Here is a 144,179-nt window from a genome sequence, read left to right as displayed (position 1 = left end):
ACAAATTCGTAAAAGAAATTTTGAAACTGCTTTTTCGGTAATTATTTCAATCAAAATATAAAACAAAAGTCGTTTCTAGAAACAATCGCATATTTTATTGACGAAACGTAATTTTTCTCAATAAATAACGTTAAATAATTACTTCTAATAGCATTTTATTTATCTTTTGGCTGAATTTCGTTTCATGTATTTCGTGTATGGCATTCGAATGGAAGTTTATATGTCCTTATGAAATATGCCTATCTATAAACAAGAAATTGAGTTTTTATTTTTAATCAGTGTGAATGGATTTGCTCAAATCCAAATCCATAAATTTATTTAAATTTGTTTCTTAATGCAATGTTTCTATATATATATATATATATATATATTATATATATAATAAAATCACGATATATATGATTTATTATATATATATATATATAATAAAATCATATATTATAATATATATATATAATATATATATATAAAATCACGAAAATGTGTCATAAATACAAACTTATTTATAAAATAAAACAAAACCGAAACCCTATTTAAATGTATTAGAAATATTTATCAGCTCGATGATAAATATTTATAATAAATTTAATAAATGACTGATTTAATAAAAAATAAATTAAATTAAAAATAATAATAAATAATATTAATAAATTACTGTTGCTCCAGCATGAGGAACTAAAACAGTCATTATCCAATAATAAATCCGCCATCATGATTAAAGAATTATATCCTTCGACTGTTTACGAAAAAATAATAAAATTTATTATAAACGGAAACAAAACTTCATTGAATATATACATTATAATTATAAAACCTCGAACTTTTAATTTGTTCTAATCATTCCAAATCACTATTCACATTTGAAGATTCAATTAGTACAAAATTAAAAGTTTCAAAGAGGAAAAATTTCAAATTATATTTCTAAATAAATTTATATTACATTCATCTTAATCGAGAAAAATTACATTAAGAATCTTGATAATGAGTTTTATCATTATCAATATTCTTATACAACTATTTTTTTTAAGTAACTGAAATAACACAAATGATTAAATACATTTCACCATTATTTTTAAAGATTGATATATGTAAGATTACATTAAGATTTATAAATTTCTAGATTTGTGTAAAAGATTTTTTATAATTTTCGATAATAATTAGCCTAAACAAGTAAATATTTTTGCAACAGTTGTTTTAATTTTCTTTTATACAATGGTTTTTAATAAATAAAATATTGTTCAGAAAAATCCATGAATAATAATAATGAAAAAGATTTCAAAATTTTTCATGTAATTATTACTTATTTACTTTTTCTAAACAATCAACTTATTTGGTTATTAACTTTTACTGAGTTGATGTTAACTGTACAGAAAAATATAATAATGTTATGTAACAATAAAATCTAATTTTGTATATAAAAGTAATTGCGTTTTATATAATGTTAATTAATTGTAAATGTTTGAGCTAAAACTCAAGACAATATATTTATTTTACACTTTTATAATAATTCTTGATAGATTATAGAAATATTTGATAAAGTAATTTATATTATCAAATTGATTATTAACGATAAGTCATGACTTAAGTAAAATATTGGAGACGACTGGTTTAGTATATAAATAAATTAATTGAAATATTTCTTAATCTGAATTGAAGTAGTAATATGAGTAAAAATAGAGGAAAATATTTCCTTTTCCTGAATTTTTTCAAGATTTTTAGGGAAAATATTTAACAGAAACAGAACTTGATAACAAATAGATAAACAATGAAAAAGAACTCAAGGAAAATGAAAAAAATCCGAAAATAAGTTTTAAAAAATGAATTATTTTACAAATCTAAGTGTTTACAAATCTTTTATAAAAAGAAATTAATATAGAGTACGAAAAATAATATAGAAAAGAATATAGAGACGGGGCGTTATAGTTATTTGAGAAAATACAAATACAGGATAATAATAAAGGAAATGTTAAATATAGCTATAAAAATAAAATGATATTAAATGAAAAAGGATAAAGAAATACAGTAATTGTAAATAATGTTCCTTATTATCTTTTGCTATTAAACATTAAAAAGTGCTGCAGAAACGAAAGAATATTTAAAAAAATAAATGGTAATAGGGAATATTAATAGCAGAATAATCAAATCAAGATTAGGAAAAAAAATTAATTTAATTTAAAAAACTTAAAATTCTTATTAATTTTTGTGAAATTAATTCAAAATATTTTAAATAAGCGAGAATAAAACTTATTTAGATTAATTATCAATCGAAATAATGTTGGATGTCTCGTTTGATTTAATATTTGTAATAAAATTAAATGCAAAAAAATATTTCTAAATTCTTAAAAAGTGCTTCATAATTTTTTTTATAATTAATTTTAAACCTCTTAAAACTAGTTATCGATTTTAATAGATTATTGCTTTAAACAAGTTTTCTATCATCATATTTCGTTGTAAAATAGTTACATTTTTGGACACAGAAGCTATAAAAAGTTTGGCATATCACTTAGTAAGGCTATTCTAGCATCGTTCGGAATTAAGAATAACCGAAGGGGGAAAAAAATGCAATTTTGGAACGAAGACTTGTAAGAATAATTTTGATAAACCTGTTCTTAGAATAATACAGGTAATAATCCTGAAAACATAGCAAATATACATACCGGGTCAAAAAAACTGGCTCCTAAATTCAAAAAATATTTCGGACGAAAAAAAGTCAGCGCAGATGTTGCTATAGTGGCATTATATCAGCAATTATAACGCTATTTAGATCTCGTTAAATTGCCAGATATTCATCTGATTTTTAGACTGATCATGCGCAATGATGGACTATATGTGACGTCACAAACTGAGTAATAGTCGAACGGAACTTGCGCAGACAACACGCGAAAAGATGGAAGCCGAAGCAGAAATCAGAGGCAAAATAAGTCAATTGGATTTTGTGAAACAGAAATACTTCAGTTTCAGGTAACTTTTTAAATATTTTTAATAAAAATACAAAAATAAATTTTTCAAAATTTTTTTTATTTATTTATTTTATATTAATTGTATGATTATTTTTATTAACGTCATAAAGTTATACAGTATTTTCATTACATATAAGAAGAATAATCCAAAACAACTTATCTGCACTTTTATCATACATTACAAAAATATTCATGCTTTTAATTCCAAATTTATTATAAATTAATCCTTCACTTAAAATGATATTATCAATTATTTATTATTATAAAAAATTAAAAACTCAATAGGTTTTAATGGTAGCTTTAACCTTTAACCAAGAGAAAAAATTTATCCAAAGTTGAATGACCTTTGACCGTATGAAAATCGACTCACAGACATCATTATATGTATATGTATATATATATATGCTATATATTTATATACATATATCAGATAGGGAAAAAAGTAAAGCGGACACACCTTGGCCAAATAGGTGCTGGTCAGTCAAGTTGTACGCATCGTGCACCCTCTTTGATTAACAATCTTGCAGACATCTGAATATAATTTGTACATGATAACCGTAAACTGGCTGTTGTAACAAAATACACGTGGATAAACTTAAGGATTAGCTATCGCTTCCTTCGCGTCGTCGCGTCGCATCGCATCGCGTCGCGTCGTATACCGCGATTCTATTCCATACGTTCTGGTTTCATAATCTACAATATAATAAATATGATTATTTAATCTGATTAACGTGTATAAATTAATATACAACTTTTTAAATATTACGTAAAAAAATGATAATTATAAATCAAAATGTGCGCCATTTTCGCGTTGTATTCGGGCGCTAGTGGTGATTTAAAGATTTTTTTTAATGAAAACGTATTTAAGAATATAATATTCTATTTTTTTTAAAAAATAAAGTATTTCGCTAATTTCTTATCAATTAATCGATTTTACGGGTGTAAGAAATATATATTAATCGAAAACGCGTCATATTGCGTCATCGTTGCAACAGACTTACAGAAATATGAAATAATAACAAGGTCATACGTATCATAAATAGGTTATAATGTTTACGAGTGCCGTTTTGTATAAATTATGAATTTATCTTCTCCGAACGGTGGCATTTAATATAGTCTTTGGTGAGGCGCATTATTAATAGAGGTAATATGAGATGAGTATCGTGAAAAACTGGTCTACTATAAATGTTAAACATGAATATCATAAATATGTGTTTCGGAATGATCCTTACCTGCTCAGTAACTACTGTTGTTTTAATAATAGCCAAATTTAAATCAAGAAAAAAGAAATAAAGAAAAGATGATTAATGAATTTATTAAGAGTGATGCAACCATGAAGTAAAAACCAATTAAAATATAATAGTTATGAAGGAACCTGTTGCCACCTATATTACGAAGTGAACTTTTTTCCATACTAATTAGAAATAGCTGTGTTGTTGAAGCATGTTTAGAAAGTTATTAAAATTTGTCATTTTTTTCTTTGTTTTAAAATTGCAAAACTTTTTTCTATATAAAGTTTCGTAACCTACCCTATAATATGCTTAGTTTCTATATTATCGTAAGCTTTAAACATGATTTTTCAATACAAAATATTAGTAAATAATATACTGATAAGCTTTATCGCGAGTTTTCAATGTATAAAGCGATAGTAAATAACACAAAATTTATATTTTATTTCAATAGTAATATAGGCCTATTAATATTAAAATTTATACATTAAAATCTGAGATATGTTTGGAATGATAATATACAGTTTCCAGTTTACAAATCTTTCAAAAATAATTTTCAAGTTGTCGCTCCTAGCTATGTCTTGTTTTTACGTAATAATATATTTTAAACATCGCTCAAGGTAAAATGACAATAGATCCAAATTGCAAGATCCGTGATGTTCATTTAATATAGTAAATTACGATGATGTTTTATTTATTTAGAAGATTTAAGTATTGTTATATTGTTTCTAAAGCAAATATTTATTCGTGAGAAGGGATCTTATGCTGAATGAATTTCAAATTTATATACATAGGTAAAAACTGTATTTCCTTTTATCAAGGAAAATCGTTCAGGGAAATTTCTGAGACGTTTTAACTTTCTTATAAAATTCAAGAGAAAGTTTTTTATTTTTATAAAATTATATAAAATCATTCAAATATCTTTGGTCACCCCCTTTTATTGCGATTCGTGTTAATTTAATCCATCAGTTATGAATAAAAATAAAATTTTATGCTTTATAATAATTTTTACAAGTTTATATTGTTTATGAGAGACAATTATATTCAATATTCACTTGAAATGTCTTGTAATCGGAGTGAAGTTAAAACTTTGCAGTGTATAATATATTATACATTGCAAAGTTTACAGTGTATAATATATTTATTATATGCACACTTGTGACAACTTAATCTACTTCTGTTAACGTAAGAAATAATTTAATAATGAAAAAAATAGTATATAATTACAGGTTACTACGTATTTATTAGGAATGTCGACTTTAATTATAACTTATTCGTAGAATAAGTTATAATTATTTTAATAAAAGTTTAAATAAAAACTCTGAATAGTTTAAGTTCGATAAATATTTTATACTTATAACTTAATTTATAACGTTTATTGATAATGTCATGCACAGAATGTATTATTTATTAATTGGTTAGACATGATGAATCTAAATGTTTATTACGAAGATATAGACTAAATTAGAATATATTCAATATCTACAGTTAATATGAGAAGTTCTATCGTGAGACTCAGTTAATCACTTCTTTATACATGAAAATAAATTTAAAAAACTGAATTTTGTTTCTGAAAATACAGTGAAATTCTTCTAAAACATACGTAACAATCCCTTATGAAGCCATTATTGCCCGAAACCATTGGTGATCACAGAGTAGAGGTTTTATTGTTATATTTTAACAATTTGCTTAGCTTAAAAACAATACGAAGTATATCAAAATTCTACTAAATGAAGCTATTGTCGAGATAATGCTTAAAGGATTCATATTCAATCATTTGAAAAAATAATTAACAATTAATAAAAAGTTAATATACAGCACATAAATAATAATATTATGATAAACAATACTTATTATCATGTATTTTCGGTTTTAAAAAATATACTGAATAGATCGATTGAGTAAAAAATCTTTTAAAATAAATATTTAGAATACACTATTACTAAAGAGTACAGTTTACATTTGAGCAAATCGATAATAAATTACACATGTAATTTTGTTAAGTTGAAACGAGATCAAATCATTTCATCTACATAAATACAAATAGAAATAACCCTAAAGAGCCTCAGAAACTACAATTATAAACCCACAAGGGCCTCCTTACAAGTAACTTTTAGGTCTTCTTTATGCAGTTCTATAAAATTAATAGAAGAGCCACTTGATACCTTTTTCAGAGATGAACCATTTACTTGTCTACGAAAGAAAAGACGTTATTGTGTCTGAGCTATTGTGTAGTGATCTCATTATTAAAAGAATATAAAACAATGTTAACATGGTTAATGTAAATAATTATTTTGTTTAAATGTTCAACTCTTAAGTAGTCATTGTTCGAAGGAAATAATACAAAGATGTCGATTGTCGACTGTTCATGACCTAATTTGCTAAACAGAAACGTAACACTACAACTAGATCGAAATTAAGGATAAAACTGATTAAATATTGACTTTCAGACTTCTTTAAAAAAGTAATAAATATTTTTTTTTATTAATTAAAATTTTTAATAAAGGAAATTTAATCAATATATCAGGCTGAGAGTTCATTTTATTTAAGCGAATCTTACTTATATCAGTCTATCTCATCACGCATCTCTATAAATTTATTTTATATTCTCATAAAGCTCTTGAATTTTAAAGCCCGAATTATTTATTTAAACAAGGTCTGAACTCATTCTTCACTTCTCTTATACATGTTTATCCTTAAAGAGGCCCATTAGGTATTCCAGAACTGGGTGCGCCTCTACGTAAGGTTGAACGCGGTTTAAGTTAATTATAACAAAGACAAAAAAAAAAGGAAAGAAATAGTGATGTCGTTGACTGGTAAGGCTGTTGTGAAAAACACGTTGACAAAGGCCAAGTCGAACCAGTTGTTGCGGCACTGACCTCTAACCCGGTGCGCTATACTAATGTAAATATATTCGTGTCTCTAGGTGAGATGGTATATCACCTTTTCTTCCTTTTTTTTCTTCCCTGTAATTATATCTTCATCCGTAGGCGACCCGGACCTGATACTTCGTTTTCAATTTAATTGGCTTCTGCTAGCGTTTTAGTGCCAAGTAACCATCTTAATTGAATGCCTTCTTTGGTATAATCATTGGTTAAGCTCATTTAAAGAAGAACGTGATAAAAATGTCACGCAAATCGTGACGCCTAGTAACGTTAATTACGGATGGTTTATATTTCAGGTTCTTTGTTCTGAACGTCTAATAGAATCAAACCTGAGGTGTATAACGTTAAATGTTTTGTTAGTAAAATATTTAGTGAGCTCTAAATTTTTTTTTCTATATTCAGAATTGGCATTTTTTTAAATAAAATAAGTTTCCTATCTTTTAAGAAAAAATTCTGGACAATTTTTATTAATATTCTAAAATTATTAAACTTTCTGATAAGTATTGATTAATCTCTCTATTCTCTCATTTAAATATATATTTGTTAATAAACTTTTTACGTTTTGAATTTCTTCATCTTGCCTATTTACAAAGTATTTGACAATTTAAAATTTTATTTTATATTACGTCAAACTATAAATCTACGTTGTAAAATTATATTGTATTTGCCATAGTTTGTCATAATAAAAAGGCACTTACTAAGTAAGATTTAAAGCATTTGGGTTGGATTGGATTGATGGGATAAAGAAGTATTTTCAACCCTTTTCTCATAGTGGCATCTTGGTAATTTTTTTTACGGCACTCCTTCTTCTTTATATGTGTATAGTTATTGGCTTTTCGTACTTTTAGTAATACACGTGAGAAGTGTTATGGCATTGCTCTGCTACTATATTTCTCGACATCCGGATCTAGAAGTGGCTGAGTAAATAAAACCACTAAATACTGGTAATTGATCGTGGATTTGCATCTCACTAACGGGCTGCCCACGTATTTTCCGGGTTTTCTTCATCTAACACTTAAATGGGGCCAGTTTTCCATAGAAAGTCCTCTGAGGTGGCACTCCTTGGCAGATTGCCGAAGTATTTGGTTGCCTTCTTCCACCAATCCATCTCGCCACACCCTAGTGTGTCGCGGAACCTGGTTGAAAACCTCTGGGTAAAGGTCTGATCCCTTAGACGATTAATTTTTATATATAATTTTAATTTTTATTATTTTCATACCCAATAAAATAAATTTACATTTTTGTATAATCAATGCCGTCGAGAAGGGGAAGTTGAGGACTTCCCTGGGCTCGGAGAAAACTTAGTGGTTCCTACCCTATAAATTAAATTATTTTTACTAACAAAAAATGAAACCCTTGACAGTGTTTTTTACTAATAAAGAAACGTTCTAGGAATTTTATTTATTTAAAAAACTTAGCGAAGGTTCTACTTTATCTCCGCTCTCAATGGTCATGTTGATAATTAATATTTTTCGTTTTTTTCTTGGAAATCTTTAGATATATCTCTATAAAATTAAATAAATAGAATAAAATACACGTCAAGAACTATAAATAAAGTTTCGATCTATTATAACTTTGTATTAATCTATGCAGTTTATTAAACAGTAATGAAAATTTTAATATATTAAACTTTTTAGTCGTATGTATTATTTAAAATTTTTAATATTATATAATATATATTCTTTTAAAAAATTGTTTAAAGGTACTGTATATATATATAAACTTAATTATTCTAAGAATATCTAGCTTAAAATGATGTAGACGATTAATTATTTTAAATTGCAAAACTATTGCGAAACGTTTGTTTACAATTTTAAAGTATTTTTAAGAGAATCTCTTTATACTTGTAATAAACGTAAAATTTTATTTAATATTAATAATTGGAAAGATTGAAATATAAATTTCTAATGAATTATATTTCATGAAAAATGTTTATTTTTGTTTCACATAAACTTGTTTATAATTTATTTAACATTTGCATTTTGATTACAATTCAAATTGTTTACACACAAATATAAATTGTAGTATTTTTACTGTATATCTTATGTAAGCTTACATATAAGTGCATTATATTGTTTATAACTATTAATAAGTGAAATTATATAATTAACAAAAATCTATAGAACAATATGCCTAGATAATTTCGATAATTTGTTATTTAAACATTAAATTTATATACAATCAAAACAATCATTAGAATAGTTCAAATCTTAAAAGCGCATCTCTTCTGTCATATTAACATTATGATATGACGGAAGAAAAATATTTGTTAGAATATAAGTCTATTTGATTTTATTTTGCTTATCCGAGAGGGATAAATTTGACTGTCAGATGTTGTTATTCCTGTCAAATCAGCTTATGTAAAGTTAAATGCTTAAAGGATTTTAGTTTGGGTGTCTTATCTACTGGCGATTGTTTGGAGAATATATGAAAATGGCTGTTATTTTGTAAATTTACTTATTTATTTTTTCCATTATATTTGTAAAATTATTCCAAGCCTTGTTTCTTAAATGTTTTATTTAACAACTTTTAATCATTTTAAACTATTGGACTTTTCCAAACATTTATCATAATTGGTGTTTTATGTAAATTTGCGTTTTGTTTCTTTGTTCTTCTGACGCCAGAAAAATGCTATACTATGGAGTCTTGGCATGTAGTTTTTTTTGCGCAAATAATAAGAAAAATAAATAAATTATAATTGTTTTTTTTATAATATGAAACGTTATTGTATTTGTTTTTGATTTATAATGGAGACGTTATGTTTTATTGTATTTATCAATATAATTGTACAGTACGTATAACAATGGAATTGTAAAGTTTTAGTAGCAGACACAAGAACGAAGACGGTTAGAATACGTTTTATAATATAAATAAGGAAGTCTGCAATTACTGTCTAAGCGTTGTGACAAATAGTCTTATTTATTCAATCTGTCTAATTTTTATATCTTATTTCTGCAGTTAATAGTTTGGTCTGGTTCAAAATAATTTTCAAGCTTATTCAAGAATCACTATGTGCAAGAATGTTTATATTCTATGACAGCATTTCAGTCGAAAAAAGTTTGCTTCCTTGAAACCTCCTGTTTTCAAGGAAGCAAACTTTTTTCGATCAAGTCAAATTTTCAATTCTCGAGGAGGTTGATTTCTTGTCTTCGTAATCATTTATTCTAGATGTGAGTGAGTGACGTATCCTTCCTGCCTTAACTGAATGCATTAATAAAACATTTTAATACAATATAAAGTGACGATTATGAAACCTAAAGAGCTGTAGATTTTTAATCTTTATGATATCTCCATTCACATTTTATTTGGCATTTTTTCATAATTGTTATATTTTTTGAAAATAATTATTATAAAGAAAAAATAAGACTTCGTCTAATTAATAAAAAGTTTCGTCTAATTATTATTATTGCTGCATCAGCTCCGGGAATATACTGTACTTACAGTTCCAGAATTTTTTCGATATTTTATTTAATTTATTTATAATAAATTCCCTGTTTTAACTAATTATCTTATACTAAATCTTACATAATTTATTTCTGTTTTTGTATTTCAAAACGTACATAAGTCAACATATATTTAAATTGAAGTGTCTCTTTTAATTGTTTGTCGTTCAAACAAATTTATTGAATATATAATTAAAAATATTCGTTAAAATCGTCTCATCACTTGCTTCAAAAATATAAAGTTTTCTAATTCAACCTGTAAAAAAAATTAATGCTTTTTCTAAAGTTTTTAATTTATTTTGTTACTGTAATATAATGTAATGTTGAAATATATTTTTATAGTCAATAATAAAGTAAAAATGTTATTACAGTATATTGAATCTATTTGATTAGAGGGAAACCTCGTCTCCTTCGAGAATGCATTTTCGAAGGCAATAACATCGACAAGACAGGAAGAAGAATAGTAGAATTACGCACCTATAATTCTAACATAAAATAATACAAAAAAAAAAAAAAAAGCAAATGAATGATGTAGCAGTGCAATACGTATAACTTAATGAGGTACTATGTTTTGTGGGTTATTGGATTTACTAGCAAAACATTGATTTGTTATTTATTTATTTATTCAGATGTTCTTTCTAATATACTAATAAAATTCCAACAAAAAGATAAGACAAAGGAAATAATTTTTAAACCTTCTTTTTAAATAAAAACAAGAAAAGAAAAGAAAAACAAAGCATGAAAAATCATAATTACGACCAAACAATCGTCACAATTAAACTTAATATTAATTAAAAATAAACAAGCGACAAATTTTCTATTTCTTCCTTCTCTACCTTTTCTTTTCAAATATCATTCACATTTATATTTATAATTTTTATCGCTCTGTTAACAAATTTATATAATAAATTTCTCTATTTCTTTTAAATTCTACCATATTTTTTATTTATTATATTCTTTATATAAACTATTCCAAATTTTAATCTCTCTAATGCATTTTGTCCTGTGCTAAAATTAAAAACTTAGGTATTACAAATTGTTGATATTTTCTATAGATATAAGCTTTCTTATAATAATATTATGATAACATTCGAAAGCCGATTGCGTATTTACTAAACAAAGAGTATATATAATTTATAAAATATATATACTATATTAACAATGATTTAACGTACAATACCGAGTTCATCTTTAGAGACATATAGTAATGAAAAACATTATCATTATACTTTAAATTTAAAGACATTGGAACAATTGTAATTTTTCAAAAGTTTTAGGGATGTTAGGCTTTTAAATTAAAATCTACTAGCAGATGTCGCATGGCATTCAGGAACCATACTTTAGCATGTTCAGGAGATGGTAATGTCCCCTTTAACATAAATACATAAAGAAAATTTGCAATAGATGCTTAATAATTGTTTATTTATGTCATTTTCTAACGTTAAATACAGGTAAAAACCCATTCTTTAGCCTATATGTTCATGTTTTATTAAATTTATCTACGAAACTATTCTCGATGTTCTATTATGATGATACATAATCATCTACTTACTTATTGCAAAAACAATAAATCTGTTGAATCAGAATTTACATTTTCAAAAAGATTTAGATCTATTTATTAATCTTGCTTGATAGTTATCATACAGATCATTTACTATTCTGTATCTACATAGAAAAGGTCTCACAGGCTTTTTCCCCTGCTAATTACAATATACTCGGATCGGTAATAATATGCTATTATACACACTGCATTAGCATTACCTGACTCGCTTCGTTTGGTAATAACTGTGATCGGTTTATTGGGAATGCAGCAGAAACTAACAGTTAGTAATTGAAAAATGAAAGTGCTTATTAACTAGTGAAACAACTTTCTGTTTGATATTTATTATACAAGTCATTTTGTATCTATTTAGATAAGCGGATACAAAATGATCTGTGTAATTAGCATTAAACAGAAATAAATTATTAAAATATCATGTAAAAATTCTTAAAATTATATTTCTTTTAAATGAAAAATGAATTAGGAATAAACTATTATTTAAAAGGACTTACCAGACCACAGTTTTTACTTTCCCGGCTGTTACATGCAACAGAGGTATGACGATCGGTCAAAAAAGACTCCTTTAAGATTTTTACATTTTTGGACTCAAGAGACACCTTGAAACGTCGGAAAATGCAAAACATTCGGTTTTTCCCCCCCCTGTATGTATGGATGTCGGTGTGTATTGGGGGACACGATTTTGTTCACTTTCTTTGAAGCTTAATGCTTTTTGTTGAAAATTTCTGAAATTTGCCAAGGAGGTTTGTTTATTAGGGGGATTGATGCTGTTAAATTTTGGTGATTAAAGGTCTAGGGGAGAAGAGAAAGAGGATCATATGTATCCCCAGTAGGGTCAGTCTTAATGACAATTTTACTTGTTATTAGCATTTACAATTATTATTATTATTTTTTTTTTAAACCCATCCTTTCCCTGAAAATTAAGCTTTTTGCCATTTTATAATAATCAAAAAAATAAAAAGTTTTCAATGAAATATGATAACAGATTAAACTGTGGAAGAAGAAGAAGAAGAAGAAGAATGATAACAGATGGCGCCATCAAATGTTGCTGGGGAAAGTTAAGTAACTCGTCGCTGGATTTTATAATTGAAAAGTTCACTGAGGGAATTTTTATTAAACAAATATGTACAGTACATTTCGGGTCTATTACTACTGTGAGAAATCTGGTAATTTAGGTAATTAAACTACCTTTCACTTATCGTAAAAGGTCGGAGAGGTCAGAAATGACACAAGTCTCTTTCGATGACTACATCAATGAGTCAATTGAAGTGCGGATTAGCTATAAACAATTGTTACCCAAGTTGTAAGACAAAACTTAAAACTTCCGACCCCTCGATCGGTGGTTATGAGTAATAACCCTCCTAACAGTCCTAAAAAAGGTAATAAAACATTTGACTAAACGTTCGATTTTTGATTAACAATCATTAGTCACGAATCAAACTTATAACCCCTTTCATCACCTGATATGTGAGTCAGCTTCCGTTAAATCGGATATAAAAAGGGGCTGAATGCGGACCTCGGGGCGGACATGGACAGAAGACACAGGACCCATCCCGCCATATTCCTCAACGATCACCTCCGGCTCGACTCCGCCGTACCCTTCGACAGCCCACCACCGACTCGACTCGATCAGCCGGTGTCTACCGATTCACCGCATAATCTAGGAGCTATGAATGTCAGGAGGTATTCATTTAGAATGAAACGATTATTATAAACTCTCTCTCTCTCTCTCTGCCGAATAGTTTATAAGTTAGACTAGTAGTTTTGACACAATAGACGAGGTGCATAGTTTAGAATTGTACAGTATTAATTTTATTTGTTTATTAAATGTTGTTGTGATAGGCCTGCCTCCTTTGACTACCTTGCCAACTTGTCGCGGCCTCCCCACTCAACAATTTGCTCTCCTACAGCCATTCTCTGACAAGAGCCACCGATAAATGAGGTCTAGCCCAAAGCTAATCCCCCCGGTTCTCACACTACCATTCATCGGTAGGCCGGATGGCCGAGCGGTCAAGGTGGCAGTCGGATACGTCGGCCCCCTCGTCACTCACACCCGGCCACCCCATTGTAGGCCTGGCCGAGCCCATAATGGGCTGTTAAAAGAAACCCTCTTAGTGCCCACAGGGCGGAAAGAGTTAAAAAATAATAATAAAACTACCCTTTATCAGTTGATTTTTTCTTGCGTATTCTTGTCTTTTTCAAATTTTATTTGAGTTTCAATTTTAATTCTCCGTCGGTATCATCGGATGATCCATATAAATTAGGGTAAAAATAATTTCATCTTGTAATAAAAACAAGCAAAAAAGTTATTACATATCTATAACATTACAAAATTCCAAACAGATTTTTTTTTTATATGTTAAATATAACATTTTAAAAATTGACAATATTTTCAATTTATAGAATAAGTAAAAATTTTTAAATTATGTTTTCAGATAAAAAAAAATAAATGATGATCTGTTGTGAATATGTAGGTTTCAAATGTACAGTACTTTTCTATATTTTACTACAAGCAAGAATTGAGGTTTCATTATCCTATTCTTCCTTCATTACGTATTTGATATTTCAATTCCATTTTATTATCTATTTTGGTTATAAATACAAATCTTGAAAACGCTTTCAGTCAGTTCTAATTATACAAGTACAAATAAATCTTTTCCTATTATTTCTAATAAAAAAAGTATCGGTGTTATTTCTCAAATGAATGGAGTTCTGAATGTCCTCTATGACACATATTGAATTGACGTTAATCACACTTTTATTACAGTATATTATGACATCAGTATAATACACTACTTTTTCTTCCTATTTTTTTAGTTGTATTATAGTACATTGAATCGTAACATAATCAAAGTTCGCATAAATAAGAGGAACTAATGCAGTATTATAAAGTCATTATACTATAGAGGAAGAAGGAAAAAACATCTAGTATAGATTTAATCGCTAAATAGCATTACTCTAATAAGTCTGATTTATGAATTCGATTCAACAACGAATATTAATTTAATACAGTATTTTTAATTCTTCGTCCCAGATTGGATCCTTTTAAAAATTACTTTATGATTAAATTCTATGCAAATTATAATTCTAGCTACTACTATCAAAGCGAAAATCTTGCAAACTTCGTAAGAAATAGTTGACATTTTTAGAAATTTTGAAAAACATTTCTTAAATAGCACGCAAATTTTAAAATTATTGAATAGATTTCAAAAAAATTTTGAAACGGTTGCACTATTATCGGAAGCATAGCAAGAACGTAATCCATTATTCATACATTGCAAGCATTATGAAAACTTTGGTTAATTAGCGGAAACATTTCAGCTAATAAGTTATGCTGTTTGTTACGATTTAACTTAATGGAGTGTTTGCAAACAAGTGGAAGATTAGAGGATATTAAAATTGTGAACGAAAATTGTTTTGCACTTTAAAGTTGTTTTTGAAATAAATTACAATTTTTCGTTGCACTTAAATATGCTCTGTTGATAACCAGTCTTAAAATTCGTATCTATATAACAGATTTTAGTTATTTTACTTACTTGTTAGATTGAGTCCAATATGAGGTTAATCAAATTATTTAATTATTCGTTTTTTTGGTTAGCTTAAACGTATTTTAGATAATATCCTATGGTATTATAACAGAATATTAAAAGATAAAGTATGCGAACGTTACATAATTTTATTAAATAACATAGATTTTCTATACGGGCGGTCCTATACTTTTGGATATTCATCGGTGCTATTTCTTACATGACAATTTAATACTTTTAGTCGGTTTTACACCAAATTAGCACTTTTGTACATTTTTCAACCGACAGGTTATCGCGCGGTGGCGCTTTCAGCCAGTTGTGGTTTTGAGAAAATAATAATAATTTGTTTATAATTAATTCTAACATTGTTATTCTAGCTTCTTGTTTCCTTTTAATTTCAGTTTCAAAATTCAAAACTCAGAGTATCGCTTTTTACGGACTTACCATACAAGAAACGTTAGAGACTATAGGACTTTATTGATATTAGTTATCAATAAAGTCAATTTCGTTTGGCGTCAAGATTAAGAATCAAAATTTGGCATGGTAACTTGTGTATAAAAGAATTGATGCTATTATAGTTCGCAGTACGAAACTCGAGGGAGTGAGAGATAGAGGGGTTCATACGTCATATCTCGAATGAGATAGAACTTAATGAAAACTTTACTCCTTTTTGTCATTTACAATATTTTTAAAAGCTCATCTCTGTCCTCAAAATTAAGTCCTTTTTGCCTTTTTTATAGTTATTAATAATATAAAAGTATTTTTAAATAGCATATTATTACAGATGGCGTCACAAACAATTTTGACTTTGAGCTATTTCATAGTGTTATATGTTTTTAAATTTATATTTTTATCACAATTCAACAGAATTACTCCTTTTCGGACTTAAATTTTGAATCTTAGTATAATTAAAAATTATTGGACCTCCTAATTGTTCCCTAACCTCCTGTTCGAGAGCCAGAAAAGTCGAGCAAGAGCCTTTCCCAGCTTTTTCTTCTAATAATTTCTTTAAAAAAACACTAATTATATCATTCGTTAGTTAATTATTTATGTATGTTTGCATCTTCTGACGATTTTTACATCGGATAAGGCTATAAGCTTCCAAAATTCCAGATTTTTTTTCGTAAATTTATATTCGATCTATGTTCAAGTGCAGTCTAGAATTTTCTTTTCTTGTGGATCTTACATTAATCTTAAGTAGAAGTAAGCAGAAGTAAGAGAGTAATTAGATTGTAAGTAGAAAAATATAGCTAAATGATGAAAGGAATTAAATTCTAATATTTATAACAATAGTGACCAAAGTGCAACTTACGAACCATTTGAGGCTCTCGAATGTCAACTCCTATGAAACCATATAAGACTTGTAGGAAAAGAGCATAAATAAAATCACTAAACAATGCGGAAAATATTTTAAAATATTATGCTAAAACGGTTATACTACCCTAAAAAATTCATTCACTACCGTACTGTACTTCAGAAGAATGTTATAAAGAAATGATTAAAAGAATGTAATGAAAGAATGTCCTTAGTAAATATAAAATACTTCATATTTTTATTAACTCGAGTAAAAGCTTCATCTTTTCGTACAGAAAAAAAATAAAATTGGAATGGGACGTTTGACATTTCGAAATTTATATTTATTTAAGACCCGTATTTAAGAATCGTACATCAGATTATAAATATAAATAATAAAAGTAACTACTTTTTAAGAAGTGAATTCTAAATAGGATACAAATCACGGTTCATAAGAATAAAGAAAATGCAATGTTCTTCAGAAGATGAAACAGTATCGATGGCTCACTCTGCATTTTGAAGATGTTTTCTAACTTACAAACTGAAACCGTTATTGGTGCTCTTTAACTCATTTAAATACTTTATGTTTTGAGCGAAAAGACGAATGAAATTATGAAATGGCAACGTTTAATATAAAACAAATTAATCGTTTTACACTCATTTTCGCTAAAATTTTCGGGATTATCCATTGCAACTAGATTCAAGAAGTTTATTGAGAAATGAAAAATAGAATTTTACATGTACAAAAAAGCTTTACTTTATCTGATTTTAAGTGCTATATTTAAATAATACTCTAAAATTTCATAATCTTATGTTTAAATCTAAAATTTATTCTATCCGTAACAACATGTTATTGTTTTTATATATCACAACTTCTCTATTGAGCAGTATATTTGTTTGTATTTTTCGTACAAATCCATTTCTAATATTCGGTAATTTTTTTATTATTATTTTTAAAATCAAGTTTAATTCTATATAATTTGATTTTGTTTACTAAATGCCAAAATATTTTATTTTACAAAAATAATCAGGTTATGAGACTGACATGGAAACTAAATATCGTATCTCTTTTATATTACTATTAATCTTGAATTATTCTAAATAACTTTTATAGAATATTATCCATTATATTATTTATCGTAATATAATAATGGTAAATATTTGATGAAAATTTTCAATTTACATTACATAAAAATTCATCTATTTGACACCAGATGGCAGCACTAAGCAAGCGAAAAACTTTGGAAATTTAAAATTTTGACAAAAATTTTGAAATAATTATAAAAATACTTAAATACTAATTAAGTATTATTTAATTTTAATTAAAATAATTAATATTTTATTATTAATTTCATACTTCCATTCATTCCAGAAAAAAAAGATAATTAAATCTATTACTTACTGTTAGAAAACTGAAGAAAATATTGATGAACATAATGCGAAAATGTAACACCTTTAGTGAAAGAAAGAGAATTTATAATAATTCAATTCAAATTTAAATGCTTTCTGGTTTCTTATAGAACGGGAGTACAATACACAATAAATCAAAGTTAATTTAACTAGAACATACAATTCTTGTTAACCTTTATAAATCGACAGGTTGACCATTCAAACTATACACTAGTGCAATCTCAGTCTCCTCCATTTACTAAATTAACAATTGATTTACAATCCATGAAATATATTTCTGCAAGACACGAGTACTATTACTTGACATACATTTTATACAATCAAAACAATCCTATATCATTTAACAATATCACCCACAACTAGCCTATATAATTATTAAACAAATGCAATTTCAATGGTTTAATATTTTTATTGTATTTAAAGCAATAGCTCAACAAATTAGTGAATAGTTATCAGTCAGCTTCTTTTGAATTAACAGTACATCATTCAATAACAGTTAACAATAATGATAATAATAATAATAGCTAACTGTTTAATAAGTTTATATAATTTGTATTTAAAACAGAAGGAAAATATAGCGATCGGTCAACAAATGATACCAAAAATTTTTACATTTTTGGACTCGGGACCATGAAACGCCGAGAAATGCAAAATATTGGGGAGTGTTCTGTATGTACGAATGTTAGTGTGTATGTGTGGGGGCACAATTTTGTTCGCTCTCTTTGAAATTTAATAACTCCTGTGCTTTTTCTCAGAAAATTTTGAAATTTTGCAGGGAGGTTTGCGTATTAAGATGATTGATGCTATGGTTAAACGTCAAGGGGAAGCGGAGATAAAGGGGGTCATGTGTTGTATCTCGAGTAGGATCGGATTTAAATGAAAATTTTACTCGTTATTAGCATTTACAAGTTTTTTTTCGGCATTTGCTATTTTATAATAATTAATAATATTAAAAAATCAATTAAAATAAAAGATGGCGCCACAAGCAATTTAAAACGTTTTTCCGGGAAAGTTATGTAACTTGTTGCTGGATGTTTTTCATAGATTTCTGCAGCATCTGATGAGTTTGTAATTTCATAAAATTTTCATATTGGATTTTTCTGTATTTGAAAATGGACATTAATGAATAATAATAATAATAATAATAATAATAATAATAATAATAATAATAATAACTCTCCCGTGGTCACCACCTGGTCGTGGTGGGAGAGCCCAGTAATTTTACTGATCCATAGGGCAATGCAGGCTGGAGCATAAGCTCCTGGTAGGGACACCCATGCCAGTAAGGTCTATGGGGAGAAATGAAGCTAAGAGTGACCACACCCACATTCTGTGGAGATATTCATCATGGTAATAACTAGATCAAAGTGTGATACCGGCTCGGACGTCGCCCGGGTTAACAAGGTCCGCGTTCGTGGGTTAGGCAGAGGCTCACGTTCGAAAAATAGGCCACAGTCTCCCTTGGTTACCGGTGGCGAAAGCAGCACCGGCCCAAGCATGGCTACTGCAATGCCCTCAACAGATGTGAGGAACCAACCCAGCCTTGGTGTTTCTGTGGCAATGCATCCACAGACCACAAAGGCTGGAAAACCACGCCAACGGATGAAATGGACAGTAGAAATGAACGAGTTTATCATCCGTACTTATTACACCATCACAAAACTCGAAACAAACATGACAGCATACAGACAACAACTACACCATAGATTCACACAACAGTATCCTCATCTCACTGTCACCGAACAAAGGGTTGTTGATCAAAAAAGAACAATTATACACAACAACCTTATTCCACAAACAACACTTGAACTTATCAAACAACAGGTTGCTGATCAAATACATCAACAGACAGAAACATCTAACATTAATGAAGATCATGTAACCTGTCAGGATAATCCAGCAACAAGCATTGATAATAACACACATACAACAATTACCACTAATGATACTACAGACACTTCCTCATCCATCACTGATAACATAGACATGGATTTAGTTAATACGCTCTCACTTATATTTCAGGAAACACTCACTAAATATACAGGCACAGATCCCACACAAAGACCACGAATACCAAAAATCAACACGTCGAAGGAAGTAGGAAAAACACTAAATTATGTAAACACTCACTTACTACCACACTACATTCATTCAATTTCTACACTCGCAGACATTCATACATTAGTTTATGCTGGGGCAGTCACAGTAGTGACACACCATGGACTGAAAGTACAATCACAGACAAATACACAGAAAACACAATTCTATCACAAGCCTGCCTGGCAGAGAAGAATAGAAACACAAATAAATGACATTAGACAGCAATTAGGCAGGCTGACACAATACACTAAAAACAACATAACACCCAAATTAAGGAAACAGCTCAAAAACATTTTCAAGAAAATAAAAACACACACAAAACATGAACATCACAACACACACATTACAGAATACATTGATACACTAAAACAAAAACTTGCTGCCAAAGCACGTAGACTCAAACGATACAAAACATGTACACTACGAAAACAACAAAATAAATTATTTACAAACAATGAAAAACTCTTTTACAGACAAATTAATAACAAAGCAAACACTGATACACAGCACAGTGGCACACCAACAGAAGAAGAACTCACAACATATTGGTCTTCTCTTTGGTCCAGTGCTGTCACGCACAATGCTGAAGCAGGCTGGATTGAGGAGGAGAACAAAAACTTACACAACATACCAACTATGCCCTGTGTTGAAATAAGCATACATGATTTCCAATACACTGTTAACAGAACACACAACTGGAAGACACCTGGTGTAGACAACATTCACAATTTCTGGTACAAAAAGTTTACATCACTGCACCAGGAGCTAGCTAAACACCTAACACACATCATCATCAATCCACAAGACATGCCAAATTTTCTTACTCAGGGCATCACCTACATGAAACCTAAAAACAACAATACCACAGACCCCACACAATACAGACCAATTACATGTCTCCCAACACTCTACAAATTATTGACATCCTGTATGCAAACAAAATATACAAACATGTTGAAGAACACGACATTCTAACAGAACAACAAAAAGGTTGCCGTAGAAATCACAAGGGATGCAAAGAACAGTTACTCATAGATTCAGTCATTCTACGGCAAGCACACAAACAACACAGAAACATACACATGGCATATATAGACTACAGAAAAGCATTCGACAGTGTTCCACACAGTTGGCTGCTACATATTCTACACATGTACAAAATACATCCATCACTCATTACATTCTTCCAAAACACTATGCAGCACTGGAGAACAACACTACATCTCAGGGTTCATAACACTTCCATACAAACAAACCAAATCTTTATTAGGCGAGGAATTTTTCAAGGAGATTCCTTGAGTCCTCTCTGGTTCTGCCTAGCCTTGAATCCATTATCCAACATGTTAAACAACACACAATATGGCTACAATATCAGGCATGAAAAAACAACACAGTATACACTGTCACATCTCATGTACATGGATGACATAAAACTTTATGCATCCACACAAAAACAACTTCATCAACTCCTACAAATCACACATTCATACACCAAGGACATACAAATGGAATTTGGCCTAGATAAATGCAAAACAGTTCACATAGAAAAAGGAATCCTGAAGAAAGAAGATTTTGCGCTTGGAAATGGAGACATAATTGAATCCATGGAAGAGGGCGAGTTCTACAAGTATTTAGGATTCCAACAGGCCAAACTAACAGAACATACACAAATAAAGCAAAGATTAATTAAAGAATACCAAAGTAGGTTAAATGCTATTCTCAGAACACAATTAAATGCAAAACACACAGTTAAAGCAATAAACACATATGTCATCCCAGTACTCACATATTCTTTTGGAGTTATACATTGGACTCACACTGATCTTGAGCAACTCCAAAGGAAAACAAGAACAACACTTACTAAGCATAAACAACATCATCCTAAATCCGCCACAGAAAGATTAACCCTTCCACGTAAAGATGGCGGACGTGGCCTGATTGACATAGTTAACCTTCACTACAAACAAATACAGTCACTGCGAGAGTTTTTCTACAAAAAACAAGAAACATCACAATTACATAAAGCAGTAACTCTAGCAGACTCGAATAACACACCATTAAACTTACACTCTCATAATATGGACACAACACAACATATAAAAAGCATAGACACCATTAAGCAATCGTGGGCTCGAAAGGCACTCCATGGCAGGCATCCTTACGATCTGGCCCAGGATTTTGTTGACAAAACTGCGTCAAACAGCTGGTTAGCTCGGGGATGCCTCTTTGGGGAGACGGAAGGATTCATGATTGCCATACAGGATCAGGTCATAAATACTAAAAACTACAGAAAACACATACTCAAAGATGCAACACTCACAAATGACACATGCAGAAAATGTCACATCATGCCAGAAACTATACAACACATCACCTCTGGTTGCAAGCTCTTGGCACAGACAGATTATTTACACAGACATAATCAAGTAGCAAATATAATACACCAAGAGCTTGCAAAGAAACACAAATTAGTAGACATCCACGAACCATACTACAAATACATTCCACAGACAGTATTGGAAAACAACACGCACAAAATGTACTACGACAGAGCCATAATCACAGATAAAACAATTTACCACAACAGACCAGACATCACACTCATTGACAAACACAATAAAATCACATACATTATAGACATATCCATTCCAAACACTCACAATATACAAAACGCATGCACTGAAAAAATTAGCAAGTACACAGAACTCGCCCAGGAAATAAGGCATCTGTGGAGGATGGATAGGGTGCTTATTGTACCTGTTGTTCTCTCCTCTACAGGTGTCATACCACACACACTACACAAAAGCCTGGGCACATTAGAATTGAATAGAAACACATACATCACTCTACAGAAGGCCACTATATTGAATACATGTCATATTGTGAGAAAATTCCTGAATACAGACACACACACTGATACACTTCTTTAATTTCTGTTTTGGTTACTATGCCTTGACTTTGGTCCGGCATAGTACACAGCCACCGGTGTTAACCGAGTATATCTCACTTAACCCAACATAATAATAATAATAAATATTTTTAAAATTAAATTATTCAATTTTGCCATAGAAGTTTATTAATAAATTTTTTCCTCTTAAATGCATTAATGATTTAAAATACATTGCTGTAATAGAGAAGATATTTAACAATTTACTCTATAATATTAACATAAATGTTAATTATGAAATGTTATATTAAATAATTTATATTAAAAAGTAAATTACTTTTAATTAAATATTTATCATAAAAATGAAATTTCTCTTAACATTTTAAAGTACGGGAATTCAACAGAATAGAAAATTATTAAAATTAATACAAGAAACTTTAAATATATTTACTACGTATTCCGCATTCGAAATATATAAAATATATATTCTTTATACAAAATAATTTTCTAGATCTGTTCTTTTTTCATTACCATCGCGAAAAACAGCTGAGTTCACAGCACCGGTTAGTAGAGCTGTCCTTTTAAACGAGTGCCATACTATGGTATTTTTAGGGCAGCAGTCCTCATAAGGGAGCACTATTCTAAAGGAGATTTTTATAAAAGTGCAAGTTTTTACGAGTAATCTTACAATACCTTTCTTCCCGAGGTACGTGGCGTCATGGCTCTCTACACTACAGCAGCGGTGCCCAAATTACGACCCCAGGGGTCAAACCCAGCACACAAACATCACTTATAGAAATAGACAATAGATATACTTTTAATATATATTGAATATAAAAACTATTTTAATAAGTTATATATAAGTTACTTATGCGCAATTTGCCCCAACAGCCAAATCGAAAAGTTTGGGCACCACTGCACTGTAGTATTTGAGATTTGGCGAAATTTTCCATTAGTTTTCTAATAAATGGACATTCAAAAGATTTTTGCAGAATCATAATTAATTAACAGGTTTTATTGGATACACACAGGAGATGTATTTACATATTAAAAAGGTACCATAAAATATGTATAAACAAATAGCGAAGATAACATATACGTCCTCAACTGGGGGGAACAAGGCAAGAAGTGATTAGAGACCAGATTTTGGAGGTCTCCTTACCTTACTTCAAGGCAGTACTACTATATGCCTACTTATTTTTTTTATACTGTACGTTCCACTAGAAAGCATTCAGAAATTCTGGAGCAATGATGTTCACATCTTTTAGCTAGACTTGCAATATGACTGGTAAATTTACTGTAATCTGTATTTACTGATTATTCTAGAGAACAATGAAATTGATGATATACTATAAGAATGAAAACCAATACAGTAAAATTATGCAATAATGAATTTGAACGTTTCCAATTGTGTTATAAGACACGAAAAAGTGGAGAGAATCGAATTACATTAACAGCTCTGGGTGATCTTATTACTTCGGATAAGAGAGCAGCCCAAATAATCAGTTCCGAAGGTACGCTCTTAAGCTTACTCGACTCTATGTTTTCATCAACCCTTCATATAAATTTAAGATTAATATGTGAAATATATGAAAACACGATACTAAGCATGTAAAGAAATAAGCTAAATATATCTGTCCTAATTCTAAATTCTCTCATAAATAATAAAAAGACCTATATACCTAATCTAAACTAAAATCTCGATATGAATAATAGTTAAAACGTGTGTCAAGTCGTGTCAAGTACATTCAGACCCCGATTTGCTTGGGGTGACGTTCTTCATATAGCTTGACATAAACTGAAACGACGCGAAACAAAATGTAATTTTCTAAAATAAGCCATTAAAATATCGAAAAGAGATTCCGAAATAAATTTTCAATATACCGTATAATAATAGGTCCTATAAGAAACTGTAAATTGATTTATACTTTTCCACCTTTTATTTAACGGAGGGAAAGTATGGCGATCGGTGAAAACATTACCCCCAAGATCTCAAAACATCGATGAATGTAAAAAAGTTGGTGGTTATATATGAATAGGTGGGTGGGTGACATGATTTTTTCATTTAAATTTTTTTTATTACCTATAGTGATTTCAGAGTTAGTATAGTTTGGCATAGCTTTTACATTATTAGATTTACATTTCTAGAAGGATTCGATATGCTTTGAAACGTTGATATCTGTATACATTGTCAGTTTATAATTCATATCTGTAAATAAGAATTAAAGTGACACTCGTAGATTTTGAAATATATATATATATATAAAATCTTTCCAATAATGTCGAATTCTTTAATTTTGTCAATTTTGTTACTTACTGTAAAATAAAGTTTATTCATTTTTTAAACATAACTTAAATTTCAGAATCAAAATATAAAACGTTTGTGAAGGCCACTTTAATTATAAATTTTATTGCTACTAATTATTGTGTCTAACATTTTACAATATTTCCTAGAATTTATTCATCATTTTTGGAAGTGTGTGGTAATATGTACTTAGTTTATCAATAAAAAAATTCATTCCGGTTTGAAATAATTTTTTTTTTTTTTTTTTTTTTTTTTTTTTTTTGCTATTCACTTCGATCCAGGTCAAGCAGATATTCAAAATACGAAATAATATATCCGGTCCTTATCCATCAGAAGTATACCACTTGAAATTCTGTTGTCATTGTCATTATGAAAAGTTGGTCATTGTCAGTAACAACATGGATTCGACCAGAGCTTCTAGAGAAGTAAGACACATCGAGTCACAACGTTCATCTGGTTCAATATAAATAAATAATTTTTATCGATGAGGATCCAATAGCTTTATTTATTTTAATTGCTATTGATAAATATTAAAATATTTTACATAAAACGGTTTAGTACAGTATAAATTTTATTAAACTACTGATGTTACGAAGCCAGTTTTCCATAAAAAGTCCTCTCGGGAGGCACTCCCCCTTGTAAATCGTCCATGTATTTCGTTGCTTTATCCTATCAATTCAACGATCCTACGAGAATTAGATTAATGAATATTAGATTTTAAACTCTTAAATATTCAATAAGTCATTTTCATTTTAATATTTTCAATAAAAATTTTGCATAAGGGATCTTTAACTTAATCTTTGTATATATTCTTTTCAGATATATTCTGCATAGAAAATATTTATTTCAATGCTATAGTTTCAGGTTCCAACTCTGTTTGATGTTATTAAAAACAACTGTAGAACACGAAAATAACAAAAATGCAGTAACCTATTAAAATAGTTCATCACTTTCTGTTTGTCTTACTGCTTGTTAATATTTTATAAAATTAATTACGATGACTGAACTTTATGTAAATAAATTATTACTAAATATATAAGGTAATTAATTTTGATTACAATAAATTACATACGGTTGGGCTGCAATTTGAAAAAAATTGTAAACCTAAAAATTCCAGTCAGTCTGTTGGTCTGTCTTTCCTTAATCTCGAGAACAAAGTTAGATAAAAGATGAGACCAGATATGAAAACCTTAATGGCAGGAGGCCCAAATTATTTCAATTCAAAAATTTTTCCCATAAAGGTGTTGGATAGATGAACGGCACAACTCTATTGTTACAGAAATGTATGATGTACAGGAGCAAGCCACTATTACTTTGAGGTGGAGAACATATATTTTAAATTAAATAAATTAAAAATATGATTAAAAATTGCAGCCCGGCATTGTGACGATGTCACAATAAATAATTGCTCGTTATATATAGCCTACAATATATTAAATTTATTAAATTATTTAAGCTCGTTTCGAAAAGATTTTCACATTATCGTAAAAGTAATCGTTTTGAAAGTAAGATTACGAAGTCAAGTGTAAGACATTCCAAACAATTAGCCTATTATTTGAGAATATTTTAGTATGAGAGATAAATTAACAATAGATATCACCGTATTAGTATTTGAAGGCATTGACCCGTTTCTTGTTATTGAGTGAAAATATTTTTGAAACAAACATTACATAATGAGTATAGACATATATTTTTTAAATATTTGTTTTCGTTAAGTATTCAATAAAATTTGTTTTTAAATGGGTTATAACAGATAAAATTTTATTGGCCGTAAAATTATAACTAATTATAAATATAATGTAAGGTAAGGTAGGACAGAATCAGACAAAAATTTCTTTTTCACTTTGTTCGTTTATTTATTATCAAAACCGCAGAAAAAGTAGTTCATATTAAAAAGCATTTTTTTAGGCTCCACATTTAAGTACAAACATTTTCTTTGACTAGTATGTAACCAACAAAAAACATTTTGTAAATACCGTCCATTGTCTGATAGCACTCCAGGGCTGAGACATCGCCTGGGGCACAACGAAACATCTTTCTAACAAGGATCAAAAAATTCAAAAGTATATAACTAGGAATTGAACTTATGCCGACTGTCCTCTCTTTCTTTAGTTATAATTGGAGCTGGAACATCATTTTGATTTGATTGGCTCTGAAGAAATGATATCTGAAACCGATGGTTAAAAAACAAAAAAAAAAAAGAAAAAAAAAACGTACTGGCTGCTTTTGAGTGTTTTCTGAAAAACGTAACTTCAGTCTCATTTATCATTCATTGACTTGTGACTTTCCCTGTGTATAACTTCTTGTCTAAATATTCCAATAATCAACATCACGTTGTTCGCAGCTCAGTAGCTAAGAAACATGGCCATGCCACCGTATGGTATATAAAAATATTACAACGATTACTTGTTTAAAGAGACGTAATAAAAGTAATTGAGCTAGAAATGCTAAAAACAGTCAAATTGTCTATTTCATATTGTCTATTTCAAATTGTCTATTTTAGTCATAATAGATTCTGACAAATATGTTCCTGCTTTTGCAAGACATCAACATAAGGTATTTCAGAAACTTTAACTTTCTAGATAGACAATGATTTATAAATGGAAGACCGAAATGCTAATTTAGATAACCTCGGAAGTTGGTGGAGAAAAACGGAAAGCTGTGCTTTGAACGATAATTATGCCTTTTGATCAGTTTAATGTAATAAATATCAATGTGTCTGGAACACATTACTTGTTAGGAAGTATCATCCCAACAGTTATCTGAGAGCACAAATGAAAGTTATGACTAAAATATACTTACCATGTCATTAAGATTTGATTTAATTTAACGAAAAGTATCTCTGTGTACTATTTTAATTTTGTTTTATTTGAAACATACTTGTGTACAGTCAAAAAACTGTAAGAAAATTTTAGGTTGTACAGTATTTTATTCTAATAAAACTAAGTTGTCGGGCAATGAGCTTTGACAAAAATGTGGAGAACGATAGAATTTTTCACAAGAAAACAGGACATCTCTAAAAATTTTGAGAAGTACTGGCATAATATATACTTAAGATTCTCTTATGATGAAAAATATGTCGTTTAGCACAATACCTAAAGTTCTGACATGTTTCAGTGGATCTCTTTTTCCACTTTCTTGCATATTTTAATTAATTCGTCAATGTTTCCTCAAGTAACTATATTTAAACATTTTAATAAATTTATTCTAATACTCTTAAGATTGTCTCGCATCAACTTCACGAATCATTAGGGCTACTCAGAAGGTAACAAAGGCCTGAAGCAAAATACGTATTGTGACCTTATAGAAAATTAAATTATTATATTACATTACCAGAAATAAACGAAAAAAACATTACTATAGGGGCTCTACTTCCCTGGGGCCCAGGAAAATTTGTTCTTTTTGCCCTCGAATTACAAGCGATTGAAATTTTTCTGTTCTTACAATTCAAAAATTGTTACAAATATTTTAAACTATTGATATTTTCGAGAGAAAACAATCCTTTTTATTTTGGTCACACTTCTGTCTAATTTGCAGAAGTTTTCTTTCAATGATTTAAAGATTATTACACTCTTCAGTTCAGTCGATTATCTATTATCGTTTGACAGATGTCATTTGCTGTTTTCTGATTATATCCAATCAATAGGACATGTCTACGTGATGATGAATTCTGTTGAAAAAACAGAGCTGGAGTAATCATCGATTCGGTCAATACCTCATAACTGTACGTTTTATTCACTTATTTCCATATTGTTCGTACTCATGTAGCCTAATTGAGTTAGAACATTGTTCATCCATCCTAATATAGAAAATAATTTTCTGAATTTTTGTCAATATAAGAAAATGTTTCTTATTTTGTCAGCATCAGTGTGAATCCGCAAACACTGTGTATTGAGTGAAACCGTAGCCTAAATATTAGGATTTTTCCAAAACCAACACGCAGAAATTTCGTCTTTCGGAAGCGGAAAGACGAAATTAAATATGTATGATTTGTATTTGATAATGTAGAAAATGTACAATTTTGTTGGAAAACATTATATATACATTATCAAACACTCCAAGTCAAACTCACTTACAATAAGTTCGTCAATATTTTAAGAATATAAGCTTAATAAATTATTTTCGGAAGAATACAACAGAAAAATTTCGTGTTACTTATGTAAATTTGTGTTACTTCTCAACGATTTATAATCACATATGTTCGTGAGCACCATAGATAGAACCTAATCGATAGACTTGACAGCGACGAGTATCGAGTGAAGTCTACTGATCAGCATTCTACAGTATATTTAATGAATTTGAAATGACTGATGGCACCGGAAGTAATTAAAAAACGACTGAACTTTCGATGACTAAAGTACAATCAAATCGACTAACCAGATGACATTTTCTAAGCTTTGAAATGTTATTAAAATTATATATGCTGATTATATACACATGTTATTATACACATGTGATTATATACACATGTTAATAATATGCTGTTGTATGTTAGTATTGTAGGTAGAAACATCTTTAATAAGTTATAAAAGGGACAGCGATTTAGACTGCTATTAAGTCTATAGTACAAATTTCAGAAGCATTTAATATTTTGCATAATAGTAAATCGATTGTGATTAAGAGTAGCCTATATGTCGCCTATTCTTTGTCTGTTTTGAGTGAGTTTGAGTAAGATTTAAAATTTATAAACTTGTTTACTTTTTATTTTTCTAAACAATGATTTTATATTCTGCGCTATGTGTATTAAACTGTATTTGTAAACAACATACCTTTAAATACTTTAAAATTAGTAAACTTCAGTTAGAAGTCATAAAAATTTAACCATATGTGGACTGTTTAAATCGTCGGCTTTCAATTTATTACAGTGTTAATACTGTAAGGCAAAAATGCTTTCAGATTGTAAATAGTTAAAGTATTGGGAAGACGTTGCTATTGTGTGTCTTCTGGCATCAAATTACGAGTTAGAATTACTGTATTTAATTGAATAATGTTTCAACGTACAGTGTACATAAACTTATAAATTGATTTTTATCAGTAAAATTATTAAGCGTTTAGATATAAAGCGATTAAATTTTATAGTAATTGGTTTAATGCTGCAATTAATATTATATTAAATAATTAGTTTAATAATAATAAATTTTATTATTTTCTGATTGTAATAATATAAAAGTTTTATGTTATTTATGCCGTTAATGAAAGATTTAAAGAAATGTGCATATTTTAATGCAAATATCAATTCAAATTACTGCAGTGTATTATATATAAAATTTTGTTTTACAAATTAATTTATATATTTGTCACTAGATGGCATGTATGAAAATTACAATCAAATATTATTATTATTATTATTTATTAATTAATTAAAATAATAACGAGTAATTTTAATACCATATTAATTTATTATATATATATTCTTAAGTCTTGCTCTATATAATATATGCCCACGAGAGACTAATCGATTTATCTGGGGGGAGGGTCGATACATTTCTAGAGATCGTTTGGAGATCAGTAGACAAATTTATAAATAATTGATATTTTAAAAAAATTTAATAAAATAACACACAATTTTGAATTTTAACTTTAATAAAATGATTATAATTAATTATTTCATCTCATGTGTATTTTATTTTCATTTTATATCATCAGAGAATGGGTTCGGCGAATTAAATCTAATTTTTAAAGAGAATCGATAAAAAATCTCGAGAATCCCTGATACAGATCTATAAAAATTTCAACATTATATACACTAATTGAATCTGTATCGTTTGATCTACTACAGTGGGACGATATCATAATTAATGAGACGTTACTTCTCCACTATGCAAGATATAATTTCTTCTACTTGTATAAGTAGTGGCGCGTTATAGCTTCGGAGGATCCAGACGAATTTGAATTAGGGAGCTCCTTGTACAGTGATGACTTCCGACATTTTTCTTTGGGGAATTTTTTTGGAAATATTTTCTTACAAAAGATTGGTTTGGGGGTCTCAAGGCAATTGCCCGAGACCCTCTTTGTGGGTCTCGGGCAATTGCCTTTTTTGTCCATAGGACAATGCGTATAAGACATTTTTCATTAAATATTATTAATTAATAACGATTTTAAAAAAAATGCATCGACTGTATTTATCTTGATTTCCAATCTTATTCCTAACTCTTAATACGTAACGACTAATTTTCGTATTCAATCTTTGCTTACTACGTTAAGTACTTTTTATGAGTTATTTGTAACTTTAAAGTATGATTATTTTACTTAATATCATAAGATATAGATCCCATTATTTATTATATTTATTCTTTTCGCTTTCACATATTTATTATAAGACATATTTATTCTTTTCGCTTTCATATATTTATTATAAGACGCGTTGCTGTGGCTCAAAATGTATCTATTATAAATGTATAACACTTCCCCCGCGGGGGAGTAATTTCGAAAAATCCCATCTTTGTGTACATTCTCTTGACGTATCCTATTAAAACGTAATCAAAACGCAAAAAACCGCATCTAAAATAGTATAATAGAAGCCGAGTTCGTCACGGTAAGCCTTAATCCTGTCCCTCTCCCCCGCGAAGGGGGGGAATTTCGGCATTTATATTATATAAAAACACGCGCGTATTCGAATGCAACGTTGTGTCAAAATTTTGAAAACAATCGGTGAAGAATTTTCGGAGATTAGCTGTTAGGAACAAACGAACATGTACATTTTTATTTATATAGATTATTATATGTTATTTACACTGCAAATGTGAAATGTTTTAGCTTCCTTTATTTTATTTTTAATTTAACTGAAATAAAAGATTTAAACGATTTATATCAACTAGTTTACTATTTACCTGATAATAACACTGATTGATTTTTGTACAAGAAAATCCAGCAATGAGTTGCGTAACTTTCCCAGCAAAACATCTAAACATTGTGGTGGCGCCATCCGTTATGATATTTTATTTAAAATAATTTTTATATATTTAATTATAATAAAATGACTTAATTTTGTGGGTAATTTCATGATAAATTGTAAATGCTAATAACAAGTAAAATCTTCATTAAGTCCGACCCCATTCGAGAAATGATACGTGACCCCTGTACCTACCCACTCCCTCGACCTTTAACCACTAAAATTTAATATTATCAATTCCCCTAATACACAAATGTCCCTGCAAAATTTCAGAAAATTGCAACAAAAGACAGGAAGTGAGTGAACAAAACCATGCTCCCTACACCTACACATAAACAGGGAAAAAAATCCCCAAATTATTTTCTATTTTTCGATCTTTCGAGGTTTTCTGAGTACAGAAATTGTAAAAATCTTGGTTATTTTTTGATCGATTGCCACACTCTCCCTCTGTTTTATATAACAGCTGGAAAAGTAAAAATGGAACATACAACTTCAAATACGACTTCTAAACCTTCTGGAAGAAGGTTTGGAAGTCGTATTTGACGAATAGTTTAGTAAATATCCATAATCAGTTGCGATGCTTTTAAAAAAAATCCAGCGAAAAACTTTTTATATTTTTAATTATTATAAAATGGCAAAAAAGCTTAATTTTAATGGGCGGGGTGAGTTTTATAAAAAATTTTAAATGCTAATAACAAGTAAAATCGTCATTTAGTCCGACCCTACTGACGACCCATTTATCTTCCCTTTAATCACCAAAATTTAATAGCAATAATCTCCCTAGTACACAAACTTCCTTGCAAAATTTCAGAAATTTTTGACAAAAGGCACAGGAGTTATTCAGCCTGAAAGAGGATGAGCAAAATCGTACCCCCTTACACACTAACATTCATATATACAGTAAAAACCCGGACTTTTTTTTTTTTTTTTTTTTTTTTTGCATTTCTCGACGTTTCGAGGTCCTCCTGAGTCAAAAAATGTAAAATATGTGGGACATATATATTACATTAATTTATTTAATATGGGGGACATTTTTGACCGATTGCCATACCATCCTTCGGTTATAGGCTATATAACAGCGGGGGAAAGTAATAGTGAACATTTATTTAATATTGTTTTTATTATTGCTAAAAAAGTTAATTTTTGGATAATCTATTGTTGTTTTTTATTGTTAAAATTTACAAAAGTTTCAGATTTAGTATTTTTTCTAATTATATCGAAATAAAATGCGTATCAATGAACAAGAAACATCGATCAAATCGTGTAATACTTTCGAGTATCAGATTAATACACTACACAGAAATCTGTCAGAATTCGATAAATAACTGAGTAAATTCAAAAAGGAACATTAAATATAATTTGATCTTTATTCTAAATAAATTATATTTTTATTTAAAGAAAGAAAGAAGAGAGCAAATACTAAATAAATTTGAAAATGTATTTAAAGTTTGAAATTTTCACAAATTTATTTTTCATATAATAATATTTTGTCCATGGATATATAAATATTGAATAGCAATTTTTTACGTTTATATATGTGTTGAAAGTTGACATTTAGTCTCATTCAGGCATTCAAATTTCATTAGTAATGAAACTCCATCTTTCTCTTGTTCGCAAATACTAATTTTTATTACAGATTTGAATTATTTTCCAAATAAAGAACGTAAGTTTATGTCGGGAAGTACTTAAAACTCAATAACAACGAAATACTACCCCTTAAAAATAAGCCACAAAAATAACTCTCAAGCAAAAAAATTTCCCATAACACTAACTTTTTGTCGCATTATCAATGAAAGACGCAATGACCTGTCGAGCGCAACAACCCTTTAAAGAAATTTCACTCGCGCAATTACAGCGATTAACAATCCGTATAATATTCTACGTAAAAAAAAACCAAGCCTCATCTCTGATATATAGAAGGAATTAAAATTGTTAAAAGTTCTTTGTTTGCAAAACGGCAATTTTTATTCCCATGATAGTTTCGCATCCTTTATTTTCTCTAAATATCCAATGCGTAAAAGTTAACAATGACCTAAATAATGCGAGGTCAGGACCTTGTCCTCTTCTTTCATTCAGTCTCGATCAAGAGAAGAGGTGAGTCGTGAAAGTTTTCCGTGTGAAAAAGTCATTCCACTAAGGATTGTATCGTTCATAAAAAAAAACTTGACTTTACCTGAGAATTTTCTTTTCTGAATTTATGCTCCAACAGATTTTGGTTTGACGAATTAATCTGCAATGGGGCCCATCTTAAAAAAAAAAAACAAAAACAAAAAATAAATTTGTCGGATCTGTGCCACAGTATGACGTAACAAAACTACCTTAAGGGTAATGGACTAGAGATGGAAATCGAGATTCTGCTCAAATAATTAAAAAACTAAAATGTCTGACCCGATTTTGGTCATAAATCATAAAACACCCTACAGTTACTTTCTAAGAGGGGGGTGGAAAACTTGATAAAAAGTAATGTCACCTTGAAAAAAGTGTCATTTGAGACAAGACTTCTATCATTATCTGTAAATTCCTAGTTAAAAAGCGTAAGTGTGGCGCAAAATCTCGGTTATATACGAGTATAAACAAGAATAGAAACCCCGTCAAAGAATTTCCACCAATGATTATCGAAAACCTCCAAAGGGTCGTCCCGCCCCGTCATGTGTCCTATATATTGCAAGGTGCGCAACATCAGATCAATAAAGTATACAAAAGTAAGCGAGTGTAACCCAATTCTGCGACTGTGTGACCTATATGTCCCAAGTGTCTACTTTCTCTTCGGTGCGTCACAAGTTACGTAGCTATGCCTTCAGCTTCACATCCCGAATCTTCGCCATCCGCCATGTTATTACAAGCTTTAGCTGAAATGGCCCTCAATGGATTCTGGTAAGTAAAACGCCATCTAACGGGCTTTGTGATGTCACCGCTCCTTTTCAATTGGTTGCAATCGCGTTTGCTGTAGCGTCATGGGTGTCAGTTATAGTGTTAATCTTCAACTCCATCTTAATATTGCCATTTAAAGTGCTGGTAAGTTTGTAAACAAATTTTTGCTGTATTTTTAAACGAAAATGAAACGGAAAAATTTTCTAGGAGTTAATGTAAACGGTTTTGAACCGCACCATAAAATCGAATGTTTTTACGGTTTATCAAACTGCTAGGAATTCATCAAAAAAAAAAATTATATTTTTTTGTTACTTCATAACTTGTGTCGACATTCAAACTAATTACCCGTTGTCGAATGTCACAATTACAGAGAGTGACGTAATTGTTTGTATCATCTATGTGAAATAATGTTTTACCGCTTTTTTAACATCAAACTAGGTGACACTGTTATAAAATTGCATAAAAATTCATAAATTTGGATATTATTTTTATAATAAGAGCTGAAAAAGCTACATCAATGTTTTCAGCTACGAAGTTTCGCAAGTTTTAAGGGGAAAAAATGCGAAAAATTCGAGTTTCCTTCGACTTTTTATAGTTTCCTACTTGCTTAAAAAACCTCAATTTTTTTCTACTAAAGAAACGTAACTTTTCAAACCCGAGTAATTAGCAAGATAAAAATGACAATTTTGATATGTTTAAAGCCTTTAACATCAGATAAAATCGCGTTCACAGTAGCAACCAGTTGAACACGTGACTGTAACCTCATCGAATCGATGTACCACTCATATTCAACCAATCAAGATTAAGTTGATATGACGTCAAAGTCTTACCTATTGGAAGTACTATTGGAAGAATGTAACAACAATCATCTTAAAGGACCATGTGTACAGAACGTAGTGCCTGTTGGAGGTATCAAAGCATACTCGGGATAAAATGTTATTCAGTACAGCAAGAAAATGAAATCGAGTAAGTACCCAAATCTCCATATGTTTACCGAATTGGGTGTGGTGCTTTAACAATCATTAAGGCACGACAAGGTGGGGCACTAAGTAGACAAAATATTGATGTTGCACCCATGAGGTCATTAACCTCTTCGAGATATGATGAATTCCCACAGAACAGGACTGTATTGCAGTGAAGATGTGTATGTAGTTACTTTGTAAACATGACTATACTTTAAAGTTATGGAAAAATTGTTTTTTTTTTTTTATTAGATAGCCTCATTTACGAATGAGTCATTAGTCGATTGTTGCTTGGATGCACTTGACAGGTGATCGATACTTATGAGAGACAGAGAGAGAATTTTAACGAAAGATATCTTAACGATGGACGAAGTAGACGCATTTTTCTCTCCCCTTCCAAAGAATGTTGTCCTCAACTGGTTATATAACGTATAATAATAGATCTAGCTGGAGGGGCTTGAAATTAGTGTGTTAGCTTGTGCTTTACTAGCTTTAGTTACTTTAGAAATAACTGAAACCTGTCATGCAACATTAAACAATAAGCTGCGAGCGCCCATGTTTTAATAACATTACGAAAACCTTCGGATATACTCGTAATTAAAAAACGAATCTCATCTAACCAACCAATGTACGGTTTTCTATCAAGTGATTTCGCTTAATTTTCGGAATATTTTCAGTTTAATGAAGAATAAGAACGAATAAATTTTCAAAAATAGCATGACAAATTGTCATAATATATTTTTGTCAACGATGTTTTGAAATAAAACGAGAACGCAAGTAATTTTTTCGGCTACAAATAAAATTATAGGTTATTATGCAAGGATCAATTAGTAATTTTCTTATGTTTATATACATCTAAACTACTGTATAATATGTAAAAATTTGTATAACCTTCATCTTTTAATTAATATTTATAGCGTTGCTAAATACAGTGTTTATGCAACGCATGTTCAATCATTAACCTTTGATAGGTATAAATAAATTAAATTCCAAGATAATAATAATGATATCAGTATTCACAGCTCATAATTAATATAGAAAATAGTTAGAAATTGAACTTTAGTTACTCATGAATACTCGAAGCCTGCAATGAATAGGACAATTGTGAGCCTCATAGATTTACCGGTCACAGAGTTTACGATTGGTAAACTCGTGACTAGTTCAATGTAGTTCACTTTTTCATAGTTTATTATAAATGGGAAAAGCAAAATAAAAACATAAAAAAAAACTTAAACTAACATTCTAATAATTGGCAACAATTCAAAATCATGAAGGAAATTCGCCATTTTGTCCAAGGTCAAACTTTTATAATTTGACTTTCCTACAAATATTTTATGCAATTGAATATTCCAAAACTAGTTTTGTGATAGTACACTTTCATAATTATCTATTTTTTTTCTTCCAATGTATTATAAAAAAAATCTAAAGCAGAGTTTTTGAAAGATAAATTGAAGCGTTATTACCTTAAATTGAAACTCAGTTCTCTATTCAAGCGAATATTTCAGAAAGAATTAGCAATTATAATTCAATTTTAAATTGAAAACATATTAAATGATATTATTTTTGAAATATCTTAATACAAAACATGCCATATTTTACACATTGTTTACTGGGCTTCTTAAGAAGGATGCTCATAATTAACAAGTAAAACTATTTTATGAATTAGATGATTTCATCGATATATTTCCTCTTTCGTTTTTAGTTATTTCTCAATTATGATGATTAAAAATGGTAGTATTTTCAATTTTTTTTTAAATTAAAAATTCGATTGAATGACGTAAATCCCCAAATAAACTTCCAGCTTCTAATTAGAAATATATACGCCGATATAAATTAATAAAACGGAATAAATCTAATTAATTTTAAAGTAATCGATACCATTCATTAGTTTAAATAACTCGCGAATTCGTGCCTAATCAGCATTAAAGAATACGTTTTCCATAATAATGTTTAAAACATTAAAAAAAGGTTACGTAAATAAATTAACGAAGCAGAAACAGTTATCGTAATTATTATTTAATATTTCATTCACAAGTTTTTAAATTAATCAAGATTAAATTGTATTCATTTATAATTATTTAAGTTATAAAGAAAGTATTTTAAATTTTATTAATGTCTCCCCATAAATAGTATAGAAGTGAACGAAGCAGCATGCACTAAATCGTATACACGTGTTAGTTATGGCAAACGATTTCGAAACTAAATTTACAGCGACCTCATTTTTGACAAGAAAAATTAAGAACATATATTTTAACATCTATAAGTGCTTATTTATGTATTTAAAAACTTTATTTTACAACTAACGAGGTTAATTTCTAACCAATTTTCATTTATTTCAAAAATCTGTTTTCCTTCTCACAGGATTTTTTTTATTTTTTGTTACTTAACTGTTCTGTTTAAAAGTAACATCAATTTTTAAAATTAATTTTCATAGAAATTATTCCATTTTACCGGATTTTTTTCCTTATTTATTTATTTAAACAGCTGTAATCAGAAATAAATAAATCGTTTTCGTCATTCGCATACCGAAATTTATTACATTACGCGTGTATTTCGCGATTTTTCTATAAAAAATAATAACATTTGTAATAATTTATTATTTAATAATACATTTTATGAGTTAAGAGAGTCAGTTTATTTCCGAAAACGTGTACAAAACTATATCATTATACGTTTCGAACTCGTTTATCGTCGAGAAATAGGGAAAATTCATTTATTATTCGAATTATATTGTATAGAATTTCACATTTAATATAAATTATGCTTGAAATTTAGATAATTTTGTACTTTTTGGAAGGGAAATGTGTATAAATCTCATATAGTTTTAAACAATTTCCTGTTTTCAAGCTTAATTTAGTAAACTTAATGTCAATTATCATGATTTCCAGATAATGTATTTAAAATTGATTGAATGATTTCTATTATTAATACAGTAAAACCTATCTAAACATAACCTGAATAAAACGGAAACATATGGAAAAAATTTTCGGTATCGTGAGATTCTGTCTTATACAAGTTTTTCTGTACAAAACTGCTAATAAATAGTAATTTTGCACAGAAAGACCTGTGCAAGACGGCATTTCACGGTATTCAAAAACAGCAATATAAATTCCTGTTTACTTTTTAAAACATTGTTTTCCTTCCTCTTAGGATGTGATCAGAGTAAACAAAAAATATTGCAGCTATAACAGAAATAACACATTTCCTCCCCCCTATTTATTTAAAAATAAATAAATAAATAAAAATTACTTTTTTCTATAATTTTCAGAAGCACTTAATGACGACATTTGATGATTTTGAAGGTCAAAAATTTTTACTTATTTTTCCTAGTAAAACTGAAAGTAAAGGGGATTGTCCTCATTAAATCGGTGTCAAGTTATTTTTTTTTTTTTCTAATTTTGTTTATATGAATAAATTAGTAGAGAAAAATTCACTTCGTGAGAACAAAACATCCATTTTACGAATCGTGACCTTGCCTTTAGTAATGTAATTTAATGTACTCGAGAACTTAAGATTTATATACTGTATCTCACTTGATCATTATCATTATCATTGCCCTTATGAGAAATGGTAAGGAACGTGTCCTATATACCCTGAACTTAGACACTTAAAATCTAAGTATTTTCCACCAAAATCTGCGCTATTCTCTATAATTTTCAAAATAACAAAAAATGCGTATTTTCTGTTACAAAAATACATGTATATAGATGAGAAAAAAAACCATTTTAAAAAGATATTTTTGACTTTGATACAAGCGCGTGTTTCGTTTTATTTTTAAATTATGCTAATATATTCTCTCATGAGATAGTTTCTGAGAAAAGGGAAATTGTTTTTGATCACGTGATAACGAGTCAAACCAAATCGTTACCGTTTCCTGCATTCACAATGAGATTTAAGGCTGAAAAGAAACGTCCGACGTGAAGAATCTTCACAGATTTTTTAAAAATCAAGTATATTTTTAATGGTAAAGGTTAGATTTATATTTAATATTCATTTTTAGCATTTTTCCTCTACGTTTTTCCTTATATAAAATTATTATTATTATTATTTAAATTTTTAAGCTTTATATTCTTAAAATAAATTTTTAATTATATTTATATACGGGCTAAAGTAACAAAATGTATTATTGTAGTGTATACAATAGTGTACACTATAGATTAAAATTAATTACGTAAAATATTGTTCGTGAATTTATTTTCATTTTATATCGTTAGATGGTGCTGTTATAGTTTAAATGTTTTTTTGAAAAATTAATAATGTTATAATGGATTTTTTTAATTGTAATTTTACAAAGTTATGTACATAATTGCATTTATAAATTTACATTCCGTTCGTTATCAATTTTTTATGAAATATTAACCATAATTTTATCGGTGCAGTATTTTTATTCAAATTATAGTATTATTTAAAGTATTAAATTAGTGTATACACACTAATAGTATTAAACTATATAGTATAAATTAGTATTAGTGTTAATTAGTAAATAAAATATAGTACTAAAGTAGTGTATACCCACTAATTTAGACTACAAAGTTATAGATTATTGTACAATTATACATATTATGAATACATTTTTTTTACAATTATAAACACTATAGATTTTTTAACGTGCGTTTTTCATTAAGAACAATTTTAATGACAAAAACTTAAATTTAGAATTATTTAACTGAAAACATTATTAAAATGAAAAGAATGAGATTTCCCGTCTAATGTATAATCTTGGATTTGTTTATGAGGAAAGAGATATGATGTTATCCTGATTTTCCCCATGTAGATTATACACATTCATGTTTATGAGGTATTCATATGCAAGACTCATTCATTCGTTTCAAGGATACTTTATTCTGAAAATTGAAAAGTCACATTGAATTAAGGAAGAAATGTATTTGTTACGTATGATTTAATGCGCGTAATAAATTATTAATAATTATTTTACTATCACAAAACATGGCAGCTAAATGTTTCATCTAAAAGTTGTCAACCAAACTTTTTTTTATTTATAAATTAATGATACTCATATGTATACATGTTCCTACTATAGATAATGATCAGTTTACTATCGATTCACATTCAGGAATAGAAAACAGGTTATTTGTAAGTTCTCGTTTACTTCATATATAGGATTAAGATAACAACTTATTCATGTGGCCGAATAGATCTGTATTCAGGAGTTATATTCAGCAAGAGATTTATATTTAGGATCAACTGGTCTGAAAATATATATATAGGCTTATACTGTATATAGTTCATTCCATAACATTTATTAGTTTAGTGATTAGGCTTTATTTTAAAACATGAATAGATCCATTCTTCAGTTTAAGATATCATTTTCGTAGACTAATATATGCTATGAAACAAGTTCGTGAACAAAGGATTTTGGGAGTTTAACCTCTTTCATTTGTCAATTCAAACAGAAAAATGTTACTATGTTAATAAAACAGTGCATTGTGTTTATTTTGGAGCCGTTCAATCAGTGACGCATTATCTTTTGGGCAAAAAATGCAATTGCTCTAAGCCCCACCAATCTTCTATACTGTAGTAAGAATATCAAAATTTAAATTTTGGCCATATCTAAACCCTATATTGTCAGTGTGGCGCATACGCAGGGTGCACTGACGCAATGCAAAACTTACCTGCCATGAAATCGCGTTAAAACGCGAATGAGGAACCCGCGGATTCTCCCAAAAATTCTTTGAATAAAAATATTTGAAGTCAACACTGTACGTGGGGCCCCTTAATTCAAATTTTCCTGAGCCCTCATAAAGCCAGTGGGGGCCCAGCGTTAGCGCGAATGCGTTCAGTTTTTTAGTCTACTATATTCTGTTTCTATTTACCTAAATTGTAAAAACTAATAAATTATTGTTTGAAAAATAACGTGTTTCTTAAAATTCAACCCGTTTAAAAATCCTTTGCACGGGATGCAATGTAAATATTCACTTTCACCGTGAGCAAGGCCATATTAAAGTGTGTTGTAAAAAGTTTACACATGCTAGCTTAAAAGCTCGGTTTTAAATAATATTATTGTTTATTAATATTTTAATTAACATTGAAAATATTAATACCGTGAATTGACCAGATTTCATTATTTACAATGTCTGAATTATCAATAGATAAGTGAAGATCACTAACTATGTAAACACAATAAGTCACGCTGTATTAGAACCTTCACAGTAAACGCATGATTGCGCTGAGAGTCGAATATTTAATTATAAAAACTTTAAGATTTTACGTTTCATATTTAACTACCAAAGAAAAATAATCCTTGCAACACAGATACTGTGAAATATATAATGAAAATTTATACTATATATTAATGATAAGTTATATAAATAATGACCTGTATAAAGACCTCTTTATGAAAATAACTACATCAAATGAATACAATTACCAGTTATTCTGCCTTTACTGCATTTTAATTTAACATCAAAGACTAAAAAATCTTGCAAATAATTTTGTAAGTTTTTACTTCATTAAGTATCAAGAATTTGCTTATAATATCAAAAATGCAAAGTTAAATACAAATATTTATAAATACAAAATATTATTTTTATTAAAAACTTACTTGTTAGAAGTATTATTGATAAGTGGAATTTATTTATTTCGTGTAAAAATTTAAATGATTTCTTTCAAACAGAACAAATATCGAATTAAATTTTGATTATTATATGCCAAATTTATAGTTTAAAAGGTAAGAATTAGAATTCAGTTTATTCACATCGAAGGCTATTGATTTCAAAAATTTATGTAGGTCACTTATAGATTATATTTCTTTATTTCGTTTTCAATGGTTTATTTAATTAATATATATATTTCATATAATTCATATTAAGAATATTTTTGCTTTTTCAAAGTAAAATCTTTTTAGAACCCATTAAATTAAAGTAAATCTAATTCTGTTTGTAAAAAACAGAATTAGATTTACTTACTTTAATTTTATCTTCTTCACTCTTTAAATTTATATTTGTGGATTTTGTGACAAATAGCAATAAAGAAATTCATAAAAGAATTAAATATTACGACAATATTTTAATAGTTTGCGACTAATAACATTTTGATTATTGTTTTAAATTTGTTTTGGATTAATTTGACATTTAATTTGTTTTGCATTGCTTAAGAAAATTAACAGTTGCGGCAATTTAACTTAATTTTCTTAAATTATACAACTTATTTTTTCCACTAACGAAATGCATGATGTTCGTATTATAAGACCTGTTGTATTTTTTAAAAGTCTCACTACAAATTAGTGACAGCTCCTAATTCTTATTAAGTATTTTATAATTTTATAAATTATCATTTCATTGTATTCAAAAGTCCATTCAAAGTTTAGTTTCATTACAATATTCATTCTATCAACAGTTTTATTGGCAATTTCCAGACTACAAATGCTGTTTAATTGCTGATTTCCGATCTTTGAGAGATGTAAAACATTTTTGGAACATGTATAGACTGGTAAATATGATTTCATAGAACTGGGTACACAAAAGGAATTTTTAAAAATAGAATATAAACTCTGAAAAGTGGGATTCAATAGATAGGCCTAATTATTAATAAATATAAATACGGCATGCTAATTTTAATGAGCCTATTATGTAGACCAACTTATGGATCACAAAATCTTGCACGAGAAATGAGACATACCGGAAATGAATGAGTGACAAGAGGAGACAGTTCATAGAACGAAAATGTGTCAAACGAATTTTTAAAAGAGAATGATTGAATGTTTGAGCCCAAGTTTCCCAAATTTCAGGTCGGTTCAAACGTATAAATAAAATAGGAACTTTGTTAGAAATATATGAGATCAATCTCATTTTCTGTTTAATGATAGGTTTATGTAAACTAGGTTTTTGTGCTAATTCCAAATATGTAAATTTAGTACGACTCCTTCCATCATACTCAAAAACTTATAGACCCATATTCAATCATGTCTAATTAACTGTCATTTCATTTACTTGAGAAGACGGTTCTCTCTCCTCTTTGAATCATTTTTAATTTTTACATCAGCACATCTTTATCTACCAATTTACATAAAAACTTATCAGTTAAGCAGTTATCAGGATTACAGTTTATCTTAAAGTATATACAAAAAATAAATTAAGTTTTCTGAGATGTCACAATGAATATTTGTATCTAGAAATTAGTTTAATAATAATAATAAATTTGAAGCCATAATTGTAATAATATAGGCCTACTGCATATTTTCAATTTTATCATTATCAATCGATTTTAAGACGTTCTAAAGTAAAATAAATGAATTCTTCCCTAACTTTAAGCGATTTTTAATGTATAAAAAAATAACTAAAAACATGAAATGGCATCGGTTCTTATCATTATAACTTATTATAAAAAATAAACTCGATAATCCGTAACAAAAGAAGCAATTATTATTACAGTAATTAATTCTCTTAAGTGAACTTCGATTCGTTATAGAAACAGTTAAAGGAAACGTTCACGTGCATACATTAAAATAATCAAATGATCTTATCTAGAAAAGGTTCAGTTAAAGTTTCAAATATCTTCATTCACATTATCATTCACGTGTAAACATCCCTAAAGTGGCCCGCGAGTCACGTGCTCTAGTGAGATAATCAGATCAGTCACTGCTGGAACTTCCCTGGAAGTGTTCTAACATCCTCTATACTTTCATACCCAAATTATTAATTCGACTAATTCTTAAATAGTTATAAGGATATTTTACTTTAAATTTAATATTTTACATTATGAAATTTCGCTATAGAATTCCGTTCTAAGAATTTTTTACTGTTTCTTATTTCCCTATTGGATTTTCCTGTTAGATAGCAGAAACTGTCCACGCCGTGACGTCACTGATATGTTAAGTTTGAATGTTCTGGATTACCCAGTGTTCATTCGTAGTATTGGTAGATATGAATTGTTATTAGATTCAGCCCTGGGTGATTTTTGCTTATATCATGGACGGTCAAGATCTGCCTGATATCTTGGAAGCTTTATTATTTACAGATGAAACAGAAGAAACCGAATTGAAATCAATGTCACTTATCAATCGCAGAAAACTCCTAAGGTTAGTGTTGATTGAATTGAAGAATATTTTAACAGTTTCAAACGTGTTTAGTGAAATTTGGACCGCGCTGCTAGTCTCAGGATGTCGGAAGTTTTGGATAGATTATTTTAGGATTTTTAATAAATTCGTGCTGTTTTTTAAGATTAAAATTAGTAGTACTCACGAACACTTCTATAAATTGTTTTAAGGAAAATTTTGCATTTAAAAAAACGAAATTTTTTTTTATTTTTATGTTTATATTACATAGTCAGTTTACCTGTTTTATATAACAGACTATATTTAATTTTAAGGTCATGTTTTAAAGAGGCGTAACTTGTTAATTTCTAACTTGTTTTCGATTCAGCATTTTTTTAGATAAAATTTTCCTGTATGTTGTAATACTTTCTCATTCTTTTTTTTTCAATGCATCTCAACTTATTATTCGAAAAACTATTACGTACGAAGTTTATCATCATTAAAAGATCAATTTATATTGTGTAAAACCTATCCCTGTGTAGAAAAACGATCATTCGATCATTTTAATGATACGTTATCTAGAATTTTTCATTAATTTTATATCCTCCTTCAGTTACTACCTTCGCCCTTATCATATTTTCATTTTATTATAGCAGAATGTTTGCGTTAATAATTAAAAGATACAACGCAGATAAGATGCATTCTAAATTATCATTTAAGTAAGTTCTTGGATACAATAATCATTAGTGAATAGGATTAAAAATCCGATATTGTAGCAAACTCGCGCCTAAAAATAGCTTATATTTGATAGTATAAATGAAAGAAATTTTGCAACTAGGCCTACTTAAAAACGAAATTGTTAACAGCAGTTAAAAAATAAAAAAATAAAATAAATGCAATTAAAAAAGACTTTTAACGTTGTTATTTATATTGTGGAAAAAACATTAATTACGATAATAAACAACTTACTGTTACTTGTTTTACCTCTTTTGGGTTCTGCTTGAGAGTTGTTGACATCATCTAGCGAAAATAATTAATAATTATTAGCATAATTACACGAATTAAAATCATTTGAAATGTTTAAACACTTCGCAATCGCTTTTATTACCTTTTAAAATATTACCTTCCATCAATTCTCTTGTCACTTTAAGTTACTTTCCAAATGGTAAGTACTGCTCTAGCTAATTAATCTATTGATATACCTAATTATAATTTTATACAACTAACAGAAAAATATTATTATATAGATATTAAGATTAAATAATTTAATGATTATTTATCAAATTTTCTTAATTATTTATTTTTTCAAATAAATTTTTATCTTGCATTATTATTATTTTACGGTAAATAATATATATATATTAAATTTACTTTTAAAGTAAATAGAAGCTATTTTCACGAGGAAAATCTTGTATTTGTACAGTCATTAAATTTAAATATATATAGGCCTAATAATCTTTTCAAAAATAAATGAGTATTTTAAATGAATTTTTCAAAACAAAAAAATTCACTTAAAAAGCTGATTTCTAAAATTGCAAAAATGCTATGTCCTAATACATAAAAAGACAAATTTTAATATACATATAATTATAAATATTAATAAATAATTTGTTTGCGATATAGTTCAAGAAAAAAAAATCATAATTTAAAAATAATAAACAGAATAAAATCAGTAGTCAAAATAACATGCTCTGTGTTTAACAATAGGCTGGAAATTTTGTAAGCAATGAAATTTTAAGCATTTATAGTAACATTAACATAGATATATTTTATTATTGTTTAACATTATTTCAATATATTTCTGTTCTAAATTTTCTATGTTAATAAATTTCTTCTATCTTTTTTAATTACAATTTTTATGATAAAAGTTTATTTTCAATACAAATATTTTTAAAAAATAGAAAATTCATTCAATATTTTATCACATTTCTGAATTGCTCAGAACTTTAATAAATTCATAAAAATTCTTTATTTATATAAAAAAATATCAAAGAATATTAACTTTAAAGATCTATTTTATTTTTTTTTTACTATTTAATGATCAATTTTAAAATATTTATTTGTTTTTTATTTTTAAATTCATTAAAGTGAGGAAATAAAAATGAAGAAATCTTCCGAAACGTGTTATTAGCAATACTTTGTTTTCCTTTTCTATAAAATTTTATCGTGTTTTTAGATGTATTTAACGCAGAAAATTACTTTTAAAGTTAAAGTTCTGGCCAAGGAATTAATTTATTCAATTTATTTAGTTAGCAGCGCTCAATAATCGACAAGCGTTCGTTTAGCGAAAACAAAACACAGCTTCTACTTCGATATTATTTATTATATTTATTATATTATCACGGCATATATCAACGTATAAATTTATATAAAGCGAGAAGGAAGCGGAAAAAAATCCATTTTATGTATGGAGTAAAGGCGTGGATGGATGAATAACCGAGTGACGTCAGACAAAAGAATTTTTAAAAAATTTATAAAATTTTTAATATATTATTTATCTAATTAATAAGTAAGTTAAAAATATAATAAAACTATTAACGAAAGTTACAAAAAAATTATATTTTGTTGGCAAAAATTTTCTGTTACGAGAAGCAATATGGCGACCGATATTGATTGGTCGGGGACGAGTTTTTATTGAATCGATTACGTCACGCCGTGAATAGCCGAAAATTGAAAGTATTTGCGACATTAAATGTGTAAGTGGTGCATTCAGCTTGAGATGAATGTTGGTCGATGAGTATTGATGCTAGGATGTGTTCCAATCTGTTCGATTCGACCGATTCCGTTTTTTGTAAGAACTCTCAAAGTATACAATTGAACGAAAGCAATTTGACTCAAGAACAGAAAGTTCACAGTCGTTTCGAGAAAATGTGAGTAAATTCACACTCACATTATATCTCGACAGTAAGATAATTCAAAAACCATATTTCTTATATAATTATCCTTATATTATTATCAATTATACATCTGATTTGGTTTAATTTATGTCCTGTTATCGTTTTTCTAACCAGGCGAACGAGATCTCTTGAATGCTCCTAGCCCTATCTATCACTTCGGACCATGTGGCCGTATTATGAAAAACTCAGCCATGGTGATGTAAGTATGACCTTTTAACTCTATGTTTAATAATTTGAATGTACGGTAAACCCCTACAATATGGGGTTTACACCGTACGTTTGTATCGTCTCGCGGTTTGTACCTAGGGTGCAGTTTGTGTGACGTGGAATGTATCTCCGCATCATGTAAATTTTAATGTTTTCGTAACCCCTTCTGGGCTCTTCTTTTTAATTCAAAACTTTTGAATTAAAAAGAAGTCCGAAAGGGGTTATGGAAATGTTTGTCATTCAAATGTTAATCGTTTTCACACCGGTTAATTGGTTGTCGTGAGTCACACTTTTTATATTCGTCCCAGTGTGTTGTGAAGTTAAGAATGTATCTCCCGTGTTGTGTGGGATTTGCTATACTATGAGTGCATTGGCATTCATTTAATGATTAAAACGTCCTTCGTATTGAAAGATGTGTTAATGTTACCGAATGTTGTACGATTATTATTTTTGAATTGAATGTTTTGTGTGATACGTGAAATGTATGAAGATTATCTATAAATCTTTATTAAGTAACTATCGGTTTGGAATGTATTTTATCGGGTGATAAGCATTCCTACCTAATTAATCACCATCAAAGTATATTATCATATATCAAAAAGTAAAGGGAAATATATATTTGTTCAAAAATAATATATATTATCTTATTTTTAATGAAATGAGTTTATCATTTATCTGTTCAAAGTATCCAAGATTTTGCATATTTTTCCCAATATGGACAGTATTTACATTATATAAAATATGTCTTATCATCTGCCTGATGCCATTATAGGTCATTTGTGTTTATGAGGGCCAGAAAATTGTTTTGCTTCTAGTAAGATGTAGGGTAGATGTACCAGTTTTGGCCAGTGTACCAGTTCTGGCCAGAAAACTAATTTAACTTAAAAATATTATCACCACATATTCAAATCTGTTCAATGAAACAAACTTTTATTGTTAACTGTTCACACAGTTAACGATAAAAGTTTGTTTTATTTGTGATTATATTTTTAAGTTAAATTTGTTTTCTGGCCAGAACTGGTACTACACTGGCCAAAACTGGTACATCTACCCTAAATGATACAGATTTCTAGTAAAATAATTAAAAATAAATTAAAATATACCCAAAAGCAAATGAAAATAAGTTTTTTGGTACTTGTTTTTTATGACAGTGGATTATGTAATAAAGTCTATTATATAAATTATTCAGGACATAATATAACAAATTGTTAGCATTGCAGATTCATGGATTCTGAAAGAAAGAAAAGTGTACAAATATGCCATAAAATTAAAAATCTGTTTTATATCTTTATTTTTATACCAGTTATATTCAGGGTATTGATTATATAGTTAAGAGATCATAATTATGATCTCTTGTAACTTTTGCAACAATTGAAGTAGTTTGTGTTTCAAAAGCACTAAAAGCAGATTTGAATCCAATTGTAATAGTTGATAAAGTTACAATATAGACCACAGACTGTATAATTTAAATCATATCAAAAACTGCAAAGGGATTTAAATCTTTAATTATCCAAATTAATTCATTTCTGTGCAAATTAGGTCAAGGAAATTTAACAACAAAATTTTAAATTGGCTTTAATCAAATTTTCAATCTTTTGATGAACTTGTTAAAAGGTAACTATTATAATGAAATAATAAAATATTATTTCATTATAGATGTTCAAGATAAATTTTTTGTTAGAAAATGAATTTAGAGAATTTTATATTTGTTGTTTAAAAATAAAAGAACTATAAAAACAAAAATTGTTTATCTTAATTTAATCCTAAATTATTCAAAATAATGCAATGTAAGTACACAAAAGCATAAACAAAACTCTTAATTCATGTTTTCAAGAAATAATTTTCAAATTACTAATTCAAATATTAATTTATAAATATAGATAAATATAGAAAAATATGAGATTCATTACTTAGAATTTTTTCATCTATTTTATTTTTTCTATAATAGTATATTTTTCTTATTGGCTTAAAGTATGTCAGTGGCCATTACTTTCTGGTTTAATAAGGTTAAAGACATTGCATTTTTAAACTGCATTTTCTCAATAGTTCATGTTAAGAGGTTAAAGACGATCATTCTTTAATTTTAAGGCCTTTGTTTTTATTTAATCTTGACCTAAAATTATATAGGGATTTAGTTAAGTAAAACTAAGTATAGAGCAAATAAAGAATATGTAAATATATGTATGTTTATTTATTTATATAAATTTTAAAGGCTTTTTTATTATTATTAAATTTGTATGAAATTAGAAGTTAAAATTTTATTTATATATAATGTATCCCTTAATATTTGCTTTAAAGTTGTATTTTTATCTTATTGAAAGTATAAGTTTATATTTAAATGTTTAAAATTCCATATTATGCATTATACATATATTAAATTTAGATGTAATATTTTAAACAGGACCATTCAAGATCCTGCCAGTCAACGACTGACGTGGAACAAACCACCTCTTACTGTTTTAGTGATTAAGAAAGTCCATGACACATCAGTTATTCAACCATTTATTGATTTAGTAAAATGGCTTTTATATGTGAGTAATGTTTAGTAAATATTCTCATTGAAACTATATTGAAATATGTAACATTTTCAATACATATTAGATTTTCAATATTTCATTAAAATATAAAAATGTATTAATAATTATTTTTATTACAGGAAAAACATATGGTTGTATTTGTTGAAGCTTCTGTTCTTGAAGATGTTCATCTTCTTAGTAACCAAATGTTCATCCCTATTAAGGATAAATTATCAACTTTCAAAGAAGGTTGATAATAGTTTTATCATTATTATTACAGTAGAGCGTCGTTTATTCGAAAGCCGATCATCCGAAACGTCGGTTAACTGAAAACTTTCCAGTCAGACTGTGTCGTGCTGAATAGAACGTTTTTGATACTAGATTAACTTCTAAAGTGTATATATATATATATATATATATTTTTATATATATTAAGAAATAATTTTTAACAATACAATAGCCACGATTATTATTATAAAAATTTTCGTTAGGCTTAAAATCAATGAAATTTCAACACAAAGCGACACGCAACGGAGAAAAATTGCAACAAGGGATAGGTTAATATATTTTTTTGTATATAATCAGTTATCCGAAAAATAAGTTACCTGAACAACCCAGTCCCCAATTGATTCGGATAAACGACGCTCTACTGTATTTACTACTAATACACATAAAAGATAAGTTATTCTAATATTAATTCTTTTACATTTTAATATTATATTTGTTAAAAGGTACTGATGATCTCACAGACAAAATTGATTTCATTATATGTCTTGGAGGAGATGGAACACTTTTATATGCTTCTTCTTTATTTCAGGTACATTATAATTCTTCTTCTGTTATTATTAAATTAGGATTATCAAATATAATTATAATTTTTTTTTTTTTTTTTAATCTAAAAACATGTGTAATATAAACAAGTAAGTGGCAAATATTCTAGAAAGACTGATTTATTATTGTTAATTATGCATTTCAGTGCCAAGTAATAAAGTGCATTTAGAAACATTTGTATTTATTTATAATTTTATTCAGTAAAATTAATAAAATAATTTTTATAATAAACAGTATGTCTGAAAAGTTCACAGATAAAAATTTTTTAAAAAATCAATGAATTCAGATGTCAGCTTCTATTCACATCAGGCTTCTATATAATCTTCTCTCTCCTTGATACACACATTAGATTGGCAGTACATTGATTGGGAGATATAATACTCCTCTTCCAGAATTGACTTTAGCTGACACATTCATTATATTCTCTTGAATCACAAGTACATTGTCAAAAAATTCTCCTGTTATGTGTAATGTCTGCTAGAACCAGATCAGATGAATACAGAGAGTGGTGGATTACCATGACCTGTTATTTGCCAAAAACTTCAAGACAGTTGTGGTATATTTGCCAGGTGCATTGTTGTGTAAGAGACACTAATTTTCAGAAATGCACAAATCATGCATGATGCATCCCAATTATTTCAGACTCATTTTGAAACCTCTAAATAAATTGAGGAATTTGCAGTTTGACCAGGAGGCACAAAATCATGGTGAATCAAGTCCAAGAATCAATTAACCTTGATTTTTGTTGCCACACTTTCAGTGGTTTTTGTTTACCTGAGCTCACCCATGCAGATCACTGTTTTTGTTTGTGGATCATACATGAAACACCATGTTTCATCACCATATGCAGTCATTTAAAAAAATTCTTGATCTCTGTGGTTTCAACAAAATCATGGCAATAGTTAGATGTTTTTTCTTCTGTTCAAAGAAGGCATAAATCTTTTTGCACTTCAAATCTTTGTTAATAATGGTAGAATGATGTCTTTATTGATATTTGAATGTTTATCTATTGCACAAAGGATCAGTTGCAGATCCTCAGCATGAAGTGCATAGCTTGTGCTTTTCTATTCATTTGAATCATTTAAATACAATCATTTCTCTTGTCTTGTAAAAAACTGCCAGCCATCCTTGAATCAGATGTTACTGCACATGATTCATTCTCCTGTATGCCACTTTCATCATTTTGTAGTTAGTTTAACTCTATAATCCTTTATGTCAGGTATAGTATTTCCTACAGCAAACAAATATCCAACAGTTTAACCACACACAACTTACTCTTCAATTTTCTCTTATATTGTAGAAGAGAATACAGCTACCCTATTTAAGAATCAGATCATTTTGTAGGTTTCCATTACACTTTTGTCAAGCATGACACAAAGTTTGATACCTGCTTGATGTTACAATGAAAACTGGAACCATATACAGAAACATACAAAACAAATTACATTCTTACTCATCTGGTACTGACAAAACTTGCACATATTTGCAAGTTTTGTTAGTATTTGACAATGCAAGGCTTCATAGAAGCTACCTTGGCCATTGGCCAATGACCAGTAAATGGCACAACTTGTCTTTCCAATAAAAAAATTGTGCATGCCCTATTATCAGACCTGCAATTAAACAACAATTTCTATTTGAAATAGATCTAATATTAAAAGAATTATGCATTTTTATCATGCTTTTTTTCCCTTAAATCAAACAGTATGAGATTGGTACAGATAAGCAGATCAGATTTTGTGACTTTTATGTATTTGAAAAAATAGGATTATCAGTTTTAAATTGTGATTTAATATTTCTTTAATGGTTAGGATATTTTAAAAACTTTTTAAAAACTTAAACAATTTTTCTTAATATAAATATAAGTTATTTAAACCTAAAATTTAATATAAAGTAATTAAACTATTTATTTTATTTCAGCAAAGTGTTCCTCCTGTCATGGCTTTCCATTTGGGTTCTTTAGGTTTCTTAACTCCTTTTGAATTTGATAATTTTCAAGAGCAAGTCACTAATGTGTTAGAAGGTATTAATTAGAAGATAGATCTATTTTCTGATTTTATATGAAAATAATTACATCAAAAATTATAAATTTTAATTTTTGTGTAAATTATGAAATAATTATTTAGGACATGCTGCCTTAACATTAAGGAGTCGACTTAGATGCATCATTGTTCGTAAATCTGATGGCAGTGAAAAAAGTAATAAGCCATTAACAAATTTTTTGGTAAGTTTTGCAAACTTAATTACATCTAATTAAAATACATTTTATACTTACATGTTTAAAAGCTTTTTAGTCAACCCAATTGTTTTCAAGATATAGGAAAGTAGTAGTATTATTCAAAGATTCATAATAATAATATAGGCAAACTTCAGGTTATGTATGTAATGCATTCCATAAAATATTAGTTGTATTGTGAATTGTCATTTTCCATATAATTTTTTTTTATTTAAAGAAAGTTTCACCTCATGGAAAGTTTTTGAGCATTGACAAATATGGTTTCATGTTTCAGCATTGTGCAGAGGATGCCTTTGTTAAATTGTTTGATACTCTACACCAAAGAGAGATGTCTCTATTAATATTTCTAGATATCAAAAGCAACTCGACAATGTATGGTGGTCCTCAATTTTAAAACTTATCGGAGATACCAAAGTATCACATATTATTTTCTATTTGCTCAAGGATTTCTTAAAAGACAGAAAAGCTGAGCTTAAATTGGGCTTTGTTAAAAAAAAAAAACCTGCTCCCTTAAATAAAGGGTATCTTCAAGGCTCATTTTCTGGATCCATACCCTAAAATGTTGTTATAAATAACTTGCTAATTAAATTATCAGACTGTTTCTGAACACACAATGCAAAACTGGATAGGTGGCAACACTTGGAATGGCTGAAGCATTGTATCAGGGATAGCTTAATTGGATCATGGTAGAAGTATAAATATATGATGATCATATCAGTGGTTTATTTTATTGCGAGATGGTTGTAACCTGGGCTAATCCTGTAATTTTAAAATTATTTTTTAGTAGGAATCAGTATAGAAATAAAATATTGTCAATTGTTGTAACAAAAAGTAAGAAAAAATATCAAATAAAAAGCATCATTTTTTATTTTCAGTAATATGCAAAATTTGATGTACTGTATTGTGGATAATACAGAATGTCTATAATTAAAGTGTACTACTTTATGTCACTCTGGAGACAAAGCTATTAAAGAGAGATTGATAAAATTATGTAGGTGCATTTTTATTGACATGAGAAAATTATGGACAGTATTTCAAATATAGTTATAATTTTCACCACTAGTGATTTATAATGATGCCACTGTTACAGCAACATCAGAGAAACTGTTCAACATGCTTTCTGTCACTCAGTCACGTATTGCAATTGAGTTATCAAATTAGAAACAGCCAAGTGCAATATGTCAGGAATAACAAAACTCATTTCTCTTTCAATTTACTTTTTTAGTTCTGATAAATCTATAAATCCACCTGTACAAACCCACTTTTCAAATAGTCCTATAACCAGAAGTTACAAGGTAGAAGATCGGGTGAATAAGCAGGCAAAGTGCATTGGAAATGTGTTCAATGCCAATAAGGCAAATTAGCAGGTGCAAATATGCACAAGCTCAGGGCTTAGGACAAAGGGGAGCCTGAAATGGGGTGTAAGAATGATTAGTATTATATTTTTATTTTCAAATTTAAATTTTGCTGCCATGAAAGTTGATTCTGTAATATTTTTGGTTAAAGTTAAAAAATAACTGACCATTTCCATTGCATTTGTTTTTTTATAATTCTTCCAAAAATAAAGGAGGAGCCAAATATAAAAACTTGTACAGGGCACATGAAAAGCTAGTTACAGCACTGAATTTGTTAGACCATCTCTCATAATGATTATAAAGTGGATATGATGTTACTGAAACATTCTCTTTATTGTAGTTTAGGGATGACAAAAGTTTGCAGCATGTCTTTACAATGCTGTTGTTCTATGATGCTGCTGCAATACTGACTGTTATAAACCTTATAGTGGCAAAAATTGTAACTATTTTTGAAACTGTCCAAAGTTTTCCCATATCGAGATAAAAGTGCCTACAAAATTTCATCAATTTCTAACAATTTTGTCTCCAGAGTGGTCTAAAGTGGTTTAATTATAGACACCCCGTAAAACAAATCTTATTTTACAAACAGTTTTCAAAAGCAAATGTTTTTAATCTAAAATTTAAAATTTTAGAACTATGTTTAATGTTTTTTATGTGATTTTTAATTTCTTTAAAATAAATATCTATTTATTAAAAAAAGTTGCATAATAGCGGGAAAAATTCTTTCAATCAGGATTAAAAACATATATTTAGTATGACAGTGAAATTTCAATCTGGTATCTGGTATGCCAGCAAACCCTATAAGCCAGCATGTCAAGCTCATCATTGGGAGTTGGTTAACAATGCATTGGGTATGTTTGGAGTTAAGGTTTTTGTGTAAAAGTGCTCAAAACGTACAGTTCTTGGAAAGAGGCATGGGTTCTCCTTTTAGAGATAAAAATGCCAAGATTGCATGATTTTGTGCCAGGTAAAACTAGTTTAGCTCATACATGATTTTTGTAAAGATTTTTCCAAAGACATTAGTGCATGAGTTTGATATGAGAAGCAGAAATATTTAGCATATTTGGAATAAATGGAATTATTACAGAAAAAGCTACAGTATATTACTGTTCATGTATTTTGATTATTAGAGTTTGACTGTATTTATATACAATAAAAGTATACAAAGCATAAAGTAAGAATAGTGTGTTCTTGTTTCATGCCAACCAAGGGTAGGAATAACCTGAAAACTGTAAAACTGTACAAATCCTTTTTTTTATGATTGTTTAGCACTCCATTTTAGATTTGTACAGTTTTACACAAAGTTATGTAAAATTGTGTTCAGGGGATCAAAAAACTTCCACTGTCCAATAAAGTGGCATATTTGATAACCCCGTACCACGTTTGTTCCCGACGATGCTGGGTTGAAGGATGCCATTGTATAAAATAATATGCATTATATACTATTGAATATTTTAAAATTTTTGAATTTGTGCTAATAGTAAAAATATCTTGACATTTAAAATCCTTTGTATTAACTTTCAATAAGAAAATACCTTAAATATTCAAAAAGTAATTCCTCCATATTTATATACAAGGTCAGTGTAAGATATCAAACTTCAACCAAAACAAGAACAAAATTTATTTCTAATTTAATATACTTCATTCTTTACATAATCTCTTTCATATTTCATGTAGATTAACCAATATTTAAGCAAAGTTGTTCAGATTGTTTTTGGAACTTGAAATATTTATATTTTTATACTTAAAAAATAATGATACTCTTTCATAAAACATATTCCAAAATTAAAAAATTAAAGTTATGATTTTCTCTCAACTGACATCTGTGTTATTTCATAAAGAAATCAATTATTTAATGATTTTATATTTATCCTTGCTTATAAATTTTGTATGGTTGAATTTTATAAAAATAAGTTAAAACTGTAATGTTATTAATATTTTCCAATTTACTGAAAGTTAAAATTTTATTAGTAGATGAAATTACAGTAAGGCATCTGAAAATAAGCATTTTAAGTTATTGAGAAGGTTGTTTCTCATATGACAGATTAAAATTTAATATTTCAGTAAGGAATTAAATTTATATGCAAACATTCCAAGGCTAATAAACATTCAGTCAGCAGAAATATTACAAATTTGTATTAAATATTCTTGTACTTTAATATTCCTAATGTTCAAATAATTTTTGAAAATATGGAAATCATATAACAAACGAATGCATTTTCAAAATCTTCAAAATGGTAGTCTCTAAAATGAATGAATAATTCTTAGGCTAAACAAGATAATAAATGATAATCAGGTATTACCTGAAAGCAGCCAAATAAAAAAAGTATTTCTGATATACAGTATATAAAAACATTTCACAAATTTAAGGTACAATAAAAATATTTGTTTTAATGGACTATAAACTTAAATCTATTTATTTCTGTTTTTTAAAGTACTTTTGGACTTTGGTCCATCTATTATTATTAATTATTATTTTAAAGATCATATTAAAATATAAAAATAAATGTAAATTTAATTAATTATAAAAGTAAAAATTACATAAAATTAGTAAGAAAAATAATTTGCTTTACCTTTTAATTATATTGTGTAATTTAAAAAAAAATAAATTTAAATATTCATTTTTTGCAATATTTTAAACATTTTTTTAAAATATGATTTAATTTTGATTGATTTAAAATGATTTAATTGATTTATCAATGAATAACAATTTTAACTTTATATTTCTGTAGGTGTTAAATGAAGTAGTAGTTGATAGAGGACCATCACCTTACTTATCCAATATTGATCTCTATTTAGATGGAAAACATATCACAACAGTACAAGGTGATGGTAAGTATTATTAAATAAATTTCTATGGTAATATTTTATAATAAAATTTTATATGTAGCAAAGAATAATAGTAAATATATAAATTTATTTAATTGATATACTGGTAAAGAATCAGTTGTAATAATTATTTTTTATACTCCTATAATAAATGTATTATAGTTGGATCTCTGTAAAATTAAAGTTTCTGTTATAAGTTGTAATAGTGGGATCATTCTGTCAGACAAATCATTTTTGACAATGAAATATTAGTTTAAAAAAATGTAAAGTACTTTAAAATCATAACTTTATATATTTTATTAACTATCAGTTTTGATAATAATTATAATTGAGATAAACAAAAATCTTCATATTGTTTTTATTTGCAAAATGATTAATTTTTGCTATCTGTTGTTTATGTAGTAAAATTTCTAATGGATTTTCTAATAGTTTTAATGTAGTTTGGTTGTTTAAACGTTAAAAATGTGAATTATTTTATTACAATTTTATATACTTCAGTTATCTAACTTTCAACATTATTATAAAAAGACACCTGTACACACATTGTTAGCAAATATTAGCAAACAGGATATGAACAGATAAGAATGTACTAGTTAATCAAGATCATCTCGTTCTCATCTCATATCATTTGTTTTCTTTTCGCTTATCTTGGATAAGATACATAAAAATTTTACTTAAGCTATAATTCAATTTATTTATTTCATCTGTTTCTTGTCAAGGCTGTGTGAGATTTATATTTCTGCTCATAAGAGACACAGACATTTGAAAGATGTCTGTGTCTGGGTATGTTGATAAATGAAAATAGCATGAAAAATGCAGTTTTGCATGCTATTTTGATAATTTAATCTTTGAACTTTAAATATCAAATTAAATTATTGTAATCTTAAGATTTTAAATGAGAAATCATATCTTCCAGAATGTGGTTTTAAAGGGATTTTAGTATTGAATCCAGTGGTATAATCAGATTTGGAATCAAACAAAGAATCTATAAAATCTTAACTACTAGCTCTGTGAAAATGTAAATAATGTTTGACAATGATTTATATTCAAAAACAGCAAGGTACTGAATTAAGAAAACCTCTGACAGTGTTTAGATTAAATTGTATGTAAAAAATTTTAACACAATACACCTTGGTTGTTTTGTTTCCTAATTTCATAGAAAATGAAACTTTTATACAGTGTGATTCAGAACTCATGGGACAAACTTTAAGGGGTAATAGAACACATGACAAAAAACTTTTTTTGTATATGAAAGTATGGGCACAAGTGATGTATTGAGGCCAAGCATGTATTACTGTTGGTGGATGCAATTTTGAGCAATTATTGTAAACATCGCTGTAAAGATGCACTTGTCAACAATGCTGTAAGTAAACAATTTATGTTTCTTTCAAATGTTCTTTCTTGTGTTTGTGCCGCAACTCATCACTTGTGCCCATACTTTCCTATACAAAAAATGTTTTTTGTCATGTGCTCTACCACTCCTTAAAGTTTGTCTGAGTTCTGAATCACCCTGTATAATATGAAAATGAAATTAGAGACAGAAGAAAATAAACAAGGTCTAATATAATAAAATGGTTTATGTAGGATTAAATCTAAACACTGTTTCAAGATTATTTTTAACTTAGTATGTGACTGTTTTTAATGTGAAACATTGTCGAACAAAATGAATTCCATTAGAAAAACTCATGGTAAACATGATTTTTAATGTTTCTCAGTAGTATCTTATTATTTTAAGAGAACTTTTCAGTGAAAACATTTTATTTGCATTTTTAATAATAAACTAGTAGTTAAGGTTCTACAGGTACTTTGATTTCAAATCTGATTACATCATTGGATTCAGCATTAAAAACCTTTTAAAACCTTGTTCCACAAGATATGTTCAAAATAAAGTTCAAAAGCTAAATTATGAAAATAACATGCAAAAATGCAGTTTTTAGATCTATTAATATACCCAGAGTTTCTAATTTCTGTATCTATTAGGATCAAAGATAAAACCTGGCAGTCCTTTCTGAGATATACTGCATATAGAAAACACTTTTCAAACTTATATAAAGATATATATTTTTTGCATGAAACATTACACAAAATTTTTTTTATTTGTATTAATGTTTTGTGCAAAATATTGTTACAATACATTTACAAAAAAATATATTTTTTGAGACTATACATACAGGATGAGTCAATTGCATTGTATGGTGGACGAGTAGCCTACAATAAAAGGTCAACTCTGTCGTGGAATTATTACTACCTCAACAGCGTGTGAAGGGACCGAATGAAATTGACTATCCTGTATATATAGTCTCAAGAAATATATTTTTTTGTAAAAGTAAATTCGTACTGGCAATTTTTTAAAATTGTTACGATACGATTTTGTATATTGAAACAAAAAAATTGTTTATAAGAGAAAATATTATAGAGAATAATTTTATTGAAAGAAAATTTAATTACTTGAATTATTGCAAATATTTAAATGAACCAAATGGAATATTTGTCAGAAAATATATAACAATCATAACAATGAAAATCTTTTATTAAGTCATATGATGTGTATATATGTGTGTGTATACAGTAAGTACTCTACTTATGAACTTAATCCGTTTGTAGCAGTCATTCGCAAGTCGAAGAGTTTGTAACTTGAAAAGACAATGTTTGGCGCAAAAACTCAAATACAACGTTGTTTTTACAATTATGTAATGTTTAGGCTACTTGAATAATGTTGAATTAAGATTGTTAAAGGGAAGTGTAAATTCAAATCAATCACGTGTACAGTACATTATTTATTAAAATTACTCATTTAAAACAACTACAAATGTACATATGTATGTACTGTAAATGTTTTAACGTAAAACTTCAAAAATAAACTTGACTATACATAAAAACTAACCAACTGCACTTTAACCTGCCATCTGTCGGCTTTGTTCATAACTTCGAAAGTTCGTAAGTCGAATGTTTGTAAGTAGAGGACTGCCTGTATATATATATATAAAATGTAATCATTTATACTAATTAAAGTATAATTATGAAATACTACAAATATTATTTTAGTACTAGAATATTAAATTGATAGTATGCTAATTTGTAGAATTTGAAAGTTTAAAGTTTTTAAGCAATAGGTATCATAAATTTTGAACAATTTTTTTTTTTTTTTTTTTTGTAACTCTTTCCGCCCAGTGGGCACTAAGAGGGCCTCTAATAGCAAGCCCATTATGGGTTTGGCCAGGCCCACAATGGGGCGGCCGGGTGGTGAGGGACGGGGACCGACATATCCAGACGGACCACCCCCGAAAAATTCCTGGGGATTTTTCGACCCGTCCGGATTCGATCCTGGGTCCCCAGGGCGGCAGGCTGCTAACCTTGACCGCTCGGCCATCCGGCCGCTGAATTTTGAACAATTATTCTTCAATTACTTTTTTATGTTTAAATAAAATGGTGTATTTATTGATTTGTAAATCTGTTTTATAAATATGACTCTTAAGTGCTTTTAGCTGTTACCAACCAGTTAATAGACATTTTCACTTTACAGTTTTTAATGTAGGCTACCAAGAATCTTCCAAAAACTTTCAGTTCAGGAAGAAATACATAAATATATATAAATTTCTTTTTGAAATGAAAGTTTTTTTAGATATATGTATCGTATATAAAAAATTTTTTAAAAATAATGAAATATGCTTTAACATCTTTGACAGAGCGAATGTGTGTTAAAATTTTCATGACAGAGATTAGATTTTATTGTTGTTACATCAAAAAAATTAAAAATACATAAATATTTTAGTATTTCTATATAACAATATTTAAAACTGTCTTTTGCTTAACTTAATAAAATGTACTTTTTAACAGGATTAATAGTTTCCACACCAACTGGCAGCACAGCTTATGCAGTTGCAGCTGGTGCATCCATGATCCACCCAAGTGTACCTGCTATCATGGTTACTCCCATTTGTCCTCATTCATTATCATTTAGGCCTATTGTTGTTCCAGCAGGAGTAGAATTGAAGGTATAAATACTTATTAATTAACATTCTGTAGTTTATAAAGCATTAATGTATGTTGTCCGAATTACTTATCCGTATTCTTTGAATCATATATAAAATAATTGATTTCAATGTGAAAGCAGTGAATTTTTTATAAATGATTATATATGTAGAAATTCTGCATGTACTTTCTCACAAATTGATATTCAAAAAATTTGAACTTCAAGGAATTTAAAGAATATTATTTAATACTTTAATAAGATAATTATATTAACAAGCATGTCAATTAAAATTATTAATTCAGTTTTGTAATGAATTTTGTTATGGATTTGAAAATGTTACAGATCTAGAAATATGACTTCAAGAGCTTTATTCATGACCAAGGATCAAGTGTTATAAGTTAACCATTTACTTTACTTTTATTATGTGAATGTTAATTGGTTGACTGCAAAACCGATATGTGGACGGGGAAGTGCCCCGTAGCATGCTCGGCAACACTAATAATGTTCTCATTTGTTTCGTGGGGGGCTCCGGTAGTTTCTTTTCACACTTTTCTATCTCCCTGTGTTTCCTCTTCTACCTAACTTCTTACTTTCCTAATTTCTTCTTTCCGTTTCCTACAGGGTTAAGTCTGCGTTATAACGGATAGCCCTTCTTATCTTTAACATCAAATCAAATGTTAATTGGTTAACTCTAACTTTTGATCCTTGGTTGTGAATACAGACATAAGAGAAACAGATAAGTTAGTCGGATGCAATTTAACTCTTACGTTAAATAATTTTTAAAATAATATTTGGTATTAAATAAAATATTTTCAGATAAAATTAATTCCATTCAAGCAAGATTATATAAACATTGCACACAGATCCAGTTATTTCACATGTATTGTAGATATTTGGATCAGTTTTCTAATAATCATTAATTTTTCCCATTATAAGAATAAATATATTGTTTTTTACATCCCTAGTATACATAATTCAATATAAATAAAATCGCTATAATATATTCAAATAGAATTATTCTTTCCCAATTAGCTTTGGACTTTGAGAAATGTTGAAAAATTCAGTAATAAATGATTTAAAATGATCACAATTTGGCAAAAATCCTGGGATTTCAAGATTCTAAATGTATCTATATAGCCTGTATGTATCAGTCATTAAATTCAGGCTTATAAAAACAAACATCTGAATTATAAAGCCAAAAGTGGAAAGTGAAAGTAATGCAAAATTTTTAAACGGTCAAAGATGAACGGAATTTAATTTTTTACTATAGATCTCGGTTCCCCCAAAGTCAAATAATGTGGCATGGGTATCGTTTGATGGTCGTAAACGACAAGCACTCCATCACGGTGATAGGTACGTCTGTAGCACATTCACCTGTGCTACTTGTGTCTGCATGTCTTTATGCATGTTAATTTGTCGTTGTCTCTTTCTGTTAAATTTCACAGATTATGGTTTCGCCTGATGCTAGAAACACTGCATGGGTCTCTTTTGATGGCCGTCATCAGCAAGAGTTGAAGATGGGCGATAGGTTTGTGCTTTGTTCTTGTGTTATTTTGACGTTTATATTTAAGTTGCAACTATTACTTTCACTGAACCTTATTTTAATTATTTTACTTAATTATAAAGCTGCATGTTGTTTGTTTGTGTTGTCTTTGTCTGCTCTTCTAAACTTTGCTTATGTGATGGTTTTTGTATATTTTTGTTTAATAATTTATTATTGTATTTAATGTTTAATAAAATAATTTTATAAATATACTGATTAAAATTAAAAGTTAAAATAACAAATACATTTAATATATCAAAGCAAACTTTTTCGTTGAGCCATAATATTTACTTTTTGTATTTCAAAATGTAGTTTAAGAGTGACCACTTCTATATATCCTGTTCCTTCCATATGTGCTCAGGATCAGATCAGCGATTGGTTTGACAGCTTAGCTGAATGTCTACACTGGAACGTTCGCAAAAAACAAAGACAATTTGACGAGTATTCCGATCTAGTTCACAGCTCTAGTAATGACACTATTGATTCCCTTGACAGACATGGTCAGATAGATAGCTAGGTATGTTTAAATGTTTCTAGTTGCACATCTGATGTTGGTACATGTGTTCTTAATTGCTTTTTCTTTTTAATATTTAGAAAATTATATAAAAAGCAATTTTAAGGACTTAAAGTGCCTTTGAAGCTTAATATCCAAGTGGAAATAAAATCTTTAATACTCTTTGTAAGGAAAATTCAAAATGTCGGGTCCATTCTAGAAATCTCTGCCAAACTACAACACAGATGATGGAACTCGAGCAGACCGAATTATCATTGCTAGTGGCAATGGGCAGAATCTTTTGATATCGTATATATTCTTGTGAAAATAACAAGAACTACTTGCCACAGCATGAAAATATTGATTGCTACAGCTGATGTGAGGTTACTTAATATATATTATATTATGTATAGATATATACATACAATATATATATGTGTGTATATGGATTTATCAATCCTTAACAAACTCATATGAAATGTAATATAGTGATAAATTATTTATTGTTCTATTTAAGAACATATAATAAAATGTTCTGTTTTATTTTGTTAAGAAAAAGTTATTGCAGAAAGTATACTTAATATAAATTTAAAAATCAAAAGAAGAAAAAAAAAAGAAAAATTTCACCATATTACATATTTTTAATTATAAAATGGACTGTCAGAGCAAAAATACAGGGCTGAAGATTACTGTGATTTGTTGAAACAATTAAGAAGCTTGTTGATGTTGTTAATTTACTATGTATATCTGAACAAATAATTCCAATGTAATCATTTTATATGTTGTTGTTGTATGTGGATGATAATCATTTAAAGTCTAAATCAGTGAATTAAACATTATTTACAAGTATACATTCCTGGCTTAGAAACAGTTTCCTATTTTGTATATAGATTTTCTTGCAAATGTTTGGATAGAAATAAATATATTGTTTATATAAGTTTTTGTTTCATAAAATTATTGAATCACTGTTAAGTAACACAAGTCATCTCTGAAAAGTTTCATTTTAAATTTCTTCATGTTGAAACAAATTATTGCATTACATAGTCATTATTAATTTTATTTAACAAAATCATCAAATAACGAAATTTAAGTGAATTCATGCTGAAAAATTTTGATGTTTGTTTGAAATAATGACAATTTATAAATACAGTCAGATCTCAGAACATCAGCCACTGACAAATATAAAAAATATGCATTTTTTGGAGGTTATTCTGTACTCATTTCTCTCCAAAAACAAAAATTCTGATAAAATGGCTGACAGGTGGCCATTGTTGGAAGTTCAATTAATTCACAGTAAATATGACAACATATCACCCAAAGAGAATCTTAATAACAATATTTCAGTTTTTGTGGTTGTATCTTTCCTTAATTATAATCTTAAATATTCATTAATTTTCTGGATATATCAATAAAATGTTCTTTAAATACTGTAAATTAATCATACATTTTCTGTCAAAACAAACAAATGGAGAAGGGTAAAAAACATTAAAAAGCATTTTACTCAATCTCAATATAAAATAATATTCACATGATTGTTAAACAAATTTAAAATTAAAATTTAATACAATTTTAATCATGTATATCAAAGCTGAATCAAAGTAACACGTATTAAGCAAACAGAATATGGCGACGTATACAGAACGCTGTTTTCGTTAATTAATATTTAATAATATAAATAAACTGCGAGTAAACAGCACGTTTTAAGTGAGAACCTCACAAGTTTCCAGGTAGTTTTACAAGAAGTTACGTAAAATTCCTCAAAACGTGACTCGAATTATTTTTAAAGTGGCCCAAAATGTAGTAGCTTAGAGCCTTACAGGCACAATTCTAGATGTTTATGAGGGGGTCGGGACCTTGACAGGGCGTTAGAGCATATTAATAGGAACAAAAAAAGTCTAATAAACCATGGGTGTACGGGCGACCCTTCGCGAGATATAGGTCCCCCAAAATGACTATCGACGTCGGAACTGACGCCGCTTTCTCCGCTAAGCCTATCGCGCGTTTAACAGGCAGTAAGCCCTATTGGGTGTACTATAGATTACTCCCTATGGAATTTCAGGACTTTGATTATATATTTGAACTCAGGGGACCGAGACGAGTTCAACGGTACCCTATTTTTGGACCGGAGACGAAAAATAAATGTTACTTATGGCAGCGAACATGGCGGCCCGACTGACCTCTCGTACGGGCGCCACCACACGCCGCCATGTGCTAAACTAGTGATCGATTCACGGTAGTTCTTGAAAGTAGTAAAAAAAGGGGGAAAACGTCTTCTAAAGGCAATTTTAACGGCAAGCGACGCGACTCCCGATCGCGATAGCGAGGCCGGAACTGACGTAGGCGCATCTTTCGAGGGCTATATCTCGCGAAGGGTCGCCCGTACACCCATAGTTTATTAGACTTCTTTTGTTCCTATTAATATGCTCTAACGCCCTGTCAAGGTCCCGACCCCCTCATAAACATCTAGAATCTTGCCGAAAAGTATACTCCACGAATAAGGTGACACCCGAAAATGCGTAAAAGCAAAGCCATTTTGAACAGATTAGAGTTCTTCGTCTATTGTTCTCTTACAACATAGAGGCACTTCATCAAAACGAACCAGTTAAAATACGCATATCAGACTTCAGACAGAAATTTCACCTCGAATCGAGTAGTAGTCTTATTTCGAACTTACCGAATTCGTTAACATATAAATCTCTATATCCCGGACTGGAACAAAAGTACAATTACAAATTAAGAGGAGTTCGAATTAACTAGGATTTCCTGTATTATGATTAATAATATGAGAGATTTTATTTTAAAAGAGAACTTTTAACAGCCGGAAAAGTTACGCAATTCGTTGCTGGATTTTTTAAAATTATCTCATTGGATTGTTTGTCTAGCTGTACTAAGGTCGCTTCAGTAGTCAATTCCCCATAATGTGCAAAATGGCACGCCAGATAGACGACGCCCTGACATCTATAAAAATGAATGGAAAGAACACTGGCCAGCAAACTGCTTTCTCTTTTACTCTATTAATTGTGCCCGGAAGATCAGCATATCTGTAGTAGTTCAGCCAAAGTAAACATTTGATAACTGTTTATTAAATTTTTAAAAAAATCTAGGGCAGTGTTTCCCAATATTTTTGGCTTAGCGTACACTTTGAATTTAATCAGATTCCTGCGACACACCTGAGATAGTATCACGAGATAGAAGTGTCTTTCAGCATGCATGTTGTTGGGAACCACTGATCTAGAGAATATCCACACAATATTTGTAAATTTTGACCCTCACCTCCGTCCTAGCGACTCTTTCTGGACACACGTGTGACCTTAAAACCTAATACCGCGTAGTCTAAGGAAACCGGAATCCAAATACTTTTATCTATTGTATTTTTAAATTTAAACACGACAGTAAATGGTTGGAGAATGATAAAAACTGTTCTGTAATACCATAAGAACACACATGTAAACACACAGTAAAAACAGATCAATCTTAAATAATATTTGTAGAATTGTGGTGGAATAATACAATATACTCAATTTACAGAATTTTGGAACTATTCTCACGTTAGGCGCAGCGCCGTAACTAGCCTTTTATGCGCCCGGTGCGAGCTTCTGTAACTATGCCCAAAAACTTGGTTCAGGTCATTTCTATGCCTCCCAGGTCTGCGCCGTGCCTGGGCACCGCCTTAGTTACGGCACTGGTTAGGCGTAGTAATAGGTGGTCTCTCACTAACGTTTCCCTATAATTTTTCTTTCTACTTCACTGTGTATTTGTTGTGTTTATTAATGAATCCGAATATTGTTTCTTTTCTATTTGCTAAATTCCGAGCACGCGCCGCTAGTATTTAATAACGATGTCTACATACTTAAATTTAGGGATTTTAAAGTCACTAGATTTGATAATAAGAGTATCATTCGTAACGGAAACTCGTACCTCTACGAATACACAGATACTGAAAAGTTTGATTTCATAGATTACTTATAATGGGAAAGATTCGCTGACAGTATTCATTGGTGCTTCAGGAGGACAGCACCGTATAGATGGCGACTATATCCAGGATCAATTGTATCCTTGTCGTACAAATATATTAAATGTCGATATTCATAGAAATGTGAAAGTACATTCTGTAATACGCTTCTTACCTAGTCTTGTATTCAATTTATGAGCTGTGACGGCTTTTCTTTTCCGCTTGACTTATTTCACCATCATTCAATAATAAGTCTAGCGAAAAGAAAAGCCGTCATAGAGCTCATAAGTTGAAAGTACATAATAAATTTGTTTTCGTTTCTGATTATTTCTTTCGAAATATTGTTTTGTTTTTGAAATTATTGGAGAAAATTTGACGAGTTGTGAGTGTTAAGATATTTTAAATCACTCGTTTAAGTCCTTATGAGGGGGTAGAAAACGGAATTTCTAAAATTAATTAATTTCTGCGGACAACAGATATTTTAATTGTTGACGCGCGCCAACAATATCTTTGTTTTCGATTGTTATTTCGAAGCGCTTTCGTTTTGTTGGAGAGTTTTCCTGCGATTTTTGAGAATGAGTAAAAAGAAGTTTTTGGAGGTGGAATGGAAGGATTTTCGGACGAAAATCTCCAAGTGAAGAAAAGGTTGAGAAGAGAGAGGAAGAGGCTAATGATCCTCTTCCGGACGCAAAAGTCAGTGGGCTTCCGTCAGAATCTTCGGAAAATCCGAAGGTTCCAGAAGATGGAAGACGTTCGTCAGAGTTCTCGGAGTTTCAGACGGATCCAGGCGTCAGTGGGCCTTCTTCAGAGTCTTGGGAGTCTTTCGAACCTACAGAGCGGGAGAATCCCCAGATTTATTGGGACAAAGCCAAGCTAGCAAGACTCAGGCAGGCTTTTGTGGAGTACGAAAAACAGCTGGGAATCAAAGCCAATTTCCAGCGCGCAGTGTCCAGCGGTCCGCCTGAAAGTATAGAGAAGTCCAAGATAGGCTGGAACTTCTCATTCTGTTGTTTCGGCAGAGGCGAGAAATCCAATGCTGACGTTTATCCAAACGACTTTCAGCAATATTGCAATCAGGGATACGATAGCCAATATCTGGGTAAGTGCACATTTTGGCAGATTGTGCGCTCTCTTCATTCGATTCTTCCTTTGACGAAGTATTTAATATTAGATTTCATTTTTCTGACATTGCAGAGTAATTCGAGAAGAAAGTTGGTGTACATTTTAAGAGCTCCTCCGACGCAGTACCTTCTTAAAGCAAGTGGAAAGAATTGAATCGATTTGTGACAGACTCCCGGATTGGACATTTTAACCCGGACTTGACAAATAACCCGAATGTGACAGGATGATGATACATAAATGAATATTCAAATATAATCCAGCAATCACTTCCGATGTTTGTTGTTTAAAGACAAATGATGGATGGTTCTGTCTCGTTTTACATCAGCCAATGAACTGATTTTAATAACACTTAAAATAGATTGTAAAATCAAACTTTGACCCTCTTATATAAGTGTATTTATAAATGAATATACTGTATAATAATAAAGAAATTCTGTATTTCTACATGTGTAATTTTCTGTGTAATTTTTAATCCAAATTTAAAGTATCCAGAAGGAAATTTCCTTCTGGATACTTTAAATGGATTAATCATTGTGGAGTATGCAATTTTGAATAATTTTCTTTACTATTTTTCATATTCCCACATAAAAATTTCATTTAATAGCAATCAAATGAATAGATAAATCCAATTCGCGTTAATTTGTTGTGATTTTATTAAGTGGTTATTTGGTAATGTAAGACTTTGTATATACAGTAGACCCCCCTATAACATGGGTTCATACAACACGGGAAAAAAATTGTGATCGTGTTCGTATAACACGCTAAAAGAGACTCACATAACACGGTAAAATGTCACCGTGTCCACTATTGGTCGAATCTGGACCAATAGTGGAGAAGCAGCCGAACTACTTACCGCCGTCCAGCACCACGTGTATATACGGAGTTTAGGCAGAAAAGTATTGATAAATTTTTATAGAGTTCTTGTGATAAAAACATTTACAGTATTATTCAATAGCCATAAAAATTATATTTCTATTAATGATGTCTCCAATGTTCAGCGAATTCTTTGCAGAAAGAATAACTTATCAGAAAATGCGTCCGCTGTTTCATGAGTTGCTCTGCGACGAAAACAAGTTTAGGCAATGACGTCTTCGAACAGTGCACACTGAGTAAATAATCCTACAATTTTTTGTTTATAGCATAGTTTATATGGATTATTCCCAAAAAATTATACGTGTTTTGAAAATGTTCAAGTCAAATTAGTCTAGAATCGATTAATTTTATGGAAGAAAACCTTTCAAGCAGCCATAGCCCCTAAACTGCACACGTGCCTGGCTGTGATTAGTTCATGTATTTAGGTGACTCGTACAACACAGATTCATATAACACGGAACGTATCTACTGTGTCATAGGGGGGTCTACTGTAATTTTATTCCTGAATTACTTATAAATAAAACATTTATAACTATGAAAAAAATTTCAGCCTATGAATTTCGTATCAATTGATTTATTTGTATACGGCAACGTGATGTGGGCAATCTGCCAAAAAGGGATGTTTTCCAGGCGGACTCTGTAAAGGAGACTAGCCTCTACTTAAGGCAATGACACAAGTTTTACAAATGTGAAGAAAATTCAGAAAATTCACGTGACCAGCCAGTTGGCGAGTCACGTACCCACGACCAGTATTCAGTGGTTTTATGTAGTCAGGAACTGATGGGCAATAATGTTAAATTCATTTTTTTTTCTGTCAAGTAAAATTTTTTAATATTCTAGTACTATATGCACCTGTGTTCTATCATTTATCGTGATTTAGTCGAAATCACTCTCACAGTATTATGGAAAATCTTTTGATATGATGTCCTTTTCGCTGGCATAATTAACAGTGGGTTGAGTTGAAATGAACAAAATTTTGATACATTGACTCAATGTAATTCCACAATAAAACTGTTGGCCAATCTCCTAAAATTTAATAATAGTGTGCTACAGGTCTTTGCTTGTTCATCAAAGGCACCACGAATCCATAACGATCGGGTCTCAGGCAACATTGACACAAGAATCCATTCATTATTAAATGCTTAGAACTAGTCTAATAATGAAATTTCTATCAGATTTATAGTACACCTATACCTAATGAATGCTTTGAATAAAACATTCAAAACTATGCAAAATGTTTGTATAGCTTGTTTCTTACTTTATAAATATATGTAATTATGTAATTTTTGGAGTATTGTAGAACTTTTTAAAATGTGCGGCCTAATCTTTTTGATCTGTTTCTATTATATCCATTACACACTAACATGCGATTGGATCAGCTAACATGAATGGAAGACTGTACTAATAACCCAATTATGTGGTCTAATTCCAACCGAGACCAGCAATATTGATAAGCAGGTACCTATTATACAGCATGTAACTGACATTAGGGTGCAACTATGCAGACGTGAATTTAGAGCAAGCGAGAGGTTGTGAGCGGTATAGTTCTAGCAAAGGAAAACCACACACACAAGAGAGAAGCGAGAAATATCACTGGTGAGAGTGAATTTCTGGTTCTCGCACATATCTGACAGGGTTTGATATTAATCGCATCTTGCCTCTTCTCGCCACATATTCTCTTTTGCTCGGAAAATTCGCTCGCTCGTGTCTGCATAGTCGCACTCTTATGTTACATATCACATCGCTAACTTCTTAGTTTTCTGTAAATGCATATTTTAATGAAATTTTAACACTTCTTAAATCATAAAACTCATTCAACAAACCTCAATTCAAAAACAAAACTTCAATAATTGTTACTCTTGTCTTCAAACCGTAGAGTATGAAATTCGACATCATTCCTATCGAGTTTTGAAGAAAGACTTATCGTCCGTGATTCTTAAGATGATAGTTCAGAGCCCGCTTTCGACTGAATTTGGCACCACATACATCACATTGGTGAGACTTTTCACCCGTGTGAAACTTGATATGTTTGTTTAAAGCAGATTTGTCATAAAATGTTCGAGAACAGAGTTTACATTCAAAAGGTCTTTCTCCGGTGTGAGTCCGAAGATGTATTATTAAACACTCTTTTCTTCTAAAACTGCGATTACAATTTTCACAGACGTAAGGAGTTTCTCCTGAATGAATCCTGGAATGTCTCTGTAAATCTGACATACGAGTGAAAGTTTGACGACAGACGAAGCAGACAAATGGCTTTTCCTCCGAATGAGTCATTTTATGTACATTTAAATAGTGTCTGGAAGAAAATTCTTCTTCATAGCTTTCATATTCATATTTATTCATTATTGAGTAATTGGATTCAACTAAATTTCAACGAAAATAAATATTACAAATATTAATAAATATACCTATAAATCAGCATTAAATGTAATAAAAAAATTAATAATTTATATTCTAAAATTAATTTAAATTTCCTAGATATTTCACCCAGAACTTAACTGGATATTTTATCCATCTTTATAAAAAATACTTTCATTCTATAAACAATTTACTTGCTATTATAACTTAATTCTAAAATTATTAATATTCCTCAATTCGCGATTATAGATGTCTTCCTGGTTGGCGGCTGCAGTTTCTTTCTAAATTCTAAGTTTCATTTTCTCTACTTAGAATTGCGGCATTATTTACTTTATTCTGGCTACATTTTCTTCATTCTTGTTTAATCACCTTTTCATGGAAACAATAGAATCTACTATGTAATTTTACAATATCTTGAAACATTAAATCCTACATGATGATTTTACATTCAAAATACAAGAAATCTGCAAAGATAAAATATATAGGATATACATTTTATATTGATAACTGAAAATTATTTCTTATATTATTAGCAGAAAAAACAATAAACACATTGAAATGTTATAAAAAAAAGTAAAAATAGCAATTATAAACACACAACTTCAATACACAAGATAAATTGTATTTGATGATGATAGAAAAACAAAGATATTTTTTCAGTTTTATTCTGAATATTCTAAGCTATTTAAAAGTTAATTTTTTTGTAATAGCCATAATTAATATGTTTTTTAACGTCTTTTTTTTATCAACTCGTGTAAGAAAAGCATCTTTTCTTTAGAAGTCTAAAAGTAACTTGTAAATCTTGCATGATTTCTTAAATCTAATATTTTATAATTTCCATTTTACAAGAATACACTTAGTACTTGCTGGCATTGTGCTAATTAGTTCCAAAGATTTCTTTGAAGTTCTAATTATTTATTCAATTTATGGTGAAAAACATGGCCTCAAATCTAAGTCATGTATTTGAGAAATTTTTTTGATGGTCTGGTTCAGATGTGTTGGGCCTCAATCTCTCATCAGATGTCTATCTTATTATGAATTCATGATGGAATGTTAGCAAATTCTATTATTATTATTTACCAAATAAAAACCTTTATAAAGAAATTATGAATGTTTCCACTTAATCTACATTTAAAAATTAAGACGTTGCCTTAATTATAAACTTAAATATGCATGAATTTTCGGGATATATCAATAAAATATTCTATACATACTGTGCATTAATCATACATTTTGTATCAAAACAATCAAATAAAGGAGGAAAAATATTAAAAGCATTAAACTCAGTCTCAATACAAAATAATATTCACATGATTATTAAACAAATTTAAAATTTAATGTAATCTTAATCATGTATTTCTTAAGATGCTAGTTTTAGGAAATGATAAGAATAAATTAAATTTTAGACTACATAAATTCAAAAATACTTTTATCTTAACAAATTAATTAAATCATATCTATATTGCAACATTGAAATCAAATCTACGTTAAAGAAATCAGATATGTATATATCCTAACAATCAATAAAAATATTTTTTAAACAGAAAATTGGCATCCACATAAAAATACAATTAAGTTCAGGATTAAGAGAATAACAATTAATTATAAAAACAATCTTATATAAAGCTGTGCCTAAAAATTAATCTTACCAATAATATATAAGTAAATTTTTATTTTTAATAGTTTGAAATCTGAATTGTATTTTTACTTTTCTTTTAATTACTATACAGTAATTAGTTTTAAACTCCCAAAACACCCATGTGCATGATCTTGGTCTTAGATATCTTAGTTTCTAACACTAAATAAGAACTACACCTTCTAATTTTGGCATATGATCTCTAAACTCACCAGAATAAAAATATACATTACACATTATTACGTAAAGTAAAAATGAAAATATTTAAATTATATTATACCAAATCTGGAAATATTCGTACCAAATTCATGAAATCAGCAAACATGTCAAGTGATGTTAGCACAGCATTGAGGTAAATTTATGAGCTTATGTATTTTAAAGAGCTTTAATTTTGTTTCAAATTACATTTCATTTTGTATACCATTGTGTTTTGGAGTTTCTAATGTGTTTTGAAGTGTTTGTTGTGAGTATTTAATTTATTATTATACATGCTTAAGCCCTACTCTAGCATTTAATGTAATATGAAAGTAACTCATAAGATAATTGGAAATGTAAAATATTTTCCTATTCTATGTGAGTGAAATTCGATGAGTGAAACAAAAATTAATATTGCAAGATATAAAATGGCAATTTCACAAAATAGGTTAACTTTGGATTGTTTATTTTGTGAAATAGGTAGAAAATGTTCCCAATTCATGAAATCACGGCTGATTTGCTAATTTCATGCATTACACAAATTTTTGACTATTTCTGGAAATGAACAACATTCCTGAATCCTATATAATACAAGCTAATATCTATGATGTGAAGTAAACCATTTGATATATTATTCATCTTATTTCTCAGTATTGAAAATTGTAAGTTATATCATTTGTTTCTTTAAGCTATTAGTTACTATAAGCAAACATTCAATTAAAAACCAAACTAAAAAGATACATGTTATAAACTGCTTTACTGTAGCATCTCATTTCCTTAAAAATGTTATTTTTTTCTGAACATAATCCTTTTTTCTAAATTATGAGTAAATTTTATATAGATGGAAACAGAACATAATTTGGTACAGGTAGTCAAGTTTGTGTTTAAAAAAATATTTAATTTATTTATTTAAACAATATCCTAAAATGCGTATCTAATAATTTAATTTTGTAATGAATACTTTGCTATAAGTTTCATTACAAAATTAATTATTATAAAGCAATAATATAAGCTAACTCAAAGTGTATTCAAAAGTGAAATGAAATTAATAGGAAATTTATTTCACTGTCGATAAGAAAACATTATTTGATTTCATTTGATATCTGCAACAGTTAAAAATAATTCAATTTTTTTGCTTTTGTTTTTCTACAATGCATAGAATTTATGAGATAATCAAAAATTATAATCTCCTATCTTCCGTATTGAATCAATTCAGGATCTAGAATAATAGATAAGTAATTCTTTTATTTATTATCCTAAATATAAAAAGAATATTTAAAATTAAAAAACAATTTATATTATTATTTTAAATTATGGATAATTATTAATTGATGATTGAATTTTTCAGAGAGTATTATTATTATAACAGATCACAATAGTTCAACTACTCTGTTGCAAAATAAAGATTTTTGATCTTGTTCCAAGAATGTAGTTCTTGTAAAATTGGCTTTGATTCCAGTCAAATCACCTATCAAAATGATAAAAATACACAAATGTAATAGTTACTCAACAAAAGCATACCTAATTAGAACAAAAAGTATTAATTATTAACAGAATAATTAATATAAAATATGCTTCAAATCATTTTACTGAATGGAAATTTTTCATTTATTATTCAGAAAACTTTTATATGTAAATATTCATTTAACAATAAATTATAACCACTTGCTATACTATATTTTCTGTTTCAAAAAGAAGAGTTATTTTTATTTAATTTCTTCAGCTTATTAAAAATTTATATAATGCATCAAACTTTTATATAACTTCAATAATTATCAAAATGAATCTAAAATCAGAATCTACCTTTCTAATAATCAGTTAACAAAATTTTATAAGAAACTTTTAATCAAGTAAACAAAAGTATATTTTCTTTACATAAAAAGTTAGGATCTTACCATTAAAATGTAATATACATTCTTGAAAAATTTTTCTTCTTTGTGTTAAATATACAAAAAAGTAAGATGTTTATTCTAGAATTTAAAATTAAATAATCAGTTAGTTTTATTTACGTATACCAATAAATGTATAAGTCATTATTTTCCTGAAAATAATACACTGTATAATCCACTTATTGTAATCATGATTATTGTTTTCAGTTCTCTTATATTATCAGAGAATTGCATTTATCCAAAAACATGTAAGTTAAAAATTTATCATTATCATAAGATTCATTATCATCATCATCAATAGTTATCATTATCTTCAGTAAATAGGAATTTTTAAGATAATATTTTTGCATATCAGCCTCAAAATATGATTGATGATATGTAATTGCTTTCAGATTTAACCAGTACTTTAATTAAATGTTAATTGTTATTTGCTGACAATATAGTAATTTAAATTGCTAGCATTTCTTATTTTAATTATATGCCAGTTGTTGTTTAAAGATGGCAAGTTACTGCAAAAACAGTAAGCAAATAACACTAGATGAATTACTAGTAATTATTAATACTGGTAACAATAAATTATAACTAATAAATCTTCAAATTATATATATTTTTAATTGTTTTAATATGCCCTTTTAATGTCAAAGTCAATAAAACCAGATTTTCCTCTAACTGTAGTATTATTTATTTGTCCCACTTAATTTTACCAGTTGTTTATAATCATCAAATGTAGAAAGTCTCCCAAAGTGATTACAATAAGCAGATTCTATTGTATATTTACATACTCAATTTTAAATTATATACAGTAAACTCCCGATTATCCGTGTGTGGATTATCCGGTTTGCAGATTATTCGTGCATGAATTTAATTTTTAAAAAATGTAATGAAGGTAATAATTTGATTAAATTTTGGAAAAAAATGACAATACTGGATGTGATACATGGTGTAACTCAATCTTGGAACAAAATAAAGCCAATAACACTCGTTCGATCGTGGAGGAAAATTCTACCGAATGTAGAAGGTGATTTTTTAAATTCTATTAAGCCCGAGACAAGTGAAACAGAATCTGAAATAAGTGAGCTACGTGCAAATTTACATGGCTTTTGAAAATGTTGATAGAGAAAATATTGAGGAGTGATTAGAACATGATTCATATGATGGATGTTTTCAAACAATGAGTGATGCAGATATTTCCAATCTCATTCAACCAGAAGAGCAAGAGAATGAAGCTGAAAGTAGAGAAGAAATTATCAATTGCATTAGTCACAACACAGCCCTGAATTCTGTTGACACTTTGTTGGAATACATCGACCAATGGGAATTCGAGTATAATGACATAATAGCTCTTAGAAAAATTCAAACTGATATTAAAAAATCATTAAAAGATTCCTGCAAACAAATCAAAATTACAGATTTTCTTAATAATGAGCATTAAACATGTTAAAATAATTGTCTGCCTTAGAAATGTATAATATGTTGTATTTTAGAAATAAATAATTATAGTTCGGATTATCCATGCCACCTCTCCCCACCATTAGCCCAGATAATCTGGAGTTTACTGTATTATGAATAAAAACAAATATATTATTATTTCATGTATGCAGGGTTACACAAAAGTCACCATACATATGTTCTATTTTATTAGAAAAAATGCCATTGAAGTTGACTATGGAGAACTGTATTGAAACTGTGCTGTTTGTTGGAACCAGGAGCTTGAGGTCACTGAAGAATTTAACAGGCATCATCCTGAACAATATGGAATAGTACACAGTAACAAAGTTGACTGATTTCATAGGTCTGGCATCATCATAGATCTCCCCAGGAATAGTTGCCCACAATCAGTCACTAATGAGGCCATATCAATAGTTGTACTTGCATTGTTTGCTGAAAGCCCTCAAAGGGCTGAAAGCTCTTTGAGGGCTTAAAGAAAGGCCTCACAGAAAGGGCTCAAAGGGCTGAAAGTCCTTTTGAGCAATATATATCATATGGATTGTACAAAACATATACAAAAAACATTAACTGCACAGAGAGCAGAAACAGACTATAAAATCATTTTAAAAATAGCACTAGCAACAATACAAACAAGGTATAAACTTTATAAGCAATTATTTAGTCCTGAAAATGGTCAAATCTGCATAATATAAAAATGAAAATTTTGTTTTCAAAAATGCATATATCGTTGGTGCACAATAGTGACACAACTCAAAATTTCCAATTTTGAGTTTATTGTAGAAATGTATAGAAAACTCCCCACATTTTTATGTGGAAGAACGAACACTAATATTTATTTCCAAAAAAAATTGGAAAATTTTAAAAATCCAAGATCATGACAAAGCCTTGCAGGAAACAAGAAACTTTTAAATAGCTGTTCTGGAAGAACTATTTTTTTGAGTTGTGTCACTATTCTTGTGCACCAAGTGTATGTATAATCAGACAACCTTACTTTGATCTACTTAGACCCATATTGTGTTTATATTGATGTTTAAACATCATATCATTTAAAAACATGCACATGCATACAAACACACATGTAAAACAAGCACATGCATATGCTTAGTTTTACATGTCTAAAATGCTTAAACATGCAATGGATAATTTATCTACTAAAACTAGAAATATAGAAATCCTAAGAGTAAATAATAAATTTATTCTTAAATTGCAAAAATAATGATAAATTTAGTAATACTAAAAAAACCTGGGTAATGCTTTATTTTTCTTTGCACAGACAGGTTAAATGTATTATATTTAAATAATTTAAAAATGAATACCATAAATGTATATTTTATAGCTAAAACCCATGAATGAAATAGAGTTTGGATTAATGTAATTACAGTTTCACTTTTCGGAGTTGCTAATGAAATTACTGAAAAGACCGATTAGAATACGAAAAATCCGCCTATAAATAACCACGTGACACAATGGTGCCATATTAACTACTAATCGCTGTTGCCAAATTTTTAAATGTTAAATTCTTATTAGCGAATAAATAATACTTCTGATTTTAATTTAAGAATAGGAAAATAACTTATTTTAATGCCTTACAGAAATAAATAAAATTATTTTAAACAAATAAGGAATTTATTTGCTGCATATATATTTATGATATAAAAAAATAAAAAACAGCTGAATAATGTAATGGTTTGTACTAATTAAATCTAATCTAGTATCGCTATAATCTATTGTGTTTATTAAATCAATACACCAAATTTTGCATTTTCAATGCAAATAAAAACAGAAATATTAGAATTTATATTGTGTAGTGTTTATAGACCTCCGGTCATTCATCGATATAATCAAAGATAAAAAATTTTCTTGGCACTTATACTCTTCACTGTGGTCTCCATCAGTGGCGTAGCGTGGGTGTCAGCCGCCCGGGGCGGAAGAAAATTTCGCCGCCCCCCTTATTTAGGTATTTTTACAAGATATTATTATTTATTGTGAAATTTTGCCGCCCCCTATAAGTGCCGCCCCTGCCGCCCCCACTACGCTACGCCACTGGTCTCCATATCCAGCTCATTTTATGTTATTTTTGCACGTGAACTCAATAAATGATAGTGCAAAGGCATATCTATACTGCCTCCACTTCCTGAAATAATTTGCATTTTATAAACAAACTACTCAATATTAAATTTTATTTATTTTTTTCAAAGCAACATAAAGTCCAACATTTAATAATTCTTCATATTTATAGCTAAAAATATATAAATTCTTCAATTTTTCTTCAAATTACTTTTTGTGACTAATTACTTCGTTTTGAAAATAATTCTTCAAATCCGGTAATGTTCCGAAATCATTAAAAATTGCTAAACTTTTCCGGCTACATTTGGTGGCGCCATCTATTGTAACATTTTATTTTAAAATCTTGATATATTTAACTATAATGGAATGACATGAAACTTGATATTTAGCGTAGGGAAAAATTTTATAAGAATTGAAAAAGCTAATAAGTAAAATCGTCATTAATTGCATTATTTGCACATTACAAAAAACATTTTGTACACTTAACACTTAAATAGGGGCAGTTTCGCAAACAAAGTCCTTCCGGGAGGCATCCCCCTCGGCAGATCGCCCACGTTTGGAGTTGCCGTATACAAACAAGCTAAACCAATCGATATGTAACACCAGCATAATACGCTGAAATATTTTTATAGATATAAAAGTCGTATTTACAAGTAGTTCAGGAATCAAATTAGGGTGTAGTATAGATTGCACCCTACGGAATTTCGGGACTTTGAGTATAAATTTGAACTCAGGGGACCGAGACGAGTTCAATGATACTCTACTTTTGGACTGGAGACGAAAAATAAGAAAGTTATCATAATTTTTTCGGCGATCGCGCGATGTTCGGGAGTCGCGTCGCTCTCTCCGCTAAGCTTATCGCGTTTTAACAGGCAGTCCGGCAAGTCGGCCATATATACGTTCAACAGAGGCATATGTTGAACCATGAGCACACAGATCGTCTGCAGTTCGATTTAAATCTTTTTCGCACACCCTCGCGCTCCTCGACCTCGGGGGCTACGGCCCCTCAGCCTCGCTATCGCTCGCGGTCTGGAGTCACGATGCTTAAACAAAAGAAAAAAAAGGAAGTGGCGTTCGACTGTTCGTGCTCCCGACGGACTCCCCCGGGAGGGGAGCCGCCGGCAGGTCGCCAATTGTTTAACGTCACTAGTTATTGATTCACGGTAATTGATTCATTGTTCTTGAACAAAAGAAAAAAAAAGGAAGTGGCGTTCGACTGTTCGTGCAATTTCTTGCCTTTCAGAGTGCTTTTTTAAATTTGTTTGCAGACTTTACCGCGAGCTGACAGCACTAGCAACTACGGTGCCGTCAGTATGAAAGCATTAAAAAAGTATGATAAGTTAAAACTGAATCACAAAATTGAAAAGACAAAAAATATGATAACTTTCATATTTTTTGTCTCCGGTCCAAAAGTAGGGTATCGTTGAACTCGTCTCGGTCTCCTCAGTTCAGATATATACTCAAAGTCCCGAAATTCTATAGGTGGTAATCTATAGTATCCCCAAACAGGCTTATTACACACCCAACTTATTTAATTAACTTAACCAAAATGCTTTTCGGCCTTACTGGCCCGTATCAATTGGAAGACGTACACAAAACAGAATATATGGTGACAATTGCTAAATATTGCTATTACAAATACGTTAATAGTACAGTTATTACAAATTATTACATACATCTTAATAGGATTCTAACTTATCACTAGGACAGTAACACAACAATACTAAACAAGTTCAGTAAAAACCTTGTGAATAGTCCTTCTGGTTGTGGTAACTAATCACATTTGGGTATGTTGGCTCAATTTCCACTCTTTTATAAACTCATTACCGCAATAAAAATGTCAAAATTTAGTTTCGTGTATATATCGGGAAGATCTTAGATTAGCTCAGACGAAGAACAGAACGTTCGGGCGCGTCCACACATTCGGTATTCGGCTGATGCCAAAGATTAGCCTTTGCCAAACTACTTGCCGAAGTGTTTCTTACTGCGAGCACATCCATACGCTATATACACGATTATTTGCCGAGTATCCGTTCGTTGTAGAAACGACGAATGTTCGCCCGAGATCTAGAAATGGACAATTTTCAAACAATTTTACTCGCTGTTTTTATAGTTATGAGTAGTTCATTTCTGTTAATGAAGAAAGAAGCATAAAAGAAGAAAATGGTGAAATAATATCACCAAAGAAGAAAAGTGTAAACCTGAAAAAGAAAGGAATTATAAAAAAAGTATAAAATAAAACTGTGTTGCAAGAAAGACCAGAAAAATTATAGTTTACTTAGGGAGAAAATGAATATTTAAACTAAATTCAAAGATAATATGCTAGATCTAATTTTAAAAAGACAAACAGCAATACCGATGATTAAAAGCAAGAAAATACACGAATGTACAGAGGCAAATATTTGTATCTGTACATTCGTGTATGGAATTTGAATAACTACATTCAAATTCCATTATTAAAACTATCGCATAAATATTTACATGTAGAAATATAGGATTTCAAAAAATTAAAATTATTGATAAGAATACTATATTTTATAATAATATAAATATATATACTCTTTCATATTTTGAAAACCTGTATTTATTCATAGTTCCATATCCTATTTATTGTTGTTATTATTATTATTATTATTATTATTATTATATTACAAGGAGAAGTTTGTTGATGACTACCTGATATTTTATAGAAAAATTTATACTTTATATTAAAATACAGTGGTTTGATACGAAGTTTTAAAAAGTATTTGAAACGTGTACAATGAATAATAAGAGTGCATTCGTTACTATTTACCAATATGATAATTTTGTGTAAGCTATTATTACATTCGATCATTTTATTAAATTTTGCATAATATAAAAAAGGAAAATAAACAAATTCTAAGCATAACTATGAAAAATAAAGAAGTGTTATTGAGAGAAGTTTTTAAAATACTATAGAGGTAATTTTTTTACTCTTTCTGTGCTATGGGAATTAAGAAGACCATTTCTTATACTCGGCCAGGCCAAAATAGAGAGGGTTGGGTGGTGAGGACGGGATCTTAAATATCCAGGACAAATCTCCATAAAAAATTCCTGGGGTTGATCAGCCAGATAGGATTCCAGGTTCCCCAGACTGGCTGGTTGGCGCCTTAATTAACTACCTCACTCGTCAATATAGAAGTACAGTACAGTAAAATAGGAAAATAGGACAGATTGTTAGTCATTGTTACGGGATATGAAAAAACAAAATAAAAAAATAACAATTACCTGATGGATTAAACTATAATAATGTTTTGTAGAATAGCAAAAAATAAAAATATATCAATGTTGTTGATGTTTTCAAGTTGGGTAATAATATTAAACTGATATTACGTAATTATCTACTATAAAACCAATCATTTCCACTGTATAAAAATTATTTTCTTCAAATTTTGTTTAATAATACAGATAAAACCCTGCGAAAATAAGTAAATACTGTATATATGATATGATAAAATTCTTTTTATACTTTGAAATAACTAACTTTTAACTTTTAAAACTAGGAATTAAGGATGAAATTACTGTGTTTAATTTTTTTGATATGCCTAACTGGTAAGTAATTGCCAAATAATTTTGTGTATAACTTTAAAAATAAACTAAAAATTGTTGCAGGTGATGTGATGTGTGATCCAGTGCGTGGTCCAGAGAAATGCACCAAGAGAGACATGCTAACTTGCGAAAATTTTTGTAAAGTGGCGCCTAAAAATGCTTTATGTAAATTGGTTACTGTTCCTTGTATATGTCCATAACACAAAGTATCGACATACTGTATTATTTTTCAAGGATGTACTGTACATTTAATGTTAAGCGATGTTGTATATTAAATTTAATTTTGAAAATATTCGATATTTTTAAATTTAAACAAGTCACCGTTGAATTTCAATTTACAATATTTTAAATAATAAATTATAATTCAACGGTCACTTGTTTTAAATTAATAAATTTCATTTATTGTATGAATTGATATTAAAGTTTTATAAAATTGCAAAATCGTTTTCTGGATTATTCTCCTAAATTAGTTGTTTACTGTTACTGTTTTTTTGTTTACCATTGTTTTTCGCTTTCCAATATGAGGGCCTACTGATGATTTTTCAACATTTTGTTATAAAAATTCCTTTCACGGTTAAGCGGGTTCTGTGCAGTAAATACCAGGGGCTGTATTCTGGTCACTGTCTCTGGTCTTTCGTCTCTCAAAAGCCGGTCGCTGATTGGCTAATCACTTGGATTAGCCAATCAGCTTGTGAGAGACGAGAGACCAGAGACGGTGACCAGAATACGGCCCCAGATCGTGTATACACGGGTATTTATCCATCAATCCGGAAGGTTGTATTGAGGTTGTTCGGTTATATCCTTCTCGTACAAAGATATTGAAATAAACCTTTATACAGGTATACCTCGGGTTACGTCGTTTCGAGTTAAGTCATTCTCGCCTATACGTCGTTTGTCAAAAAAAACGAAAAAAAAAACTTGGTTTTTATTTTTCCATGTAAGTCATTTTATTCGACTTTACCTCTGTCCGTCATAAATATTGAAGTCGTAATATCACTAGAAAAGCGTTAAAAGCATATAAAATCATGTTAATGTACAATAAATGAGACTAAAAGTATATAGAATCATATTAAAAATACTCAGAATCAGAATCGAAATATCAAAATCAGCTGTTGATGCTGACGATCCACAGCCATCTACGTCCGCGATTTAAATAAACAAATTGAATGTAAATATTGGTAAATTTAACATACATTAGTTTATATTCTACTATCGCAAATAGTTTTTAAAACTATTTGTTGTTTAACCTTACAAAATCATTTTATTTTATAATGTCTTAGAGCAAACCACATTCACAAATAGAGTCCGCGATATACAGTACCGTAAACATCGCCAAATTGTAAACATTACTGTACATGTATTCGTAAATTTAGATTGTTTTTAATACAGTACAGAAAAAAAGTAAATTTATTTGTTTGTAAGCTTAAAATTGATTCTTATTAACCATATATTATTCAAAATGCATTTATAAATAAAATACAGAATTGGGAATGGTAATTTGTGGTTTAGCCTAGTGACAAGTAAATTCGACTTACGTCGCCACTCTTAGAACCAATTACCGACGTAAGGCGAGGTATACCTGTATACATAAAACTATGAAAATACGTAGCCAAATAAATCTCTCTTCATTTCTCTCGAAATTTGTTTTTGAAATTCTTAGTGTTATTTTTATTGGAAAAAAATTATAATATTTTAAATCACTCTTTGGTCAGTTTAAGTTCTTTTGAGGGGTAGAAAACGAAATTTCTAAAATTAATAAAATTCTATGGACAGCAGATAATTGTTGGCGCGCGCCAACAATATTTGTTTTTCGATTGTTATTTCGAAGCGCTTTAGTTTTGTTGGAGAGTTTTCTTACAATTTTTGAGAATGAGTAAAAAGAAGAGTTTTGGGGGGTGGATTGGAAGGATCTTCGGACGAAGACCTCCAAGTGAAGAGAAGGTTGAAGAGAGAGAGGAAAAGGCAGAAGTCTGTGGACTTCCGCCGGAATCTTCGGAAAATCCGAAGGTTCCAGAAGATGGAGGACTTTCGTCAGAGTCCTCGGAGAGTCAGAAGGATTCAGGCGTCAGTGGGCCTTCTTCAGAGTCTTCATGGCATTCTCCCGAACCTACAGAGCGGGAGAATCCCGAGATTTATTGGAACAACGCCAAGCTAGCAAGACTCAGGCAGGCTTTCGTGGAGTACGAAATGGAGCTGGAAATCAAAGCTAATTTCCAGCGCGCAATGTCCAGAGATCCGCCTGAAAATAAAGAGAAGTTCAAGATAAACTGGAAGTTCTCTTGCTGTTGTTTTGGCAGAGGCGAGAAATCCAAAGCCGATGATTATTCAAACAATTTTAAACAATATTGCAATCAGGGATACGATAGCCAATATTTGGGTAAGTGCAGGTTTTGGCAGATTGCGCGTTCTCTTAATTCGATTCTTTCTTTGACGAAATATTTAATCTTGGATTTAATTTGGCAGACATTGCGGAGTAATTCGAGAAGGAAGTTGGCCTTCATTTTGAGAGATGGAAGAGAAAGCCTCTGGCGGAATATCTCCTTAGGGCGGATTTCGGTGGTTCGGTGAAAAGAAGGATTATTTTATCAAGTTGTGTCAAACTCTCGGACTTGACATCTTAACCTGGACTTGACAATAACACCCGGATATGACAAATAACCCGAATGTGACAGTTTGCCTCGGATTTGTGACGTTAAATCCCGGATGTGACAGGATGATGATACGTAAATGAATGTTCAAATATAGTCCAGCAATCACTTCCGGTGCTTGTTGTTTAAAGACAAATGATGGATGGTTCTTTCTCGTTTTATACCAGCCAATGAACTGATTTTAATAACACTTTAAATAAATTATATAAGAGGGTCAAAGTTTGATTTTACAAGTGTATTTATAAATGACTATACTGTATAATAATAAAGAAATTCTGTATTATCTGCATTCTGTTTTTTAATTCAAATTTAAAGTATCCGGAAGAAAATTATTAATCGTTGCGGAGTATGCAATTTTGAAGAATTTTGTTTACTATTTTTTATATTCACACACAAAAATTTCATTTAATAACAATCAAATGAATCGATAGACCAAATTCGTGTTAATTTGTTGTGAAATGATTTTAAACTCTTATTTGGCAACTTTTTATACAATTTTATTCCTGAATTACCCGTAAATCCAACTTTTATATGTATAAAATTATTTCAGCCTACGATATTCGAATTTCGTACAGTGGCACCTCGTACTTGTAACGACTAACTCGCAACACTAAATTCGACAAAAATTTGCCTCTAAGTTCGAAGTTGCGTTTCATGTTTTCACTACACAGGATCTGGTGTGCCCAAGTCGTCTCACGCTCTTACTGTGGGTTAGTGCTTTTTTTTCGCTTTATTTATGATGTGTTTTATCATCACACAAACCACAATGTTAAAAATCCTCGCCATTTAATAATTTCTTCCTGCAATTTTCCTTTGTCAGCGTCTGGGCGATCTGTACGTCTTGTATCCTTTAGTTCAAATTTTTCCGAACGAAATTTTTCCGACAAAAGTCAAATGTAGTTTTTAAAACCACATTTGACGTTTGTACTTCAGGATCACCTGTCCCCATACACTCTACGATTTTGTTTTTACTGTTTCGGAAAGGATATAACTCCGTATAAACTCAAAGCATATGCTGAATAAGCTTTTTACCTGAAGACCGATTCAACGTTACTTCAGATTTTGTTTGAATAATGTTAAAAGTTTGTATTTATTTAGCTTACTTTAATCTCTCATTATCACTAACGTTTAATTTAGAACAGTTGTGAATTTAACACTCATCTATGCTAGATGGCAACTGCTGTTAAAATTACCCAAAACTGATATATAACCTTTACTTATTAATTATAGTATTAGACTTCGTTGCTTCCACACACTTCTTCTAAGAGGAAAGTAATAATGTTGATTAAATTTATCTTTGTATACTAGTACATTTATCAATTTACAAGACTTATTATACTGAAAAATTATGGATGCAGATATAGTCTTGCAGATCAGAAATAATATTTTTTATTTAGTTCACCTGAACACACACACTAAGCTTGTGTTTCGGACTTGTTTGTCCCTCCTCAGCAGGCATTCAAAAAGCATTTTAATTGTTAATTGTAGAAAGTGCTTTTTGAATGCCTGCTGAGGAGGGACAAACAAGTCCGAAACACAAGCTTAAAGTGTGTGTGTTCAGGTGAACTAAATAAAAATTATTATTTCTGATCTGCAAGACTATATCTGCATCCATAATTTTTCAGTATAATAAGTCCTGTAAATTGATAAATGTACTAGTATACAAAGATAAATTTAAGCTATGATAAAAGACACAAAGGCATAATAATTTAATAAATGTTGATGATTGAAGTGAAAAACAAACTTATCGCATAGCATGAAAGCGGTGCTGGTGTGGCAGAATTTACAAATTAAAAAATATTATCTAGTCTTATGAAAAATTCTCTTAGAGAGCACTCATTTATTTTAAAGGCAGGGAACATTATTTCGGTAAGTTTTTAACATTTAATTCTGTAACTTTTTATCCTTAATCTGTTTTATCTCCTAGATTAAGAACGAAGCAAATGTGCTGGATCTTTAATGTGTAATCACTGTGGCTGTAGCCAAGCAAGCAGCAAAGAAAAGCTTTGAAAATTCAGAAGAAAAAAAAAAAACACTTTTATATTTGAAATTTCTTGCAAAATATTAGAAGCTTTTATACATACACACATGGTGCATAGGAAAGTCCCTTTAATTAATGTCGAGTATGTTCAAAAACTTGTTATCACTGTGTGACAGTTTGCCTTTCCATTGTTTTTTGTGAAAAAAGGCAGTCTTTGTATTAATGGTTACATTTGCAGATAATTATAACCAATGAAATTAGGACAAAAATCCTATTAAGTTTTGGTTACATTTTATACAATTCATTAATGAAAACAGAATTGCAAAAATCTGTTTCAAAAGTTAAAGTTTGAAATAAAGAGAAACTAAACATGACAATTAAGCTTTAAATCTTTAATCATTTCAATGATGAGTAATGATTTTTAAACATTCAGATTAAAATATCAAATATCGATTTCTGCATGAAAATATACAACAATTTAAAGATCAACATTTATAAAATATACTTCCATTTAACAGACTAGATTTAGGCACCTGATCCAAAGAGAAAAGTGTGCATATTAATTCATATTAAAAGTCATTATATATTATTTCAAATGCAGTATATCTGGCTAAACATCTTAAAATAAGGTTTAACAAAAAATATTGAACATTAATAATCTTCTGATAACAAATCTATACTAAGTTAATGAAGAATTTAGGAGTAAAATTTATCACAAAAGTTAAGGTCAACATTACTCAGAGTTTAAGTACTCAACTAAAAATTACAAATTAATTCATTACAGTCCTAAAATTTAAAGTAAAAAAAAAAAAACATTGCTAAGGCACTAAGTTGACATCAATTTAACAACTTTAACTAGTTAGTGTAATGTCACAATCTGAAGGAGCTACAGTATATGTAGATGATCCTTAATATTTCTAAGTTATAATATTGGGACAAATGGGAACAAATTACATGCCAGATACCAAAGCAAGCAGCATTCTTTTGTAATCCCCAGAAGTATCATCCTAAAAAAGTTAAAAATTTTTTTTATATAAAAAATTTAATATATATATATATATATATATATAATTTATATGCAGTTAAATTTACCTCAATAGCTTCTTCCAATGTTTTACCAAACTGATCATAATATTCCTGCTTAATTTGAACAAGATCCTTCTCACATCTAGTGACAATAAGTCTTATTAAATCCCTGTCACATGTTCCTGCACCCTGGAAAAAAGTTAATTCCTATGAGAAAATAATATTACTTTTATGTAAATTATTTGACTACAGAGGAACAGAAGATTTTATATGAAAAATGAAGCTCCCAATTATACAAATTATTACACTTAAAAATGATGATATACTCTGAAATAAAAAATTTGCAAGCACATTTTCTAAAATTTTAATGGTTTGGTTGATCTACATTTTCAAAACTCTTGCATATTTAGGTTCACACGCATATTTAGGTAGGACAAGATCTTTTCACTTAAGAAAAAGTAAATTCTTGTGTATACACTGACTAGCCAAAACATTGACTATCTTGAAGAAGTGATCCTGTAGATGTACAGCAGCACATGTCACAATCAGATAGGTATATAACAGCCAAGAAGATTGCACGAGCAGTAGTTTGTTAGTGTTCAAATAGGTAAAAAGGAGAAGATTCATCTGATTTCAACAAAGACCAAATTGTGACTGCCAGATATGTTGGTGTTAACATTTCAAGTAGCAAAGCACACAAACTATTCTTTGCATTCACAGTAGCAAACAACCATCAACAATGGCTAAAACAAATCAAACTGTTGGCTAGATGCTGGCTACAACTCATTGATGAAAGAGGTAGGCAAAAACTGTCTTGTCTTTGTTTTGCACAAGAGGCTACTGCGGCAGAACTCAGTTTCAATAGTGATGACAGTAAGTATTAGATTACTGACAAACACTCTTGAATTTGAGTATGCTGAGCAGTATTCCTCATCATATTGCTCTTAACAGATTTATGTTTAACAGCACTTGGGCATGACAGCATTAAAATTGAACTGTTCAAGAATGAAAGAAGTCTGGTCTGACAAGTCACAATTCATGTTACCCTATGTGGACAGTCAAGCACACGACATTTTCCACAAGACCTTGTCATCTTGACAATGACTCTGACACAGGCAGAGAACCTTATGGTTTGTGCAGTGTTTCTCTGAAAATGCTTGGACCTATCATCTCTGGGAATGGAACAGACATGAGTCATTTACTTTAACATTGTTGCAAATCAATTACTCCCTTTCATGGCAACCTTTTTTGTGGTATTGAGCATGTGTCTTGTTAGAAAATAGCTACAGTTGTCAGGGAATGGTCCTCAGAACATGAGTTAATTATCATGAGCTCCAAATTCTTAACATGAATTCAACTGAGCACTAGTGGTTTGAGTTGGAGGAAAGGTTCATCATGCATCACCACAACCATGTAAATTTAGAGAAACTGAAGGGTGTTCTAGTAACATGGTAGGTGTCCAATGAGAGTCAAAACCACAAGTTTATCAGAATCTATGCCTTGCCAAAGGCTGTTTTGAAAGCAAGGAGGATTAACATTTTATTAAATACATCGTTTGGTGATATATTACCTTGACTATCGCCTAAGTATCAGGCTACAATATGGCTAGTTAAATGATTATAACAAATTACTTTGTGCTAATCATTTAACTAGCCATATTGTACACGATACTTAGGCGATCGTTTGGTGATATATTATAAAAACTCATCAGGCTTAAGATGTTATTTGTTTACATAGTCAATGTTTTGGCTGATTGGTATATTCTATGATGCCAAATATACTATGTAGATTTAAGCCTAGTTAAAAATTTGAATATGTACTGTACAAGGACATTATATTGTTAGAATATTCCTAAGTTTACCAAGGATAGTACAAAAATATGTAGTGAAAAATGAGAGAAGTAAAATTAATAAAAAAACTGTATTAAAACAGTCATTATAATAACTGAACAAATTAGTGGTAAATACTAGTTTATATTTGATGCAATATTTTTAAATTTCAGTACAGAAGTTTATTTGAAACCTGGTAAAATTCATATTAAAAGAAAAAATATATTTCTCTTACAGACAACACATATAAAATGTGTCTTTTATCTGTGATAAAAGGATACATTTTATATTATCATCTGTAAGAGAAATATAATTTTTTCTTTATTTGTATTTAATCGTCTTGGCTTATTTTAAAAATTTACCAGGTTTCATTTGTGTTTTTAAAATTGCATTTATACAAATACTTGCAACAGTTTTTTTTTTAATCAAAGGAAAGATATAATAGATAACGTAATTTTGAGAAAACATATGTAATTAAGGTCATTTTCAGATGGGCTCTGAAAAAAATGAAAGGGGGAAAACTAGTAAATTTAGGACTATTAAAATAAAAAAAGTTTACCTTCATTGCTTTATTTATTCTTTCAGCAAAGAAAGATGGTCTATATTCAACACAATGCACTGGAAAAAAATAATTTACTTTTCATCTAATAAAATCGTGTATTAAATATAACTAACTAAAAAGAACTTACCTACTGTTAACCAACCCTGTTTAACATCACCAGAAAATTCTCGTTCAATAGCATCACTCATAGTATGCCCAGTTAGTTGTTGGTATTCATAAAATACCATAGCTAAATGATCCCAACTGCGTGTTGCTAAAATCATGTTGAAAACAGATTCATCTGTACCCCACTGTCCTTCTCCAGCATTGTATAAATCCTGAAGTAATTGTGTTATGAAGAATTTACATTTCTAAGTTTGTAAAATTCATATAAATATTTACCTGAGCATCTTGTTTTGCTCCGTCTGGATCTGCATAGCCATCATTTCTTGCTCCCTAATATTAAGTAAATTTTTTACAAAAATCTTAAATTACTAGCAGGAAGCAATCTGCATATTTAAATATTAAATTAGGCAAACAATTGAGGGTTGTTAAAAGTCAGGCTATTAGCCACTTCTGTTAAATTACCTGACTGCCAGATTTGTTGGGCTATGTTTAAGCTGCTATGTGAATTATTAAGCAAATTTTTAGCAAAAATTGAAATTTATTTCTGAACTTAAATTCTATTATATCCAAATTTATCCAAAAATTATATATCAATGCAAATTTTCTACATTAACAGAAATCAGCAATCAGCTTAACAGATCTAAGCATTCACAATATGGCAGTTTATTTTGCAGTACATCATCTTATTAAACCTCTTATGTTATACACATCTAATGTGTTACTTTTAGCTAATTTTTACATCTAATAAACACTTCAGTTAGTCTATAAGACTGACTTGTATAGGCCTACATCTAATAAATATTAATAATAATAAAACTCAAAATATTAAAAACAAATAAAATTGGCATCTTTAAAAAAATTTTTTTTTAAATAATTTTTTCAAAAAGCAATTTTCTTTGTTAGATATGTGATGACATTACTATCTTATATTAAGAATGTTACAGCAGAAAAAAAATTGTGCGGCATGCCAACAAAATGGATCAGAATAGCCAATTCACATACAAATGAAGAAAAGAGAAATCAATTACTTAGATAAAAAAAATCACTATTAAAAGAACAGATGAAAGTCTTCAATTCCATACATTTGAAAAAACATGCAAGGAAAACCATTAATTTAAAAAAAACTTATTTAGAATGGAATTAAGAAAAAAAAAAACCAACAAGAACAACCTGTAAAGAGGATATTAAAAGTGAAAAGAACAATTATACAGGAAATACCTACTAAATGGATATCCTGCAAAATATTAAAAAAATTGGTATGATAAATATATGAAAAATAGATTTAGTATTAAAAGTAAAATAAGATTAACAAATATATTTTTCCATTCATTAAAAGAAATTTTCAAAAAATATAAATGTAAATTTAATAAAAATCACTAATTTTGCTTGCAATTCCCAAAAAACAGATTATCAGCATGCTGGGATATAATTGTACTAAGTATAAATAAAATCACCTAGTATGAAGACAGTACAAACATTCTATGAGAAGGGTATATATTAAAAGTAACACTTGTCCACTGATGAGGCCTAGTTGTGTCATCTATTGGGTTGTACCGTAAATTCTAGCGTTTTTTTCAAGTGAAAATTTTGTGAGAGAAATAAAATGTCTTGGCAATGCATTTTATGTTATTCGATAGAGAATTATGTTCTGTACAAAATAGTGTGTTTAGTTTTTTATGCTGATGATATACTTATTGACCTGAAAAGAACAAAAATGGAGTGTAAAGTTGACAAAAAAAAGAGCATTTTCGACACCTTCCTAAGAGGCATGCTTCTTTGCCATACACTTCACAAATCTGTCTTGCAGCTACTGTGGTTTTGGCACCTTGATTAAACGCAAAAAGCAGAAGAAGGTGTCGAAAATGCTCTTTTTGTCAACTTGACATTCCATTTTATGACCTAAAAGGAACAAAAAGTATATCAGCATAAAAAAACTAAACACACTATTTTGTAGAGCACCTAATTCTCTATCAAATAAAATGTTTTAGCAATGCATTTTATGTTATTTTTCACACAAAATTTTCACTTAAAAAACGTCAGAACTTATGGGCCAACCCAATAGATTAGCAGTCACCAACCAGTGATCTGTGGAGAAATTTGGACATTGATCAACTCAAGGTTATGAAGAGTATTACAAAAGAAATGCAAAATGCTTGGTTGCTTTCTCACTCATTGGAGGTTTATTTGACAATAACTAATGTGAGTGCAATTGTCCTTTATTGATTCTTGATTCTTTTCCACAAACTTATTTTCAAACAAGCAGCAACAAACTTCACACTAATTTGTTATTAAACAAGTGAATTTCATAATAAAGTAAAACAAACTGAAATGAAACTTTTATAATCAATCATTATTCTATTGTTTAAAGAAAAATTCATGACAATGATCTGCAAGATTCAAAATTGTGTGTTATTGATCTGAGGTCAAGAAGGTTAGTAAATCACTGATGTAAATGAAATGCATCTGAAAGTGAAAAATTCAGGGAGTAACAATAAAAGCATCTCTTAATTTTTGCATTGATTTTAATTGACTCAACTAAAAAAAAAAAAAAAAAAAAAAAAGGCTTAAAAGTTTTCTATTCCAATTTTCCTGTTTCTAAATATTTTATTTTTCAAATTTAAAAAAATATTTATAAATATTTTTAAAAAATAAACACATTAAAAACTTACAGTAGTCATTGATACAAGTAATCTTCTGAAGTCACCAGAAGTGTCACTCACAAGATCATCTTCCAAACTTCTATCAAACACTAGTGGAAAAAAAAAATTAAAATTTATTCACTAACTTGCTTATTCCTTAAAAACACAAATTTTAAAAGTTATACTGATGAATTTGATTTTAAAGAAAAAATTAAAACATAAAAAGACAAAAATTGTTCTTTTAAATTTAATGGAAAAAAAAAACTATTAAAAAAAGCATACATGTTTGATAAGCTTCTTTAATTGCAACAATTTCTCTATTTTCACTAGAACAGAGAATTTCTATTAGGACATCCTCATCAGTTCCGGCACCGGATAAGGCATGACGCAATTCTTTGGCAATATATTCAACAACTGGCATCATTAAGGCATTAATGACATCTTCAAATCTACCAGATAATTCACTATTCAAGTCCTCAACTAAATCCTATTTAAAACAAAAAATTTTAAAAATTAAATTGAAATCATTTATCTAAATATAAACTATTATATATATAAAAATAGCAGACAATTTTTAAAGCAATGTCTCCCTTTTTTAACAACAACAATTTTGAAATAAACATCAGCACTGACAATTGCAACACTTCCACTTTCATAACCTAATTAGTTCCTTGAAAAAACTTGAAAATGAACAGAAATTTCTCCTCAATTTGCAAATAATCAATCTTTGGTAGCACCATATCATGGCAAAAAAATCAAATCGTTGTCTCATCAAAATTAACATAGTATAACAAACAATTTTATTTTGAAACGAAATGTTCATTTCAGTATGTCAAAAAAGTTGTGTAAGCCTTCTTTTTCTCCCAGATTTGAAAAAAAAACATCCAAATAAAATAAAAAAAATCCCAAAACAAAGCACTGAAAAACATTCTTTTCTAAAGATTTGCTAACAAATATGCACTACTGTAAATAATTTTAAATTAAATTGAAGCAAGGATAAATAACTTTCAATTAAAGGTTGGAAAGTTTTTGTTTAAAAAAAAAAAAAAAGGAAGAAAATTTACACGTTCCCACAGTTAATCATGGACTAATGTAAATTTTCCTTATAACAAAATTTAATTGGTGATTCAACACATCCTTTCCTGTAATCCACGTTAGTCAGTAACCAAGAAACTTAAATCAAGTTATTTTTATTCAGCAATGAATTTTGGATTGACAGAAATTCAATCTCCCTTCAGGCTGCAGTTTTTAAAAAGATTTTAAAATTTTTTGAGATTTGTATAACACAAGATTTCTTTTTGTGAAGATTTGAATTAATGTATTTCAATGTTTTCTTTTGCTATTCTGCCTCATATCTACAGTACTTTTAATAATAATAATAGTAGCATAGGTCAATTATAAATTTAAATATTGGAATGGAGATGATATAATCTTCAAATACATTGCAATAATTCACTGTAATTTATATCTATAAATTGATATATTTTGAAAAACAGATGTATATTTTTATATATCTTTCCTACACAGAATTCTTATTAATTTTGAAATAGTGTAATAGATTTTCACAACACATTGCCCACAGACTGATATTAATCTTGCTTCCATTGGCAAGAAAAATAAATGTATTATTGATGAAAATAGTGCAAGAATTCTGTTTAGAGAATTATTTATTTATATTTGAGAAAATTAAAAAAAAAAAAACACAGTATAACACGGTAGATACGTTCCGTGTTATATAAATCAGTGTTATATGAGTCGCTTAAATACATGAGCCAATTACAGTCCGGCATGTGTGCAGTTTAGCGGTTACAGCTGTTTGAAAGGTTTTTCCCCCATAAAATTAAAAATCGATTCTAGACTAATTTGACTCAACATTTCCAAATCACGTATAATTTTTTGGGAATAATCCATATAAACTATGCTATAAACAAAAGATTGTAGGATTACTTACAGAGTGTGCACCGTTCGATGACGCCATTGCTTAAGCTTGTTTTCGTCACAGAGCGGCTCATCGAACGGCAGACATGATTCCTGATCAGCGAATTTTTCGCAGAAAAATAACTTAACTTTGGAGACACCATTAATAAAAATATAATTTTTATGGCTGTTGAATAATAAATGTTTTTTAGTAGGTCCGCTGCCCGTTTAAACTCAACGGTTTGTACAATGCCTGTTATTGGTCCAGATTTGACCAATCCTGTCACGACACGAGTCAGCAAGGATGTTTTTCCATGTTATACGAGTCTCTTTTAGCGTGTTATAAGAATACAATTGCAATTTTTTCGGCGTGTTATAGGGGGGGTCTACTGTATTATTACCGTGATAATTCATTGTGGTGATGATATTAAGAGAATGGAGATCAATGCAGTTGACATATGGTATCATGTCAGTTAAGAAGTATTGTTGACATGAAACATATTAAAAAATATTAACTTCTTTTGCTATTATCTTTTTTGAGAGAGCTTGTTGAATTAATATAACAGAAGGTTTTTAAATTTTGAGATCATGTATTTTAAAAAACTGTAGCTTGAAGAATTTAACTAATCCAAAATGCATCGCTGAATAAAAAGGTAAAACTTGATTTGAGTGTCTTGGTCTCCAATTAATATGGATTACAGCAAAGAGCATGTTGAATCACTAGGCATGATAAAAAAAATTTACATAAAAGTTTTCTTTTACAGCTCAAGCAATCTAGGCACAGAAATTAAAGTCATCATTATGAGGGCTCTGACAATATTTGATATTAATATAATCCTCAATTTAAAAGAATATATTTGTTGTTCAGGACTGATTTATATCATAACTTACTGGATAAAGTGAGCATATGTATGTTTTTAAACTAGTTAAAAAAACAAACATTTTTGTTACACTATTATCTCAGCCAGCCATTGAAGAAAAAAAACCTTGAATTACTGCGACAGCCTGACATTTCATACAATCAACATAATTTTATAAAAAATAAAATCCTACCTAAAAAAAATTACAATAAAATTAAAAAAGTTAAGGTTTCTCATTAAAGATGTTTAAAAACAGTAGAAAGCTACAACAAATCTTTTCAATGCATTTAATTGATTTGTTATCATTTGATAACTGCTGTAGAATAAAGTTGGGATATGCAATTTTGAATTAAAATTGAATTTATTAAAAAATATATATATATATATAAAAGCATATTTAAAAACCACAATATATCCACAGAACAAAATGAAAGGTCTGATGAATACAAAAATCAGTAATTTTGAACTACTGCAAGTCCTTGATTTGTGCAGAAATCTTTTCCGAATTAATTAGCTGCAAGTCAATGATACTTTTTATGATGATAGATACCGGTACATAAAGAAAATTACAAATAACTTCTGCTTATAAAAACTTAACATTAAGGTTTTTTAAATTTTGCTCTCATTTTGAAAAAGCTTTTAATGTACAAGGTATAATATTACAACAATCCAATACATTTATAAATTCATTTAAGATGGCAGCTTAACTAACCACCACCACCTAGCCAAATTGCTTTTTATCCAATTATTAATCTGCCTTAACATAAGTATTTATTAAATAATTTGCCAGTTATTTATCAGGCTATAATTGTTTTAAAACATGTATAAAAAAAGGACAGTATTGCCATAAGTTCAGGTACAACAAATCTATGAATGTACACAAGTCAAGGACTTCCTGCATAAATTACATAAATTTAATATTTTCTAAAAAAGTTTGGTAGTACTTATATATAGTTTGGAATGTTTAAAAATCTTACCCTTCCAAACTGAGTTTTGTAAGCAACATTAATTTCTTGGCGTTGCTGATTTGTACGATGGGCTAATATGTCAATGATTGCAGCTTCATCAGTACCTATTTACAAAGTAGATCATCACTTAATTAAGATAATTTAATATGTATTTTATAAAAGCTGAAATAAAAATTACCTAATCCTTTCATAGCACTTCTTAGTTTCTGGGCATCATCTTCTGGATTAAAAGGGTGATAATATTTAACAGTACCCTCAGGCTGTAATAAAATATTTTATTAAAAAAATTCAAATTTTCAGATCTTTACATACAAAATATCTAAATTAAAAATACTGAAAAACCTCAATTGTTGGATCTGTATAAAGCATAAAATCAGTTTTGTAGAATTAGATTGACTTTAAATTATTAAATCTGATTCACATAAGTATAATTCTACAATACAGTAGAGCATCGATTATCCGACTTAATTGGGGACTGGGGTTGGTCGGATAACTGAAAAGTCGGATAACCAAAGAGTATGAAAAAATACATTATTAGTGTAGTGTATTAGGCCTGGTTTAAATACTAGCCTCCCTTTCATGGTCGAGCCAGTTCTGCCAGCTAAAACATGCAAAAATTTAACAAAAATAATATTAAAGTAGCCAAGATATAACCAAATATTGTAGCGCCACATCACTAGCGGACATTTGAATTTGCCAACTAGAACACGGTCGGTTAACCGATAAGTCGGTTAATCGGGGGGTTGGATAATCGATGCTCTACTGTAGATCATTTTCAAATCTTCACTTTTACTAAATTTAGTTTGTCACCACAATCCTTATATTCTTATACAATCTTAATCATTTAGAATAAACTGGTTAGTTCTAATAGAAATTACTTTTATAAATGACTAATAATACAAAATGACTTTCAAGCTAGTGAAAAATTTCTAATTTAAAGCCTTTAGACCATGATGCATTACTGCGAATACCCAAATATTTGAAGTCAATCCTTAAGTTTATTTATTTAAATATTTGTGTTGCTACTTATAAAAAGCATAATCTTTCATCTAGATTAGTTCATAATGTTCATTGTTAAAACTTAGCTTTTAATAAAAACAGTAAACTGTAAAATTATCTAACTTTTCAATGTTACAGTCTTATAAAAATTAATATAATTCCACAAAATTAAGAGAAATTAAAAGGACTTTCTTAAAATTTTGATGAATGATTATTATACCACAAGAAGTTTTGTTGAATTAAGAATTCAAGAATTAATAAATTCATAGACTTGCTCAATGTGCAATTATGTTAATTCAAAAAATAGAATATTCAATAGTTCTACAGTTTCTTGTAAAATCAAAATGCTAACTACTCTTCTAATTATTCTAAAAATCAGTACTTGTACAAAGTGAACAATCAAAAGATAAAAACAAGACAAATATTTAATACTACAATGCTTTTAGCAGTTATTTAACATTTAAATAACTGCTAAAAGCATCAGGAATCCAGAGTAGGATTTGACACACAATAGCAAGGTTATGGCTGTTTCCAATGCAAAAATGTGAACATCGAACATTCAGTGGTACCTTCCTGTAAGCCTAAAAAAGTTTTACAACGGCATTTGGAATGAGCATGATTCCACTGACGAATCATGCTCGTTCCAAATGCCATTGTAAAACTTATAGACTTACAGGAAGATGGTGCTGAATGTCCGACATTCACGTTGAAAACTTCAGCCGCAATCTTGCTAATAAAATCAGTATTGTAATCAGTGATCAGATTTTTGAAATACAAATTCAGTAAAATTATTACAATTATTTTACTGAATTCACTACTTCAAAAATTAATCATTTGTCCATAAATATTAGTAATAATCATTGCAGCTCTTCAATTTTTGTTTTGTTGAAAAATAAAAAAAATTAAAATTGCCATCATTACAAAATTTATAAAAAATTTGCAGTAAACTTCTGCAATCTAAAAGTTGATTAACTACAAAAACTTGATAAATCTATCAACATTATCGAAGAAGTGAACACTTAAAATTATGTGTATATATATTTTAGTTTAATTATATATTAATTTTATGTATTTATTAGATTTCTTTTGTAAGAAGTAAAGAAACTTTACATTGAATTTAGATATTTACCATTTTTAATTTCCAACTTGGACAGGCTGAAGGATAATATCTCTGGAAAAGATACGGTACACCAGGAGCCTGCAAAATAAAAATATTCTAAATTTAACTTAATTCTTGATAACAAATATATATATAATTATATAGATCAAAAACAAACATACATTGCAGTTTTGAGAAAAAAATTAAAACCTTTCATAATAAAAAAATTATTTTAATTGTGTGTGTTCAGGATTCAAATTTGTTAAATCCAAGCAGCTTAAAATAATTTAACCAATTTAATAAGATTTTGCACTAAGAACAAGTAGCAAAACACTTTGTTCAAAAATTCATGGTAAAATTACACTATACAAAATGTTAAAAAAAATCTGAAAATTATTTTTAAAAAGTTATCTAAATTCATTGTTGCATAAAATTTTCATTGCTGGCACCTTTAATAATAAAATATGGTTACTCTCCTGTTTTTTAAAAAAAAAAGGTTTTCAGACATTATTTTTGTTACTAATTAGATTTAGTGCTTTTAAAAATATTTCTAATACAAAGTCTTGCACTCAACAGTTGCAAATTACTGGGTGGTTAAACATTCAGTATCCAAAGAACATTTAACTGGTTACTTCAATATTTAATCTGATATTTTAAATAAAATTATTTTAAGAACTATAGCATCAAGAAAATTTCTTTCACAAAAATGGTTTTAAATGTGGCAATTCTTCAGGTTTTTAAAAATCAAAACAAAAAAAAAAAGTATTGAAAAGTTAATACTCAAGAATAAATCTTAACACTAAAAACATCCAAAATATTTTTCCATTTTAATTGTAACATGCTAAAATGAGAAAAAGTATTTCTTATTTTTAATTCATGCAATTATAAATTGTTTTAATGAGAAATGATAAATGGAACTGAAGTTGTTCCATCATTTCTCATTAAAATAAAAAATTTTTTCTGTTATAAAAATGAACCTTTTTTTCATATATCAAAAGAAAAATTCTAATTAATTTTCTATTATGAAAGTTACCACCATTAATTCGTTGTTTCACAACTTTTAATTAACAGTGATTGACATTTTAAGCAGTGTAAAAACAAAATTTCATCCTGTTTTACTTTGAAAAATTTAGTTATTTTGGGATATTACAAAAATATTGATTACACAAAAAAAAAGATATCCTGTAATTATTGATATTTATGAATTTATATGAATCAAAACGGGAAATAAAAATTATTTAGATTGTTTTGAAGAATGATTTAAAATGAAAAATTAGGGTAAATTTTATAAAGTTTTATTCACACGACCTATAAATCTGCAAAATACATTTCATGACTCAAAGCGATAGATTAACTTGATGAAAAAAAAATAAATAAAGTCGTGCAGCTATTATTTTACCGGTAAGTCAATCTGTCCATATGCTAGAGTTTTAAATTGCATATAGTAATGGCTATTTATATACGCTAAATTAAGCTACAATTACGGGTACCCTCAATATTTTTTTAATGACACTAAGGAAGTTTTCTCAATGTATGTATGACCAAGCGGAGAAATCCAACTTAAAATAAACCCACGCGGATATTTCTCAAATGCATCACTTCCTCCTGCAGTCCGGCGAAAATCAGTGTCATTGAAGGGTGTGTAGATGTAAAATTGGCAAGCTGCCAAATCAACTGACCAATATTTCAAAAAAATTAAAAATTAAAGAGAATACGGTGCCAAATTTCGTATAAGATAGCTGACAAAATTAAAAAAAAAAAAAAAAAAGATATATAGTGATTTAGTACAAAAACAGAATTAAAAACAAACAGAATAAAAAATAGACATCAAGGAAGTCGTACGTTCAAATTTAAATTTAGAGAATTCAGAAAAATGAGGGTGGGGAAGAGGTTGACGCCCGAAAAACACTTTCAAATCGTTTTAACTTTAATAATAATAGAGAGGGCATTTTTTAAACTATAAATTATGTTTTAGAATAAAAAATTGAAAGAGATACTTTAATTTTTTAGTACTAGATTTAACGTCAATTCAGCAGAAATAGAACAAACTATTTACATTTACTGTTAGAACGTAAGATTTATACTACAAACACACAGGATATATGTATATTTCTAGATAAATCATTGGTAGATGTACAAGTTCTACGATTTACGTAATACATTACATTTTACACTAAAATAAAAACGTTTATATCTCTTATGTCTACACCGGAAATGCTAACGAGACGAATTTTCAGACAAATATATATAAACCTAAGCTACAGAAAATGCAACCTATTTAACAGTGATTAAACTAAAATTAGAAAATGACAAACCTCTTAATTTACTCCTAATCGGAAAATTGAACTCGGATGTCAAACTCGGAACTCACAAAACAAAATCCGTACTGCAAGCGTCTGCTTTTATCGAGAGAAAATGAGTCACGCTGAAACTGGGATGCGATCAACGTCGTGTGACGACGTGACGTCGCTTTACGTAACTTTTACAGCGCCAGAAAGTTTTCTATCGATTTTCATTTCCGGACGGAAGTTACTTAAATTGTCAAGAAAATAGGACACGTACCGAATCTTAAAGCATTGAAGAAAATTCCGACACTAACGTATTACATTATATGCAAATTAGTCGCGAGGAATATGAGCTAAAAATAAAATAAGAACGTATCCAAAAAGATTAAACACTTAAAGAATTTTTTTATTTAAATATTTTACAAATAATCTATATCACCGTTTTACTGTATATATTTTGCTAACATATTAATAACTTTATTACTTATAGCTGCGTCAACACAAACGTCACTTTCGTGATAACGTGTGTTTAAATAAGTACATATACTGTACGCTTTTTACACCACAGAAAGAATTTAAGCAGATGTTTTCTATCCTTTCTAAGATTTCAACAAAATTTAATTCAAGTTTTTGCATTGATTGCGAGTATTCTCGACACACCCACCAATTACATATCAAGTTTACTCATACTTATTCTTAAACTTTTTTCTATCAGTAGATTAAATTTTTTACCATTTACCTATTGAAAAAAACCAGTGGAAAAAAAACTGCTTGACTATTTTTTAATAAATATTTTAGTGTGCCGACATCACTAATTTTATACAATAGAAATTGTTGCGAGATGAAAGCTAAGTTCGCACGCCCACGATGTGATAATGAACTGTCGCCCACTTCGTCCTTTCTTAAAATTAATACTGATATAATAAAAAGTTCAAACGTGTTACAAACCATTCCCGGTGATGTAAACGTGTAAAAATAAATAAATAAATAAAATTTATACGAGTTCAACCGCTTCCCAGCGAGTTTATCGACGTATTATTGCCAAATAAAATTCTTTTCCAGTGGTTTCATTAATTGTATGATCTAGTTTAGTCTCAAAACATTTTATTGTTAATAAAAAAAAAAAAAAAAACTAGAATTAGTACGGTGTACCAATTAATATTTTCACAATAGGTAACAGTTCTAATCTTATCCGCTATTATTCCTGTGAACTCTTTCGTCGCTATGATGATGTGTTTGACCCGTAAAAAAATCAAACATGTTTCTTTGTTTATAAAAACGTATTTAACACTTCATAGCAGATACTTCATTGAAAGAATAAAACCGTAACTTATTGCTGATCGAGTAACTTTGTAAATACACAACAGGAAAATAAACCGAGTTTTACACTTATTCCGAAATAAATCGATTAAGCTTTAAATCAATATCTTTATATAATAATAGTCTTCCGCAGGAAGTTCTATTTCCGCAAACGCAAACATTTCTTCACTTAAAAATTTTCGAACTAGTTTTCAAGGTAAACATTTCTTATACTTTTCCTTGTATACAGACGGGGGAATTCAGCTATTGTTTAAGTTATATATATGTTATAGGCCTAAGGTGTGCATATAAAACACGGAATAATACACGCAACATATCATTTTCTCCTGTACGGGGTCTCAGAGGTAATGAATATTTTATAAACGAAAATCCATCCATTATCAATTATTCATCATCTCTTTAGTAAATAATATATCGAGCAAATGTCAAAAGTAATTATATTAATGCATTTGCAAATGTAAATTGTGAAGAGACGATAGAGGATGGAAAGAAAAATGAGACTATCATAAAAATAAACTAAAAACTAATAAAATATTTATTTTTCAATGATTTTTATTTAGTAGTAACAATTTCTAGATGAACAATTTTAAAAATAAAACTTGAAAATTATTCCAAATGCAATTTTATTTTATTATTATAAATTTACATATTCTTATTTAATTAATTTTTACAATACAGTTGATTCTAATGCTTCTAAAGTGACAAGCAGCTTAGTAAGAAAACCAATGAAAGAATCTGTATCATACCAAACTTGCTTGCTTAGCAGCTTGCTACTTAGGAATATCCAATAGTATACAACAACAAAACCGTTAATCTAGCAGAAATTAATATTTTAAATGATTTAAAACCAATACAATAAATAATTCTGTTAAAGTTTGGCATTTCTATTAATGGATAAAATAAGCTTTTTTTAATTATTAAATCAGTTTTTTTTTGTTCAGTAAGAGAATTGTTATTGTCAGAAAGCAAAAATGAATAAAGTATAAGATATATTTTCAATAAAAATTATTTCATGCAAAGGATAAATAAAATATTCTGCCTAACATCTGCATAGATATAGCAAACCCAACAATGAATTCTTTACAAATTAAATTAAGCAATAATAAAATTTTAATTGGTACAAAATTATTGAACTCCTACTGTTTATTTAATAAATACTAAATTAAACTTAACTGCAGTCAAAATTAATTTTTAGTTTCTACTGTTAAGAATAAAAATATCTAATAATATCTGTAAATTTCAAGTTTAAAATTAATGTAATGAAACTAGAAAGATAAAGAAAAAGTAAAAACAATTATTATTTAATATCTATCTTTGAACTATTTGAAGCTTGAAAATAATAATTTCTAATTTAGTAGATACTAAAAAACTGCATTTCTGCAGTGGATCAGTTCACTCTCCTTAGGCAATCTGTGACAAGTTTTCTATCATGACATGTTGACCTTGATGCAGACATTATCTAGTACAAGTTATAGTATTTTAGTTCAGGTATATTCCTATTTTTGAACAATCAGCATACTCATATTAAAAACATAACCTTCAATAATTTTAATTAACCTTTTCCAGCATTATAAATTTTTAGGCATAAATATTTTTGCATATTATTCTTTCCTTCTAATGTATACAGAATTATTTTACAGAATACAAATAAACCAACACACTGAAAATCCATTACATTTAACTACTTTAATTATTACAATACTTTTAATCACAAAATACTGGTCTTTTGTAAACATTTTTAAGTTTTTAACTATTAAAGATTATTTTAAATTTTATTTATTTTTCTGAAAACTTTCAATTCTGAATTAATATTTTTTCCTTTAGCTTCATCAATTCTTCAATAATTTAAATCTGTATTAACTAAAAATCCCAGAAAGAACATTATAAATACATCTGATATTTATTCCAAGATATTATTCACACTGATACTTCATACACATTTCTTGAAAAACAGTTCTTTAGTTTATTTCTGCATTTCTCTCATAACCATAAAACAGCTAATGAAATTAAACAATTGAAACATTATTTATCGAATTATCATCTCTATAACATATTGAAATTTTCTAAGACATAAGAATAAATGTGACTATATGAATAATGTATTTGATTTCTATTTTATATTTATGCAATAAAGTTATTACTGTGTATATATTTTATGCTAAAGTTTTTAGTTATGGAAAATAAATGCCTTTATTTTCCATGTCCCAAAAACAGTCTTAATATTTTCAAAACATTCTAACAGTTTAAACATTAATTATAAATCATTATGGATTAAAATGTTTGATATTTTTGTATATAGTTTTTAAATTCAAATCATTTGTTTTTTAGGAGGAATTCATAAATTCAAAGTAAGAAATAAACTAAATTTTAAAAATATGTATATAATAATAGAAATTAAATTATAAAATTATAAAATTTATGAATCATAAAAATACTAAAAATATTTAAGTAATGATATATTAGTCACATTGAACAATAAAAAGAAAATGTTTATTTACTATGATAAAATTTTAATAAATCATATTGTACTGTACATTATTAGCAAAATTATTTAAATTGGCAATTTTTCACTGTTTAAATTTGTAATTATTTAAATATTTGAAATAATATTTTACAAATGAATTGTATGTAAACAGATTATATACCTAAAATAAAAACATTGAGTGTATTATTTAAATTACTACTTATGAACATAAAAATTTAATAAACATATCTTTTGTTTTATGTTATAGGTTTGTAACTGTATATCATACAATTATTTGAATTTCAACTTATTCTACACAAATCATATAAATTTTGCAATAAAATATATATGGTCAATATAAAATTAGAATATCTCTTTCACTAAAAACTTTCAACAATAGTATAATTAAACAAAGTCAAATCTTTGCTAAGATAAATATTTATATCACTTTTAAAACATATAAAAGTAACAAAACAAACTTCTTTTATTTGGAGAAGTGTAAGTTATAAAACAAAATGGTTGAAAATGTTTTTAGGTTAAAGTTTATCTTTAGAATCAAACAAAAATTAAAAGAAAATAACAACAGAATTGTTATGTTTCCATAGTAATAATTTTTTATTTTTATTCGGTCCCTGAAGATGTGCTCTAGCATTTCAACCATTTAGTCTTGTTGTTTTTTAAATTAATTTTGCATATATTTTTGATACAGCATTAAATTATAATTAAATTAAAAGCAATGATATTTTATTATACATGTAAAAGTAATAATTACTATTTACTAAATGTAAACATTTAATGTATATCTAAAATTATTCATAAAAGTAAATAAAAACAAAATAAACTGCATTATATATGATTTAGTTTATGTACTTATATTTTTATTAAAATTTTTAAATTAAATTATTTTTAAAAGGATATCATCTCATAAGGATTTTTCATAACACTGAGAGAAATTTCAACTGAATTATGATAAATGATAAAACACTCTGAGATTCATATAGTACTAGAATATTAAAAGTTGACTTTGTGGAAATAGAGTATTAAAAAAAAAATTGATTTTCTTTAACATTGTGTCTTTGGAGAAGTTTTTCTTATTTTCAAAAATTTATTTGAACTCCTTCCAATCTAGATAATAAATGGAAAATTGGTTAATGAAATAGACAATTAATACAATAGATATTTTTGAGATAGTTGAGGAGTGAACTTGCAAGAAGGTGAAGTGAATTCAATGTTGAAAATAGAAGTTTTTAGGTCAAAGGAAGAAAACTGAATTAACATCAATTGATTTTCATTACAAATATATTTTATTCAGACATAGTGAATTTTAAAAATTAATTTAAAGAATCTTTATCATCAGATATTTCTTGAGCCTCAACATTAAAAATGTCAATAAGAGAATTATTGAAAGTATTAAAATCTTGATAATGTGAGTATTATAATCCAAGAAACTACATCACAGCTGTGGTTTGTGGAACTTTACAAAAATTCTCAAAACAAAAATAATTCCAAAAATACTCTAGAACTCTCCAAAACTTTTCAAATTCCAAATTTTTTACTTTTCCCATGCAGGTGCAGATCTTCATCTATCTCAAAAACATCTACTAATTGTCTTTATTTCATTATTAACTAATTTTCATTTTATCATCTAACTTGAATAGGGTTCAAATAAACTTTTGAAAATAAAAAAATTCTTTACAGCAATAATATTAAAGAAAACCAATTTTTAGTTTTTTTTTACTCAATTTCCAGCAAGTCAAAAATTGTAAGAGTCTAGTATTATATGCAATTCAAAGTGTTCTATCATTTACTACAATTTAGTTCAAATCATTCTCACAATGTTAATTAAGAAAAATTGTTATGGAATGATGTCATTTGAAAAATATTTTAATCATAAACTCAATTCTTGACAAAGTATTCAATTCAATCTTTCTCAGTAGTAATATTATTTATAAACATTTTAATTTAAGAACTTTCAGTTTTTATTATTTATCTTAAAAATATTAAATCTGCACTAAAATAAGGATACAACTCATATAAATAAATTTATGTATATTTTATTTTTTTTTCTTGTTTCTACATTTGTCTTACTTGGAAGATTTTGACAATATTCTAAAATTGATGCAAATCTCAATTTATATTGTTAAGTATATTTTAACTAATTTTAACAACTACTATTCAAATTGTATAATTATTATTATAATAATAAAAATAACTAAAAAAGTAGAGTTAGTAAACACTAGTGTGTGTGTTTTCCAAAGACACTTGGCAAGTTTTCTATCAAATATCTTTATTCATTCTAGTTGAAACTTGCCAAGTGTCTTTGGAAAACACACAACACTAGTGTTTACTAACTCTAAATTATAGAACGAGACACTGTTTCATCAAACAGATCAACTAATAAAGTATTTTAGCTTAAAAAGTAAAATAATATGTGTAATTATAAGTATACAAAATATATAGTTTTTCAGTTTAAAAAGTATACTCTAAAGCATTACACATGAGACAAATATTTAATTAAAGAATTCCACAAGGGCATAGAATATGACATCATCAACAATAGAACAAAGAAGAGAAAATAGGTTGAAATCAGAAACTGGTTTTAATCATAGACAGTTCATCTACCTCTGCATATTCTTGACAATCAAGACAGCATAATTTCTATCTTTTAAGTACTGTACTTTAAATATTTTATAAATGTGTTTGTCTAAAATAAAAAACCAAGGTCAAACTACAAATATTTAAACAACTTGAAAAACATATATAAAATCTTGAAAATACATAAATATTGTGCATTATACTAACTTAACAATAGGAAATCTATTATGAATGTGCTTTGTTCATTAATATTATTTAATTAAAAACTAAACATTCACTGAAGTATAAAATTAGAATATATCCATTATAAATTTATATTCTGTGATTTTAAGTCACAGGAATTTTGATTTTGATCCTGGAAGATTATCAATAATGGTAATTTTTAGTATGATGAATTAAAATAAATTTCCAAATCTGCATGATAATATTTCTCCAGCTAGAATTTTGATCAACTTATTTATCTTGCAGATTGCGATAAATTTTACAGGTATATACTGTATCTAGCAGAACTTGTAATAAAAAACCTGAAAAGAACATAGAGCAGGGGTGGACAAGCAAGAATTCAGTGGGAGCCAAAATGTAGGTTTTGCAAAATGCATGGGAGCCGCAGTTCTGTACTGTCGTAGTGAATAGTATGGTAAGGTGTGCGATTTTATTATATAATATAAATATAATATTGAATTTTTTTAATAAACATATTTTCACAAAATTATAAAAATAATAATAAAAAACAGAAATTAACACTTTCAGCAAGAGTCGCATGTAACTCAAAAAGAGCCGCATTTGCCCATATCTGACATAGAGCATTATCTAGTGGTTTTAGAAAATTATTTTAAAAATGCCTGCAAAAACCATATTAAAACACTGTATACTTAATACGGTAACCTACTGTATAGAAAGTATAGAAAAATCTATATTGAGTAAACTCAACTGTTATTGTGAAATGGATAAATGATAATTGTTTTAACTTTTTAATTTTAGTTTATATATTTTCTAAAATAAAAATAAGTTTACAAATTAAGATTATAAGTTACTTGCACAAATTTTTCATTTTCATTTGTTAAGAAGGGGAGAAACTGCATTTGTAGATATCTCCTTTAATTTATGGTGGTTTATATAAACACAACATTAGATATTAGATGGAAAGGAAAGAGGTAATTTTGACGGAAAATTGTGAGCATTGTTTTTTACATAGAGTTAATATATGAGTGCATTTACTTCTGAGCTAATTTTACTGTCAGCACACTCAACATGTATACTTTCGTCTAAGTGCCGCACTCATTGGCATTTACTTTAGAGTTGTGTGACATCATTTTAAATGAAATTAGTAAGCTCAGAGTACTAGCTAGTTCACTGTTGAGCTTTGCACTAATTCAATATGGCTGCTTCCATGAAAAAATTACTTTTTGTACACAGAAATAAAATGAAATTACTTTTGGGAAAATAAACAGAAGAAAATATTTTTATTGAAAATTTCAATTATTTGTTGTATAAAATGTTTACAATAATTTTTTTTTTATTGTAAGGTTCAATAGCTTTAGATGACTTTTTTCATAAATAGAGAGTTAATGTGAAAAAAATTAAGTTCAATTCATTGTTTATGATTAATAGTGAAGTTTATCTTGCATGCATTTGGAATCTTCAAATGTTATGTTAAAAGCATTAAATAAATCATAAAGAAATGAACAGCATTAATAATAATCCAAAATTACATAAGTTTGCATACTTGAATGAATTTTCACTTACATATGGGAAATGACTTCTCAAGAAATTGTATCATTTGAATATCATTTTCTCATTACAAACTAAACTTATGATGACAGAGTAATACTTATTTCTATTGAAATAAGTTTCTGCTTCTTCAGTTGATGTCTTAATAGAAATATGCTTTTCATCAACAGAGCCTCTAATTCCAGGAAAACCAGATTGGGTATAAAAAATTCCATTCTTACATCATCCTGATCTGTGATGGCCAAAAGATTATTTTTTCATTTCCATTTAACACTAAGAGAGAATTAACGTTATTTAAAATATTTCAAGCAGTCCATCTAGACATATTAAAACGATCGCCAACACCCTTAGAGAAAAGAAAAAAAAAATGTTTTGTATTTAATATCAATTATTTGTTGATTTCGAATTCAGTTTAGTTACACCATAAAAGAGCAACGTCAAATCCATTCACTGGGTAAAACAATTGCATTATATATGTATTATATATATGTGTAATCTGCTATTCTCTTATATACTGCATCTAATTTCATATATTTACTTCGTATAAACAAACCTGAATGATTCTTGATTTGCCAATGTCCTTAAGCAACATAAAACTTGATGCTTTTGAGGAGACATTCATAGGAAGTAATTTTTCTGTGTCTAAAATTGGGCTTATTTTTTGAAGGAGACTTTCAAAAGATTCTCTTGTAAGTCTAAGGTGCTGTTTAAAATTGGTTAGATTATAAAAAGGTACAGTCTCTTCAATAAAAGTTTCTATCTTTTTTATTTGACCTTACTTTTCTTTTTTCTTCTTTCATTTTTTCTACAATTAAACCACAATAAGATCATCCTTGTCCGATTCGGAATCAAGTTGTTCTATCTTTAATGATACTTTATCCGAATACTTAAAATAGCAGCTTTGACAATATTATTTGCAGGAAACTGCCATATTTTTTGTTACATTTGCATTTACTTTTGAACTGGACATGTAAGCATGAATACACATGCTAATGACATCATTTCCAGTGTTCAAAAGTAGCATTATTATCTCAGAAGTAAATGCACCCTATATGACATGTTTATAGTCTTAATATGACCATATGGTGGTTTAATATGGACACTTATTGGCTATATTAGGAACCCATGTGCTTGATGTTCTAAGCATAAATAACTTAAAAGCCTAATAAAAATTTCCAAAACTAATATAATTTAAAGCTATTATCATGACACCCAAAGAAAATTTTCCTGGGGAAAGGGAAAAGCTTGGAAACGAATAATTACATCAATAAATTTTTATTTAGTTATTTAATTTTTGGGGTTTTTTCACAAATATATTGTAGAATACAGTATTGCATCAAAGTGTCCCATAATTGAGGTACACAAGGTTACATATCTCAATCACTTTTACAATTATAATTTGTGAAATATCAAAACTTGATCCCAGGGAAGGAGAAGTGACTCATTTGCCCTGTGGAGATGAGCCTCCACAGGGCAAATGACTGCTATTAAGGAAAAATGTCCAAAAAAACTGGTCTTGATAAGCTACAACAATTGTCAATGATTGAAGTTTTGTAGTACAATTGTAAAAAAAGAAAACTGTTCTCTCCCTTGGTAATCATGTGGTTAATTTAAATTGTGTTTATTATGGAAACTTCTCTTATGAATATATATACAGTAGAGTGTCGTTAATCTGAACCCCGGTTATCCGAATCGCCGGTTATCCGAATCGCCGGTTATCCGAACGCTTTTCAGTCGGACTGTGTCATGCTGAATCGAACACTTTTGATAAAAATTATACTTTAGAAGTAAATCTAGTATGTTTTTATATTCTTCAATAAATTTATTTTGTTTGTACAAAATAAAGAAATAATTTTTAACGTTACAATAGCCTCGATTATTATTATAAAAATTTTCGTTAGGCTTAAAATCGATGAAAATTCAACACAAAGCAACATGCAACAGAGAAAAATTTGAACATCGGACAGGTTAATATATTTTTTCGTACACAATCAGTTATCCGAACAAATCACTTATCCGAACAATTCCAGTCCCCAATTGATTCGGATTAACGACTCTCTACTGTACATTGTTATAGGGAATGGGGTTGTCAAAACTGGAAAAACAAGCTTATGGCCATATTAGAAACATATTTAGTATACTTATCTTATTAATAACAAACTTAAAATATGTAGAATAATTGTTATAATGTGCACTGAGTAATTCATACTCATTGACTCCTTGACCTAACCTTTAACCATGCTCTAATCTAAAAATAATAGAAAAGTTATAAATTTTTCTTTAGAAAAGAAATTTTTGCCCATTAAATTGAGATCTGTTTTATTGAAGATCTACTATAATTAATAAAAAAAAATTAAATTAAAATATATTTTATATTTTTTAGTTGTATTTAAAAAGTGTAGAATAATTTAAAATGCTATTAGAATTACAAATTAAAAAATAAAACTAAGTTGTTTAAAAAATTTTAAATTAATTTTTTTAAGTATTGTTTTACTGTAGAATTTTTAGCAAAAAGATATTAAAATCAAACACTTACATTTATTAACTGATCATTATTTTTGCAATCATTGCAAATATCTAGAAAGTCTAGAAAAATACTTTTATATTTGATTTGTCTTTAGCAATAGTAAGTATCTAATTGCTTTAGTAGTTTGTGCACATATTCTTGTTAGCAATTATATAGAAACTTCATTTGATGTTGGAAATGAAATGCAAAGTCTATTCAATTTCAATTCAATTTATTAATTCCTTAAAGGGTTAGAATCCCTGGAATGCAGGACCGGATTAACCAATAGACAAATTAGACAAATGTCTAGGGCCCGTAATTCGGAGGGGTCCAGCTTCAGTGCAGAATCTTTCTCTGTTTTAAAATGATTTAAAAATTATTTAAGAAATTCGATAGGACAGGAAAGGGTCTTTAACAATGCTTACTAAAGAAAGAGACACTCTCAAACGACTAGATTGATCAATTTTCTGAAATGAAAATCCAAAACTGAAAAACTTAAATATTTGAAAGACTGATTAATGGCTAAAATTATATACAGTAAGACCCCGCTTAACGCTGATTCAATATAACGCAATCTGCTTGATGCATAAAAATGCTCAGAATTTATGCTAATTCAAATTAACGCGGTATTTCATTGATTCATATATAATACAATTATTCCCAAACATGAACCAATCAGCAAAAGGTGGCAATTCGTCGCTCCCTTAAATCTTTGTTTGTTTTGTTCAATTTTGGAAAAAATATAACATCATAGATGACATAAGAAATATCGACTATCGACTTCGCTTGGCAAGAATTAACTGAGAAATGCATGAACGGAGTGTGGAAGAAGTTATGGCTGGAGGTATGCAAGAATTTTCATCGAGAAGAGTCTATCGCTGTATCGTTAGGGAGACAAAATTGTCAACTTAATCGATACAGATGTAGACGAGCAGGATATTGGGGAGTTACTGCAGGTTTCTGGTAAGAGCCTTACCAACGACAACTTCAAGAACTGGCAGAACAAGGAATTCGTGTAGAACTGGAAAAGAGAGATTCGAAGATGAAGAACCAAAGAACTTGCTACAGATTTCCTTAGGAAAAGTTTGGTAATGATAACCGAAATCGCTGATCAAATTGTAGCGAATGATCCAGATATTGATCGGAGTGCCAAAGCAAAACGAGGCATTTTTGATGCAATCTTCTGCTACTGACATTTGCTTAAGGAAAGAAAAAGAAAGCGACCAATGAAACTACAGGACTTCATCGCAAAAAACAAGTTTATGTGTTATTTAACATATATTATTATGCAAAAATTTATATAAAAATAACTTAAAATTATAGTAAAATTGCTTATTTTTTGGTTGCGTGTCCCCTATCCCTATTCACTCTGTGTTAAAATGGTCTCATTTAACGCTGTTTCGCTTAGTGCTTTGTCGTCTAGGAACGCATCCCCCGCGTTAAGTGGGGTCTTACTGTACATTTCTCATTGTACCAAAGACTCTTTTGTTGTACAATTATTATTGTATTAGTGTTTGTATTCCATATTAGTAATAAAAATTTTAAGTGACATTATTTAAGATTTGTTTACAAGCAACTTACTTATATGGGGCCAATTTAAATTTTGTCTAGGGCCCAGTAGAGGCTTAATCCAGTGCTACTGGAATGGGAGAAAATACATTAGTTAAAATTTTGTTTAACAAATTATGAAATGAAAATAACATATAAGTGCATACATCTTTAACAATTCCACAATATATCAACTTTATAAACAACAAAAGTGTTAAATTCCAATCTAATGTGTGAAAATTTAATACAATGAAAAAGTAAATGTTGTATTTAAGCTAAATAAGTTTTTATAATACAGCATATGTCATTTTGGTAAATTGATAAATTGAGAAATGCCCTAAATTTGAATTCCATAGAGTGTGAAAGTATCTACCAATGAATTATCCAAAGATTTGTGCAAACAAATATTAGTAGATTTGATTGAATTGTGAATTTTAATTACTTCTTTTATTCTTGAAATAAGTTTCTTTTTTATAAATTTGAAATGATTAGCAAAAATTAAAAGGAGAAGCAAAGATGACTCCCAGATAAGAAATCTCTAATTATTCCTATATATTTATTGTCAATAAAAAATTTGTCTGCCTTTCAAACTTCATTTGATGTTTGAAATAAAATGCAAAGTCTATTCATAATATCCTTTATTCATTGCTCAGTTATACATGTGATAAAATAAAAAGCATTTCAAAATTTTCATAGTAATAAAAATTTTGAACGAATTAAAATTAGAAACTATATTTAGATCTTATTTTATTTAATAAATTTTTGAATTAAAATATTTGTTTTGATTATGATTAGGTATAATTATATTGACATAATTTATCACTTACCGTATTTTATGGACTATAAGATGCTACAGACTATAAGACGCACCTTAATTTTTAAGCAATTTTTTTAAAAAATACCTGTAAGACGCACCTGAATTTTGGAGGCAATTTTTCGAAGAAAAAAGTGCGTCTTATAGTCCGTAAAATACGGTAATATTTGGATCAGGTTCATCAAGAAATGTTTACTGTATTAGTTTAGTGTTTAGTTTCTGCATTTTGATAAAATAAAAAAAAATATAAATATTGGACCATTTTTTATTTGTTCGTATATTTTTACTAGTATTTGTAAAATTTTAAGTGATATGATTATCAAATATATATATTTTTATGGCTCTATTAGTCATGATAGATTCACAAATAGAACAAAACTTGTTCTAATAGAGATATGATTAGCATAAATTTCTTTCAGATTTAAACCTTTATAAATTACTTCTATTTAAATTATTAATTTAAAAACTGGAAAAATTAGAAATTATGTTGCATTTAATAAGTATACCACTATTATTGCATAAAACATTAAGTATAATTTTAATAAAATTATACTCCTAGAGGAACTGCACTTGTACAAATGCTATCTCTAAAACCATCTAATGCAGTAAAAACTTCTTTATTCAAATATTTTCAATTATCTTAAACAATCTTCTTCAAGAAAAATTACATTCTAAAAGAACACTAAACAGTTTTTCTGTTAGGCATTCATTCTTTTAGAATGTAATTTTTCCTGAGGAAGATTGTTTAAGATGATTGGAAATGTTTGAGTAAGAAATGTTTAGTGTATTAGATGATTTTAGAGTTGGTATAATTTAATAAAGCTATTTAAATGAAAAATAAATATATAAGTTTATATTTTATTTTAATTTGACACAAAATTATTTCAATTGTTGTAAAAAGTTTTTGAATGAACTTTATAAAATGCAATAGCAATATACAACAAATTAATACTAAATTAAGCGTGCAATGCCATAAGGTTGTAAATGCCATTTTTCTCAAAATACGTTTTATTGAAGAAATGAATTTTAAATGCAATGTTTTTTCCTACAAAAAAATATTATGGCGATAGTGGCGCTCTAAGTGGCTATATTTTGAAGATGAATTTATGTGTAAGCCATAACGTTTTAAGTGCCAAAGTGCAAGCCACGTGACTTTTGGCACGTAAAATGTTACGGTTTACATTTACATCATTTTGTTATTCCAATTTGTAACGCAGTGAGTTTTTTACACAGAAACAGATAACTGAATCCCAGTTTATTAATAGTTGACCCGTATCACCTTATTATTTAATATTTCAAAATGACATTTGGACTTCCATTAATCTTTCAAATTTGAAGTTTTTAAATACATTTTAACTATTATTAAACAAAATTAATACCTTATTGTTTATATTTTCCTTTATTTATCATAACTATATTTCAATTGATAAAGATTACAGCCCAGTTCAAGTACCAAAACTGTGGGCTCAACATTGTTGAAGCCAGGAAGCAGTCACTAATAGATTATTGCCAGTTTTTAATGTTAAAATTGATATTGAATTTGTAAATTGTGTTTAATAATTTAAATGTAAGTTTTTGGTATTCAAAACTGTTTTTCAGCTGTAGAAACATTAATTTTATGATTGCAATTGTTTTTGGCATTTACAACTTTATGCACTTGCACAATTTTAACATTTACAACGTTATGGCTCTAACCCTGTTTTTAAACTTTTTTTGTTTCCTTACCATTATGCTTAGGTGTTTGAAATTAAACCCAATGTTTTATTCCAAAGTGTAAATTGTTAAAATAATTTTTATAGCATTTGATTATAGTTTGTTCATTAGAAAAAATGTTTTTTCTCTCTCCTGAAAAGTTTGTTTGTTGGCATTTACAACATTATGGCATTGCATGCTTCAAATATTATATTTGCATTATTTTGTAAGAATTTAATTTAAATATTTAACTACTTATTGGACATGATAATTTTTTTAATATGAAATAAAAAAATGTCTTCTCATTTGTCCTTTCACATGCACATGAGAAAAATAACAGTTCTACAGAGGAGTCCACCTTTTACTTGAAATTACTCGTCCACATCTATACACAAAATGTTAAAAAATCCCTCTAGCGATGGCCTCTGTTATTTTCCTCTTGTGCATGTGAAAGGACAAGTGAGAAAATACAATTTTTGTATTGTCTTTTTAAGAATTTTCTAAAAATTTTGTAAATTTTAAAGCATTAAAGATTTTTGAAGGTTTAGTAAAAATAAAATAAAAAATAAATTGTTTTAATTTAAAACTTTGTATTTGGTTACTTTAAGTTTCTGATTGTTATGCAAAAAATAACTCATATATAATGTAAACTCTAATAGAAATATTTTTAATATTTCAAATTTAAAAAAAAAGTTGGTAAGGACCCTTGTTGAACTTTCCTGGTACTTAAACAGAAGGTTAAGAAGATCATTAAGAAGTCCAATAATTTTCAATTATACTTGGATATAAATTTTAAATAATAATAAAAGATTAAGAGGAATAATTTAATTAAATTAAAACAAATTTCTCTATTTAAAAAATATTTAAGTTTAAAAAACACTAAGACAGATTAGCACAAAGTTAAAATTGTTGTGGTGCCATCTGTTATGACATTTTATTAAAGAATTATTCTTACATTATTAATTATTATATGTATATTATGTGAATTGTTTTCATATTTTCTGAATATTTTGATATATCTAGGTTTAATTAGTTTATTTATACATTTTTCCAACTTTTGCAAATGATGAAGATCAAAATCTATACAAAATAAACCACTTAGAAAAAAAATCTTTGAATTTCTTGATAAAGGCTCTCTTTTAATATAATATTTTTAAAATATAAAATAACTTTCTTTGAAATATGATGATAATTTTATGAACAAAACTTGTATAAATAAACAAAAATACTAACAAATGAGAAAATAATCTTATATATTTTATCAAATGTATATATTAAAATTTACTATCATATAAAAATGAAAACTAAATATTACAAATTCTTAAAATAAATAATGTCATTACTTTTTCTTATGTCAGAATTTTCTAATATACAGAATATATTAACATTGCCTTTGTTTTATATAAGATAACAATAAGTTTAATGTATATAACTTTATAAAATTTCTACCTAAATTAATATTAAAAATAAAAAGTTTTTGTATAAAACGTTTTAAATTAAAATATCAAAAACATCATTTTGTCCAATGCTTGTATGATAGCAAAAAGAAAAATCAGAGATCCTTTCATTGTTTTTGTCTCTTAACACATTATCATCATATCATATTATTACAGCTAGGATTTTAATGATATATCTCTTAAAATAGATCAAATTCTTTCAAATTTTCAATTATTTCTTTAATTTATAATCAATCAATCATAGATAATTTAAATAGAGTTCTATAATACTATAGTATTCTGAAGAAGTTTAGCATATTTGCTCTCTGATCAAGTATATCTATAAATATATTTTAAAAATACAGGAGAATATATGATAGTAATAACAATAACAGCTTACTTGTGAGAGACACAATTCCTTATTTTACAGTGAACAAAAATTTTTATTTCTTAAGAATACAATTTAAAATTTCCCATATCATCACCTATAAGTTTTAAGAATATAATATAATTATGATAAAACTAATAAATAAATAAAAATATACTTTTTTATGTTTAGATATTAACATATGAAATAACAAAGCATTACATGGAAAAATTATTTATTGATAACTAAATCTAACTTTTAAATTAACTGAAGCACTTACTTTATCTTAATTTAAAAACCTATTTTTAATATGTTTAATTTATTCTATGAAAGGATTCTATGAAAGGATTCGCTGAATACTTTCTGTATTAATATCAAATCTTTACGTAACTTCACAGAAACAATTATATTAGCAGCATACTCTCTGATCATAAGTATAAAATACAGTGGAACCTTGCTTAACGAGCATACTTTGTTCCAGAATCATACTTGTAATGTGAAATACTTATAAAGCGAAACAATTTTTCTTATATAAATTAATGTAAAATACAATGATGCGTGTGATGCCAAAAAAATACTCAAATATTTTACGTATAATGTTTATTCAGAAAAAATTGAAATTTAATTTGGAATTGGTCATTAAATTTAATACAAGATGGCAGCATAACTGCCTACCTCTAGTCAAATTATTTAATTTCTAATATTTAATTATAGCCATAAAGACTATAATTAACATATAATAAACATGCCAAACGATATGCCAAATTCTTGGGCTATGTAAAATAGCCCAAGAATTTGGCTTATTGTTTGGCATGTTTATTATATAATGGACTATGGTTGTTGATGTTTATATGTACTAAGTCTGAACACAAGTTTGAAAAAATGTGTGGTCACAAGTGACACTAAGATGCTAGTGGAACAAGTGCTAACCAGACTGATGTAGCATGCACACAATCCAGGACTTCCCCTCTTCTGGTCAAAACGTCACTCATTAAGTGAGATTGCACTGTATTTAATAAATACATCAGATTTTTCTTCTGGTAAATAATCTTTGTGTTTTCGTATTTAATTTCTTATTATTTAAATTATAAAAAACATTTAAGTAACTATTGTATTTTACATTTAAAATTTTCAAGCTTTAGTAAAACTCATCTCACATATTCATATAATTAGTATAATTTTACATGCTTCCACATAAATCTCAAATAGTATCACTAACTTTTAAGAGACACTCTAAATGTTAGGTTTAACATGTACAAAGATGTTAAAAGAATTATTCTTTTCACATCTATGTACATGGAAAAAAATCTCTTTAGAATTGCCTTTCACAACAAATTCATGAGGAATTGAACTCTTTTTATCATCATTATTATATGTTGCATTTAATCTGAAAGAGGCTAAATTTAGTTCAAAGTAGCATTTTACACTCATGTCTCATTATAAGCAACACTTGCTAATACAACAGTTTAAGTTCCAGACTAACACTATAAAGCAAATATTGCCTTAAAGCAAAACACACATGACATTAATATAAAAGGCTAAAATGTTTACACTATTATTTATTAATTGCAAAATTACTCTAGACCTAAAAAAATGATATAAGAGTAAAAATAATAAATAAAAATCCCTACAAACCATCATTATATTCACATTTATTGTTTGTTTGTTTCGTTAAGTTATGGCAAACACAACACTTGGGCGATCTTGCCTAGGGGGGATGCCTTCCGGGAGGTCTTTTAAGGGAAACTGGCCCCTATTTAGGCATTACAGAGAGTGGGTGTAGGATAAAAAAAACTTTGTTAGTTAATAAGTTCTAAACTAATATTTCATATTTTGGAAAATTCCAAATCTAAAATCCTGATTACATGTTTGAACAAATTTAACAATAATTTTGTACAGTATTCAAACATCATCATTTAAAAAGTTAAATATGATAAAAGTTCTAAAAACTCATTTGTTAGTAATTACTGCAATCAACTCCTGATATACTAAAGTAAAAGGATAAACAGGTAATTGTATCCATTAAAACCAAATATATAACTTACAATACCGTAATTATCTATAAAACCTATAAAAGTTTCAATATATATTCATATATATATGTAATCTGATTATGAATGTACAATATTTATACAATATGTTAATATTAATATATTATAGCATAATAATTATCCAAACACATCAAACTGCCTATAAATTCTTTAAGTAAATTCAAACTGCCTTTCAGTAAAAATGTTATTTTCAACTTACTAATGAAGTATTGTATCTAATATGTTGAATTTCCTTATATTGTGATATTTCAGTTATTTCATTAATATTATGTATATAAAAATTTATGATACGAAGATGCATATAATATTGAAATGAAACAGTCATTTAATAAAGTTAAAATAACATAAAAATACAACTCAGTTATTTGTAATATTATACATTAATGTTATTTACATTATTCATAATAATACAAGATTTGGAATTCATCATAATCAAATACAGTACAATGTATAGTGGTGTCTCATACTTCAAATTTAATTCAACCCAGTAGGTCATTCAAAGCCTGAATCAATTTTTCCCATTAGAAAAAATGGAAAGCGAATTAATCCATTCCTAGATCCCAAACAATACCCATTTCAATAAACTTAAAACAACAAATACATATAATTTAAGGTAAAAATAACACAGTTAAATGCTTTAATAAGAAATTAAAACATGAAAACCATAAATAAAATATATAAATACTGTATAATAAAATGAAAACTGGTTTTATTGGTTACACACTGGACATATTGACATAGATGTGTCAATATGCCATGAGAAATTTAGTTGTGAAATTTAACATAATATAATGTGAGATTTTATCCTTTGTTTAGAAGCTTACTTTAAACTTTTTACTTCATATTTCGTTGGATAAAATCAAGTTGTAATGTCTTCATATAAAAAGCATATCAGGTATATTATGCATTATGAGTTTTGAGAAAGGATAACACTGTACAAACAGTAAAAAATTGTATTGTGTATAGGGAAGATGCTCCTATACTTTGACATATCAAATGGGGTTTAAAAAGTTCTGTTTGGGAAATTTTTAACTAAAGGATACAAAGCATCAAAAAAGAAAAATTGCAAAAAGAAATTATTAAAAATTGACAAATAATACATAATATAGTTTATATAACCAAACACACAAAAAATAAAGTGAAAAAAGCACTGAAAACACAAAAGCAAGAGAAAACTTGGACACATTGCATTTAAGCTTCCAGCACATGTTTTTTACTGCAGGCACAGTCCAAACTTTGAAGCATCCTTCAAGCTCTGAGGCAAATTTTTGTTGAATTTTGCATTCAAACACTTCAGAGTTTGAAGTTAGAGTTGTTCAAAGTACAAAGTACCACTGTATTTTTGTATTTTATGAAAATTATGTTGTGAAGAGTTAAATTAAAATCAAAAAATTTTAATTAATCAGCTTTTTAAATATTGTTTTTATGATATGGTGGTTACAAAAATCACTTAAAATTGTGATAAAAATAACAACAGATATGATTATATAAAATCTCATGCACACAAGTACTTTCAACATTGTATAAAATAAAATATTAAAAGTACAGTACTTGTATGCATGAGAATTGATGTATATTAACACCAAAAAGACAATACATATATGTTTATTATTTATTATGTTTATACAGATGATGATTCCAAATGAATGTTAATTACACTCATTTGGAATCATTTAAAGTGTTATCAATTTCATTAACTTGTGTAAAATCATATTGTTTAATGGTTAAATTTAATTTAATCAAGTATTCATCATTTTCATATAACATAATTCTGAAAATTGAAATGTTGAGTATTATTGTAGGCAATTATCAAAACTCAAAATTGATTCAAATTAAGTCTAAATATCCAATAAAATATATGAAATAGCTAATAATTGATACGAAGAATACACTGAGTTCAGTGTTAAATACACATTTGTTTGTCACAAGTACTTTCGACGAACCTTAATGCTGAACTCAGTGTATTCTTCGTATCGATTATACAGTATTTGGCGTGAAAATTATCATAGTGATATTTATGAAATAGCTAATTAATATCAAAGTCACTATCTTATTTGTTTTTGAATGATTGTCAAATAATATTTCAAGATGGATTGCAAATTTGAAGTTAAAACAAATATTAAATTTATCTTGAAAAAGATAAATTTAATACTTGTTTCTACTTCAAATTTACATTATTCACTTTACTTATTAAATTTAGCCACATAGTCAAATCACCTTAAATACTTGGTCACCTTAAATACTGATCACCTTAAATACTTGGGCTATAAATCTGCTATTTCTAATAATTAATACTGAGTAATTTGCTACTAGAGGTAGATGTGATTAACCACAAAAGGTTATATCTAAATTTAAATTCATCTGGAAGCAAAGGCATGCTCATTGGCAACTGGCAAGCAGAGGTTGCAGGTTCAAGCCTCACCCCAGTCCAGTTCTTTTCTCCCATATGATATGATTCTAAATTATTTAATAAACAAGTAAAACAGCAAGGCCATATTTAAGACAAGACTATGTCTCGCAGACTCACTAAGTGGTATCACTGCAACGCTCACGGCGGGTCTCGTTCTCATTCTCCAATTATCTTTGATATTGCTGGTTTTGAGCGTGATCATTCAAACTTCATCGGCCACAGCCACAACCACAAGATCATCCACAATGCATTTTCAGTGAAATTAACCTATCCAATGTTGAAATTTCTCGCCATTGCATGACGCACCAGGTTGAATTTTTGTCAATGAGAAAATTTTCTGTTTTTGAAAAAAATAATGGTGGCTATTATATCATCCAAAATTATTTTTTTTATTTTGCACAAACAAAATATATATATTAATAAATGTAAAAAGAAAAAATAATTATATTCAGAAGTTAGTTTTAATATAGAATTATAATGATGCACCATCTAGTTTCAAAAATATTCCAATGATGAAACGATACATCTCCAGTCAATGAGTCAAGGTTAGCATGTGGCAACCAGAAATATGTGGGGAATAACACAGGACAGGTAAATGGGTTTTTCCAACGATTCGTTTGTCAAAATTCAATTTCACAATATTCGTATTTCCAACTTTCCAATGAACAATGCATATGCAAATCTTGCACTACTGCCTGTTTGTAGAGAGTGTCGCCATTTTGTATTTTATTTTGACTCGGTTCTCAGTCCCCTGACTACCTACAAGTCTGGTTTTTTTATGTGCACATGATTTGGGCACCTAATGCTCTGTGCCAAATTGCAACTCCTGATATGTACTCCTTCATACTTCTAAGCTGGTAGCACAGCAGGCAATACAATTTTATAAACAAGATATAGTCTTGTCAATTATTCAAATTACCTACCTCTAGTAGTAAATTACTTAGTATTAATTATTATAAATAGCAGATTTACAGCCTGAGGCACTTGTTTGGCTATGTATCTATATATTATCAGGCTTTGGGTTGTTTAATATACTTATAAATTTAGTTAAATGTTAATAAATAAACTTACAAATCCTGGATCCACAGCTGGAGGATATGTATGATCAATGGGTGCAATATTTGGATGGAATATTCCTCCTCCTGGTAATGGCTGATGAACAGTATTGGGAATTCCTGGATAAAGTGGATAAGGGGATGCAGTAGTTACAGGTTCTATAACAAATTCTGTAGGTGGAAAATAAATACCACCTGGTGGAATTGGAGGACAGATTGGTCCCCCACCAATTGGATATGGATTAATTGGAGGATAAGGATAAGTGGGGACCTTGAAGGAGTAGAAAATTTATATTTTATTATTCTTGTTCTTTTTAGTTTTAAACTTTGGTTTATTCCTATATATCAAAATTTAATATTAAAATATATAATTATTATTAATAACTAGTCTGAAGTTAACACTTTCAATTGATATTTACCTGTGGATACATTTCTTGTTGTGAAGAAGACTGATTTTGTACATTAGGATTTTGTCCTTCATTCATTATTGGGTAACCAGGTGGATAATTGGGAAGAGGAGGATAGAAATTATGATAAGGATAATTCATTATTCAAACAGACCTGAAATAAAAAACAATATTTAATATATATTTAAAAATAATATGTAATTAATTCATTCATTTATAAATAAATAAAAACAAGCAATTGTTTATTGTGACATCATCACAATGCTGGGCTGCAATTTTTAATCATATTTCTAAATTTAATTAATTTAAAGTACATTAACTCTTTTCAAGAAAAAATTTTTGACTTGAAATAACATGACTTCCAGCTTACATCAGAAGTTCATATATAGTTAATCGAGGCCTCCTGTTCCTAAGCTTTCCATATGTGATCTCAACTCTCATCTATCTAACATCGTTCTTGAGATTAAGGAAGGAAAGACAACAGACAGATGACAGTGGGAATTTATAGATCTACAATTTTTTAAATTGCAGCCCAAATTAAACACATTAAATGATTAGTCACATTAAATGAATTTACATCATTTCAATCATTTAATGTAAAACATTTTTTCAAATGGATTTCTGATTTATGAATATAGATTAAATGATTGAATGACAATTTTTATTTATTAATGTTTTACAGAAAAATAAATTTTTGTTCGTAGATATATGCAAGTATATGTTTATAGTATTGGTAACAAAAGTCTTTGCCAAGCCAATTATTTCAATAACTAATTGGACAATCACTTTAGGCCATTTGCCACATACTCACATATATCAAGTAAGCACTAAATGATGGTGCAAATTTCAGCTTCCTCCATCTCTTGTATTGGAGAAGGCTGTTATAATCTGAGTCCCTAATGAAAATAGGACATTGTCAACTACAAAATTGAAGCACATGAAAAAATACATTACTATTTGCTTTTAGTGCATTAGCTGTTTATATTAGCATTTAGTATATCAGTTGTTTATACACATACACATGTTGGTATATCAGAAGTGGTTAAGAGAAACACATGAGGTAATATTTGTTAACAAAAAGATTATAAATTGCTATGGTCACTTTTAACTGTTCACGTCTGTGTAAGAATGGCTGTTTATCTCTTTTAATTTTGTTATTTAATTTGTTCTTTACTTAAGTATGAAGATAACATAACAACGAGGAACATATGGAAGAGGAAAATGCTCTAGGTTTCCTTCTGGTCAATCCCCTCCAGTATAGGAAACTAAAACATAGAAAATACATGATTCAAAGATTTAAATTTAATTTAGAAATTCAAAACTAAATGACTTCATTTACAAAAAATTAAGCATAGAAAAATTATAAAATTAGCATCTAAACATTTGAAATTCTAAAGAAGATACTAAGCCTAATACTAAACTTATAATTTGTAATAATTACAGGAAAGGAGAAACTATGTCTCTTATCAAAAAGTTATGGAATAGATATTCATAAATATTCATCTGTTTTCCCTTCCATCTGCATTAATCAGAGATTCAGAGTCAGAACCAAAGAGACCTTCAGAATAGTACTTTATTCATACACCTTATTCACACTATTCATTTCAGGTGTCAGTCATAGTGATCATCCTGCCTCAGGCTAAAATCAAAAAAGTTACAATTTATTTATTAAAACTATAAGATAAAGATATAAGACCAAATATACAATAAATCAACTTGTAAAGTTGTAAGAATGTTAAAACATGGTGCTTCTAAACTACCAACATTCTCACTCAACCAACATCAATCTTATGACATTTCTTATTATGTATGACATCAATTGATGCACCATCTACCTCTATGCTATATTAAAATTTAGTTTTATTAATAGAAAGAACACATAGCAATAATTTCTAATTCCTACTAATAAATTTATAAATTTGAATAGTAACATGGCAGTAGATAGCATTGTCAGTTGATGTCATACAGAATAATAAATATGATAAAATTGAGAATGTAAATCTGTTGGTAGTTTACAAGCACTATTTTTTAATATTGTTACAAGTTTAGAGGTTAGTTTATTGCATATTTAATATTTAGTCTTAAATCTTGTAGTTTTAATAAATAAATAATTGTAAATTTTTGATTTTAGCCTGAGGAGATGTCACCTGAAATGCATAGTGTGAATAAGGTGTATGAATAAAGTATTATCCTAAAGACTTCTTTAACTGAGTCTCTGATTAATGCAGATAAAGGAGAAAACAGATGAATATTTGTAAATATCTGTTGGTCACCTTACAACTCTAAGGGGAAACTAAAGTACCATACTAGGAACCAAAACTAAAGATTGTGTCTGAGGCAAAATGTCTTATAGTTTTTCTAGGGAGGTAAGGAGAGAAAGATAATTTTGATGATGCTAAGAAGGCTGAAAGAAGACTGAGACTAATCAAAAATAGCTCTGCAACTGACTCAGATTTTGTTTTTAAAGGACTAATGACCAATAGATACTAGGTTGAAACATCTGAATGAATAAGCCTATTTTTTATCTGATTTCTTCCAAAATCCTACAGATCCAAATTTACACATTTTTGTGTTTTATTAATACTAACCTGAATGATCAGCAGGAAATTCTGGGTGGTAAATAAATTTTTCAGAGGATGTTTTTGGCATTTTTTATTGGGAAAGATCTCTTTAACTGACATATATTGAATTTTTTTTTCTCTCTGCAACTCCTTATAAAAGTTTATCATCATAAACTGGGATAGAGTTTTGTTTTCTACATTCCCAAAATAAAATATAAGCATTTAAGTAAAATTAACAAGATCTCTAATAAAAAAACAAATGCATAGAATTCAGTCACAAATGAAAAAAATTAATAATTTCTAGTACCTATACCAAATTATCTTAAACTTCACTGCACCATCAGAGATTAACAATGCAAGGCAAAAGGACAGAAACGTGCTTCTCCCATGACCTGACATCTGAAGGTCAACTAAGTCAAAAACATTAATGTCCTTTAATCTTCACCCACTGTTAAAAGCAGTGCTGTAGAGTCAGAGTGGGTAAATTCTTTGTATAAATAAATAAATATGAAAATGAAATAAAAATAAATTTTATGAAACTATTTTTTAAGCTTTTAAAAAAGAACATTTATGTTAACTTCAATTATTTTCCTCACTAATTCTATTCATTTATGTAACATTTATCAATGTAGTCATAGCGTAGTCTATCAGAAGTTTACAAATTTTTCCTTCCTAACCTCTTCTGAAACTAGTTGCTTTCAGAACTAGCACTTTCTTTACTGATACAAAACAAGAATAAATTACAAATAGAATAAAATAAATAGTCAAATATGAATTAATAACCAACTCTAGCCCGATAATTCGGCTCTTGTGGATGTATAGCTTTGTAACGGGTTATTCGTTATTTATTTTTATTTATAATAATGATTTCTTTATTAAATGTAAATCAAAATTTAAAAATTGTATGCTATATTTTAATAAAATTTAAATATATATATCAATTTTTATTATGTTATTTTTGTTCTATGTTTAAATATAATAAAAATAAATGTGTCCACTGATCCTTAAATGACCCTAGTATCAACCTCTCAATTAAATTGATTGATCATTTTGAAATGCTAGTCCTGAGCTATATAATCAAAACTAATTTCCTTTCTTTATTTGTAAGTGTTCAGGATAATCAATTTTTTCAATAGAAAATAAAATATATATATGTTACAGTAAAAACCCATTTTTAGTTAAAATGCATTTTAACTAGTTGAAACTAGTTTTTACTGGATGTCATTGTTAAAACCCGTTTTGACTATTCAAATTTATTTTTGACTAGAAGTAAATTCCAATTATAACAATGACATCCAGTAAAAACTAGTTTCAACTAGTTAAAATGCATTTTAACTAAAAACGGATTTTTACTGTAACATTATATATATAACATTTTAGAATAATGCTTTTTATTCAGATAAATATACTAAAAAGTAAAAAATAAAATTTTCTTCAGCTTTCACAGTATTTTTGATCATAGAATATTTCTAAATAAAAGCACCACACACTTTTATTTTTGGTTGTTTAATCTCAGAAATACCGAGAAAGCTGAAGAAAATTTATTTTTTACTTTTTAGTATATTTATCTGAATAAAAAGCATTACTTTAAAATGTTTTTTTATATATTTTTATTTTCTACTTTTTAGTTATACTATATGCATGTAACACTGAACTACTGAAATTTTTCAAGCGGCGATGGAACATCAGAATTCACACAAAAACAAAAAATGACGATTTTTCTTAGTTTAGCATTTAATTTTATGTATATTGTTCTCTGAGATTGGTTTCAATTCAAAAAAAGCTTTAAATCATTTAAATTTGATGTAGTGAGTGATTAGTCCTCTCAATTATTTTGGTGATAGAATGCTACCTTGAACATGACAGCTTCTATAGCCTGCAAAATTGCTGATAAGGTAATAAAGTAGTGAAGACTAATATCTTTTATGTATATTTGTTATATTTTCTTAAAGATTAAAGGTGTACTTTAGCTATTTGGCAGGATAACCATATTCTTTGTCTTCACTATGTTCTCATGTGTAAAATGGCAAATAACAGTCATGTGTTGTAGTGCCATTTGTTATCAGATTTTATTTACAAATTTTAATTATTTGCTAATTGTTAAAAATGTCTGCAAACTAATAAAAAATGTACTGTCGTTGGAAATACAAATGTGTGTAAAGTTTCAACTAGATTGGAAATTGGGAAGTAGATGAATTGCAACTTTTTACCTGGACAGACGGACAGAGTAAGTTAATAAAAAGCTTTTAATTATGATTATTGTTATTTTATTCTCTGTTGCATTGCTCCATTTAAAGTTACTATAATTATAATTTTCATTCAGAATAAGTTTTCAAAAGGTTTCTTTTATTAATGATTTCTATAAAGTTAAAACAAAGAATTTTATAAATGCTATTTAAGTTTACATATTTTAATAGAAAAATTATTTTTTTTAAATTCAGATAAAGTTTGTAAGAATAAAATAGAATCTTGCATTGAAACAAAAAAATTTACTTTCAAAGTCCAGATTATGAAACTAAATCCAAAGTCAATCTGTATACAAAGTACAATATTTACAAAATGAACTTTGGATATCATTTTGTCATCCAGAAAGTTATATATTACTAAAATTCATAAGATATTACATTTATTCACATTCAAAAATTATTGAAAAAGAAATTATTATAATTTTTAGATGATGTTAAAATACATTATTAACAACCCTGCATAGCAAATATACAAAAACAAATTAATTTAAATTAAAGATATTCTATTATGAAACTGAAAATATACCTAGTACGCTAATAAGTTCTGATATAAAATTTGCCTTAGTTTTTTACACCCATGACATGCATTATTTAAATCTTCATGCAAATTCTATCCGTCAGTTGAACATTTTTCAACTGATTTTTGTTTTTGTTGTTTTCCATAAAGAAACTATAAAGAAAACTATAAGATAACTATAAAGAAAACTATAAGATAATTCTGCACTTTTTCTTTAAGGAATGAATAAATCTGAAATTTGACATCTGTTAAAACGTGGAAATGCTACATGAAACTTATACTGTACAAGGAAACTACCAATATTAAGGTTATATATCAAATATCAACTTTTTCAACTTATACCACTTTTTGATATATCAAATATATCAAAAACTGGTTGTAAAAAGATAAACTCCAAGAGTGCTTAAGGCTTTGTCATGATCTTGGATTTTGAACATTTTCAAATCTATAATAAACTATCTAGTTTTTTATTAGTAAATTTTCAAATCTACCAATAAACTATCTAGTTACCATATTTTTCATGCATATAACCTGATTTGTAATATGAGGTACAAAGAGAAATTTTTTTTTTATTTTTATAATTAATTAGTTACATTACTTCTATTTTTGTTTCATTTATTTTGAGTTTTGGGATTGAGTTATGTTAGATCTCAATTACCATCTTGACACTTTCCAGCTAATGTCATTTGCATTATCTCATAGTAAGATTTGAATAATGAATTGAATTGCATCCCATAACTCAATAGTTTAATCATAGCCATATTTATAAATAGGAAATTATTTCAAATTTATTTCTACAAATGAATGTTGTAAGAAATACAAATAAACAAAAACTTATTTCTTGTATGCATGTATAATATGCAAATCAGTAATGTATAAGAGAATGTTGTCAAGGCCTGTAGTTCACTCAGTCTGTGGAAAGGATGAAACCAGACTTTGCTTTTGGTTTGTCTGTTCATGGTGCAGTCAGGAACACTCAGCCCTGGAATCCTTTAATCACCTTAATCTGGCTACTCTGACATCTTTGATCCTGGCCCTACACTGGTATACTGACCCACAATACACTGGTCTCCCTGCTGCCATACTGAAGTACTAATTGCCTTTTTCCACCAGACAGGGTGCTTTTCATAATCAGTCCAAATAATAACCAGAAAAAAAGACCTACACAGTCAGAATCTCCATATGGATAGTGAAATGAAGTGAGTGGCACAACAAACTAATCGTCACTTTCTATTGGTTAGTATATACGTTACCGGCAAAACCCGATTTTACGCCAAACTAGTTTTGCCTAGGCCAAAGTAGTTTGGCGTAAAATCGGGTTTTGCCGGTAACATATATATGTGGAATTGTATGTTTTTGGTTCTGATTTTTTAAGGGTTTTTCTTCTGCTAGGTTCTTACCTGAAATCAAGTTGTTTGAAATTCTGAACAATTCTGATTTTTACTAAATACCGAACCTGTTACCGGTGTAATTTGCGTGAAAAAATCTTCTTTCCACAAACGTTTGAGCTTTCCAAACAGCTCTTCTTCAGGTAGAGAAAAAAGTTCCGACGAAACACTTCGAAAAAAGGAACTTAGACATTTAAATGTCTACGTTCCTTTTTTCGAAGTGTTTCGTCGAAACTTTTTTCTCTACCTGAAGAAGAGCTGTTTGGAAAGCTCAAAACGTTTGTGGAAAGAAGATTTTTTCACGCAAATTACACCGGTAACAGGTTCAGTATTTAGTATTTCATCCCCGGTGTCAGAGTGAAGTGTAATTTTAATTCTGATTTTTGCATTTTGCTGATATGGTAACTGATTTTAATGTTATAATTAGTGAGTTGAAATTGTAACATTTGAGTTTTTGTGATATTTGAAAATGTCCTTTTAAAATATGATCAAAAATGTTAGTTACATTATATTTGAATACTGGAATATCAAGATTGTGTTGCTCATTCAAGTTATTTCCAGTTTTGAATTAGTTACATTTGTGATTACTCTTTGCAGTTGTAATATATTTTTGTTTTATCATCTGTCTAGTACTGGCATTTCTAGTTCAATAGGCTTAAGCTGGTTTTTAACAAACTCTGCATTTTTTTTTTTAAATCATAAGCATAAATTTTAAGGTCCAAACTTAAGTGCAATGGAATAGGCTATATATCAAGTTTAAATTGCAATTATAAACTTCTATCTTTTGGAGGAATGGCTACTTTCATCATTATGAGAGCAACCATTGTTTTAGAGATGCAAGTTTATAGTTGCATTTTAAAATGTAAAAATTCCCCCTAGAAATTTTGGAGGGTTATATGCCATTGCAGAAAATAGGCATCAAAACAAGATAATCATGCTATAGACCATATCCCATAGCCAATCATGTCACTGGTTCATGAGACTACATAAGAGGACTATAACACTAGAGGTTTCAAATTTACATACTTTTTTATTGTCAGTTAACATGATAAACTTTCAAATATTATTGATAATTTACTAGTAAAGCAGTAATTTTTAAATTTTGACTCCAAATGCAAAACTTAGCACACTAGTGATTGTTTAGTTGCTGAACAATCTTTAGTGCTCTATGACCAACTGAATTCTGTTTTTTTTTTTTTCTATTTTTAAAAGTTTTATTACCTGAAAAATAGAGCCTATTTTTCCCTTTAATTCTGTCCACTCTGTGGTCTTAATGGGCTTGCTAAAAGGAAACTTCCTATGGGTTTGACCAAACTAACAATGAGGTGGCCAGTGGTAAGGGATGGGTCCCGACATAGCTGGATGGACCATCCCAAAAAATTCCTGGGATAAATAAAGCATGCTGTATTTTTATTGTTGATGTTATTTAAAAAGTAGCCAGTGTAAGTGCTTATATTCAAATAAATCATTGGTGCACAAGAATAGTGACACAACTCAAAAATTTCAAGTTTATTGTAGAAATGTATAGCAAACTCCCCATATTTTTATGGAAGAATGAACACTAATATTTACTTCCAAAATAGATTTGAAAATTTTCAAAATCCAAGATCATGACAAAGCCTTAACAAAGAAACAAGAAACTTTTAAGTGGCTGTTCTGGAAGATCTATTTTTTTGAGTTGTGTCACTATTCTTGTGCACCAATAAAATGTATTCCATTTTGTCAACTAAAATCACTACTGAGCTGTAGGCATTATAGGTTATGAAACAAACTGTCAAAGTCTCTGACACAAAGTTATAATATGATACAATTTTTAGATAACTGTGTAAATTAATAAATTTATTTGATAAATGATGTAAACTACTTGTTTGATGCTTCAAAAATAAAAACTGCAAATATGGAAATTCAGACACTTGTGAAACCTTTAAAAACAGCAGAATTTAATTGCCATTATCCACTACATTCTATTTTTGCTAAGTTCAACTTTGAATTCCACCTGAAGATGTCTTTAAAAATGACTGAAAATGTTAGCAATTAAGTTGTTTGTGCTGTTGTTAAAGATTTCACAAATGTTTGATGCTTCTGTTTTTTTAATATACAAAAATATACATGCAAAGCTGTATACATAAATATTTGGTTTAAAAAAATTAGACTAAAAATAATTTTTTACCAAATTTACTAGAAAAAAACATCAAATTACCAGTATTTGTACCAATTCATTTTTTACCTGATTACTGGTAACTCATTAAACTCTTCACAGACTGCTTTGCATAAAATATTATAATAATAATAATTAAGCAATAAAAATGGCTGCAGAGTAAAAAGGTGATTTGTGTAGTTTATTACTGGTAAATCATTTACTGATTATGCATTCATATAAGACATGTATTGCTGTTTTCCTTGTCATGCTGCTAGTGAGACTACACATATTTCTTTTCATTGTTCATTCATCTAACTGAGCATTATTTTCAGTTTCTAATCAGGAAGTGGTGTTGGCCTCCAAAGAACATTCAATGCTTTCATTCTATGTATGGTTGGTGCATAGTATAAAACTGTTCAGATACTATTTTTTATATACTGTAGGTCTAAAGGATTGATTTGAATAATTTACAAGCATTTTTATCTGAATTTACTAGTCTGCTTCAAGTCTAATTGGAACTTCTTATTTTTCAAAAATATGGAATGCCTCAATCTTCCAGCTTTCAGAAAGTGCAATTTATGTATTTGAGAGCTCACATTTAAACTAACTATTAGGATGCTATTTTGTTATGTATTAGTCAGTTTATGAAAAGAATCAATCTGAGTGTATATATATATATATAGTTTTATATAAGCCCACTGGTTCCGTCACTAAACTGGGAGTTTGGTCATGGGTTTGTGCCTCGCCAAGATGGGTTGGCCACGTGGAATTTTCTGGATTTTTTCCACATCTGTAACCCCTGAATAAGGGCCAGTTACCTTTAAAAAGCCCCCTGGAAGGCATTTCCCCCCACGTAACATCACGCATCCAGAGAAGGCAACGAAACTCTACTATAGTACTAACTTCCTCCAGGACGTCACTTGACACTCAAACTAATCTGTACTAATATGCATCAAGAAATACTTACCCACCAACCTGTGGTTGAGAAGAGAAAGAAAAAGAAGTTTTATATAAAGTGACAAACTTTATCACAGAATTCTGATATTCTGTAAAACAGTTTTAATATATCCCAAATGCAGTATACTTAATTTATAATAATGTAATTTAACAATTTTTTATACTATAAATCTTTTTTTGTAAGAAAAATTATTTCAGAGAACTAAAAACACTTTCATTGTAGGTTCTTTTTCTTATTAAATCTAATTTTTGTAGATCAACTCTATAAATGCCGAGCGATAAATAAAATTGATATCTGGTTTTATACTGGTTTAACTTATGCTTATGAAGGCATAAGAAAAACCAGAATTTATAAATATAGTAAAATTGTGATTTTTTAATTAATAGAAATTTATAACTTCTAACAAGGTTACAGATCATTTCTATTAATTAGCAGCAATAATTTATTGCTAATCAATAAAAAATAAAAGATACCATAAACAAGAAAACTAATGCAATATGAAACTGGATGAAGTTAATATAAAAACAAAAAAAAAACCAAAATTAAATTCTGCATTATTTATAATGCAGAATTTAATTTTGGATAAAGAAGTGTTCTAGATTAGCATAACTAACCATTTTAAAACTTGAACCATATGAGATTACAAAATTCTAAAACATTGGTTCAAAATTATTCAAACATAGCATATGATTTATTCTAAATGTACTGAAATATATTTTAAAATACTAGCATTAAAATTAAACAAATAACAATAATAATAAAATTACAACAGCACTAGTAATAATATTCAAAATAAAAAGAACATCACAGTTACAAAATACATACTCATAATCCCTGTGGTTTTTGCAACCACTTTTACACAGTGCTTAGCCAAATTTTCAGAATTTCTGAAAATATATAAGGTTGCAGACCACATAATTATTAAGGCATTTGTAATTATTTTGGCCTTGTTTCAATAATTCTGAACCACTGTTCTAGAATTCTATAATCACATATATTTCAAGCCTGATGGTTGAAAGTTAAGCTAGCCAAAAACATTTGTTTATCCAAAATTAAAATGCTGGATCATAAAGGTTTTTATATAAACAAGAATTCTTCAGAAATATAAATTTGTATGTAATTTTAAATGGAAGTATCAAAGAAACTACATGAAAAATATAACAACAGTTTAAACCATTATGATATTCTGTAAGAATTTCTGGAACAATTTAAAATTTTTATTTTTGATTTTTTCCATTGTTTGTGCACAAACTCATATCTTGACAGAGAAGTAATTTGTAATAAATAATTTTCATAAAGCAAATAAGCAAAGTCATTAAAATATGTACAAATCACTGTAATCAAAATATTTATTTCTTCAAATATTCAAATTACTATTTTTTTCTTTAAAAATTAAGATATAATTTAAAATGTTTTCTTAGTATTGATATTAGTATTATAAGTCTAATTACACTAATTTTTCTTCATCTTAAAAATGTTAGCTATTTTGACCTTGTTAAAATCAATGTTCTAATATTTTTATTAACTTCAAGGATGAATAATCATTAACTTCAAGGACTTAAACACTTTAAAATACTTTTAATATTTTAAAAAGCATACAAATCACCGAGTTAAAATACACTGTTTTAAAATGTTTAAATTTTAAAATAATAAGCCAAAAACTATCAAATCAAACTTACTAAATATGCATTGTAATTATTAATTCTTTCAAACTTCAGGGAATTATTATGTAATTTATTTTTCCAATATCATAATTCTTGTAATGCATTCTTTATATTAATATTGCAAAATTTCCTGATTATTCAAGTATATTTTTCTGAATTTGATTACATTATAGAGGGTATTATACTCAGTACTATTTAGAAGTTATTTTTTTTTATACATACATATTTTGTGTGTGTGTGGGGCTGTTGGCACTGGTACACTCAGGGGTGGGCCAAGAGGTCCTGCCATCCCCAAAGTAAAAAGGGTAAAAAAAACACTAAAAAAACTTTCCAAATCTTTTTTCTTAGTTAAAAGTCATTTTTCTACTTATATTGTGTCCTTGTCTTCTATTTCTATACTACTTATGAATTAGCAATTACATAAGGTGAGAATTTTAAGTTTGCATTAAAAATTTTTTTATCCGTTCAACTCGGCTCCACCATGGTTAAATCTCGAGTGCACTACTGGCCGCTGAAATATGTTTCAATTAACCTTTCTTCCCAGACCAGCAAGTGTAAAAATTGCAATCTCCAATATTGATTTAAATACATTGATTAGAGACATTGTATCCCATCTATCAACTCTACACCATAAAGCAGGCCATTAAAAATTCATAATGAGTAAATAAACCAAAAAAAAAAAAACATAAATAAATAAATAAACAACACCAAAATATACATAAACCAAATTATGCAAATATACAAATTAATTAACATAATATACAAGATATACACTGGCATTCGAAACTTAAGCAATGATTATTTTTTGCTGTAACTCCGCAAGAAATCACCCGGGAGACATGAAATTCAGAATATGGAGATGGTATTTTGTACTTTAAAGGATGAAGAAAGTATACTAGCACAAAAATGAATAGAATGCATACAGTATGGAATCAAAGCCTTCTAATTGTAGTCTTGCACCGTGCGCAAGCTGCACGCGTTTTGCACATCCTCACGCCATCGTGATATCTTCCCGCATAAGAATCATTTCTCTACTGAACTGGGTGGTCATTGTACTGATGGCAATAAGCCCTTTTCTACAATTTCGTGCTCATTGCTTATAGCAAGTGTATATAGAATATTAAACACTGAAATAGTTTATCAAAACAAATTTATTTTAAAATATTGACACTATTTGCGGTCATTGACTTGCACTTAAATATAAAGTAAACAAAATCCTGAAATTATAAAAAAAAAAATAAGTAACAACAACAAACAAATAGGAACGTCAAAGTTGTTAATGACGTCGTGAAACTCCTGGTTAAAATTCCATTTAAAAATATAAATACAAAAATTTATGAATTCAATTAAATGAACATAATTAAATGAACTCCTAATCAACAATAAGAGATAATTAAGTAAACATTTTTAATTATAATTCGCTTTAATTATCAATTTTAATTTTAATTCACTCGATTCAAATTTAGTTAGTATATTTACCTTAATACAGCACGGTTTCTCCAAACAACTGCCTACAAACTAACTTAAAATATAAAAAGAGAAATAAAAACTTTTTAAAAGATGTAACTACGCCATATTAATATATCCGGAACTGACGAATCAACAATCGGTTGCCATGGCAGCATCATCATCGCTAAGAAATTTTGGAGCGAAGAGCCATTGGGCGACGATCCACATCCTGATTATATTTTCCTCATTCGTGGTTTAATCGTCTCGATATTTCTAAGGAGAAATCACTCATAAAAGACATCGTAATGATTCGTGACGTCATACATAACGGTATTGATAGAAACACCAAGATTTCTATTTTTGTTTTCGACGTTTCGCTGGCGTAACGACAGGCCATTTTAGCCAGAATATGTTTTTATTACGTAAACAAATGCTTTCGACGGATGATACGATATCTTATATGTTGTAAAAACGGCGGCATTTAATTAAATATGATTTAAATTTATACAGAATGGCAGACTTTCGACGAATAACAGAAAACACTACAATAATTAGCGCTTACTAATACAAAACGTCTAGTCTAAACCCTGAGCGAGCGTTAATGTCAATTTCTTCCGCACCGTGGCGCATATGCAACGTCAGCTTTTTCGGCTGATCCGAAGAGTAAAACTAGCGCGTTTATCATTAGCGAGGTTGAGGCCGAAGTTTTCATCTGTAAAACGTGAACGTCGAACGTCGAGCGCCACTTACAGGATAGCGACGTTCATGTTTTACAGATAAAAACTTCGGCCTCAACCTCGCTATTATTTGTCATAATGTCGACGTCGAGGAACTCGTTATACGATAAATAAAATGGAATATAATGAGTATGGTTTAAAATATAAAAGACAAAGTTTAAACAGGATATTAAGGCAAGAAAGAACGTAAAGGACAACAGCAGTGAGAAAAATATTAAAGTATTTAAGTTCAGGTTGTGTTTACCTACCGCAAAAAAGAACATGTTTTAATGTTGATGTACCCAACATCAGTATATATTGTTCTATTTTAATTGAATTCTAAATAGCAAACAGATTGGACGGGACACTTTAAACGGCACATAAAACTTACGACAAAATGTAAATACTCGTACATTGACTAATTATTAATTCATCAAAAATTGACATGGTCAGAAGAATGACAAAGAAAAATGAAACTTGTTGCGAACGGAAGGGTGGACGAAGGTCGGTTTCGGCAGAGTTCAAATGTCGAGTTACCAGGGCGATTTGTTAGCACTTCAAAGGGTGAGAATGTGTTCGATATTCTTGCATTTATAACATCATTTATTGATCTAAGGCAGGCATGTCAAACTCATATGATATTGCAGGCCACATGATCTATTTTGTATAAGTCGGGAGCCGCATGTTTTCAGTGTTCAAAAAATTAATAAAATACGGTTTTTAGAATAATTATATTATGTATTTATTAGACTCAATGTATTGTATATTATACGTACTGTACATAGACATTTTATATTTCATATTATTTTTTAAACTTAAACTATAAATATTTTATATTTTTTATAAAAAACAAAAATAAAAGTTATAATAAAAAATAAACAAAATCACAGTTTAATAATACTTTTTACAAGATATTTGACAATGTTTTTCACAAAGCGAGGCATCAAAATTTGGTTGAATGTATTGAGCTGATGCAATTTTTAAAATTGATGATAAATGTTGATCGGTTAACCTTGACCTTTCTGAATTTTTGTTATTTTTCATTAAAGAAAATAGTTGCTCGCATAAATAAGTGCTTCAGAACATAGCCAGTATACGGGTAACAAACGATAACATTTTAGGAAACCGATCTACAGATAAATATGTATGAAAATCTGGAATTCCAACATCCATATATTTTTGCTTCAGCAAATTATCATATTGGATTTCAATTAATTCCATTTGTAAGTTTTCATCAACAGTTTCAATATCGATAGATAAAGGTGAAGTAAAAAGACGAAACTGTAATTCACAGCTTTTAAAATCAGAAAATCTTTGATCGAATTCCGTTTCTAACAATTTAACTTTGTGAGCATATTCTGTAAATTTTAATTTACGTGATTTAAGCAATAGATATTGACAGCTTTCAAAGTGAGACAAGTTTTCTTTTTCTATTTGTTTTTGCCAAAGTAATAATTTTTGTTTGAAAGTGTTAATATTATCAAATAGCGTTGGAACAACATGATTTTTGCCTCGAAGCTTAAGATTAAGTTGATTAAGATGACTCGTAATATCAACTGAGAAAGCCAGGTCCTTTATCCATTGTCCACCTTTTAATTCAGCGCATTCATAATTTTTTGTTTCCAAGAAAATTATGATTTCGTCCAGCAATGTGAAGAATTGTTTTAGCACTTTATGACTCGAAAGTCAACGAACTTCCGTATAATACGGTAGATCGGTGTATTCACATTCAATATCTTCCAGAAATGAAGCAAATTGAGGATTATTAAGTCCACGTGCTCGAATATAATTTACAATTTTGGTGACTATTTTTAAAACATGTCCGATATTTAAAACTTTGGGGCACAGTACTTGCTGGTGAATAATACAATGAAAATGTTCGAAATTATTATTTCCATGCTGTTTGCATGTTTATTTTAATCTTGCAACAACTCCTTTAGTAATACCAGTCATGGTAGGTGCAGCATCGGTTGCGAGACAAACCAACTTTTCCAATGGTAACTTATACTTCTTCAAAACTTCCATAAGTGCATCAAAAATATCAGCTCCAGTGGTTGTATGTTGTATTATGCATGGGAATGATTTCCAAAAGTTCTTCACTTATTTTTAAATTAACATCGCATCCGCGAATAAAAACGCCCAGCTGAGCGATATTTCGATTATCTGTACTTTCATCAATTGCAATAGAGTAGGCTTGAAATGTTGACATTGTTGAATTGTGCCGATTTCTCAAATTATCGGCTATTTCATCAACTCTGCTAGCTACGGTATTTCGACTTAAACTTACACTTTTAAATTTTTTTATTTGTGCTGGACATAATACTTTTTTTTTAACTCTTTCCGCCCTGTGGGCACTAAGAGGGCCTCTTTTAGAAGGCCCATTATGGGTTCGGCCAGGCCCAAAATGGGGCGACCGGGTGGTGAGGGACGGGGCCCGACATATCCGAACGGACCATCCCCGAAAAGTTCCTGGGGATTTTCGACACGTTCGGATTCGATCCCGGATCCCCAGAGCGGTAGGCTGCCACCTTGACCGCTCGGCCATCCGGCCGTCTAGGACATAATACTTCCGCCGCTTTAATTAAGCATTCACTAATAAATTCCCCTTCGGTAAATGGTTTTGATCTGCTTGCGATTAAATGTGATAATATATAACTAACTTTTACAGCAGCTGTATTGTCTTCAACAGATTTAGTGAATACACTTTGTTGTTTTTGAAGGAGTAATTTCAATTCCGACAATTTGTCTTCACGACATTTTCCAACGTATTGGTCATAGTTTCTTTTATGATTTCTGTCATAGTGCCTTTTAAGATTAAATTCCTTAGGAACTGAAATAGAGTTTTTACATATCAAGCATAATATTTTATTCTTGTTTTAGACACAAAAATATGGCAGTTCCCATTTTTCTTGAAAATTGCGATGTTCCTCTTCATTGACCTTTTCTTATTCATTGTTCAATTGACCTTTTCTTATTCATTGTTCAATTGACCTTTTCTTATTCATTGTTCTTGAAGTTAGTCAAATTTGAAATATCTCTTTTCAAATTAAACAAAATGTTTATGACAACTATTTGACATTACATGAACTTACAAGGTTTACGAGATTTACAAATCACAAAAATTACGACGTTTACAAAGTAGATTCACACAAACAGTCAAAGTTCCAAAAGTCACTATTCCTGAACAGATCCGTAGAAAAGACACCTTGCGACGTATACTTCGGATACAGTTACTCGGAACACTCCTCCCATCACTCGTCATGGCAATAGTAGACAAAACACCTTACGGTAGCACACAAACATCCGCCTTGAAGTTCCAGCAAAAACTTGACTTTTGCGCCAAAACCTTTCCTTTTATGCGGATTGTAGCAATCGCTGATGGACCAATCAGCGCGTAGTAGTCTTCCACAATGCCTGCTCTCGTACGATGTTCGCCGGCCAATCATCATTCGTAGATTCAAAGCCGTGGCCGTTATCCAACTGTCTTTTATAGCGTCGACCAATTTGAATCGGTTGGACGAAATACGGAACGAACAAACACAAAAAGGGCGGGAATCGTAGCAGTTCAAAAAAGTTCAAACTTTCCAACTTGAAGCGTCAAAGCTTGATTTTTTAAAAATTTGCTGTTTGGCGTGTTTGGCATGCCTGATCTAAGGGAATAATAAAAATCGATATAGGGATTTGTCTGCTTTGTGATCTTCGAGGTGTAATTTTTCGAACATTTTTGTTTTTTCTTTAATAAATGACTTATAAAAAAGTTACACCTAAGCCACCATAAAGCTGTTAAGATCATAAATGACGCCATAAATGCCAGAATACCGAATATCTTCTCCTACTCTAAAGTGGCCAGCAAATCTCCTTCGTAACACGATCTTTGAACTTTCATCACTATAAACGCTGTTGTCATAACCGTTTTAAGTTATTTTTTTGTTACTACTGTACTACGATTGGCCGGATGGCCGAGCGGTCAAGGTGGCAGCCTGCCGCTCTGGGGGACCCGGGTTCGAATCCGAACGGGTCGAGAAATCCCCAGGAATTTTTCGGGGGGTGGTCCGTTCGGATATGTCGGGCCCCGTCCCTCACCACCCGGTCGCCCCATTGTGGGCCTGGCCGAACCCATAATGGGCCTACTAAAAGAGGCCCTCTTAGTGCCCACAGGGCGGAAAGAGTTAAAAAAAAACTGTACTACGATTCTTGTCGAATAAATGAATAACTCGGGAAAAGTTTATACCACAAACTTAATTTAATTCCAACAATAACACAGAAGTTTAATTACATTAATATGTAATTTAACGTATCTTCATTTTTAACTAATAGTAATCACAAATAAAGCATTTATAATTTGTAATTATGACCAGAAAATACCACAAAACTAGTTCCGGCTATTGGCACTGTTTGCCGCAGTGGCAACTAATGTCGCTCAGGGTTTAGACCAGTGGTTCTCAAAGCGGGTGCCGCATACGCCAAATTTTTAAATAATTAAATTAAAATTACTTAAAATAATGGAATTAAAGTATTAAATTAAATAAATAATTAAAACAACTATAAAAATGAATATTGGTTTTTTCTACTAATCTTGTTACGTCACCACTTGTCTCAGTGAGGCCGCGACTCCACTAGCCGTAAAAGGGTCGTAAAACCTCTCACCGTAAAAGCTTTTAATCACGTGACCATGATATTTTACGCCTGAGCAGGTCGTAAAATATCATGATCACGTGATTAAAAGCTTCTACGGTGAGAGGTTTTACGGCCCTTTTACGGCTAGTGGAGTCGCGGCCTGACTCGGTAATTGGCGACACGTAAATACTAGATAAAAAACGAACTAGTTACTAGTTGTCTGTTCTTCTGTTCCTGCAGCGAGTAGAAGTGCAATATAAATGCGTTGAATGCAGTAAGTAGTTGTTTTTATTATTGTTATATGTTCAGACGATAACGAAAAAGCATCATATACAAATATTTTTCTTCTTTACAGCAAGAAAAAATAAATTATTAACTTGTAATTAAATTTTATAATAAAATATCGAAGTTAATTATGTCGTTCAATATCATGAATAATTTTTTCATTAAAAAAAGAGAACGTGAAGATTCTAATGATCAAGAAGTGGTTACTGGTAGTAAAGCTAAGGAATCAATTAGCACTAGTAAATCATCAAAAATTGAGAGCTCATTTTATCACCTTTATAATAATAACTTTTGTTTTGAATGTTTTTGTGTTGTTTGTAAACTAACTTACTTACTTTAAAAACTTTTATTTTTTTCAAAGACTTTTCATCCTTCATATCTTTACTAACCGTAAAAAAGCAAAAAAATAATAATATTAATAATAATAATAGGGGTGCCGTGGAAAAAGGAATTTTGTTTAATAATTTCAGTGTGCCACCAGACAAAAAAGTTTGAGAAACACTGGTTTAGACTCTAGACCAGTAGTTCAAACTGGAATCCACATGGACCCTAGGGGTCCATGTAACATTACTGGGGTCCACAGTAAAAAAATACTGAATTGCGGGTTCACGGTGATATTTTAGTGGTTTATAGGATAATTCTACTTCAGAACAATTGTTTTACTGAGAATTAAATTTCTACAGTATATATATTGTCAATTTATTTATTACTCATTTCTTGCATACGGGTTAAAATATAAATTATTTAAAATATTGAATACGTATACGACATATATATTTCATTGACAAAAGTCAAAGAAAGATTATAAAGCCGGGGTTTGTTAGAAGAATCTTATACCATCAGCGTCATGTCACTTAACAGTGACATTTCTAAACGTTTTCCTTTTTTTTTTATTACTGAAAAATATAAGGTTTTTTCTGTGCAATGTCTATGGGGGTCCACAAAAAAAAATTAACAGGAAAAGAGGTCCATGGATAAAAAAAAAAAAAAGGTTGAGAACCACTGCTCTAGACCAGTGGCTC

The 144,179-nt window shown here is 28.7% G+C and overlaps 3 protein-coding genes and 4 long non-coding RNA genes across 13 annotated transcripts in view; 3 read left to right on the top strand and 4 right to left on the bottom strand.

Annotated features, from left to right (window-relative positions):
* LOC136982836 (uncharacterized) overlaps positions 1-2,868 on the bottom strand; it is a 4,528-nt gene extending 1,660 nt beyond the window's left edge. Inside the window, exons 1-2 of the long non-coding RNA XR_010881938.1 lie at positions 2,658-2,868; positions 656-736 (exon numbers count right to left, since the gene is read on the bottom strand). This is a non-coding gene — a long non-coding RNA (uncharacterized lncRNA). The remainder of the gene's footprint in view (positions 1-655; positions 737-2,657) is intronic.
* On the top strand, positions 2,825-65,128 carry LOC136982831 (NAD kinase-like). 7 transcript variants are annotated; one of them, XM_067279361.1, is made up of 13 exons: positions 36,185-36,326; positions 45,115-45,359; positions 48,326-48,410; positions 50,820-50,949; positions 51,075-51,183; positions 51,666-51,751; positions 53,683-53,785; positions 53,889-53,986; positions 58,086-58,185; positions 62,020-62,177; positions 63,601-63,683; positions 64,011-64,215; positions 64,293-65,128. In XM_067279361.1, exons 3-12 carry the CDS (start codon positions 48,388-48,390, stop codon positions 64,213-64,215), a joined length of 1,095 nt encoding a protein of 364 aa, XP_067135462.1. In that variant the 5' UTR covers positions 36,185-36,326; positions 45,115-45,359; positions 48,326-48,387; the 3' UTR covers positions 64,293-65,128. The 7 variants fall into 7 exon arrangements, 6 of the variants coding, with proteins under 6 accessions (XP_067135465.1, XP_067135461.1, XP_067135464.1 ...); XM_067279364.1 differs by lacking the exons at positions 36,185-36,326; positions 45,115-45,359; positions 64,293-65,128 and adding exons at positions 2,825-2,961; positions 63,426-63,508 and having other exon boundaries at positions 64,011-64,148; XM_067279360.1 differs by lacking the exons at positions 36,185-36,326; positions 45,115-45,359 and adding an exon at positions 2,826-2,961.
* Positions 19,342-23,759, top strand: LOC136982843 (uncharacterized). Its single transcript, XR_010881942.1, has 2 exons — positions 19,342-19,373; positions 23,702-23,759. It is a non-coding gene; the product is annotated as an uncharacterized lncRNA (long non-coding RNA).
* A 6,930-nt stretch (positions 65,129-72,058) lies between the features above and the next one.
* Positions 72,059-72,481, bottom strand: LOC136982822 (oocyte zinc finger protein XlCOF20-like). The gene has a single exon (XM_067279345.1). It carries the CDS (start codon positions 72,479-72,481, stop codon positions 72,059-72,061), a length of 423 nt encoding a protein of 140 aa, XP_067135446.1.
* Positions 72,482-73,898: 1,417 nt separating this feature from the next.
* On the bottom strand, positions 73,899-79,142 carry LOC136982830 (uncharacterized). Its single transcript, XR_010881933.1, has 3 exons — positions 79,045-79,142; positions 76,223-76,297; positions 73,899-75,795 (listed from the first exon to the last, which is right to left on the bottom strand). It is a non-coding gene; the product is annotated as an uncharacterized lncRNA (long non-coding RNA).
* Positions 79,143-83,140: 3,998 nt separating this feature from the next.
* Positions 83,141-83,619, top strand: LOC136982839 (uncharacterized). Its single transcript, XR_010881940.1, has 3 exons — positions 83,141-83,181; positions 83,257-83,305; positions 83,366-83,619. It is a non-coding gene; the product is annotated as an uncharacterized lncRNA (long non-coding RNA).
* Positions 83,620-88,308: 4,689 nt separating this feature from the next.
* LOC136982829 (annexin A13-like) lies at positions 88,309-137,851 on the bottom strand. The gene is made up of 13 exons (XM_067279359.1): positions 137,570-137,851; positions 124,629-124,770; positions 124,226-124,480; positions 99,966-100,034; positions 98,016-98,097; positions 97,847-97,941; positions 94,375-94,579; positions 94,123-94,202; positions 91,730-91,783; positions 91,476-91,665; positions 91,346-91,404; positions 89,024-89,146; positions 88,309-88,938 (listed from the first exon to the last, which is right to left on the bottom strand). Exons 2-13 carry the CDS (start codon positions 124,755-124,757, stop codon positions 88,882-88,884), a joined length of 1,398 nt encoding a protein of 465 aa, XP_067135460.1. The 5' UTR covers positions 124,758-124,770; positions 137,570-137,851; the 3' UTR covers positions 88,309-88,881.
* Between the last annotated feature and the right edge of the window lie 6,328 nt (positions 137,852-144,179).

This window comes from Centruroides vittatus, unplaced genomic scaffold (genome assembly GCF_030686945.1).
Source record: "Centruroides vittatus isolate TY-2023 unplaced genomic scaffold, ASM3068694v2 contig_864, whole genome shotgun sequence".
NCBI lineage: Eukaryota > Metazoa > Arthropoda > Arachnida > Scorpiones > Buthidae > Centruroides > Centruroides vittatus.
This window is presented reverse-complemented; position numbering and strand designations above follow the sequence as displayed.

Coding starts and splice junctions, on each gene's coding strand:
- LOC136982831 (XM_067279360.1), top strand. CDS start 48,388: ATGAAAAACTCAGCCATGGTGAT. Junction 48,411..50,819: donor AAAAACTCAGCCATGGTGAT/GTAAGTATGACC, acceptor TATTTTAAACAG/GACCATTCAAGATCCTGCCA. Junction 63,684..64,010: donor GAGTTGAAGATGGGCGATAG/GTTTGTGCTTTG, acceptor TTCAAAATGTAG/TTTAAGAGTGACCACTTCTA.
- LOC136982822 (XM_067279345.1), bottom strand. CDS start 72,481: ATGAATAAATATGAATATGAAAGCTATGAAGAAGAATTTTCTTCCAGA.
- LOC136982829 (XM_067279359.1), bottom strand. CDS start 124,757: ATGAATTATCCTTATCATAATTTCTATCCTCCTCTTCCCAATTATCCA. Junction 124,481..124,628: donor AACAAGAAATGTATCCACAG/GTAAATATCAAT, acceptor TACTCCTTCAAG/GTCCCCACTTATCCTTATCC. Junction 94,203..94,374: donor TAAAGAAGCTTATCAAACAT/GTATGCTTTTTT, acceptor TTTTTCCACTAG/TGTTTGATAGAAGTTTGGAA.